The following is a 133,130-nucleotide window of genomic DNA, read 5'->3' on the forward strand; positions in this document are numbered from 1 at the left end:
TTCTCTGATTTCAATTCCATCAATGGCCTCTTGCATTCTATCCATTCTGCTTATAAACCCTTCCAGAGTTTGTTTCATTTCTGCGATCTCCTTTCTGGCATCTGTGATCTCTTTCCGGACTTTATCCCATTTTTCTTGCGTATTTCTCTGCATCTCTGTCAGCATGTTTATGATTCTTATTTTGAATTCTTTGTCAGGAAGACTGTTTAGGTCTGTCTCCTTCTCTGGTGTTGTCTCTGTGATCTTTGTCTGCCTGTAGCTTTGCCTTTTCATGGTGATAGGAATAGTCTGCAGAGCTGGGACGAGTGACGGCTGGAAGAACTTCCCTTCTTGTTGGTTTGTGGCCCTCCTCTCCTGGGAGAACAGCGGCCTCTAGTGGCTTGTGCTGCGCAGCTGCGCGCAGACAGGGTTTCTGCTTCCTGCCCGGCTGCTATGGAGTTAATCTCCGCTGTTGCTGTGGGCGTGGCCTGGCTCGGGCAACTACTCCAAAATGGTGGAGTCGCGTTGGAGCAGGAGCTGCTGGGAGGCTATTTATCTCCGTAAGGGGCCTCCCTGCTCCCTGCAGCCCAGGGGTTAGAGTGCCCAGAGATCCCGGATTCCCTACCTCTGGATTAAGTGACCCGCCCTGCCCCTTTAAGACTTCCAAAAAGCACCCGCCAAAACAAAACAACGACCACAAAAAAAAACAAGAAAAAAAAAATTTTTTTAATTAAAAAAAAAAAAGGTGGTCGTTCGTTTTTCTTTATTCTCCGGTGCCAGCCTCAGGCCTCTGCTCACCGGTCTTTCTGCCCTGTTTCCCTAGTATTGGGGTCCCTGTCCCTTTAAGACTTCCAAAAAGCACTCGCCAAAACAAAGCAGCAAAAAAGCAAAAAAAAAAAAAATGGTCGCGCGCTTTTCTTATGTCCTCTGTCACCCAGCCTCCAGTGCCCGCTCACTGTTCTTGCTGCCCTGTTTTCCCAGTATCGAGGGCCCTGCACTCTGGCCCGGATGGCTGGGGCTGGGTGCTCGGCAGCCCTGTGCCCCGTCTCCCTCCCGCTCTGCCTGCTCTTCTCCCGCCGGGAGCTGGGGGGAGGGGCGCTCGGCTCCCGCGGGGCCGGGGTTTGTATCTTACCCCCTTCGCGAGGCGCTGGGTTCTCTCAGGTGTGGATGTGGTCTGGATATTGTCCTGTGTCCTCTGGTCTTTATTCTAGGAAGGGTTGTCTTTGTTATATTTTCATAGATATATGTTGTTTTGGGAGGAGATTTCCGCTGCTCTACTCACGCCGCCATCTTCCGCCCTCCTGAAATCTTCATTTTAGATACTGTATATTTCAATTCAAATTTTTCCATTTGTTTCTTTTTATAAGTGTTCATTCCTCTGTTGAATTACTCCATAGTTTCCCATATTTGTTTTCTTCCATAATTCTTTAACATATTTAAACAGTTATTGAAAATCCCTTGTCTGTGAATGCCAGCACCTGGGTTATCTGTGGGTCTGCTTCTATTGATGATTTCTTTTTTCTTGATGCAGGATCACATTTTCCTCCTTCTTCACATACCTTGTAATTTTCTTATTGTGTGCCATAGATAGGTATAAAAGCGCAGTGCAGAATGACATGGAAAATATTCACCCCAGGAAAGGACTTTGTTTTCTATCAGGAAGCTAGAGAGAAGGGCCGATCTCTTCACCTGCTCGGGAGTCCAACTCTATGGGAGCTCAGTTATAGCTTTGGTAGTTTCAAGCCTTGGGTGTTTGTCAGGCCCCTCCCTCCAGCAGAGATGGTCTCAGAACAGGTAGCAAAGGAGAACTGGCAACACTGAATGTCATTCCCAAGAAGTCTGCTGGATCTCTGAAGGACATTCTTCTTTACCAGGCCGACCACTGTTCATCAATAGGGCCTCCCTCCAGGAAACCTTCCCAGAACCCCTAGGCTGTATCAGTGTCCTTCCACCACCACCACTACACACACCCTCCTCCGTGCCTTTGCCATGTGCTTTAAAATGACTTGGGTTTCGACTCTCTCCCATTCCCATCTTTCCCCCCTCACCACATAGGCTTCTTAAGAACAAGGACTATGTCTCATCCCTCTGTTTCCCATCAATACATAGTGATTATGAGTTGGGTCAAAAGCTAACACTTAATAAATATTTGTTGAATGAATAAATTTCCAGAGGAGTGTATTAACAGAGGGCTGAAGGGTCAGCAGGGCATGTAGAACAGGGTTTTGCAGTGGGTCTGCAGCTGAGCCTCTGGCTGAGAGGGCCTCAACCAGCACGCCCGGCCCTTCAGATGGATGCGCCCTTCTTTCTCAGGCAGTTATGAAAAAGAGACAAGGAAGTGATTAAAGGCCTGGAAACCAACTGTCCTTGCTCAGCTTTCTGATTGTTGTTTTGGGGAGAGAGAAGCATACCTGGAGCATTTTGTGCATGTCTAGATGGAATTAAGAAACCCTTGAGGAAGAAAAGAAGATGCAGGCATCATGTTCCCATGACAGACGACTGGATAGGAGTGGAGATGAGCAGCAGGTGACCCAGAGATGGCCTTCCTCTCTTCCTCAGTGACAGATGGCAAATTGGCACCTACTCAGTTGCACTTGGTAAACCTGTTTCAAACAATGATGTTTCCAGCAGTAAATGTGCCAACCTGATGAAGATGAGGGTGGATGGGCCACCCATTCTGCAGAGGAAAGATGGTCCTCATGTGTGAATGGTGGTCCCAGAGGTGGCATCGGTTCCCTGGCATGGGAGGCAGAGCACATGCAGCAAGGTGACGTCCAGGTGCAACGGTAAGGCAGCGGCTTCTATTCGGAGGGAGATTATGAGGGCCAGTGGGGACAGATGTAGATCTCCAGCGTCAGAGCGTGAGTACGAGTCAGGTAACAACTGGAAGGTTGGGCGGTGCCTGCAGAGGGGCTGGCATGAGGATGCTAGGCAGCAGGACGATACTCAGCGTCTTTGAGGACGTGAAAGGCAAGGGTGACCTGGACACAGGGAGGGCTGGGCACCGTGGAGAGGTGGGTGGGAGCCAGGTGAGCCGTGTCAAGGCTTCTGGATTTATTTGCAGTCGATGTTGTTTATAGTTCAAGAATGCTGATTGGAATGAATTTTGGTTAAAAAATGAGTGACTGGGTGAATATCATTATCAGTAAAGGAATAAGAGGCACACAGAAAAAAAAAAGGAGACCCAAATAATTCCACTTCTTGAAGACAGGGCTGTGAGGCTGTCAGTCAGCACCAGAGATGCTGAGGATCCTTTCCTGGGCGGTACCGTGGGGACTGGGAAGCTCTGGCTGCAGAGAAAGCCTTCATTTCCCCCAGGATCCTGGCCTCCCTGTGCCCTGTCCCAGAAAAGGACCAGGAGGGCCTGGGCGGCGTGAGGGTGGGGGGGCAGGGCCGCTGCCATCTGCGGTGCTCCGCAGGGAACCACCTCCTCACCCCCCCATCTCCCTCCCAGATTCTTGCAGGGTCTTGCAGGGAAGCAATGCCCACAGACAGGAGAGCATGGGGCCTCTGAGTTCCAGGGCAACCCTGAGAGAGAAATGAGACTCCTGGAATGTTCTTCTCTAAAACCTGCCACTGAGGAAGGTCATTTGGGGTCTCTGGACACTCACACCTACAGAGCCACCGGCCGCCTGGGGTGCCAACTTCCTGGTTAGGATGCTCCAACCTCTGCTTTCCTTCATTTTCCTCTCAATTTGGAATCCAGATGTGAGCCTGTTTTTCAATATAGACTTAGTGTGAGGTCTGAACATACGCACTTTTCAAGGGGCTGTAGGGTGAGCCTGCAGCCAAAGTGACCCACTGCCCCCAGGAGATGACACATTCCATCATGACCTTGCATTGGCTCCGCTCCCTCCCTGTTTCAAATATCCTTTGTGAGAATGCCCACCTGGGGTGCAGGTCTAACAGGGAGTGTTTCTCCCTGAATTCAGAATGGATTCTCACCTGGCCCTCCCACTGAGCTGCCGCCCCTGGAGTTCAATTCCTGCTGAGGGAGCACTTCCCCGCCAGCAGCCCCTCCTGCTCCGCGAGCCGTCCCCAGCTCTGCCCTGCCCCCCCGCCTCTGGTTCGGCCCCCTCTTTGCCTCCCACACGCTCCTGGCTTAAGTGTCGCCTCCCCACAGAGTTCCTCCTGGCTCCCCTCCGTTCCCACCCAAGCCTTGTCTGTCCTGCTCTGCTGCCCTCAGAGGAAGGCATTCTCTCTTTCCCTGCACTTTTTACAAATTGCATTCTCCATCCACTTTTGTGATTGTTCCATGTGCATCCATCTCAGTTAGCCTGGAGGCTGCATGTAAAAGTGTTTAATTTCCCAAGGCATACCCAGCTCTCAGCCGAGGGTCTGGCACTGTGTAGGTTCTGGATAGATACTTGTTGAATGAATTCCCAAAAGCATAAATTAGCCTGCTTTTCCAGGTCTTCCTCACTGGGGGCTCCTGAATTTTCATGGAGGGGCTGTCTGAAGGGGAGCTGAAGGACTGTCACGTGCCACTTGCCCCTGCACAGGGGTCTTGGATTTGTTTTCTGGGGCTGGGAAAGTCCCACAATGAAGTACCACAGACTGAGTGGTTTAAACAAGAGAAACTTCCTCCCTTACCGTTCTGGAGACCAGACCTCCAGAACCATGGTGTTGCAGGGGGGCTATGCTCTCTCTGCAGCTCTAGGGGACACCCCTCCTGGCCTCTGCCTAACTCCTGGCGGTGGCCGATGAGCTCTGACATTCCTCGGCTTTGCAGCAGCACCACTGCAACCTCTGCCGTCACATGGCATCCTCCTGTCTCTGTGTCCCCTCTCTTCTTATAAGGAAACCAGTCGTATTGGATTTAGGGCCCGCCCTGCTCCAGTGTGATCTCATCTTAACTAATTACAACTGCAGTGTCCCTCTGTGCAAATAAGGTCACATTCTGAGGCTCCAGGAAGGACTTTTGGGGGGACACTATTCAACCCAGTGCAGACCTCTAGCTGCCCTTTTCTGTCTGCTTTCTCTGACTTCCAGCCTCTGTGCCACTCACTCCGGCCCCCATGCCTCTCCTTGAGAAGGGATCTGATAAACTGTCCTTGCCAAGCTCTAAGTGGCAGCATGACTTCACAGCCCATTTAGAAAAATGAAGCACCAAGTTCTTGGTAAGCAGTAAACTGACCCTGCTCCTTCCCCTTCCCTTCTCTCTGATCTCATGCCTGACCTGGGTAAGATCAACAACAACGTCACATCCCCCAGCAAACTAGAGGAGGAACTGCCAGCCATGCCCCAGTGCCCTTTATGTTCTCAGGGTGAAGTCACATGTCACCAAAAACTTGAATGTGGGAATCACCAGCCCACTGAGGTGCCCACCTCAGTTACTGGATCAGGACGGGCTGGGGCCCAGTGACAGTGTTCTGTAGTAGGCACCACAAAGGCATGGGGCTGCAGTATGCACCTCTCAGGAAGGAATCTGTTGTCTCTTCAGAAGGGGACAGAATGATAACCCCAATTATGGACAGGCCATATGACTACATGCAAGACTGACCTTGCCCTCCAGGTGACCAACACTGGGGCTGTTTGCTATGCTCCCATCCATTTCTGGAAGCTCCAGATGTGTTCATTTGGATCCTCTGATGGCTCACACAAGACGGCATGTGCAAGAGAGTTACTGGAGAAAACACCTATGTAAGAGAACGGGGAGGCAGGCGGAGGAGGTGGGGAGAACCGGTAAAGCACGACGCGGCCGACCCCAGCGACAGCGAGAAGGGGAAGGACAGGTCTCAGCTGCCTAAAGGAATCCCCCTCACGCCCGTTGGAGGAGCCCCCGCCTTGCAGGAACAGGCCCTGCTTAGTGTCCTTGCCCCAAGCAGCTACGGACTGGGAACAGCCCAGGAGGTGTGGCTGCAGCACCCCTGGGTGCAGAGCCCAGCGCTGCACCATGCAGTCTGCTCCAGAAGATCCGAGGACGTGCCAGGGGGTCAAGAGGGCCTCAGCCCTGCCCTCTCCCAACTCCGGCAACAGCTCTGCCCCTGTGCAGGCTGAGAAGCCTCAGGTCTGGGTGGGGTCCACCCCCCACCCCAGGCCAGTTTCCAAGTGGGCAGGGAGTGCAGGAGGGAGGCTGCCGTGCACAGCCGGAAGTCCTCACTGGCCTGCCGTGGAGTCACCCGGGACAGCCAGCCCAGAGCTGTGAGAGTGTCAGTGAAGCACTTTAACGTCAATGAGGCTTGGACGTTCTCAGAGGAAATCAAACCATGAAATCACTTTTAACACAAAGGCCCATTTATTTTGACAAGAAAAAAAACCAGGGGCTCCAACCAGCCCTCAGACGTGGCAGCGGGCGCCCTGTGGATGCCTGCTGTGTCCAGTGGCCTGTCCACAGCTCTTGGGGGCCTGGAGCAAATCATTTTCATGCTTTTGGGTTATTTTTGTATAGACTTAGAAGATTGTGGACATTTCGTACTTCCATTTTGAGTTCCTCAAAGATTGGCTCTGCCAAATTGACCAAGCAGGAGCCAGAGCTTTGGCCTTACAGCTGTATTTTTGTGTCCTAAATGATTGATGCCTAAAAAAGGGGAAGAGGGTGGGTTTGAAGACGTGAGCAGCTGTGAAATCAGGCAGACAAAAACAAACAGGGCTCTCTTCCTTCCTGTCTGTGAGGCTCCGGTCCCCCAAGAGGCAGGACACCTCTCCCCGAGAGCAGAGGGGAAGCAGTTCACACCCAGACCCTCAGTTCACAGTTTCTCCAGCAGCTTCTAAGGGTTTCTTCAGGCTGCCCTCCAGCTGTGAGATACAGTTTTTCATAGCTCACACCCCAACCATGTTCATTAATTAAAATGTCACAGACACATTTTCTTTTTGATGTTGCTTTACAAATGTAGCATGAATGTCCCCAAGTCCTCTGGCCTTCTGGAGTTACCCACCTCTTTATTACCAAAGTGAAACAGATCCGGCCCCAGTTCCATGAGGCTGAAGGGAGCTGTGCTCCCTCCCCACTGAAACTGGCCCTCGGTAGACCCGGGACAGTCCCCATCCTCCTCTTAGTGTCACAAGCAGCCTTTCCTGGCGTCCCCTCCTGCCCCACTGGCTGCTCATCTCAGCCCCACTTGCTGGCTCTTCCCTCCTTGAGCTCTTCAGGACTGGGTCCTGCGTCCTCTGATTTCTGCCAGCACCCTTTGCCCAGGTGAGCTCGTTCAGGCCCAGTGACGCCAGACCTAATGTCCAGCCAGACCCACCTCATGTGGCCACTCAGCTGGCTTCTCTGCCTCTCCTCTTGATTTTTCCCTCCTACCCAGTTCTTCTCCAAGTCAGCTCCATTTCAGTAGAGGACCTATCACCTGTCCTTCAACCCTCCCAGGTTCTCAAATGGGACACTTAGGAATTCTTCTTCATTCTCCCCCTTTCCTTATTTGCCACAACTCCATCCACAGTCTCTGTCTGCTCCACCTCCCAGGTATCTCGAGTCCGTCCCATTTTCTGGCTCTAGAGTCACCTCCCTGATAGAAGCACCATCACCTCACCAGAACTACAACAGCCACCTTGCCCACCCTCCATCATCCACCTTGGCACTGTGGAGAAAATGGAAGTCCCTATGGCCAGGATCCTCACCTGACCCTAAACTACTTGGCTATGTAACTGGCCTACTGCTAGGCTACTGCTTCCATGCCTCTGGGCAATGAGCTATTATTGACTGAGTCACCATATAAAGAGCTCCGCCCAGGGCTCTGAGCAGAGGCAGAGACGAAGGAGGATTACAGATCTGCAGACTGCTGGATGCAGACATGATTCTAGTGCTCAACCTACTGCCAGGAGAATAAAGCCAGGTATAAACCCTTTTACCCCAAGAAGTTCCATTATCATTCCTCATCTCACTGACTCCACAGTGAACTTGCCCAGGACTGAAACCCTTGGGCAATACAGCAGTGCCAACTCCTCTCCCAAGTCTATTCTTAACATGCAGGCATGGTAATCTTTTCAGAGCTTAGCTCATATCACATCACATTTCTCCTAACAATCCCCAGTGGTAAACCCAGCTGTGGGGCAGTGAGACCCCAGCTACCCCAGCCAGTGTCTGTCTAACACCCACTCCTTCAGGGCTTCCGGTGCCCCAGCTACACCGGCCTTGCTCTCCCAGAGCTGGGGCGCTGTCTTCTCTCTGCAGAAATGCTCCTCCATGGTATCCAAGCACCTGGCTTTTTCTCAACCTTCAGTTCACCCCTCAAATCCTATCTCCCTAAGAGCCTCCCTGAAAATTACTGTGACTTTAACTTATTTTATCTCCCCCTTTACTTCATCTCTTTCTTCTAGACTATGAGCAGTAGTGTGAATGTGTTAGATGGCAAGCAGACTGTTAATAACCAAAAGACTAACTAATTGATTATTTTCATCTGCTCTATGGGCCTCACTGTTCACAATACAAAGAACTGGCTGAGCAATTAAATGATGCTTGTTCTTTTGAAGCATCACATATTTCCTACCACGTTCCTGGATGGAGCCCAAGATGAAGGACGTGTGCTTCTTTCCCCAAAAACTATTTCTATGATCCAGTGAGGGGCAATGGAAAATCTTATTCTCCCCCTACGGCAAATTTTAGGAGTCATGGCATTTCTCCTCCCTGGTTGTGGTGACTACTTTACTGTTCAGAGTTCCTGAGTTAATACAGGGCAAGCCTGCCCCCTGGCATCTGGGACTGAGCTGGGGTGTCAACTGCCTCAATTTGGCCAATCAGAGCTCCTTCCTGGGACTTTGGCTTTGAGACCGAAAGAGTGGAGTCATTCTTTCTATGGGTTCCTGGACTCCAACAGGCGGTACCCGAGAGTGGGCAGTGTCACCATGCAGCCTAAGAAGCCCACACATCTGTGGTGAGGAGAGGGGTGAGGGGAGTGCACCCTGACTGAGCACCATCCTCCACACCCCTCACATTACTTGTGTTCCTGGCCTTGCACCATGACATATGCCCACATCCTGCCGTCAACGGCCTTTTCTCTTTAGTGAGGTTGAGATGGGCCCCTGCCACTTGCAAGCAAAATAATCATAAATAATATGGAAGAGAAGTATCTGATTCAGCCTTTTGATGGTTAAATAAGGGGGGCTCTTTCTGGAAAGAATCCCTGGTAATCTAGCCTCGGGGGCCAGACAAATCTGAGTTTGAATCCCAGCTTGGACCCTGGGCTTGTAACTTAACCTCTCTGAGATTCAGTGAGCTCATCAATAAAATGGGGATAATAATGCCCACGAGTGCTCTGGAGAAGATCAAAGGAATTTTTATCTTTTTTCATTTTTATGTTATGGCATCAAGGGTTTTCTTGTCCTCTAACCAAAGCTCTCTATTCCCAGGCATCAGGTGTGTTTGGCAATAGTATCAAAGGCCTTTAAGAGGAGGCACATGCCTTCTGACTTAGTATTGCTTTGTGCAGGAATTTATCCCAAGGGAATAATCATATTACAGTAAGATTTATGAATATCAATGTTCATCATAGCCAAGAATTTAGAAACAGCTCAATGGTAAGGGACTGGTTTCATAAATCATGGTGTACCACTTCCCTAATCTGTTTTAGATTGTGGTTCTTAACCTTTTGGACCCCTTAGGGGATGTGAGGAAAAGTTCCAGCCCTCCCCTAGGGAATGCACAGATGTACACTTCATAAAATTTAGCACATCGTTTCAGAAAACTCATGGATCCCCCCAAAGCCCCATTTAATGAATTGTTGTTTGAAAGAATCGTTTAATATGTGTCAGTGTACTCAGTGGTGTAAATTTAGTGAAAAAAATCAGACTACCGAGCAGCCTATACAATATGATCACAATTTTGTAAAACAAAAAAAAATTTACATGCATACACACGTACACACACTCACGCCCAAGCATACGTCAGCTGTGGAGAGCCACCACTCAGATCTCCCTCCAAAAGAGACTGTACCAAGAGGGGCCTAGTGAGCTGGGAGCCTCCAGCTGCAACACTGCAGCCCAGGCCCCATCTCTCCTGGCAGCCCCAGCCAGTGACTGAGCCCGATGGGGTGCAGGGCCAGGCTGCTGCTGCCTAGCACAGCAGGGCCTTCACGGGGTGTGCCAGAGTTCCGTGTTGGGTCAGCCAGGACTCTGTGAGCCCGTTACAGTCTAAGGCTCTGGACCCAGCTCTCCTTCCTTCCTCAGCAATCATGGTGTCGGCCTGCACACAGTCTATATAGGCTCTCCTGTCTATTCCTGATCTTCCTTCCTTTACAGTGCACAGGTGACATTCTGCATAAATCATTTGAACTTGAATTCTGTCTTGGCTTTTGCTTGCCAGGGGACTGTGGCTGGCTTTGATGTTTTGTGTATTATCTATGATTTCCCAATTTTTTCAGTTAAAATTATATTATTTTTGGCACTGGAAACATGTTTTATTTTAGTTGAAACAAATAGAAATACAGATGGTCTTTTTTAAAACTAAACTATAGGCTTTCTTAGAACTTTACCTGTTCTCCACTAATGTCTTCTTACTGTTCCAGGATTCCCATCTAGGATCCCACACTGCATTAGCTGTCTTATTTCTTTAGTCCCCTCCGGTCTGCCATGGTTCTCAATCATACAGATGATATCTTTATATTCAGATATGTTCTGCTAATTTGAAATCCCATAGATCATGAAATTCATTTGCTTAACAGAAATTGGGTGTCTCATATACCTGCAACAGTTGATCTCCCATCTACAAGACAGAATTCTTAGTGCAGCAACAGAGCTTTCTGGAGCTCACAGAACTGAGCACCAGCCCTGTAAGGATTGGGCGCACTCTCTCTGTCCTCTTTGGGGCCCCAAGTCCTTCACCAGCCTGTTCCAGGATTCTAGATTCTCTCTGTGGGGACAGGGCTGGACAACATACTCTGTTTGGCTTCCCTTTTCCCAGATGCCAGGTAGATGGGGCCTCCAGTGGTCCAGAGAGGTCCTGGCTGCCTTGTTTTGTTGAGGCTCCCCAGTATATTTGAAAACAAATAGCATCAAAATGGTGTTCAGAGTTTGCGGTGTAGTTTAAATATTTGCATTTAACCAGAGAGTACACTTAACACAATCAGACTCACACAAAACTTGCACAGTCATAGCATGATTACAAGATTTATTTATTTTTAATATGAATTCCCTGTACACAACATGGACAGCATGGCTGATCATGGGACAGAGGCATGAGCTGTATGACAGTCATCTTCTTTCAGTTTGGAGCTTCTCTATTTATCTTAACTTGAAGACAGTGATGAAAGTGTAAACCTAGGGTCCTCGTGAAGGTCTGGGGGTCCTCTCAGGTCCTTGGGCAGGCAGACCACCTGCTGCTGCTCGTAAGCCTTGTTTTCTCAGATGGGCCACTGACTCAGTAGTTTAATTTTTAGCTTTCTTCCTTTTCTCTACCTTTAAACTTTGCTGGCCTTTTTTCTCCCACAAGTACAACCTCTAACCTATTTACTCCGAAGGACTGAAATGATTAGAATGATAGAAAATAGAAAATAAAAGTCCCCCATAACCTCACCCCTGCCTTCAGGATAACCTTCAGGTTAACAGTATATTCTTTCTAAATCTTTTTTTAATAAAAAAAATTAATTAGGAAATAATTGATATGTATATAAATATATGTATAAGTTGTGAAACACATTATAAATGATCATATCCCCTTTAAGAATTGGAATATTCCCTACTGTGTTGAAGCTCATTGCTCCCCTCCCCAGTGATACAGAGGGATAACCAATACCTGAGGTTTGTTGTTTTTTATTATTCCCTTGTATTTCCTTATACTTTTGCTCACTTCTGAACTTTATGGAAATAGTCTGTTGCTGTAAGTAGTCTTCTGGGACATTAGGAAGCATCCATAATAGTGCATAGAGCTGTAGTTCATAAACTGTGTGAATGGGATATATGTAATTCTACCTATTCTGCCATAATGAACTTTGGGACTGTTTCCAGAATTCTGCTATTACTAACAATACTGATGAGAATTTAGTACCTGTCACCCAGTGAGGTTATGGGTTTCCTATGGAGAGCAATAGAAGGGAGTAACGGGTGAGGGCTATGTGCATCCCCTACAAGAGGACCATTCCCAAGAGACCCTGCGTTTATGTCCCCATTAGGGAGGAAAGCAATCCCTGCTCTGCGTCCTCCAACACATGGTGTCACTGGGCTTTGTGATCAGTGTCCATTCGGTGGGGTGTTTGGTGAGCAGCTTTCTCTGGCTATGTGCCAGTCCCAAAGGTGGCGCCAGGCTGAGTTCTGGATAAGTCAGCTCCTGAGGCTGCCCTCTGGCAGTTGTTGGAATACTGAGGTGAGAGCAGGTGTTGTAAGGAGCTGTGTCTGCCTTCCTGTGCCCCCATAAACAGGCTGTGCTACCTTCGACCAGCAGCATGACCTCTCTGAGCTTCAGTTTCTATAGAAGGTGGATAGCCCCTAACATGGACACCAGCTGAACAGCCTATAAAGTGCCCAGTGCAGTGCAGAGCCTGTGATTCTTTTCTATCCTCTTGTTCACTGCTCACAAGTAATTTCATTTCCAGATTCCAGAACCACCACATTCCTGCCCTTCCATGCTGACTCTGGTTGTCCATCTGGGCAGCTCTGATTTGTGGTTCCTTCAAATATCTTTTTTTCATGTTTTGTTTTATTGGTAATGAATCAAAACAATTTCTCAAAGACTAGTTGAGCAGAACAAATCTTACATACTGAAGTTTTGTGTAATTTTACTGTCAGAAAGGAAAGCTGTGTGACTTTGTCTGATTTAGTGACATGGTTGATTTGGGACACATTTAAGTCCAAGCGATGAGGCCGGATAATCAAAGACTTTGCCGGGCTGGCTGTGTGTTTATATGGTCCTCAACAGATTGGACGCTACCTACCGTACTGGAAAGGACAATCTACTTTACTGAATCCATGGAATCAAATGCTAATTTCACCCGGAAACACCCAGAAATAATGTTTGATCTGGGCATCCTGTGGCTAGTCTAGTTGATAAACAGAATTAACCATCACACAACATGATTTCATTTCATATGTGAAAAACAGAAATAGGCTAAACTAATCTGTACTTTTGGAAGTCAGGATGGTGATTACCCTTGGGGAGGTGGTAACTGGGCAGGGACACAAGGGGACTTCTAGGGTGCTGGACATGTTCTATTTCTTGGTCTGGATCCAGGTTACACAGAAAAATTCAGTTCATTAAAGTCCACCAGGCTGCACCCTTTCTATATGTTCTGCTTCTATCAAAAGTTTCAAAAAGGGTGGACACAATAGTCTTTTCAACTAATGGTGTTGGAACAAGTGGGCATCCACAGGCAAAAAAAAAGTGAATCTAGATACAGACCTCTTCATATAAATTACTCTTCATAACAATTAACCTAAATCTGAAATCTATCTAGAAGATAGCACAGGAGAAAATCTACATGACATTGATGGTTTTGTTTTTTAGATATAACACCGTAGGAGGAATCCATGAAAGAAATAGTTGATAAGATGGGCTTCTTTACAATTAAAATAATCTGTTCTGCAGAAAACTATGTCAAGGGGATGAGAAGACAAGGCACATATTTGCAAGACACATCTGATAAAGAATTGTTATCTAAAATATACAAGGGACCTTTATCAACAACAGGAAAATGAACAACCAAATTTAAAAATGGGCAAGACTTGAACAAATATCCCAGCAAAGAATATATATTGATTGTAAGCAGGCTTATGAAAAGATGCTCTACATCATATGTCATCATGGAATTGCAAATTAAAACAATGAGATACTACTACATACCTATTAGCTGGCCAAAATCAGAACACTGACAACACCAAATGCTGACAAGGGTATGGAATAGTTGGAGCTCTCACTCACTGCTGGTGGGAATGCAAAATGGTACAGCAGCTTTGCAAGAAAGTTGGCAGTTTCTTACCAAGCTAAACATATTCTTACTATACAACCCAGCAATCTGGCTCCTTGGCACTTATTCAAATAAATTAAAAACTTACATCCACACACAAACCTGCACATGGATATTTATGGCAACTTTATTTGCAATTACCAAAACTTGGAAGCAACCAAATTATTCTTCATTGTATGAATGGATAAATAAACTATGGTATATTCACACAATGGAATATTATTCCATGTTAAAGAGAAATGAGCTATCAAGCCATGAAAAGATACGGAGGAATCTTAAATGCATAATGCTAGATGAAAGAAGCCAATCTGAAAAGACATACATTGTATGATTTCAACTACATGACATTCTATAAAAGGCAAACTATGGAGTCCCTAAGAAGGTCAGCGGTTGGCAGGGGTTGGGCAGGGAGGCATGGATAGGCCGAGCACAGAGGACTTTTAGGGCAGTGCAGCTACTCTGTGTGATACTACCATGTTATAATGTTTGTCCAAACCCACTGTATGTACAACACCAAGAGTGAACCCTATGTACACTGTGGGCTTTGTGTAATAATGATGTGTAAGCGTAGGTTCATTGATGGTAACAAGTGTACCGCTTGGGTGCAGAATGTTGATAGTGGAGAAGGCTGTGTGTGGGGTGGAGGCGGGAGGTATATGGGAAACCTCTGTACTTAGTATTTTTTTTTTTTGCTATGAAACACAAAATTATACTTTTGAGCACACTTAAGTGTACTTTCCACTCAGTTTAAGCCTGTTTTAAAAAATAAGGTTTATTCCAAAAGTTTATGTGATGACTGCCCTTGTACTGTTCACCATGTAAGAACTTATTCACTATGTAAGAATTTGTTCACCATGTAAGAACTTGTTCGTTATGCTTCAGAAGATTGGAGACTGTTGAGAATTAGGCTTCGGGTGGATTAATGATTGTGCATTGAGTCTCCTATACAGAATTTTATTGTTGTTAACAACCATTTGATCAATGAATATGAGAGATGCCCTCTCAAAAAAAAATAATAAGGTTTATTAATTTAAAAAGAAAAGAGATATGGCTATCACCTTCAGCTTACACCCAGTGGAGGTCAATTCCTAGGTAGGAAATTCATGCATTCACAAACTTAGGTGCAGACAGAGCCTCAGACGCCACTCAGAAATCATTCAAGGCAGAGAGCAGACCTCTAGGGATCAAATCGCAACTCCTCTACTTACCAACTCTGTGCCCTTGGGCAATTTATTTAACCTCTCTGAACCTCTGTTTCTCCATCTGTAAAGTGGAAGATTTATCTTCAAGAGCTCTTGTGAGGTTTAAATGAGATAATTTATGGCAAACTCTAAGTCAGTGCTCCATAAATGTCAGCTATTATTAGCATTATTATTATCCAGTACAATAATTCATTCATTCAACAGTGATTAACTGAGCAAGGTACCAGGACGAACAAGGCAGACTGGTCCCAGACCTCAGAGAGCTTACAGTCTAGTCCAGCATCCCTCTGGGCACATAGTGGTGTCAGAAACAGACAACATAGCTCTCATTTGAACTTTGCAGGCAAGTACCCACTGATACACACTTGCTGGGAGCAGCTTCGGGGGTTCTGGTGGCCAAGCAATCACTCAGATGATTTTGTTATGTGAAGTGGTGGCACACAGAGCCAGGCTGCCTGGATTCCAATCCCAGACTACTGCCTCCTAGCTGTGGAGCTTCAGGCAAGTTCCTTACCTCCTCTGTGCCTCACTTTCCTCATCTGTATAGAGGAGGGGATAACAGAACCTATTTCATGAGTTGTTGGGAGGATCAAACACTGTTAACATATGTAGAATGTAGAGAGTAGTGCTGGGCACAGAACAAGTGCTATGACGTGTTAACAGTCATTGCTGTTATTACAAATCATCAGGGTTCTAGTACCAGTACCTGTGTTCTAGTATGTAGTATCTGTGGCCAGGAGAAAGCAAGGCAGACTTCATTTGCGTCAATGAAGAAATCCAGGCAACCAAGTCATTTCAGCAGTGTGCTGGAATTCGCAAGACTATTCCTACCTTGTGGGTGTTTATCCCACAGAAATACTTGCACAGGTGTGAAATGGCTTATAAGTCATCCATGATTATGGTATATGTAATAGCAAAAACGTGGAAGCAGCCTAGAGGTCTGTGAATGGAGGACTGGCTAAAATATCCATGACTCACCCAAAGAGGGAAATATTAGCCTTCAAAGAGAATGAAGCAGCTGCATGTGAAATGTTATGAAACAATTTCCAAGAGTATTGTGAAGTGCAAAATGCAAGGGACAGTTCAGCTTTACTTTCTGTGTTAAAAAAATAAATGTACATGCCTATGTGCTTCAGTAATGTGATGGTGGTTGTCTCTGGAGGGGGCCGTGGTTGGCAGGGGCTCAGGGGTGGGAGGGGCACCTTCTTTTCCCTCTGTGTTCATTTGTACCTTTTGAATTTGAAGCTATGTACATGTATTACTTTTTTTTTTAAGTAAGCAGAGATTGGAGCTGACTCAGCAATCAGCACTCTAGTTCAGCATGCCCTGTTAAACATCTTTTGCTGCTCTCCAAGCAGCTGGTGCAGGGAGGGGTTGGGCCAGAGCCACTGGGCAGCCTCCCCCACCTTTGGGTGTGTGTGGAGCCACGTGGAGCCCTGTGGCTAGGCACATGCCTCCAGCTGGGTCTTCCTGAGTGGCAGAAGGCTCAGGGTGCAGGGCAGAGACTGGTAAATAGTGGGCTCCAGCAGCCTGGCGGAGGCTGCATGCACAGGACAATGTCATGGTCCTAATATTTGGGTCTGGGTGGCAGCTTGCCAGGCAGATGATCATGACACAAAGGCTCATTATAAGCACCAGGAAAGGACCTTCACTGCAGCTGCTTCTCTCCATTCACCAGCAATTCCATGTTGAAACTCAGAGCCAGAGCAGCCTAAGGCTCGGGAAACAGATTTGGAGGGGTCTGCTCTGAGCATAGTGGGATGGAAAGAGCCCAGAGGAACTGGGTTCTCAATTCTTCATCCATCTGCTGGGCTGAACTATAAAGATTCTTTTCAGAGCTCTCTCTGAAGTGGCCCTGCAGCTTTGGGACACACACAGCATTGTGTGCAGGGACATTCCTCATAGCCAAGCAAAAGTGACAGAAAGGCCCTTTCAGTTAACTGCAAAATAAGCAGGGCTCTGTCCCAAGGACAGGAGCCCTTTGCCTCCTGGGACCCCAGGTAATTCATAGGCTGTCTGGGCACCATGGACTGCCTAGTCTTTTGGATTCAGGTTTTTCAAATGCCCTTTAGTCTACAATTCTTCATCCACACCTATATAAAAAACATGTATGTATGCATGCAAACAGATATCCTTAAGTCAAAATATCCTTTATACATTTATCATTTATACACACTCATTTATCTGTAGATATATTCTTGACTGGAGAGATATATGATATGTGATGTAGATCAAATATATGGCACAAGGTCATCAAACAAGATCTGCAGGTTTGTGTGATAAAGTTACAAGAGTAGAAATACTGCCTCCTTTCTTTGTCTCTCCAAATGTGGGTCACCACTGAGTCCAATTAATTTTTTCTACCTATAAATGGTAAACTCTGTACTCCCCTTTCTGATGTGACTTATTCATACATTTACCAAGCATTTTGATGGGGTCCTACTATGTGCCAGGCACTCCTCTAGGTTCCTGGGATATAACAATGAGCAAATGGTCAGTCAGCGATCCAGAAACAGCAAGGAAGTGTAGCTGGAGTGGAGTGAGAAGCAGGGATAGAGGAAAAGTGGGTTTGCATTTTAGTAAGGAGACATGTTCACTGTAGTGTCAGGTACAGATAAGGATGGAGAGAGGGCAGTTGAGAAGGACTTCCTGGGCAAGTGACCATTGAGTGCCGACCTGAGGGTTATCAGCCAGGGGGTCACGTGGCTGTCTGGGGGAGCAGGTTCTGGGCAGGAGAAATGGCGACTGCCTTGCCCACTTTCAGTACATTGTGCTCACTTGGCAAAAGCCAGCCCTGGTTAGACTCAACTCTCCACCTACTTCACACCCACATCTGGGCGACTGATATGGAGAAAAGCTGCCACTGTGCTGGCTGGCCTCATTGAAATCCATGCCCAGAATCCTAGGGCCTAGGAGGCGGGGGGTTGTGGGATGTGCATGTGGGGGATGGGATTTCCACCCACCAGGCTTCTCGGGCCATTTGTGGTCTCCCTGCCTGAGATGGCCAATTCCCAGCAGCAACTCCCCTGGCCTCACTCTCAGTTAGCTTCTTGTTTCCTCTGTCACTAAGAAAACGAATCAGAAGAGCTCCCTACCACTCCAAGATTCCAACACCTTATGAACTTACCCACCTGATTCCTGCCCACAGCCTTCCTCCATATCACCGTGGCCCCTCTCTGCTGCCACTCCAAACTTCCCTCCTCTCTCCTACATAAACAATTCTCCTCCCAACCCCACCTCACTGGGTCATTCCCATCAGCACAGAAGCATGCTGCACCGGTTCCCATATTTAAAAAAATCTAAGAGCCCTTTCTTGATGGCATTTTTCCATCTCTTCCACTTTACCCAACAAAACTCTGGGGAAAAGTTATGTAGATGGCTGTCTCCAACAGCTCTTTCCATTTGCTCTTCTTCAGGCCTTTGCTCAGGTGTCATTTTCTCAGTGAGACCTTCCCAGCCGTAGTATTTCAGGTGGCACCCCTGTCCTCATCCTCTTCCCTACTTCATTTTTCTCTACAACTCTCATCACTTCCTAGTGTACTCTATAAAGCATGCATCTATTTTGCTTACTGCCCACCCTGCCCCCCTGGAATTGAAGTCCACATAGGACATGGACATCTATTTTGTTCACTGCCATATCTCCAGCACCTGGGTAAGGGCCCAGGGCACCACAGGTGTCCAGTCATGTTTGTTCAGTGCGTGAATGGGTGCATGGTGAGGGCAAGGGCCAAGAACAGTGTGGCTGCAGTGGAAAGAGGAGGAATAAAGGGAAACCAGGGGGTAGAGTTAGCAAGAGGCCTAATCACATAGAGTCCAGGGGAGGGTCTTACTCCACAAGTGGCTCAGAAGGCTGTGGAGGGTTCAAAACAGGGAGGGTGTCTTGCCTGAGGGTTTTAGCCCCAAGCAAGTTCACTATGGATTCAGTGAGACCAAGAAATGACAATGGAACGTTCTTGGAGTAAAAGGGTTTATACCTGGCTTTATACTCCTGGGGATAGGTTGAGCCCTAGAATCATGTCTGCATCTAGCAGGCTGCAGATCCATAATCCATCTCTGTCCTTGCCTCCGCCCAGAGCACTGGGCAGAGCTCTTTATATAGTGACTCAGTCAATAATAGCTTATTGCCTACAGGTTTGGAAGCTGTAGCCTGGCAGCAGGCCAATTACATCATCAAGTAGTTTAGGTTCAGGTGATGATCCTGGCCATAGGAACTTCCAGTTTCCCCACAGAGGGACATGATCTGATTGATACCTGAGATTCTGGGCAGATCAGGTTGAAAATTTCACAGTTTACAATTTTTGCATCTGCATGCTCTTGAAAACAGAGTTAAAGACTAAAGGAAAGCTGTGTGTTGATAACGGTTTCTGTTATATAGGCACAGCCATGGGGAATGATCATCGCCTTGAAATGGCTTTAACTCGTAAAATAGAATGTAGAACATTTCTCACTCAAAACAAAATATTATTGATAAGTACTTAAACAATACCATCTGGATTCTGCCTACTTATTGATAAAATATTTAGCTCTTTGGTATTTTGCTTTTTAAACAGTTGGTGCTAGTATTAACACAGTTTTGGAGATAACTAATCAACAGATGTTTCCAAGCACATGGCAGAGACAAAAACAGCCTAATTTAAATTACTACAGCTGGGATTCTAAATGTTAGGCACAGAATTTGAAAGCATGGCTGCCTGTTAAATGTTAAACAGCAGCCTTCTGGCCATGCCTAGCATTTCTAAGTATCCCTTTACAGTAGTTATTATGTGGTTTGATGCTCATGAGATACTGTGAATAAAGTAAAGATGTTGCTGGCCAGGATCCTCACCTGAACCTAAACTATTTGATGATGTAACTGGCCTGCTGCCAGGCTACTGCTTCCACACCTGTAGGCAATTAGCTATTATTGACTGAGTCACTATATATATATAAAGAGCTCTGCCCAGTGCTCTGGGCAGAGGCAGAGATGGAGGGTTATGGACCTGCAGACTGTTGGATGCAGACATAATTGTAGTGCTCGACCTATCACCAGGAAAACAAGCCTGGTAATAAACACTTTCAGCCCAAGAACATTCCATTGTCATTCATTGGTCTCACTGAATCCATAGTGAACTTGCCCGCACTGAAAACCATTGGCAAGACAGATGCCATCTTTATAAGCTTTTGTGTTTAGGTACAAGGTACTCTACTGACAAGCTGGTTTGGTCAGGAAATAAGCAGATTGTGGGTTCAGGTGTGTGTGTTAGGTGGAGATGGCACAGGTGTTTCTAGAACTGCAGTGGTGAGTGGGGAGTAAAGTTCAGAGCTTTTGAGTATTTTAGGCAAGCCCAGATAGTGGAGGGTAGGGCAGTCTAGGATTATGGTTCCCTCTTTCGGGTCCAGGTGGCTGGCAAGCTAGGTGAAGAGAGTAGACTGATTGGCAAGAGGTTGTGGCTTGCATCTATGACTCCAGCATGAGGGTCCCGCTGTGAGAACTGAGCACTCAGGGAGCTGACTCTGAACTTGCTAGACTTTGCCTGGGATGGCCACCTGTTCCCAGTGCTGTCAGCTACATCCCCAGTCCTCAGGGGTCAAACAAAGTGGGCTGCAGCCTCCCAGTTGTGACAGATGTCATCACCTCTTTGGGTACCAAGGGCCACTGCCACAGTGCCTTGAGGAAGCATGGGTCTTGGGACTCTAGTGGTTCCACGTGTGGTCCCTGAACCAGCAGCAGCAGCAGTGCCTGGGAAAACTTGTTAGAGATGCAGATTAGCCAGCCCACCCTAGAGCTAGAAATTAGAAACTCTGGGCGGTAGGTTCCAGTGACCAGTGTCTTACTAAGCTCCTGGAGGAGCTTTGTGTTCAGGCTTGGGAACCCCTGATTTAGACCAGCTTCAGGTGCTGCTGGTGCTTCTGGGACCACTTTGAGAACCAGTGTTTCAGAGTTTTCATAAGCAAGTCACCCAATTTATGAGTAAATCCAGTCATTAATTAACATTACTGAATACCTAAGGGCTGTTTAATAATGATTACCTGCAATCAAGAGGACTGTGGGCAAATTTTTAAAAGTTTATGTATCTATATATTGTTCAAAGTTGTTATCATGGGTTTTCTATTCTTTATGAAGTTTCCTGTGTCATGTGAAACATACTAAATAAATTTGTATGTTTTTTTAAAAAGTAATCAAACATGTATTACTTTTGTAGATTAAAAAATTAAATGATTTTTAAAAAAGTATCAATACCTTATTCTACTGTGGTTCTTTACAGAGGTGCTTCTCACTGTATTGGGCAAACAAACCGCTGAAGAATCTTGCTAAAATGCAGATTGTGGTTCAGTACACTGGGGACACATCAGAGATACTGCGTTTTACAAGCAGCTCCCTGGCGATTCCAGTCTACAGGCCCATGAGACACACTCTGGGTTTACAAAATACAAAGCTCTTCCTTTGTATTGACAAAAATACCTGTTTGTTTTTTTGGCACTACCTTGGTAGACAGATTCACTTATTCAACCAGGCCTGGACATACTGATATGTTCTAATGGGTTGGAACATCACCAGCCACCCAAAAATCCGCATGTGAACAGATAAATAACTATAAAGTGATCAGAATTGACCAGGAAATAAAGAAGGTGCTGAAAAGGAAGGCTTCTAGGAGGAGGTGATTTCAGTAGAGATGGCCCACAGAAGAAAGGCAGGCTCTGGGCAGATACCAAGAAGCTCCTGCAGCTGGGGAGCTGGGAAGGGCGGGCCCCACATCAGGTTAGGGCAGGCAGGACCCACCAGAGCAGGAAGGGTGAGCAGTAGGGAGTGATTTCAGTCTACATTCTGGGTAAGCAGGGAGGGTTTAAGCAGGGAAGTGACTGGGCTGGCATTTGCCTAAGGGTCACTCTAGCTCTGCGTGGGAAAGGAAAGCTCTCCTGGGTCACCTGAGTTGGTGCAAGGAGCGCGGGGGCATGCGGGGGCGCCCAGGAATGAAGCCCGACGCCCTCAGAGTTGCGCGGAACTACTTGGGAGTCAGGAATACCCGTATTAATAAACAGCTACGAGGGCACTTGTTTTTATTGCTGCACTGAGGACCTTAAACTCGCGCGCTTTGGGGAACAGCGTGACTTTCCTTTTTCTCACTTTGAGAAGACGTGGGCTCCCACGTTGGCATCTTGGACACTTCCCCTTAGCCTCCCCATCTGCCAGAGGGCTTTGGGTGACACCCGCGAGTGACACCTCGGGTCCTCAGGCAAGTCTACCAGCTGGCACCGCCCGAGCAGAGACGGCCTCCAGCGGCATACGGGGCTGGCTTCCCATCCGCAAAACAGGCACGGTGGGAGGGCGCGCGGGACCTCGAGACTCTCGCAAACTCCAAGCGGCCGGTCCCGGGTCGGCGCAGCTGCCCAGGCTGCCCGCCAGCAGTCTTCGCGCGGAGGCCCCTGCCCAGCGCCCCGGGGCGGGACCGGACCGCAGCCCCCGAGCCAGGCCCCAGACCCGCCGTTGGCGAGGGGAAGGGGGTGCGGCACCGACAGGGGGAAGTCCCCGGCGCAATCCCGGTTCTTCAGGTCCGGAGCAGCGTGCAGGACGCACGTCCACGGGGCCACGCTGCCAGACGCAAGCCTGCCCCCGGCGCCCCCGCGCAGACCCCGCCCCTAGGCGGCGTCCCCGCCCCTAGGCCGCCTCCTCGCAGGCCCGGGACGTGCCCGGTTGGCGACCGAGCGGCGGCGACCGCGTCCGGCGCGCTCACTTCCGCGTCCCTCTGCGCTCCGGCCCGCGCGCGCCCGGCCACCGCCGCCATCGGACAATAGGCCGCCCGCGCGGCCCCGCCGCCGGGAGCTCCCTGCCGCGGCCCCACCGGTCCGTGCGCCTCGTGCGCCCCTGCCGCGCTTCCTCTCCGCGCCGGCCGGGACCACAGCTCGGCGGGCGCGCCGGGAGAGCCACGGAGACCGAGTGTCCGGCCGCCGCGCCTTGGCTCCGGCCTCCGCGCTCTCCCGCGCCGGCGCCACCTTCGCCCCCCGCCCGCGGTTGCCGCTTTGTTGTGGGTTTCCAAGTTTGGTTGCTTGAGGAGTATGTGATTTTTTTTTTCTGTTTTTCCTTTTGTGATTTGAAAAAGAGAAAAGACCGCTCAGCGAGGCGCTGCCAGCCGCCCCCACGTGGATGCCTCCGAGGGAAGGGGAGTTGGAACAAACTTTGTCCAGCTGGCCTTGAGGACTCGGCTCTGGCCGCCTGGGGTCATGCCTCTCACGCCTGGCAGGTGGAAGGCTTTACCCGTCCTGGGCTGGACTTGAGCCGCGCCCTCCGCCGGCATCTCCTCGCCGCCGACCCCCTCCACACACGCGCCCGGCGCCTGGGCCCGGCCCTGACCGCGTTCCGCGGCATGGATAAGTACGATGACCTGGGCCTGGAGGCCAGTAAGTTCATTGAGGACCTGAACATGTACGAGGCCTCCAAGGATGGACTCTTTCGGGTAGACAAGGGCGCAGGCAACAACCCAGAGTTTGAGGAAACCCGCAGAGTGTTTGCCAACAAGATGGCCAGAATCCACCTCCAGCAGCAGCAACAGCTATTGCAGGAGGAGACGCCGCCCCGGGGGAGCAGAGGTCCAGTTGACGGTGGGGGCCACCTGGGCCCACAGGCCCACCGGGAGGCTGCCGTGGGTGGTGCGGCCAAGCCCCCTCTTGCTGCCTCGACAGTGGGTTCTGGGGCAGCCCCCAGCATCGCTGCTGGGCAGCCCGTGTACCCACCCCCGGAGCAGCGGGCCAGGCCCTATGTCCGAGGCATGAAGCACGGCAGCCAAGACTGTGGTTCCGAGGAGAGCCCAGCAAGTTCTGCAATGTCTGCTTTCCACAGGCTGGACACCTGCGAGGATCCTTCCTGCCTCACCCACGGAGACTATTATGACAACCTCTCGTTAGTGAGCTCGAAGTGGGATGATGAACCAGGTGCGTCCCCCGACATCAGGCTAGAGGTAGGGAAGGGACGGCCTGGTACCCCAGGGAGTGACCCACCACTGCTCAGAGCCTCCAGGGACCATCAGTTGTACCAGCCACAGCTCTCCTCAAGCTCCAAGTCAGTTGAGAGGAGACAAGATGGTGGTGGTCGTCGTCGCAGTGAGAAGCCAGTGGGTCTTTGGGCCACAGCCTCCTCCCATCGTGTGAGCCCTGGCCTTCCTTCCCCAAGCCCAGAGAATGGGGCCCTCTTGGGGCCCTCTCAGTCCAGGACCCCTTTCTTAGCACCCCTGGCTCTGTGCTGCCCCAGTCAAGGAGCTGTTCCAAGAACAGACCCAGGGGTAGGGAGTGAGGTTTCAGGGGTGGTGCCTAAACCCACTGTGGATCCTCAGCCCTGGTTCCAGGATGGGCCCACATCCTACCTTTCTCGTTCTGCTCCACCGTCCTCCCCAGCCAGCACGGACAGTTTGCAGCTGGGGGCAGCCCCTGGACCGGGCCTCAAGCCTGTCAGCACGGACCCTGGCGTTGGTCCCAAACTCAGCCCCACCAGCCTTATCCATCCAGCAGTGTCCACCCCACTTGAGTTATCGTGTAAAGAAGGACCCACTGGCTGGTCCCCTGATGGCAGCTTGGGGCCTGTGCTCCTGGAGAGCCCCCCCAGGGTTAGGCTGCCCTGCCAGACCCTCATCTCGGACCCTGACCTTGGACCCTCAGCAGCAGAACTGAAATTAGAAGCTCTCACCCAACGTCTGGAACGTGAGATGGATGCTCACCCGAAGGCCGATTACTTTGGTGAGTGAGAAGCTGGTGGAGTTGCCCGTGGTGGGTGACAGGGTCTCTGCGTTTGGGGGAAGTGCTGCCCATCAGGGTTGCTGTAGTTCTCGAGAGGCCCGCCTTTTTTTTTTTTCTTCCTCTTTTAGCTGCTTCTGATTCAGAAACTTCAAAGCATCCCTAGGCAGAAAGCGGATCTTGTAGCTGGTGGTTACCCATGTATGAAGGGTGAAGTGGGGTGGGATTACTCATGATTCAAAAGAGGGAAATGCTGTGCCTTTGGATTTCAAGGTTTTGGGTGTTGCTTAGAGCCTTTCATAATGACTGGTTCATGCAGGACTTGAATGGGAGCAGCTTTTCAGGTCCAGGTACACCTGAGTGTGCCATCAGTAGTTGGCTGGGCCTGGCAGGCCTGGCCATTGAAGGACCAATGGTTGAGCAGGGACTCTCAACGGCTGTGTGTGTGTGTGTGTCTGCATCTGCTTGCAGACCCTGTGTGCAATTGAGGCAGGTGAAACACTAACAGGGTGACTGTTGTAGAGCAGTGGTTCTCAAAGTGTGGTCTCGGCCAGCAGCATCCCTTCACCTGGGAACTGCTTAGAAATGGAAAATACAGGGCCCTACCCCAGATCTACTGCATCAGAGACCCTTGGGGTGGGGGAGAACCTGGCAATCAGAGCTTTCAGAGCCAGCTGGGTGATCCTGATGATTGGGGAAATTTGAGACCAAGGCCTCCTAACTCAGGCGCCCACCCCAGGTTACACCCTCAGCTGAGGCTCACAGAGGGTTGGAAGAGGCTCCGTGCTGGTTTACTCAAACTTGAAGGGTTTGTTTTATTTTCTTTTTAAAGCCACAAACTTGGAGACTGCTGGCTTCAGCTTTTTGTTTTTCTCTGCACAGGGTTTGGAGGCAGCAAGAAAGCAGCTATCTTCTGTGGTGTAAAGATGTAGCCGTCTCATGGGAGAGCTAACTGGAAAGACAGCCTATTTTTAGAAGGGTCTAGAGGGTTGTTTTTGTTTTTTTTCATTTTTGAACTGTGGATAATTAGGGTCTTGGTGTCCCCATATGAGGCCTGAGAGCACTGAGAAGCTGTGTCTCCATGGGGCGGAAGCTCTGCTGAATGGCGGGGGGCCAGGTCAGGGATGGCTGGAAGGGGAAGATGGCTGGCTTACTGCTTTCAGGCTACCCTGTTCTCTGAGAAGGAAGGATTCTGTCCCGAGTGCTTCGAGGGTCAGGTCCGAGGCGCCCGTTGTGTTCTCGGTCCTCCTGAGAGCCTCATGGAACCAGCTGTCACATCTTGCTGGGCAGTCAGAGGTCAGGGTGACTGTTGATTGGTTTATGTTTTAGAGCATGTAGCACCATCTTATTGTGAACTCTCTTTTTTGCAAATTTCCCCCTGTGGGAATAATACTTAGCTGGTCATCTTTTGTTTAATTTTTAATTTCAAATTCATTAAACAACCAAATAGCAGTTTTATTTTTTCAGGGAGGCAAGTTTACACACCAGATCAAAACAGAGATAGTAGCTAACTAACACCATTCATTCAACTTATATCTATTGAGCACATGCTCTGTTCAAGGCCTTGGGATACATAGTGAACAGGGCAGACAGAAATGTTAGTCTCCCTAGAGCAGACAGTGCAGTAGAAGACAGCAGATGAACAAAATAAATAAGCAAATTCTAGAAAGAGAAATAGGTAGAGGAGGGGATGGAGCCTTGGGGCTGGGGGCTGGGGGCTGGGGTCATTTCTGGTTTTAAATCAGGTGGGCAGGGAGGGCCCCATCAAGAAGGTGGCATTTGAGCAAAGGCTTGAAGGAGGTGAGGGAGTGGACCACGTGTCTGCCCAGGGAAAGGGTGTTCTCAGCAGGGCAGACAGCAAGAGCAGAGGTACCAGGCCCTGTGCTAGACACTTAACTTGATTTACTTGTTGCAACAACCCTAAGAAGCAGATTCTGTCCCTATGCCTCTATCACCAACTAGGAAAATGAAGCCCAGGGAGGTTAGGTTACTTGTTTGAGGTCTCACAGGTGTTGCTGGGTGGGGCCGGTATTTGAGCCTCACAGCTGAGCCACAGTGTCCATGCTTCTCACCAGCATCGCCAAACTGCCTCGCAAGCACAGACGGGCAAAATGTCTGTCTGTCTGTCTGTCTGTCTGTCTATCTGTCTATCTATCTATCTGTCTATCTATCTAATCAATCTATCATCTATCATCTATCTAATCATCTAATCTATCTATCTATCATCTATCTAATCTATCTATCATTTATTTATTCATTCATTCATTCGTTTTGTACGGCTTTTTAAGAATAATTGAGATGAACTCCACATAACAAAATTAACCATTTTAAAGTGAATGGTTCTGTGGCATTTAGTGCATTCACAGTGTTGTGCAAACACTAACTCTCCTAGTTCCAAAACATTTTCATCACCCCAAAAGGAAACCCCACGCCATAAAGCATTGTGCCCCCCCTTCCTCCTCTCCCAGCCCTTGCAAACCACTAATAGGCCCTCTGTCTCTATGAATTTACCTATTCTGGATATTTCATATAAACAGAATGATTTTATTTTTTGACTAAACATCACATTTACATGAAGAAAACGCACAAGACACAAAAACAAGCAGTGATAAATTAATCTCCTCCTCACCCATGTTTCGCACGTGTCCTGGGTGTAATGAATATATGTGTGTGAATCTGTCGGCCGCAGTGGTGGCTCGCCATCTGCCTGGTCTTTGCCACCAAACAGTGTGCCTTGGCAGTTGTTGTGCACAAGCACATGTTGAGTTGGCCCCGTGTAACCGCTGTGTGGACGTGCCCCAGGTCACATAAGCAGCCTTCTCTGTGGACCTTCAGAAGGAGCCATCTGCAAGGTGCAAGCCTAGCTGTGGGATAAACTGCCGGGGTGGGATTGTAGGGCAGAGGGCTCTGTGCCTCTAAACACTGCCTAGTTGCCCTCTGGGGCTTGCACCAGGTCTCCACTGCCCACCGTACAGGAGAGGGCTTGCTTTGGCAGCCAAGCTTCCATCTGCTCTGTGGCCAGCCATGTGGCAGGGGAAGAAGTCTCTCTTCTGAGTGCCTGGCAGTCAGTTCTCGGCCTAGCCCTGCTGTGTGACCCAAACAAACCCTGGTCTCTTCTAGGCCTCAGCCCTCAACTGTCGAGGTGGCTGGACCACAACAATACCTTTGCCTTTCCTGCATCTGGTAGTACCTGAAAGATTTTGTCCAACACACTACATTTGTTAAGTAATGATGAAATCTTACTTCCAAACAGAAGAATGTGTAATGATACAGGGGCCCTTGCCAGAGAGTCAGAGTAATGTAACTGTCACATCAGGGTCATTGTAGTTAGCAGCCAGAAGCAAACAAAGTAGATGTTTTGGTTGGTTCCCTGCACTCCTTTGTGGATCAAACAAAAGGTGTCCCAGTGGGTGTTTGAAACTGTGGGAAGAGCTCATGAATTCCTGCTACCACTTTTGAGAACACTTAGGTCTGAAGTTATTTCAGCTATTGAATCAGCAACTCTGTTTCCAGTTATTGATCAACGTGTCACTGGGGATTCTTCTGGCACTTTCCATGGTTGTCTTTGTGGATTTGGCAGTGTGGTCCCAGGGAGGCGTTTCTTCCCCCTCTTCCTTCTCCAGTATTCCCCTAGGGATCTTTGTGTCTTTCTGTCCAGAAGGAAAGATTTAAGGACAAACCCCTGATGCTGCTTGGAGAATGTTGTGGGTTTTCCGCCTTCCCAGGCCTCGCTCTTGGAAGGTGCCTCCTGATGCAGGGTGGCTTCTGTTTTAACACCACTGTTTACACTGCAGAGGAAGTGAAGAGGACACCGGGTGTTTGTTTGCTCTTTCCCGGCCTTTTCCTGTATGGTTCCCTGTGTCTGTTCACACTGGTCCTCACCCACTTCCTAAGGAGAGAAGACACAAGCCGCCTGTCACAGGCCAGGTTTCCCAGGAGGCTGACCCTTCTACTTCAGTGTATAGGGGCTCCTCAGGGGTGCTTAGGTGATGGTCCTGTGTGTCAGGGGAGGGAAGGAAGCAGGCAGAGGAGGCTCCCCTGGCGGCAGGGGCCTGCCAGGCTACGGCCTCCCCCGGCTCAGGAGGTGGAAAAGCCCTGGAGCACTGTCCTGATTTGGGGCGAGATGGCCTGGTCTTCACCCAGCCCCCCATGGATCAGTCATCAGATGTGGCCACCCAGGGAAGGGGATGACCTCAGGGGAGGGGGCCCTGTGCAGCTGGCAGTGCCTAAAGGGACTGACAGATGAGACCCCCACCCCTGCCCAGCTGCACCCCCAGCAGCTGGGCCACACAGTTCCTTCTATGCGGGGAGCTGGTGGGGCACCCAGCATCCACTGCAGCCCCTGTTGTCCTGTACATAAGACCCCACTCACGGCGACCCGGGCATCATGGCTCCAGTGCTAGCAGCCACCCTTTGAAAGCCCACATCATGCCAGGCATTGGGTAAGTGCTTTGTGCTATTGTCACTTAACCTGCACAGCCAGGCACCATTATTCTCTGCTTACAGTTGAAAAACAGCCCATGACTTGCTCAAGACCACCCAGGTATAAGTGGGTATCCCACATCCCTGGGAAATGTGTCTGCTGGTGTGGTGGGGCTGGGGCATTCAGGTCCGAGGGGGATGCTGTCTACTTGGCTCTCCAGATTCACTCTCCATCCACTGCTGCTGGGGCATCTGTGGGCTCCCTGCCCTTCCCGGACCTTCTTCCCTGACGCTTGGGACCCTGTGCCTTTCCTCTTTGCTGTGGGTGGGTCTGGGGGATTTGTCACTGTTGCCTCGACCAAGGAGAGAACTGCACTCTGCCACAGAGGTTGGGGGGGCTCTGCCAACTCTGTTCAGCACCAGCAGGGTGGAGAGGCAAGAAGAAGTTGGTTCCAGGGTTTCCTTCACCCAGCAAATTGGTGGATTGGCCCCCTCCCCACCATGCTGGGCACAGAAGAGCCTGGCTCTTCCCTTAGTCTTCCTGTTTTCAGTGGATGTTCCTGCTGCACTATTTGAACCCATAAAACTGCAACAGTCTTAGCCTGGGAGCCTGAAAACAGATGTGACTCCTTCTGGGAATGGCCCTGCCCCTGCCAGGGGCCAGGAGCCTGTCACCTTGATTTCATTTTACCAGCAACACATGAAGTTAAATAAGCAGCCCAACAAGGCACACGTAAATGTCCTCTCTGCTTCTCATCTCACAGTCTCTTAAACATTCAGCTGTATGTTGTCTAAATGACCTTTTAAGCACTTCTTATTTGACTTTATTAGCAACAAATACTTGAAATATGAGGCTTAAATTCAGCCTTGAATGAAAAATTGAGGGTGGTTTCAGAGCATTTCTCATATAAAAAGATGTAGCAGGCCAATCCTGTAATAGAGTAGCTCCTTCAGAATTCCAGGAGAGTAGCCTGTGTGTACCCCTTAGACCACAATTATTCCCCCAAATATCAGGTATTTCAGTAAGCTCAAACTAAGTGCTGAAGTAGAAGGAGATCGCAGAAGGTCACTACCATGTGGCTCTGAGTGGGTCTCATGACCAAGTGTGATCACCTTGGACTTCCACCCAGATTCCTTTTGGAGACATTGAGCCATAACTTGAACCTACCGAATCCAGGCTTTCATTGCCATGGAAGTCAATTTCTGCTCCGCCAGCCAAAGTTTGTAAATGGCACTGACTCCAGGTCTGTCTAGCCCTGGAGGTATACACCCTGAGATTTCGGGATACCCAGCTCTTTAGAAATTGGGTAGCCTATGTGCATTTTATTTAATAGACCAGGTGAATCTTCTCTTCAAAATCAGAAAGGCACATATTCTTTAGCTTTTTATTGATTTATAATATACACATATTGTAGATGCTCACAAAGTGAACACACCCACATAGCCAGCTCCCAGATCAAGACACAGAACATGACCAGCACTGAATAAGGCCCCCTCCCCTTGTACCCCGGAACAGTCACCACCACCCTCCAAGGATAACGACAGTTATAACCTTTGACTGCAAACATGAGATTTTGAGCAATTGGGGGTTTTGAAGTGAACTCTAATACCCTAAAACATTTACAACTGTATCATGGCAAGTTGTGGGATGAATGGAAAGTGCATGGGTGATCAGAGTGCCTGCCGCTTTTGCTGTGGAGAGCAGGGGGTCTGTGATGTCAAGGCAGCCAGCTCCACCGCTGCTCACCAGGCTGCCCCGCTCACTCAGTAATGGTGTCTGCTCCTGTGTGTTCAGTGGTCAGGGCTCAGACAGAATTGTGGTCCTCTGTATTCTCCTAAGGGATGGACTTGTCGTTACATGCTTCAGCCCTGTCTGTACCTGCCAGCTATCTCTACAGGATTTCTCTTCAGAGATATCAAGGGAGAGATGATGTGGAAGCTCCCAGACTTCATCCAGAGCAGTTTATCTGTTCACTGAGTGCATGCGTCAACAAGGCACATGTGTCAGGTCCTTGCCATTCTCCTAGCACTGAGCTCGGTGCTGCACAGGACACTAGAGGCTCGGCCTCTGGCCTCGTGCTTGCAGTGACACCCACACCTCCCTGTGGACAGCATAGTGCGTGGATTCCCCTCAGGGCGGCAGGCCTCTGGCTGTATTCCTGGCAAGTCCTGACACCAGTTTCTCAGGGCATCTGCCTTGTGCTGTCATGCTGTCTTTCTGAGGGCCTCCTTCCTTGGGATGGGATGTTTCTGCACTGTTCCTCTGTGGCCAGGAAAGAATGTCTTGTTTTTTCCATCCAGTCCTGCTCTTTCCATTAATAATCTTGAGCATGAAACCAACCTTCTGACATGGCAGTTCTTGCCAAAGAGATCTTTTTTTTAAAGCTGTGTTTCTTTACCTCTGTTGATTTATGATTCCCACATAGGAGACAGAACTGTGGAAGAAAGGCATGCATTTGGGGGAGAGGGAACCAGGTGTTCTGGGCCCGATCCTACCAACAGTCCCAGGCGTGGCACTGGGCAAGCTGCTCTTCCTCTGTCAGAGCCAAGACCACCTCGGAGAGCTCTTTCTGGCCCAAGTTCTATGGCTGTGGTTTGGGTACAATCCCGTGCCTGCATTTAGCTGACCAAATACCAAGGAACCGGGAAACATCATTGTCAGCAATGGTGAGAGCCTGGAAAGGCAGGGAGCTGAACAGGCTGGCATTCCATCCCCCTTCCAGACCACTACAGAATGAAAACACAGTTTTTTATTTTATTTACAGTTACATTTTCTACTGTGAGGAGTAATCATTTTTATTTTAGCTATCTGAAGTATATATACAATTAAAACAAGAACCATTAATCACTGATGTGCCTGCTACCCTTAGAATAACCAGTGCAAAGCTTTTCTGTAGAAAACGTCCAGTGCGCAGCAGTGACCGAGCCCACTGGGATTCGGATGCTGCACGCTCTTGTCTCTTTGGTCAGATGTTGAAGCGTTTACTCAGCTAGAAGTCAGCTTGCTCTGCAGTGTGTCTGTTGAAAGTAAGACTACTTACAAATCACCTTTAGGAATCAGTCCACGTGGGGAACCGCTCGAAGTACAGTGGAAGAGCCTTTTGAGGCTCTTATTCTAATTAAACCTGGAGTCCTCAGTGTTGGGGACAGCCTGGCAGCACTGGCCACTGGGCTCGCTGACCTTATTTGGGCTGCCGTGTCCCGTGCTTCCTCCGTGGGCTCCTTTGATGTCCTTGGCGGTGCTGGGTCTCAGGCTGGGTCATGAGACACTGGGCAGTGGCCTCAGGGCCTGGCACTGTCAGGGCACCACGCACTGGGTGCTTGATGGATGTCTGTTGAAGGAATGGAGGGGCTTCGGTTAGGGTGTGAGGGAGAAGGAAGGGGTTTTTACCTGGGGTTATGATCCTGAGATGGTTTTGCTAAAATTTAAAATTTGTTGAGCAGTTCTGTGCCAGGCGCTTTTCTAATCATGTCATGTGCATTAATTTGTTTAATCCTCCTGACAACCCTATTTCATCGTCCCCACTTTATAAATGGGGAGACTGAGGTTCACAGAAGACAGGTAACCCACCTAGTACATTTATTAGGGAACTCCGTTGAGTCTGGCTGCCGAGTCTGAGATCTTGTCCACCGTGCTCCACTGCTTCTCAGCTCATGGGAGCACAATGGCTTTCTGACAAAGGAAACTTCGGGGGAACCGGGGCTGTGAGTAGGTTAGGGCTGAGGCCTTCCCCCTCCCTGGAAGGCCAGGCATGGAGGGGTGCCCAAGCTGGCTGGAGGAGCTGGATCCCACTCTTGCAACCAGGGACAGAACCCAGGTTCCTCTTCAGCCCAGAGGCCTGGACGTGTACCATCCCTTCCCTGTAGGGCAGCAAGGGAACCACGGGGGTGCACAGGCCTTGATGCCCTCAACCTTACAGGTCTCTGGTTTCTTGTGTTCCTCTGAGGGTATGGGTTAGGGCAAATGGGCTGTGCTCTTGGGGTGCTTGTGTGATACCCCAAGTGTTGTGGGCAAGCATAGGGGCGTGCCATCCCACACTTTTCTTAGGGGCAGCCAGATGCCATGGTCTGAGGGTCAGCATCCCCAGGCTATGTGTGGAGATACTTAAAACCAAACGTTGGATGAAACTATGCTTAGAGTCCATCTGGCAACCTGAACCAGAAACCTTCCCTAAAGCAAAACAGGCCTCCAAAATTTCTGAGGCATGTCAACGGCAGGGCAGTCCTTGCAGCAAATATTTATATCTACTCCAGGTTTTGTTTTCCACTTGTCCCCTCCCAGGGAAACCAGCTGAGCGCAGTATCTCGGGGTCCTGCTGGAGGGCGGGAGACTCCCTGGCCGAGTGTCTCCAAGGGAGCACTTCAGGGTCCGTGACCGGGTTATTTTAAGTTTGAAGAACCGTGAGTTAGACTCGACTGAGTTCCCTCCTCGTCTCTTTTACTCTGTGACTCATCTCAGCGTGTCCCGGGGGAGGCAAGGGCTGGTTACTCTCAGTTACTGGAAGTCTGTTTGAAGTATATCAGATGCCTCCATCTTCTTCCCCTGACACATGCATTTGTCACATACAGAAAGTTTGGGAAGCCTGCCATGATGCTGTCTGTTATTCAAGAGGAGGGGTCTTGACTTTAGGATACATATGCCCTGCCGCTGATCCTGGGAGGTGCAGAGAGCCAGGGGACTGAGTGGACAAGATTAGGGGCAAACACATGTCCCAGGAGCCTCTGGGCTGCGCAGCACATGACTGGCTTTTCAGCAGGGTAAGATGGCAGCAGATTTGCTGTTTGTGGCCTGAATCCCCTCTGACTGTAACAGCAGCTTCCTTGTTCTCCTGAGCCTCCCTGTCAGCTGAGCTCAGGGTTTCCTTTTAGCAGAGAGGAACCGAGTTGTGGTCGTATTTGCTCACATGATGGTTGGGGCTGGCCCAGGGGATGGAGCTGGAAGGTTTGCATCTGCTGAAATGTCTGTTCTGTGCCTTTATCCACCCCCTCCACCCGCCCCCACCTTAGTTCACATTGCTTCCTGAAGATGCAGTAAGGTACTGAATTTAGAAAGAGGTGGATTCCAGGGCAGCCCAGCTGATGACTGGCCCTGGCTGGGCTCAGGGTGCTTTGCTGACAGTTGTCTTCACCTTGAACATGCTGGTGTCAAGGTGAGCAGACCGCAGGCCTGCCTGTCTGCTCCCTGGCTGTGCCAGCTTGGGCCCCTTGCTTCAACTTCTGTCCTCACCTTCCTTACATTATGGGGACTGGAGGTCCTGTGCTCATAATTCTGTTTCCTCTCCCATGTTGTGCACCTCCAGAGCCAGTTTTGGATTCAGGGCTATTAGCTGGGAGGTGACTCCTGGCTCTGTGGGTCATGGTGTTTGGACAGCAGACATGCTTCAGACACTGTGTGGAGGGCATGTGTGTTTTATTTGAACTTGCAGAAAAGCCAGCAGCAGAGAGGAGAAGGCTGGGGTGAGGAGGGCATAAAAAACACATGTGTGAGTGGACACACCCTGGACACAGGCGAGTGCATGGTGACGGCAGGCCCTGCTGGGAGTTGGCCAGGTCCCCCGTGAGATCATATGTCAGCCAGGGTGACTCAGGAATGCCTTTTCCCACTGATGATGCTTGGTCATGATTGGTCCTGCTTATGAAATCAAAACTGTATTCTTTTGGTAAAAAAATTTAAGCTATATGATAAAGCACCACATAAGAAATAAAACCAAACACTGAATTAGTGATGACTCAAAACACGAAACACATGGAACCTGGTCTATAGAAGTTACTCTTGCCTATTTGTTGAATGAATGAATCATGGTGTATATTTATAATGTTATGCAATCAGAATAAAAAATTGAAATGTTTTGGTTACAGTGCCACTGTTTGCTCAGCAAGAGTGGGTTGAAAAACAGTGGCTGCTATGAATGTAACTTCTTTAACTTGTGCCTGGTGGTAGCTTTGATGCCCTGTGCCGGTATTTTGTCAAACCCTGATAACCTATCAGAGTTGAAGGATGAGCTTTTGGGGCAAGTATTTGGGTGACATGACTAGCAGATGGGCCAGATACCGGGTTGAAGCTGGGCAGTGGAGGTGCTGAACTGCCAAAGCCTGTAAAATTGGGGAAGTCCTGTTCCTAAGGGCAGCCTTGAGACTTGTCTGCATTTTGAGGAGAAGGGAACTTCAGTGAGACAGCATGTAACCTGGGCAAGTCTCTGGCTGTTTCCTATTGTGCTTGGCTAGGCGGACCTCTGGAGTCTTGGAGGTGGGGTTGTGGGTGTGAACACTGAGTAGGTCATTGACGTTCCCGCTGGGTTTCCATGGCTCTCACTTGCTCCCCCACCCAGTCCTGTCCCAGACGCTTCACTTTGTCCATCACCACATCCAGTTCCAAGCCCAAATAACGTATTCTCTCAACAGCCATTGTGATGCACCTACTATTTACAAGAGACTAGGATTAGTGGGGCTTCCTTTGTGCACAGATTTACTGCCTAGCTCCCCCTGCTGTGGGCTCTAAGAGAGTGGGGCATCTGTTCTGTCACCATTGTTACCACCAGGGCCCAGGGCAGCACCTGGCACACAGCAGATGCTTGTTGAATGAATGAGTGAACATGCTGGCCAGTGGAGGGAAGGAGAGTCTGACTCCCCCCAGCGTGTCAGGACTTTGAGTGGAGACATTACTGTTGTGATGGGTGCACTCCTGAGTCATCCCACACCCCACACTCACGGGCCAGGGGTGCTCATCCCTCTGCCGACCAGGAGCTCCTTGGGTGAGCTCTCCCGCCTGGTAGGAGGTGCCTTGGGTAGTTAAGAGCTGGAGGGACTGGGAGAGACTGGGTGGAAACTGCGGAGCTCCAGGGATCCAGTCATCAGAGTCCTGGGGAATTTTGGGGGGGAGCAGGGAGGTGGCTGGCAGGTACACATGGTCCTATCTGGGAAGACATTCTTTTACCAAAATCAGAATTTGAGGAGCTGTTTGTGGGAATGAAATGCCATATAAGTGTGTGGGCTGTGGATTTGCCGTGGCTCAATCTGCCCTGGGCAGGCAACTCAACATCCTTGTGCCTCGGTTTCCCCAGCAGGAAAACATGGATATGGTTGTTGTGAGGACTAAATTCACATATACTGGTGCTGTGCAGTATGGGAGCCACTGGCCACAGGCACTACTAAGCACTTCAGAAGGTAGCTGGTCAGAGTAAGACATGATTGAAGTATGAAATACACAAAGTGTGAAAAATTTGAAGTCTTGGTATGGAAAAAAATGTAGCTCACTAGTATTTTTATATTGATTATATGTTTAAATGAGAATAATTTGGATATATTGGGCTAGGTAAAATACATTATTAAAATTAGTTCACCTGTTTTTACTTTTTAAGTAAAAGCTACTTGAAAATGTAAAATCACACTTTACTTGCATTATTTTTCTGTTGTTGGGCTGTTTTGTAGGAAACAGTATGGTATGTGGTGATTGCTTATTGCGTAAGCACTTAAAATGATTATTTTCTCAAAAATATGAGAGTATCTTTACCTTGTCCCATCTGAAAGCCAAGCTCAGTTGATTTGCTCAGACCCACAAATGCTGAAACAGGATTGTAACTGGTCTTATTGCCACACCCCCGAGCGAGCCCCCTGAAGCTCTTTGCCCAGTGCAGGGGATGGCCGGACCCGCTCACACAGCCCTAGAATGTGTGTGTTGAGATGGAGGAAGAAGTACCGCGGAGTCAGAAGCTGGGGTCTGCCCTGGGCGTGACGGAGCAGGTGGGAACTGTAGCTGAGCCAGTTTGCCAGGACCTGGAAACACATTGAGTTTAGGCAGCCCAGGTAGAGCGTCCAGAGAGACCCCCCTCCCCTTGATGTAGTTAGAGGCATGAAGAATGGTATTTCCTGTCCAGAGTGAGTAGGGAGTCCCTTTGGAGTCTGGCTCATCCTCTGCGTTGGCCTACAGGGGGCTCACGTCCTGCCCCTCTGGCCAGGCTCTGGAGGCCTTGCCGGGGCCTGGGGGTGGGTGGCTCAGTAGGGGTGGCTTTCCAGGCCACTTCCCAAGCTGAGTTGTCTGCGGCCTGTTCGGCCATAGCTGTGGCTTTCCTCCCAGGTGGTGGGCTTGCACAGAGGCCCTCTGTTGACTGGCCTTGGAGGCAGTTTTAGAGCCAGGAGTCCCTCCTCTGCCCATGGCCCACAGCTGCCACCCCTTGGGTTTCCCATGCTTACAGTGGGTGTGGGGTTGGGAGAGCCTACCCCCATCCATCTCTGGACAGAAGGAGTGTCAAGGAATTTGTCGCTGTATTTTTAAAAAGGTACATGCAGTGAAGTGCAGTTCCATGAGTTCTAACAAATGCATGCACCCATGTAACCCAAGCTCCCATCAAGATGTAGAGCAATTCCGACCTTAGAGAGTTCCCTCATGCCTCTTCCAGTCAGTGCCCACCCCCAGGCAAACACTTTTCTGATTTTTTCATCATTTGTTAGTTTTGCCTGCCTTAAACATAACACAGTGGATTCCTACGGTGTTCACATACAGTCCATCCTCATTATTCATGGATTCTGTATATGCATATTTGCCTACTTACTGAAATTTATTTTTAACCCCCAAGTCAACACTCATAGCACTTGAGTGCTCATTTGGGGGCATACATGCCCAGAGTAGTGAGGAGTTCGGGTTGCTCTGTCCCGGGTCCCGGCTGAGGCTGAGTGGGCAAGTGGAGCAGGGGGTACTCTGCCTGCTTGTTTCAGATCTCACACTGTGAACAGGTATCTTTCTCATGGTCTATTAGTGCCATGTTTTTTCATTTTTGAGCTCTTGATTTCACTGTTTAAATACCCCCAAGTGCAATACTTAGAATTAATTTAACACAAGGAACTTCCTGCTCTGATTTCTCCCTGAGATACCAGTGGTGTCTTGGTCTGGGAGTGTATCTGGCCCTGAAGTGCTGCCAGACATTCTAAACACAAGAAGGCTGTGTTGTGCCCTCAGGAGAAAATACTTGTGTTAGATACTCTTTGTTCAGGCATGAGTCATAGTGCTTGGCCTGTGAGTTCAGTGTTAATGAGTCAATAATATATATTTAACAAGGTGTCTTTAAACAGAAACACACACAAATAAGACAAGGTTACGTGCTGATTAGTTGACAAAAATGTGACCAGAAGCCGGCAGGAACCAAATCCTGAATTTCCTCTAGGAGCAATTCACTAATTTGGTAGTTTTGATGACTTTATGAAACATAACGACCTTGAATAATGAGAATCTAGTGCAATATTCTTTTATCTAGTTTATTTCACTCAGAATGTCTATGACATTCATCTGTGTTGTTGCATGTATCAGCTGTGTGTCCTTTTTTACTGCCAAGTAATATTCCTTATATAAATATACCACAGCTGTTTCTCCATTTCCCTGTTAAAGAAGGTTTGTGTTCTTCCAGTTTCTGGCACTCATGAATAAGTCTGTGATCATTTGTATGGACATATGCTTTCATTTCTCTTGGGTAAGTGCCTAGGAGTGGCATTGCTGGATTGTAAAGTAGGAGTATGTTTAACTTTTTCAGCAACTGCCAAAACGGTTTCTGAAGGGCTTGTGCCATTTAAATTTCCCACCAGCAGTGTGTGAGAGCCCTCCTCTGGTTCTGGACTTGAGCCGTTTCTGGAATTTCTTTGGGCCCTGCTCTGCTTGTTGCTATCTAAGCCACCTGCTCTCTGAGCTGGTGTTATGTGACTGATAGCCTTCCAGCTTCTGTTGAAGTAGTATCTTCATAGGCGATTTTTGTTCCTTTTTTGGTAGTTACTGTGCTCTCATTGGGGTTTGATTTTTTCCTCCAGCTTTCTCTAACACAGGAGCCTTCTGTGTTTTTTTGCCATTTTTTGAAACTTAAACACAGCTACTTTAGAAAAGTCAGAAAATACAAACAAAAGTAAAATGAACTTCCTTAGAGAATGAGACTTTAATGAGAATTGCCCATAGAGGGCCTTTTGGGATGTCACTAAACCAGAGTTCAGAAGCCAGAGGATGAAGATTTTCTCTTTTGCTTGCTTGCTGGAAATGCTACTTCTGTAGGTTTCTGGAACTTCTAGGAGACTTTGTGTTATCCCAGCAGCTGGCTTGATGTTTTCGCAAGGCCAGCCAAAGTCCAATCTATAAGTAATTATAGAATCCAAATTGAGAGCTGGGGGCACCTCCCCTCCATGAAATAGAAATCTCTTCTCCAGACCTTCCTGACAGAGCCCTCTTCATTCTTCTGGAAAACCAGCAGTTGGAGGGAGCTCACTCTCAAGGGGCAGCCAGAGAAGTGTCAGGCAGTTTTGATGGTTAGGAAGTCTTTCTTTTGTCCTACCAACAGTCTTCCTTAAGATCCACCTCAGTCAGCAGCCAGGCTGATCCTGTTGAAACAGAACCAGGTCTTCCCACATTGGGGCTCAGAAGGACCCCTTCATTCCCCTCCTCCTCATTGCTCACTCACGTAATTGGGGCTGAAGTCCTGAAATGGCCTGGGAGGCCCTGCCTTCCCCGCCTCCCTCCCAGCCCCGCCTCCTCCCTTCTCCCTTTTGCTTGGGTGGCAATGACTCCCGTTCATGGTTGTGCACCCTTTACTCTTCCAGCCCCCCCTTACTCAGGGCAGGTTAGTAGCTCAGAGCCTGCTCCTCCCCCCATACACATCTTGGTTCTCTGAGCCCCTCCTCCACGGGAGGTCCTGGGGTGTGTGTGTGTGCATGCAATGCACTGCAGATGGCTCACCTACTCTTCAGATTCTCAATGGGAGAGTCTCAAAAGCAGTGTTCTTGTATTTTCTTAGAAAGGGGAATTAACAGTTTGCCTGGGTTAAATTATCAGACAAGCGTAAAACTAATATTAAAAACCTCTGTTTTAGTGACAAGACTCCCCCCACCCAGATTGTTCCTGTGCAAGGCCAGGACTGATTACTGACGGAATGATGCTGGGTGAGCTGCAGAACTGAGCAAAGCGCGCTTTCCAGACTTACTGAAAACTATGGATGGCTTTGCTCTCTCATCGACCTGCACTGAAGCTGGAGACTCTCCTTGGCCTGGTGTTTCTGCTTCTCACTCCCTGGGACTGTGGGCAGAAGGGGAGGAAAGGGGGCTGCTTGGAAAGTGGAGAGGCTGACCCTTCCCCTCAGGCCCCACGGCACTCTCCCTGTCTCTTTTCACTTCTCCAGCACACCCTTTTCCCCTCTTTTGTGAATGCATATTGAAAGTATCCCTAAAATCATCCACTGTTACCTCTGAGGAAAGTTCAGTATTTTGCTTTTTCCCTTATTAGTAAATGGATTTTGATTCTGGCTTCTTTCGGTTTCTCCCTGGTCACAGTGGCTGTGGCATGGGGCCTCTCACTGCTCGGAGTCACTGATCTCAGAGCCTCTCCAGGCTGCAGCAGTCCCCTCTGACCTAGGTGTGGGTCCTGTGCTCAGCCTGCTGTGCTTTCTGGGGGTGGGTGTGGAACTGGGTCCTGCCCCAGAACAAGGGACATTAGTGGGACAGTTGGTGAAATTTGAATAAGGTCTGTAGATTAGTGTGTATATGTGTATGTAAGATATACATGGTATATCTGTGTTAATTTCCTGATTTTTGGTAATTGGACTGTGATCATACAAAATGTTAACATTTAGGAAATCTGGATAAAGAGTATATAAGAAGTCTTTGTACTATTATAACTTTTGGTAAGTCTGAAATCACATGGGAGAACCCTGAAAGGTGAATCAGCTTGGAGGGGTGGGGGTGGGGAGTGCTGGTGGTCAGTGAGAATTTTTGAGCAGGAGCATGCTGTGGCGGATTTGCATTATATTTAAAACATTCTTTAAATCTTAAAAAAAAGAAGATACTACTTCTAAATATGAAGGTATTCTATCTTCACTGTAGAATATTTGAAAAAATACAGAAGAGTTTAAGGTGTAAAATAAAAATTATCTGTAACCCCTGCTTCTCAGCATGTTCTCATGTATAAACATACTTAAATAAAACAGAATAGAGAACAGTGGGTTACATACTACATGATGGCCTTGTTCATTTAACATTGTATTATGAACATTTTTCATGTCATGATGATTCCGAGGTTCTTGTTTGTGGAGTAGAAGAATAAACTTAGCAAACACTCAAGGTTGGAGAGCCAGGGAGAGGCTTTTATTGAGGTACAGAGAGAGGACAGGGCTCCTGACTCACACCAGGAGGGGACAAGAGAGCCCATATTTGTGTGTTGTCTATGGATTTTATAGACAGTTGAGGATTTTTGGGAACATGAAAAACAGTTTAGGGGTGTGGACTTGTTAAGTGGCCCCTGAATTTTTAGAATTAACTTAACATAAGGAACTTCCTGCTTTGATTTCTCCCTGAGATACCAGCTGGTGTCCTGGTCTGGGAGCTTATCAAACAAGACTGCCTGCCCAGCCCCCAAGGTGGACTGAGCTATTGTCTGTTTGCTAGTAAGCTAAGAATCTTACTTAAGGCAAATAGTGACTCTGTGGCATCTTACTACACTGATGGACAGTGACTGTAATGGGGTAGCAGGGGGACACAATAACATGGGTGAATGTAGTAACCACATTGTTTTTTCATGTGAAACCTTCACAAGAGCTTATATCAATAATACCATAATTTAAAAAAAAGTATCTTCTTAACTTCCTGGGTATCAAAATGCAATCTTATTTTTAAGATGCTATCCTTCCTTGCTTTTACCATGTTGTTTATGGCTGGGCTTGTTTGCCATTATTAATTGCCCAGATTGCAAATGACCTCATCATGTCTGAAGGAGGGAAAAAACAGCATATAGGTCTGGGCCTTTTAGCATGTTAAAGTGAATCTTACATATGGTTACAAACAATTAACATAATAAAAAAACATGGGCTACTTTCCTTTATCTGGGGAACATTAACTAATCTCACTGAAGAATGACTCTAGAGCTGAATGTTTAACACAGAGTTTTGTAGGGGGATTCCTTGCATGTAGTTACACTGCTTTGACTGTAAATATCCTGCCTTTTTCCGGAGGTCCTCACCCTACTCTGACTACATCCATGGTTCCTGTCTCAACGACAGTCCCCCAGAACCATGTTGTCCAATACATAGAACTATTTAAAATTAATTAAAATTAAAAGAAATTTAAGAACTCAGTAACTTACATGTACTAGCCACATTCCAAGTGCTCAACAGCTACTTGAGCTGTCATACTGGACAATAAAGAATAAAGCATTTTCATTATCGCAGAAAAAGTTCTATTGGACAGTGCTGCTCTAGAAGATGATTTTTAAAGCTATATAGTATTTATTCACCTTTGTATGTACTTATATTGTTCACTGTTTTCCATACTTGAGTGTTTTAACAATACTTTGATGAGTTGTCTTGTTTTTTATAGCAGCTGTATTGAGATATAATCCCCATGCCAAAATCCACCCTTGGAAAGTATATAATATAGCAGTTTTTAGTACATTCACAGAGCTATGTGACCATCACCACTAATTTTAGATGATTTCATTATTCCAGAAAGAAACCCTCTCCCCCAATCCTAGGCAACCATTCATCTTACAGTCTCTGTGCACATCCATTTTTTGGCAGTATTTCGATTTTTTTCTCAGGAAAAATTCTGTTAAGTTACTGGATCAAATGGTGGATCAAATTTTTTAAGGCTTTGGCTACATCGCCACACCGCCCCCCAGGAAGGTTGTCCATATTTATTCTTGCGCACCGAGAATGCCCTTTCCTGCGCACCCTCCGGGCCGCATCACCATGTTTCTCCCTCTGCCAGCGGGTCAGTGACAAGGGCCATCCCACTTTTGCATCTGACCCCTGGTGGGATGGGAGCTCTTTTCCCATGTGGATTGGCCATTCCTATTTCAGATTAGAGCTGAGTATGCTAACAGCAGAGTGGCCTCTGTGTGGAAAGCCTGGAAGTCAGTGGAAGGCCAGGGAAGGCTGTCCCAGCAGCTGCATGGGGATACCTTAAACTCTTTTTTTCCTTCGAAGACTGGAGGGCAGGAAATGATTCAGGTCGTGGAGTGCCCTGGGGCAGAAGTGAACCTGCAGGTGGTCTGGCAAGGCTAGCTCCAGCTTACAGTGATTGGAAAATTGCAATAGAAACTTCCTTTCCCACTGCGATGAAGTGAAGCCATTGCTGGTTTTGAGCAGCTTTCAGAGTGAAGAAAGTAGACTGGTGCAATGGCGCAATGACCCCATGCCCCAGAACAGCCCTAAATACTTCCTTTGTGGCTTGGTGAGAGTTTCACCCCTTATCGTGGGAAGGACGGGGTTTGTGGGAGCCGGCAGAGGCTGGGCAGGCCCGGGGGCCGGGTAGGATGCGGTGTATTGTGGCATCTTCATCCATGCTTCTCAGCCTTGGCTGTGCCGTAGCGTCATCTGGGGTGCCTGGCCCTGCCTCCAGACCAGAACCAGAGCCTCTGGAGGTAGTGGAGGGCACGTGTGTTGAGTAGAGCCAGACTTGAGAAGCAGCCACTGCATGTGAGTCACATGTACAGCCTCTGGGGTTTTTTGAGAGCTAATAGTGTGGCTAGGAGGAAGGCTGTTGCTGGCATCATTAGTCCAGCCCTGTCCTGAGCACTTGGCTCCTCTTCAGCATTTCTTGACTCACAGAGCTGCCCAGGTCCCTGGGCTGTGATCGTTGGCTGAGAAAAAGTCTTGTTTAACTTGTGTCTGGAATAATTCATTCAAATATATTCCAGGCGGACCTGCCTTCTCCCAGCCTGCCCCGAGACTTTGACTGGATGTCCGAACCCTTACCTCCACCCCTCCAGCACAGTAGGTCATTCATGGCTATGCAGTCCCACGTGATGGGCAGCATTCAGGCAGAGCTAAAGAGGATGCCCTGACATTTGGGGGCACGGGGGGCACCTCTGAGAGGCCTCCCTTTCGCACGGAGAGAGGAGCAGTCACCCGGATGAGCCCCAGGTGTGTGCTCTGGGACACAGGGCCACACCCGTTGGCTAGCCCGATGGAACATTTTTATTTCAAACTTTATCATAACAACAAAGATGCTCACTCACCCAGACTGGCTGTGTGATCAGTTGAAGGAGGGCTCCAGGGTCCTCAGCCTGGCTGTCTACAGGAAGGAGGCAGCCATGAGGTGGGAATTCTGCTGCAAAACCTCCTACTAAAGGCTGCTTTGCTGACCTTATTTGTAAGTCGTGCCTTTGCAAGGGAGTGGGGAAGGTGCCATGGCCCTAAACCAAATTGTTTTTTGGCTTTAGATGTGTGGGAGATCGTGTAATACCAATTTGGGATAACTAACTTCACATGGAATGCTTCCCCAGGCTAGGCTGGCTAGTGTCTGCATCCAGTCAGTTACACTGTTACTGGTTCTCAAATAATCTTTCTAAAACTGCTGCAGAGGGCCAGGACATTCCAGGAGGCAGAGTGTGCTCTGTCCCACCTCAGCCATAGTCGTTATATATATTTGAGGTTCCACCGATACTTTTTTTTTTAAGAAAAGTTTTTCTCCCTTTAAGCAGTTTGAAAACCACTGTTGTGCATAGAGACACCCTCCAGGCCAAGTTAGGCCCACCAGTGCTGCTGACATGGGGCTGAAAGAGCAATGGTGGCGATGATGACAAAGCAGTAATGAGACTGATGTTGAATGTCCTGAGCGGTGAAGCCTGTTTACTTCCCCTCAACTGAGCAGCTCTCAGCAAGGCCCGGGCACTGCTTTGGCCTTGTAAAGGACATCCCACTCCAGGGAATCATGGCCTTAGTAGGGTTTGTCATTGATACCCAGTTCTCTTGTCTGTCACATGGAAGACTGTATATAAAGCTCTGTATACAAAGCCCAAGGCCCTGGCCCACCCAGCTGGAGCCTCCCAGATGAGAACCAGTCAACATGGAAGGACAAATCAAGTGTTAAGGTAGTGTCTCTGTCTTCCAGGAGGTTCTGCTTGGGAGTGGCCTTTGCAGGTCTCGGCCACGTGGCCAGTGACAGCCTTGCAGCCTCTTGGCAGGAAGCCTGGGACTGTTGCAGACCACCCAGTCCCTTTTAAGCCCTGCCTGTCTAATGTATGCAGGGTCTCCCTTCTCCCTCCTTCCTCTCCAGCCACCACACAGGCTCCCTAGTGCAGAACTTCATGTTCTGTCACCTTCTGTGTCCCAGGGTCCCCTCTGGAGTTTCCTGTGTCCAGTCCCTCCTCCCTGCAATCTGGCTGGCTTGTTGCTGTCATATTAATACTCGCACAGCTGTCATGCGGGATGTGGCTTCCGACCTCTGTGCTTTCTCTTACCTTTTCCTGAGCCCAGAACACCCTCCCCTCTCACGGCTCTGCCTTTCGAATGCATTCAGTGCTTGTTGGGCACCTTCTGTTTGTGGGAATACTGAAATATACAGCCAGACCCCTGCAAAATGATTAATAGATAAAAGGAGATGTATACTGCTAGCCTTACCTGGCCAAAAACCACAAGCCACGAAAGAGAAGTAGGTGAACTAAACCATTTTCTTTAAAATGGTTAATGCTATGGTATGAGAATTTTACCTCAATAAATTGCTTAAAAAAAAAAAGTAGGTGAAGTGCTTAAATACTCTTTGGCATTTTGCCTCCTGTTGTCCATCTTTTAAAACAGGAAGCTGTCCTGGTCCTTGCCCTTTCCTGTGGGAATATTATGATTTTTAAATGAATCCTGTACAGCCACTTGGAAGATAGTTCAGTGGTTTCCTACAAAACTAATACTCTTACCATGCAATCCAGCAATTGCAGTCTTTGGTATTTACCCAAATAAACTGCAAATTTACTTCCACACAAAAACCTGTATGGCTATTTATAGCAGCTTTATTTATTCATAATTGCCAAAACTTGAATGTAATTAAGATATCCTTCAGTCAGTGAATGATGAATAAACCTGTGGTCCATCCAGGTAATGAAATATTTTTCAGTGCTAAAAAGAAATGAGCTATCTAGCCATAAAAAGATGTGGAGGAACTTCAAACGGATGTATGTTAAATGAGAGATGCCATTCTGAAAATCTACATACTGTATGATTTCAATTCCATTACACTCTGAAAACGGCATTACCATGGAAACAGCAAAAAGATCAGTGGTTGCCAGGGGTTAGGAGGGAGGGAGGGATGAATCAGTGCACAGAGCATTTAGGGCTATGAAACTGCTCTGATTGAGACCACATGTGACAAAGGTGGATACATGTCATTATACCTTTGTCCAAACCTCATAGAATGTACAACACAAGAGTGAACAGTGATGTCAACCATGGGCTTCAGGTGATTATGATGTGTCCGCCTAGGTTCATCCGTTGTATAAATGTACCACTCTGGTAGGGATGGTGATAGTGGGGGAGGCTGTGCATGTGTTGAGGTATATAGGAAACTCTGTACCTTCTCAATTTTGCTGTGATCCTAAAATTATTCTAAAAAATAAATTCTTCTAACAAAAATACCAGAAGGAAATAAGCCAGAATGATAAATGTGATGTTAAAAAGAAGATCTCCAACCCAATCTACTGATTATTAATGATCTTTCAGAAACCCACCCAGTTCCCTAGGCTCCTCTAGTAAACTCATGAAGATGAATCCCTGAGCACAAACACTTTCTGCTGGGGTCCCTCCTTGCCCAGACCCCCCAGCCACATCTCTGGTGGACAAGGCCTGGGCTTAGCCTCTGTCTGGAAGCTGAAGCTGAGAAAGGTCTGTGCTCCTGCCAGTGAGCTGGTATTTATGGATTTACTGATGCCCCCAAATGTGGAAACATTCAGTTTTGAGCCCTCGGGTTTTGTCTTCCTTCTTATTTGCTTAGCCCCTCTTATAAATGCAGTGGAGTGAAATGGAAAGGACACTGGGGTAGAGTCAGCCTGACTTTGGCCACTCAGTCTTTGGACTTCAGTTTTTTCATCTGTAAAACGATGATAATACCTGTTTTGTGGGATTGTGAAATGAAGCAACACACATAAATTGTATAGCACAATGCTTGGCTCATATGATACTTAATGCTCATTCTAAAGATAGAGTAACAGGCACTGGATTGATTTCCTGCCGAAAACAACCAAAAACCTGCAAACAAACAGAAAAACAAAAACTAGACAAAATATATGAACCAAAGGTTTTCTAGCTGAACATCATCCAACAAAGGACAGTTGATTGTAAGGGATGGGAAACAAATGAGGCGAGCTCTCTGGGTGCAGGCCCCAAGACAGTCCCAGGTCTTGGCAAGGGGAGGGAGAGTCGAGGGGGAGCCCAGTGGACTCCTTGCGTTGAAGTGCAGCTGAGAGTTTAGGGAGAATGAGGCAATGGGAGTTTATAGGACTAGCAAATCTTTACAAGGGTATATCTGATAAAGGACTTGTATCCCAAATAAATACGTAAAGAAATTCTCATAACTCAACAGAAAGAAAAAAAATAGGCAAGACATTTGAACAGACCTTTCACCAAAGAAGATAGAGGGTGATAAATGAGAACACGCAAAGTTGCTCAGGCACACATCATCAGTTATTAGAAAAACGGTAATCAGAACCACGAGATACCACTGTGGACCTACTAGAATGGATAAAATTAAACGAACCATCTTTCCAAGTGTTGGCAAAAATGTGGAGAAGTTAAAGTTCTAATAAACTGCTTTCAGATGTTAGATTTAAAAAAAAAATAGCTTAGTAACTTCTTAGTTAAATATGTACCTACCGTAAGACGCAGGCATTCTACTCCTAAGCCTTTGCCGAAGAGAAAAGTAAATATATGTCCATACAAACACTTGTATGCAAGCAGCTTTATTTGCAACAGCCCCAAACTGGAAACAGCTCAGATGTCCATCAACAGGGGAGTGGACAAATTGGCCTGCCATACAATGGGATACTACTCAGCAATGAAAAGGGATGGACTCTGGGATGTACAGCAACAGGGATGAACCCAGAAATATGCTGAAAGAAAACAGACAAAAGAAAGCACATACTCTAGAGTCCACATGTATAGCCTCTAGAAAATAGAAACTAGTCTGTGACAGAAAGCAGATCGTGGTTGCCTGGGGAGGGGAAGAAGAAAGAAGGGGGGAGGAACAAAGGCACGAGGGCGTGGGGTCTTGGGGATGGTGGATTCGTTCGCTTCCTTGGTTGTGGTGATCTCACAGGTGAGTACAAAGGTCAGACTTTACCAAATTGTGTACTTTAAGCATGTGAAGTTTATTGTACGTAACATACCTCATTAAAGCTGTTTTATAAAGCATAACCTGGCTGCAGTTTGGAGAGTGGATGAACAGGCAGTCAGTGTAACTATAGGGGGAAGAGTACACATCCCTTCCTTGCTCCTAAAAGTTATTTTCCCCTCACTTTTTTTCCTTCTTTCCCCCCGCTTTCCTCTGGGTTTCTGAACCTGGATCATTATGGTAATATGGGGTGACATCTTCTCCTTCCTGTGTTGGAGATTTCTTTAAAATCCTGTGGCTAAGTGACTACTTGAAGGCAGAGGGTGTCCAGGTGCCTTTTCCTCTGCGGAGCCCCGTCCCAGAACTCACTTCTGTTTCTTCTCCATATCACTGCCTCTCCCACTCAGGCTTCAGACAGCAGATGTGTGCATCTTCCTCACACTGACCAGTTCGCTGACACTGGGTGTCCTACAATTCAGCCCAGTTCTGACACTAACTGGAGTTAGCACAGACCCCACAGGTTGAGGGCTGAGTGCCGTACGACTGCCCTCAGCCCCCACCTCAGGTGTGATAATTTGCTCTAATGACTCACAGAACTGGGTAACACATTTACTAGTTTATTATAAAGAATGTGGCAGAGGACTAAGGTGAAGAGGTACACAGGTATAAGGCTCAGAAGGGTCCAAGCGGAGGAGCTGCTGCCCTGTGGAGTTGGGGTGCACCACCCTCCAGGCCATGTATTCGCCATCCTGGAAGCTCTCCAAACCTTGAACTTTGGGGATTTTTATGGAGGCTTCATCATGTAGGTGTGATCAGTTATTATTAACTCATTCTGCAGCCTCATCTAGGAGCCCACGCAGAGTTGCCTTGTTAGAACAAATAACACTTTCACCACCCAGGTAATTGCAAGGGATTTGGGATGTCAGTGTCAGTCAAAGACCAAACATTAGAAGGAACTGGGGGCAGAGACCAGCATATCTATTTCTCACTGTTTCATAAGCTTGAGTGTCTCCTCAGCCCTGGCCGCTTAGGGAACGTAGAGCACGGGGCTCCAGGTGAGGCTGGTCAGCTCACCTCTCAGCAGCCGCAGGTCCTGGGGTCCCAGTTACTTTTGTGACCATCCCTGAGGGCAGGGCCAGAGGGCAGTCCCTGGCTCGCAGTCCTCCTGCCAGTGTCTGGAGGGAGCCTGGCCCTGAGTGAGTGAGGCATTTGTGGGGTGAATGCTTCAGCTGCAATGTCCCTGGCAGAAGGGCAGGAGGTCCCGTGGTTGTCCCAGATAGGTGACCTGCGTGCCCGCGACAGGGTAGAATGGGAGGAGGGCCAGGCGGTCAGTCGGTCTGGGGCAGGGCTGGGCTTGCATCTGGATCCCTGAGCAAGTGGTGTGGGGGGGGGCCAGGAAGGACTGCCTCTTTCTGGGTGACAGGAGAAGCCACAGCTGCGGACCAGGCATCCCCGGACCTCTGAGTTAAAACCTGGGCTCAGATTCCACTGCAAACCTGCCCACTGTGACCTTCAGCAAATCACAGCACCCTTCCTGAACTTGGGTGTGAGAAAGGGGGTGGAGCACTTTCGTGCACTGGATGGAAACTGCCAGCCCAGGGTCTGGTATGTACATATTACCCAGCATATGAAATTTACTTTGTTTTTCTTTCGTACCAAAGGAAGACTAGATCTCTTTCCCTCCCATGAAAAACTTTATCCGTTAACCACAAGCCACAAGGATGAAATCTTTTATCTACTTGGCTGCTTAGGGGATCTTCCTCACTCCGTGACTGACAGTTTAGGGCAAAAGTGGCTTCCTTCCTTGCTTTGTGTCTGTGCTTGATGGTCAGAGTGGAGAGAGAGGCTGTCACCCCCCGCAGGACATGAGCTGCAGGTGTAAGAGAGAGCGAGGGGGAGGCTGACATCGGCAGGTCACAGCCCTCAGATACGGAGGAAACCAGAAGGGGGCCTTGCTCTGCTGGGAGTGGAGGAAGGCCTGAGGTGGGGAGATAGAGTCACTGGAAGGAAGCCCAGGGAGGCCTGCGCGGCTGTCAGCTCCCCCTGGAAGACGCTGTCCACCCTGCCATTCATGGTACGAGCAGGAGTGGGAGAGGTTGTCTAACTTTATTCCCCAAACCCAAACAAGGTGCGTCCACATCTTTGCTGTGAGTCAGCAGCATCCCCTGACTCAGGTGTGTTTCATCTTTCCTGGTCAGCGTTCCGGAGGGCTGGCCCTCTTCCCGCGCTCACCCTGTGGGCAAGGCGTGCTGCCGAGCCCCGCTGTTCCTCTGCTCTTTGCAGCCAACATCCCCGCAGTGGGTAAGGAAAGGCCTCGTACTTCACAGGGAAGAAGTGACGCCGCCTCGGGGTGGTTTGTTCCCTGCTTGTGAGCACAGTTCCGGTCGCTGTCTGGCGCTCTGTGGGCATGTTTTCAGTGCTTTGGTCTCCTGGCAGAGCAGCCTGTGTTGTAGAGACTCAGGTTCAGGTCGGCCAGGGCGCCTGGGATGGGTGGTCTGGAAGTGGGCCTCGGAGTCACCAAGTAGTGATGCTGCCTTGCCTGATACCTGGTGTTGTTTTAGAGTTTTTCCTCATCATCCGGTTGAACTATGCCCTGGCCAGTGCTCAGCAGATGTCTGTGTAATCCGCTTCTCTGTTCTTGTTTGTTGAGGGCATACAACATGCACTTTGCAGTGGCTGGGGATGTGCAGAGATGAGTGCGACAGGGCACCTGCAGTGGGGACAGGCGTGTGACCCAGCTGCAAGGGGGCGAGTGCCGGAGGAGGAGGAGGAAAGGCTGGGCGTGTTGCCACACACAGAGTGATGCAACTCTAGCTCTGTGTTGTGGAGGCCACAGCTAGGGTATGGCCCTATCCCGAAGGCACTTCAGGTCACTAGCAGAGGCAGACGGTGCCCAGGGAGCCTGGAACTGCCACAGCACAATAAGTGCTGTGTCCAGGGACGAACATGCCAACACCATGGCTTCCACATGTTGGACACCCCGGAGGCCCCTTGGCCCAGCCTGCTTCAGTGGGCAGGCCTCTGGCTCACGGCTGCAGCCCATTGGTTTCCAGAGTGATGAGCCTGCTGCAGTGAGCCTTAAAGAGGAGTGCTAATGGCTGAACCATCCTCACTTCCCCCCAGCTGGGCCCAGCTCTGAGCATGCCAACAGAGGAATGTGGTTTGCCCAGAACTGATGTAGTTCTGGACCTAAGAGCAGCCTAAGTTGTATATGAAATAATCAGACAAAAAGAGCTGCTGAAGCCTCTGAATTCCTTGACATTCTCAGCTGAGTAGTGATAGGGGCCCTCTATTAACTTTGCTGCTTGCTAGGTATAGGTGATGCCGGGGTTCTTGTTCACAGAGCCGACGAATGAGCTCCACAAACACTTAAGGTAGGAGAGCAAGGTACAGGCTTTTATTTAGAGATAAAGTGAAGGGACAGAGCCCCTGGGGACAAGAGAGTCTGGGGTGGTGCCTTGTCTAGGGGTTTTATAGGCAGTTGAGGATTTTTCAAGAACATGAAAAAAAGCTTAGGGGTATGGACTTATTAAGTGGTCCCAGAATATTTAGAATTAACACAAGTAACTTCCTGCTCTGTTGATTTCTCCCTGAGATACCAGCATCTAGGTCTGGGGGCATATGAAACAAGGCCACCTGCTCAGCCCCCAAGGTGGGCTGAGGTATTGTTTGCTACAGAGTAAGTTAGGAATTTCTGACGTCTTAACTTCTTGGGTATTAAAATACAATCTTACCTTTAAGGTGGAATCCTTCCTGCCTTTTACTGTGTTGTTTATGCCTGGGCTTACTTGCTAAATTAGTTTGCCCCGTTGCAAAATCACTTCATCAGATCTGAAGGAGGAAAGACAGCACATAGGCCTGGGCCTTTTAGCATGTTAAAGTGAATCTTACACATGATTATAAATGATTAGCATAATAAAAACATGAGCTTCTCCTCTTTATCTGGGGAATATTAACTGATTTCACTGAAGAATGACTCTAGAGCTGAATGTTTAACACAAGAGTTTTGGTAGAGGGTTTCCTTGCATGTAGTTACATTGCCCTGACTGCCAATATCCTGCCTTGCTTTTTCTGGAGGCCCTCACCCTACTCTGACTATACCCACGGTCCCTGTCTCACAGGGATACTAGCTTTCCAGAAGCCCCATCCTACACACGCACATACATGCACACACATTCACACTAATGCACACATACAGGCATATACAAGCAATTTCGAAGTCATGAAAGACAAAATGTAAGGGAAGTGCATGGGGAACTTGCTGAGGTTTGGAAATACTCTAGCCTGATCTGGGTTTGCAATATGTAGGTCATTTGTCAGAACTCATTGGATGGTAGACTTATAATTTGTGTATTTCACTGTATGTAAATTTTATCTTGGAAAAAATAATGTTAAGAAAATAATGAACTCTTGTTAATGATACACAGGCTGAAGTGTTTGGGGTGAAGTGATCTGCACCTTACTTTGAAATGCCTCAAAAAGAATGTGGATTGTTGGATTGGTAGAGGAATTGACAGCAAAATGTCAGCAATCGTAGAATTGGGTGGTGGGCTTATGGGTGTATACCCTGTATGATTTTTTTTAACTTTTCTGCATGTATGAAAATTTTCATAATAAAATGTTGGGACAGAAGAACTAATATGCAGATAACTATTGCTTGTGTTCTCTAAAGCTTTTCATAAACAAGTGCCCAACAGCTAGTTTTCTTGGCTGGCACCACACTGTCCTTATGAGACAGGGACCGTGGATGTAGTCAGAGTAGGGTGAAGGCCTCTGGAGGGGGCAGGGCGGGATATTTGCAGTCAGAGCAATGTAACCAAGCAAGGAAACCCCCTGCTAAAACTCTATGTTAAACATTGAGCTCTAGAATCATTCTTCAGTGAAATCAGTTAATGTTCCCCAGATAAAGAAGAGTAGCACATGTTTTATTATGCTAACCATTTATAATCATGTGTAAGGTTCTCTTTAGCATACTAAAAGGCCCAGGCTTCTGTGCTGTCTTTCCTCCTTCAGATCTGATGAAGTGATTTTGCAAACTGGGCAACTAATTTAGCAAGTAAGCCCAGGCATAAACAACACAGTAAAAGGCAGGAAGGATTCCACCTTAAAGATAAGATTGCATTTTAATACCCAAGAAGTTAAGACGTCAGAAATTCTTAACTTACTCTTTAGCAAACAATACCTCAGCCCACTTTGGGGGCTGAGCAGGTGGCCTTGTTTCATATGCCCCCAGACCTAGATGCTGACATCTCAGGGAGAAATCATCAGAGGAAGTTACTTGTGTTAAGTTAATTCTAAATATTCAGGGACCACTTAACAAGTCCACACTCCTAAGTTTTTCATGTTCTCGAAAAATCCTCAGCTGCCTATAAAACCCCCTAGACAACACACCACCCCAGACTCTCTTGTCCCCTTCTGGCATGACCTGGGAGCTCTGTCCTTTCACTTTATCTCTAAATAAAAGTCTGTACCTTGCTCTCTTATCTTGACTGTTTGTGAAGCTCATTCTTCGGCTCCGCAAACAAGAACCACCCCCACCCCCACCCCCCAGCATCACTTACATAATGGCCTCACCTGCTTCCTAAGGGACTATTGGTCAAGTGGCTTAAGGCCCTGGCTTAGTGTGTGCTCTGTGAGCCTCCTGTGGTTGGTGTGGCTGCATTTTTATGAAGGGGGTGTTAGCTTGGACTTCCAGTGAATTGTGATACAGTTTAATGGCTTGAAATGATAGGAACTCTGAAACACAGGGCTTCCTCCCCTGCAGGCAGAAGGCAGGGGATTGGTGGCCTGAGATTGGCCTGACAAACTCAGTTAGAACAGAACGCCTGCTGAGCCTCTGCTGACCGGGAACAGAACTGGTTACCTTGCCTTACCCTGGGGGAGATAGACAGATAGATAGATATGTATATAATTAACCTAAAAAATTTTAACAGTATACACTGTATTTAAATGTATTCAAACACTTTTTTGAGAGTAGACTTCTTTTTCAGCTGTAAACAAATGCCTGCTCTTACAATAATTTTTTTTTTAATGCAGAAAACACAAAGAAGTAAAACCAACCATAGTTTTATAACCTCAAGAAGCCACTCTACATTTTGGTGTTTTTCCTCCCTGAATCTTTTTTAATCGTGTGTTGATTACATAATTGTGGTGTTTTCCTTCGACTGTAAGGAAGCAGTTCTTTGGAGGGGAGACTCAAGGGCCTCCTTTATGTGGACTGGCCCGGAGCCTGGGCTGTTGCTGTAGAGATTCTGGGTTGGTCTAGGCAGAGGGACTTCAGGCTTATTCACAGGGTGAGGTCCTGGGTGCCTTGAACTTCCTTAGACAGCTCATTTTATTTTGGAGCAATTTCTTGCTGAATGCAGTAGTATTATTACCATCTGTTAGTCAGGGGAGAGGAAATCTCAGGGCAAAATACCTCAAAAAACCGAAATCAGTCAAAGGGAGAAATAAAGTTTAAAATCCGTTTATTGCTCACAAACTGCAGTCTGGCCCATCTCTCCCTCCAGCTCAAGCAGCAGCAAAACTAGCCCTCCTCCCCCTCACCTCTCCGGTACAGATAAGCCCTCCTAGCCCAGGTGATTACCCACTGATATGGAGATGAACTTCTCCATCCCTGAGGAATGATGCAAATGCCCTAAAGCCATACTTCTCTCCACCTCTGAGCACCTGTTGATACGCAGATGTAGCAAAGCCAGGCGAGATTTTCTGTAAATGTTAGTTTTACCTGCACCCTCCATCCTTTTTCTTCATATGCCTGTTTATTGAGCATTTGCTGGATGAAAGGCTTGTACTCAGCATTCTTCATGTATTCTCCCAGGAACCCTGTGCAGAGGCTACCATTTCATAGATAAAACGCCAGACATCAGAGACTTTAAATAATCTTCTCTAGTCACGTAGCTAGTAAATCGTGGAGTTATAGTCCAAGACTGGGCCTTCTGAGGGGCACTTGTAGTTGAGGCAGATGAACTCTTGACAACTTTTTGGTTTACAAAGCAGCCTTTGCTGCTGCTCCTGGGAACATGCTGGGCAGGTGGAAATAACCTCTTCTTCCCAATTAAGAACTGATGCTCAGAGAACTTACTAGGTTAATTCAAACCATGTGGGAAGCAAGTGGGTGGGAAGCTGAAGGTTAGAACCTCGATCTTTAGTTCCTGGTTCGTCATGTTGCCTTCAGAGTCAGGGATCTGGAGAGGGCAGAAGGTCGGAGGGACTTTAAGAGACAAGAGGGTGGGCGTACAGTGCCGAGGAGGGGAGCCCATGAGCAAAGCTTCGGAGTTGGAACCCAGTGGGGCTTGTTTGGAGGCGAGGGACCAGGTGATGGGAGGCAAGGCAGAGCACTGGCTTTGCGGTCTGACAGACCTGGGCTTGGAGCCTGATACTTTGTGTAAAAAGTGGAGGTAGCAAATCCTAGTTGGTTCCCACTGAGAATTAAAGGAAGTAATTTAGTTGAAATTGCCTGTCCTGCATGCTTGGCATATTATAATCCTTCTGTACTGTTTTGCACATTGTCTTATAAACAGTGGGAGCCTTTGAAAGATTGGTCAGGGGAATAGGTTGACAAAGTGGAAGTATTCTGAACATTAGCATGCCAGCGTGAAGGACAGCAGGGGAATGGGGGCCTGAATTCCAGCCAGGTGGCATTTCCTGCAATTAAAAGGCTGATAGAGGAAAAGAAGGGGCGGAAGATGGCGGCGTGAGTAGAGCAGCGGAAATCTCCTCCCAAAACAACATATATCTATGAAAATATAACAAAGACAACCCTTCCTAGAATAAAGACCAGAGGACACAGGACAATATCCAGACCACATCCGCACCTGAGAGAACCCAGCAACTCGTGAAGGGGGTAAGATACAAGCCCCGGCCCCGCGGGAGCCGAGCGCCCCTCCCCCCAGCTCCCGGCAGGAGAAGAGCAGGCAGAGCGGGAGGGAGACGGAGCCCAGGGCTGCCAAACACCCAGCCCCAGCCATCCGGACCAGAGTGCAGGGCCCTCGATACTGGGAAAACAGGGCAGCAAGAACAGTGAGCGGGCACTGGAGGCTGGGCGACAGAGGACATAAGAAAAGCGCGCGACCATTTTTTTTTTTTTTTTTTTTTTGCTTTTTTGCTGCTTTGTTTTGGCGAGCGCTTTTTGGAAGTCTTAAAGGGACAGGGACCCCAATATTAGGGAAACAGGGCAGAAAGACCGGTGAGCAGAGGCCTGAGGCTGGCACCGGAGAATAAAGAAAAACGAACGACCACCTTTTTTTTTTTTTAATTAAAAATTTTTTTTTTTTTTTTAATTAAAAAAATTTTTTTTTTTTCTTGTTTTTTTTTGTGGTCGTTGTTTTGTTTTGGCGGGTGCTTTTTGGAAGTCTTAAAGGGGCAGGGCGGGCCACTTAATCCAGAGGTAGGGAATCCGGGATCTCTGGGCACCCTAACCCCTGGGCTGCAGGGAGCAGGGAGGCCCCTTACGGAGATAAATAGCCTCCCAGCAGCTCCTGCTCCAACGCGACTCCACCATTTTGGAGTAGCTGCCCGAGCCAGGCCACGCCCACAGCAACAGCGGAGATTAACTCCATAGCAGCCAGGCAGGAAGCACAAACCCTGTCTGCGCGCAGCTGCGCAGCACAAGCCACTAGAGGCCGCTGTTCTCCCAGGAGAGGAGGGCCACAAACCAACAAGAAAGGAAGTCCTTCCAGCCGTCACTCGTCCCAGTTCTGCAGACTATTCCTATCACCATGAAAAGGCAAAGCTACAGGCAGACAAAGATCACAGAGACAACACCAGAGAAGGAGACAGACCTAACCAGTCTTCCTGACAAAGAATTCAAAATAAGAATCATAAACATGCTGACAGAGATGCAGAGAAACACGCAAGAAAAATGGGATGAAGTCCGGAAAGAGATCACAGATGCCAGAAAGGAGATCGCAGAAATGAAACAAACTCTGGAAGGGTTTATAAGCAGAATGGATAGAATGCAAGAGGCCATTGATGGAATTGAAATCAGAGAACAGGAACGCATAGAAGCTGACATAGAGAGAGACAAAAGGATCTCCAGGAATGAAACAATATTAAGAGAACTGTGTGACCAATCTAAAAGGAGCAATATCCGTATTATAGGGGTCCCAGAAGAAGAAGAGAGAGGCAAAGAGATGGAAAGTATCTTAGAAGAAATAATTGCTGAAAACTTCCCCACACTGGGGGAGGAAGTAATCAAACAGACCACGGAAATACACAGAACCCCCAACAGAAAGGATCCAAGAAGGGCAACACCAAGACACATAATAATTAAAATGGCAAAGATCAAGGACAAGGAAAGAGTGTTAAAGGCAGCTAGAGAGAAAAAGGTCACCTATAAAGGGAAACCCATCAGGCTAACGTCAGATTTCTCAACAGAAACCCTACAGGCCAGAAGAGAATGGCATGATATATTTAATACAATGAAACAGAAGGGCCTTGAACCAAGGATACTGTATCCAGCACGACTATCATTCAAATATGACGGTGGGATTAAACAATTCCCAGACAAACAAAAGCTGAGGGAATTTGCTTTCCACAAACCACCTCTACAGAACATCTTACAGGGACTGCTCTAGATGGGAGCACTCCTAGAAAGAGCACAGCACAAAACACCCAACATATGAAGAATCGAGGAGGAGGAACAAGAAGGGAGAGAAGAAAAGAATCTCCAGACAGTGTATATAACAGCTCAATAAGCGAGCTAAGTTAGGCAGTAAGATACTAAAGAGGCTAACCTTGAACCTTTGGTAACCACGAATTTAAAGCCTGCAATGGCAATAAGTACATATCTTTCAATAGTCACCCTAAATGTTAATGGGTTGAATGCACCAATCAAAAGACACAGAGTAACAGAATGGATAAAAAAGCAAGACCCATCTATATGCTGCTTACAAGAAACTCACCTCAAACCCAAAGACATGTACAGACTAAAAGTCAAGGGATGGAAAAACATATTTCAAGCAAACAACAGTGAGAAGAAAGCAGGGGTTGCAGTACTAATATCAGACAAAATAGACTTCAAAACAAAGAAAGTAACAAGAGATAAAGAAGGACACTACATAATGATAAAGGGCTCAGTCCAACAAGAGGATATAACCATTCTAAATATATATGCACCCAACACAGGAGCACCAGCAAATGTGAAACAAATACTAACAGAACTAAAGGGGGATATAGACTGCAATGCATTCATTCTAGGAGACTTCAACACACCACTCACCCCAAAGGATAGATCCACTGGGCAGAAAATAAGTAAGGACACGGAAGCACTGAACAACACAGTAGAGCAGATGGACCTAATAGACATCTATAGAACTCTACATCCAAAAGCAGCGGGATATACATTCTTCTCAAGTGCACATGGAACATTCTCCAGAATAGACCACATACTAGGCCACAAAAAGAGCCTCAGAAAATTCCAAAAGATTGAAATCCTACCAACCAACTTTTCAGACCACAAAGGCATAAAACTAGAAATAAACTGTACAAAGAAAGCAAAGAGGCTCACGAACACATGGAGACTTAACAACACGCTCCTAAATAATCAATGGATCAATGACCAAATCAAAATGGAGATCCAGCAATATATGGAAACAAATGACAACAACAACACTAAGCCCCAACTTCTGTGGGACACAGCAAAAGCAGTCTTAAGAGGAAAGTATATAGCAATCCAAGCATATTTAAAAAAGGAAGAGCAATCCCAAATGAATGGTCTAATGTCACAATTATCGAAATTGGAAAAAGAAGAACAGATGAGGCCTAAGGTCAGCAGAAGGAGGGACATAATAAAGATCAGAGAAGAAATAAATAAAATTGAGAAGAATAAAACAATAGCAAAAATCAATGAAACCAAGAGCTGGTTCTTCGAGAAAATAAACAAAATAGATAAGCCTCTAGCCAGACTTATTAAGAAGAAAAGAGAGTCAACACAAATCAACAGTATCAGAAACGAGAAAGGAAAAATCACGACGGACCCCACGGAAATGCAAAGAATTATTGGAGAATACTATGAAAACATATGCTAACAAGCTGGGAAACCTAGGAGAAATGGACAACTTCCTAGAAAAATATAACCTTCCAAGATTGACCCAGGAAGAAACAGAAAATCTAAACAGACCAATTACCAGCAACGAAATTGAAGCGGTGATCAAAAAACTACCAAAGAACAAAACCCCCGGGCCAGATGGATTTACCTCGGAATTTTATCAGACATACAGGGAAGACATAATACCCATTCTCCTTAAAGTTTTCCAAAAAATAGAGGAGGAGGGGATACTCCCAAACTCATTCTATGAAGCTAACATCACCCTAATACCAAAACCAGGCAAAGACCCCACCAAAAAAGAAAACTACAGACCAATATCCCTGATGAACGTAGATGCAAAAATACTCAACAAAATATTAGCAAACCGAATTCAAAAATACATCAAAAGGATCATACACCATGACCAAGTCGGATTCATTCCAGGGATGCAAGGATGGTACAACATTCGAAAGTCCATCAACATCATCCACCACATCAACAAAAAGAAAGACAAAAACCACATGATCATCTCCATAGATGCTGAAAAAGCATTTGACAAAGTTCAACATCCATTCATGTTAAAAACTCTCAGCAAAATGGGAATAGAGGGCAAGTACCTCAACATAATAAAGGCCATCTATGATAAACCCACAGCCAACATTATATTGAACAGCGAGAAGCTGAAAGCATTTCCGCTGAGATTGGGAACTAGACAGGGATGCCCACTCTCTCCACTGTTATTTAACATAGTACTGGAGGTCCTAGCTACGGCAATCAGACAAAATAAAGAAATACAAGGAATCCAGATTGGTAAAGAAGAAGTTAAACTGTCACTATTTGCAGATGACATGATACTGTACATAAAAAACCCTAAAGACTCCACCCCAAAACTACTAGAACTGATATCGGAATACAGCAAAGTTGCAGGATACAAAATCAACACACAGAAATCTGTGGCTTTCCTATATACTAACAATGAACCAACAGAGAGAGAAATCAGGAAAACAACTCCATTCACAATTGCATCAAAAAAAATAAAATACCTAGGAATAAACCTAACCAAAGAAGTGAAAGACTTATACTCTGAAAACTACAAGTCACTCTTAAGAGAAATTAAAGGGGACACTAACAGATGGAAACTCATCCCATGCTCTTGGCTAGGAAGAATTAATATCGTTAAAATGGCCATCCTGCCCAAAGCAATATACAGATTTGATGCAATCCCTATGAAACTACCAGCAACATTCTTCAATGAACTGGAACAAATAATTCAAAAATTCATATGGAAACACCAAAGACCCCGAATAGCCAAAGCAATCCTGAGAAAGAAGAATAAAGTAGGGGGGATCTCACTCCCCAACTTCAAGCTCTACTATAAAGCCATAGTAATCAAGACAATTTGGTACTGGCACAAGAGCAGAGCCACAGACCAATGGAACAGACTAGAGAATCCAGACATTAACCCAGACATATATGGTCAATTAATATTTGATAAAGGAGCCATGGACATACAATGGCGAAATGACAGTCTCTTCAACAGGTGGTGCTGGCAAAACTGGACTGCTACATGTAGGAGAATGAAACTGGACCATTGTCTAACCCCATATACAAAAGTAAACTCAAAATGGATCAAAGACCTGAATGTAAGCCATGAAACCATTAAACTCTTGGAAGAAAACATAGGCACAAACCTCTTAGACATAAACATGAGTGACCTCTTCTTGAACATATCTCCCCGGGCAAGGAAAACAACAGCAAAAATGAGTAAGTGGGACTATATTAAGCTGAAAAGCTTCTGTACAGCAAAAGACACCATCAATAGAACAAGAAGGATCCCTACAGTATGGGAGAATATATTTGAAAATGACACATCCGATAAAGGCTTGACGTCCAGAATATATAAGGAGCTCTCACGCCTCAACAAACAAAAAACAAATAACCCAATTAAAAAATGGGCAGAGGAACTGAACAGACAGTTCTCCAAAAAAGAAATACAGATGGCCAACAGACACATGAAAAGATGCTCCACATCGCTAATTATCAGAGAAATGCAAATTAAAACTACAATGAGGTATCACCTCACACCAGTAAGGATGGCTGCCATCCAAAAGACAAACAACAACAAATGTTGGCGAGGCTGTGGAGAAAGGGGAACCCTCCTACACTGCTGGTGGGAATGTAAGTTAGTTCAACCATTGTGGAAAGCAGTATGGAGGTACATCAAAATGCTCAAAACAGACTTACCATTTGACCCAGGAATTCCACTCCTAGGAATTTACCCTAAGAATGCAGCAATCAAGTTTGAGAAAGACAGATGCACCCCTATGTTTATTGCAGCACTATTTACAATAGCCAAGAATTGGAAGCAACCTAAATGTCCATCAATAGATGAATGGATAAAGAAGATGTGGTACATATACACAATGGAATACTACTCAGCTATAAGAAAAGGGCAAATCCAATCATTTGCAGCAACATGGATGGAGCTGGAGGGTATTATGCTCAGTGAAACAAGCCAAGCGGAGAAAGAGAAATACCAAATGATTTCACTTATCTGTGGAATATAAGAACAAAGGAAAAACTGAAGGAACAAAACAGCAGCAGAATCACAGAACTCAAGAATGGACTAACAGGTACCAAAGGGAAAGGGACTGGGGAGGATGGGTGGGTAGGGAGGGATAAGGGGGGGAGAAGTAGGGGGGTATTAAGATTAACATGCATGGGGGGGTAGGAGAAAAGGGAGGGCTGTACAACACAGAGAAGGCAAGTAGTGATTCTACAACATTTTGCTATGCTGATGGACAGTGACTGTAAAGGGGTTTATAGGGAAGACCTGGTATAGGGGAGAGCCTAGTAAACATAATATTCGTCATGTAAGTGTAGATTAGTGATAGCAAAAAAAAAAAAAAAAAAAAAAAAGGGCAGTTCCTGTGTGGTAACCTCCAACGAGTTCTACACAAGGGTATAAAGGGCATATAAAAGTGTAGGCAAAGGGTCTGTTTGTGTTTATACAGAGGATCAAAGCCTAATTGGGCTACCCCGAAAATGAACTAAGATACGATATGAAAAAGAACTTCCAACATCTGCACCCTCTGGAAGACTCATGCCAGAAGATGATCATCAAAAAACCCCAACAAAGATCCACGCACTGCTACAGCTGTAGATGCACTCATCCCACCAGCTCCTGGACTTGCCATGGGAATGAGGAAGGAGATATCTAAGCTGGCCTGTGCATACAGTAAAACAACAAAATTGGACTGGATCTATACTGTTGGAACTCAACCAAGAATTTGGAGAAGTGCAAATTGTAGCGCTCCAAAGTCTTACAACTACAAACTATTTATTGTTAAAAGAACATATGGCATGTGAACAGTCCCCAGGAATGGGTTGTTTTAATTTGTCTGATTTCTCTCAGACTGTTCAAGTTCATTTGGACAATATCCACCATATCATAGATAAGTTTTCACAAATGCCTAAGGTGCCTAACTGGTTTTCTTGGTTACACTGCAGATGGCTGGTAATTACAGATATGCTTTGGTTATGTAACTATACTCCTATTATGTTAATGTGTGTGTGCAATTTAAGTAGTAGCTTAAAACCTATACATGCTGAAGTTACTCTACAAGAAGATATATCAAAGAAATAATCAATCTTCCCATGTTTTCTTCCGCCTGCTACTTCTATAGCTTTTCTTCTTCCTTCCTAATTACAACCCTTAAATAGAATTCGTGCCTCATATCAAATTTACCGAGTATCATAATTCTTCCAAGTGGTAAAGATACCTCAAGACAAATGCTGGGCATAGAAGCCACAGGGCATAAATATGCAAAGAAGTAAAAAGCTAACCTTTTCAAACAATAAGGCTTCTCTCTCACTTACCAACTTCACATTTCCCTGTATGGCCCCGGAAGATGACTGGTTAGCCAGAGACGGGTAAGATTCCTCAAGGGAGGAACAACCTAAGACAGGCACAGTCGCAGGGGGGCCATCAGGTGAGAAATTGGGGATCAACAGAGGTGAGGCTTAGAACCTCACCCCCCCGTTCTGAGAGAAATCTTCTGCATACGTGGATGTTTTATTGCCCTGGTCTAGCTTGGATTAACACATAGTCTACAGGCACACACCTGATCATCTACATGTGCTCTCTTACAACACTAAACTATGTTTTCTACCTTTATCTTGTATCTACCTACCACTTCAGCATTTTATTAAAAATAATAATAATAAAGAGAGAAATGTGGTATCCACATATAAATCAAGTATAAAAACCAAATGAGTATTCATATTTGAACTGACTGTTTATAGTTCATAATGCATGAGCAAAACCGAAAGTTTCTGTGATGACTGCCCTTGTACTGTTCACTATGTAACTTATTCATTATGTAAGAATTTGTTCTACATGTAATAACTTGTTTGTTATGCCTCAGAAGATTGGAGACTGACAAAAATTAGGCTTGGGGTGGAATAATGATTGTGCATTGAGCATTGACTCCCCTATACAGAATTTTATTGTCGTTAACAACCATTTGATCAATAAATATGAGAGATGCCCTCACAAAAAAAAAAAAAAGGACAGACTTCCAATGGTAAAATAAATTAGTAACCGGGATGTAATGTATAGCATAAGGAATATAGTCAAGATATTGTAACAGCCTGGTAGGGTGATAGCTGGAACCTAGAATTATGTATATAAATGTTCTACCACTGTGTTGTACACTTGAAACTCATGTAATGTAATACTGTGTGTCAACTACCCTTCAATAAAAAATAATTATTAAAAAAAAAAAAAAAAAAAAAGGCTGATAGAGGGTAAGAGAGTGGGCGAGAAATTTCAAAGGAGTCATCTGCAGATTTGGTGATAGGCTGGTCTTGCCAATGGGCTTCAGCCCTGGACAAGTTAACTATGGATTCAATGACACCGAGAAAATGACAGTGGAATGTTCTTGGGGTGAAAGAGTTTATACCTAACTGTATTCCCATGGTGGCAGGTCAGTCACTAGAATCCTGTCCACTCAAGAGCGAGTCTGTGTGCAGCAAGCTGGTCTCTGCCTCTGGGCCTCTCTGCCTCCCGCAGCCGTCTTAGTTTCTGCCCTCGGCGCTGCCACCACCCCAGCCTCTGTTCTCCTAGAGCCCTGCAGCTGTGCAGCAGCCCAAAGCACTGGGTGGAGCTCTTTTTATAGGGTCAGTAACAACAAATTGCCTACATGTGTGTAGTGAGCTAGCTGACCAGGGCCCGGTGAGAATCCTGGCCACAGGAACCTTCACTTTCTCCACAGCTAGTTATGGGGAGGGATGGGCATCTCTGCTTACTGGCTTTTTTTTTTACTCCATTTATACTGTTTCCCTCCTCACTCACTGCTGTGTTCTTGCCCTTGCAGGAGCCTGTGTGAAATGCAGCAAAGGGGTGTTTGGGGCCGGCCAGGCCTGCCAGGCCATGGGGAGCCTCTACCACGACACGTGCTTCACCTGTGCAGCCTGCAGTGAGTATGCTGGGGAGGGGAGGGTGGCCAGGGGTGTGCAGGCCAAGGAAGGGTGGGCAGAGAGAGCCTCCTTCGTGGTCCACAGGGAGGCAGGGCATGTCCTTTTGAGCACCAGCCTAAGGCCTGTCAGGGTAAGGACTTACACAGGGTACCAGGCCTTGCCTGGGTTGGACTTTGGTGATCCGTGTGTCTGAAGCAATCCCTAATAATACCACATTTGTAGTACCCATCAGGCCCAGAAGCCTTGGAGGGGAAGGCACTGGGATTCACCACTGTCTTCCCTATTGTCAGCAATCTCCCTGCTGTGGGGGCCAGCTGACCAAAAGGCAGTGAGTGCCTGTGTTGAGGGCACACCGCACAAGCACCCATGCCTGTTAGCACACACTCCTGTGGCATCTTTCTACTGTGGAATACACATTATGACTCAAGCAGCAGATTTAGGGGACTGGCCTGTGCTCGGCTCACCAAGGGCCTTGCTGAATTGATGGCGGCCACAGGGGAGGGTGTTTGCCAGCCCGACCAAGCGTGACTGTGCTTGCCTTATGGTCTCCACCGAAGATTAGCTTGAGGAGGATTTTTGGAAAAGGTCCTGCTGATGTTCTTCTAGCCTACACGGAGGCTAGCAGCTATCAGTTAAGGGAGAATACCACAGCAGAGGCACCGAGTGTCAGGAATGAAGGGGCCTTTCTCATCATCTGGCTGGTGGCTCTCAGTTCTGGATGCCCATTAGAATCACTGAAAGCCAGTGACGCCCAGCCCAACCTGGCCAGCAGGATCAGACGCTCTAGCAGTGGTATTTCTGCAGTGGGGCAAGTGCACTGTTCAAATCTCCCCAGGGGACTGCACGGTGTGTTTGGGGCTGAGCACCCTGGATTAGTGCCGGACTCCTCATCTTAGAAGCCTCTGGAAAAGGGAAGAGGAGGGAACTTGCTCTTAGTTGGATTGTGGCACAGAGATTCTGTGGAGTTTTAGACTCTGTGGCTTCCCAGTCTAAAGTTAACCAGGTGGCGTGGACCTGCCTGCTGACCTGCCAAACCTTGTTGGTGAGTCAGAGGCCTAGGTTCTAAGCCTCACACTCAGTCCTCACTGCAGTTTCCCATAACTCACATGCCTGAGAGTTTGTAGTGTGTCTTGATCCGTATTCACATTTATAAGATGATGAAAGACTGAAATGGATCAAAATGTCTACTGAACGTCCTCAGTGGAAGTGTAGGTGTTGTCTGGTTATCGGATTCTCTGGGTCCCTGGGCCTTCCCTTGTCTCAGAACTACATTAACTCTGTAAACTGCAGAATCCTAGTGTCAGCATAGGCAGTTCTTGTCCCTAACAATGCGAGCTCTAGTGGAGTTGCAGTTGTCGCCGCCCTGTGGAGACTGACCTTAATAAGCAAGTTCATTCCAGCATTTCTGAGGGTTTACACATTTATGGTTCTTTGTGGTCTCCCAGTTGTAGCATCTGTCGGCTCCCTCATTAAATGGTGAACTAAAAACACAAACGTCTCAGATTTTACTGGTCTGTACCAGAGTTGGTCATACCTTCTTTTAAAAATTGTCTTTCACTTACGACTCCTGCAACTGTTTCTCAATGTTTACTCCATTTTCCAAGAAAAAGGAAAATACTAACTGGAAGCTGTTTTTCTTCTCAACAATTACCATTTGAACTAAGAAAATTTGGTGGGGGAAAATCCTATTGAAAAGCCAGTTCATTCCCCCTGTGGCTGCGTGACTATCTGTGGGTTCCTTAGTGGGTTGAGTTCATCTTGCTTCACAGTATGACAAGCACACATTTAAGGAAGACACAGCTGGCTTGGGATTTTGCTTGTCTAGCATTTGAGGGGCTGTGGTCTGGTGTCTGTCTTACTGCTTCCTACTAGCTTATCACAGTCAGACTCAATTGCTCTTTCTCACTTCCATGTCTCTGATCACACTGCTTGCTCCCTCCGGACTCCTCTCCCCACCCACTTCATACACTTAAATTCTTTTCAACCTTTAGGACCCAGCTCAATGGCTGCCTCTTTCAGGAAGTCTTCGCTGTTCTACTAACAGGAAGGAACCTTTTCTCCTAAATTCAGCATGTGCTGCTTTCTTGCTGGTGGTCTCATGTAGACTGTGAACCATGCTCTATGTGACTGGTGACAGCAAGCCAGGCCTTAGAACAGAGCTGTTAAGGGAATGAGGACAGGGACTCCATCAGAGGGTGAGTGCAGCGGCATTCCTGTTTGCTGAGAAGCCTGTTTACATGCCCGCTGTGTGCAAACATACTGTTCTCCCTAGTGATGGAGCAGTTGGAGACTCAGGCATGCATCTGGCAGCTTCTCTTGGACACTGGAAGTAGTTTGCCTTTGTTCAGGTGACTTACTGCTGCCCTGTTAATGCAGGAGGAGGCCCAGGCACAGCATGTCCTGGACCTGCAGGTACTTGAGTTTGTCTCTGTGAACGTTGGCACCATGGAGATGGCATGGCTGGGTCAGTGTCCTCAGTCCCTCCCCTCCTCCATTGGTGGAAGACAAAGTGGGGGCCCACAGATGGGAACAGAATTTCTCAAGATTAAGAACCTAGCAAGGATGGCAAAACTGGACAGCTACATGCAAGAGAATGAAACTGGATCATTGTCTAACCCCACACACAAAAGTAAACTGAAAATGGATCAAAGACCTAAATGTAAGTCATGAAACCATAAAACTCTTAGAAGAAAACATAGGCAAAAATCTCTTGAATATAAACATGAGCAACTTTTTCCTGAACGCATCTCCTCGGGCAAGGGAAACAAAATAAAAAATGAACAAATGGGACTACATCATACTAAAAAGCTTCTGTACAGCAAAGGACACTATCAGCAGAACAAAAGGGCATCCTACAGTATGGGAGAATATATTTGTAAATGACAGATCCAACAAGGGGTTAACATCCAAAATATATAAAGAACTCACATGCCTCAACACCCAAAAAGCAAATAACCCTATTAAAAAATGGGCGGAGGCTATGAACAGACAATTCTCCAAAGACAAAATTCAGATGGCCAACAGGCACATGAAAAGATGCTCCAAATTGCTAATCATCAGAGAAATGCAAATTAAAACCACATTGAGATATCACCTCACACCAGTTAGGATGGCCACCATCCAAAAGACAAACAACAACAAATGTTGGCGAGGATGTGGAGAAAGGGGAACCCTCCTACACTGCTGGTGGGAATGTAAATTAGTTCAACCATTGTGGAAAGCAGTAAGGAGGTTCCTCAAAAAACTAAAAATAGAAATACCATTTGACCCAGGAATTCCACTCCTAGGAATTTACCCTAAGAAAGCAGGAGCACTGTTTGAAAAAGACATATGCATCCCTATGTTTATCACAGCGCTATTTACCATAGCCAAGAAATGGAAGCAACCTAAGTGTGCATCAGTAGAGGAAAGGATAAAGAAGATGTGGTACATATACACAATGGAATATTACGCAGCCATAAGAAGAAAATAAATCCTACCATTTGCAACAACATGGACGGAGCTAGAGGGTATTACGCTCAGTGAAATAAGCCAGGTGGAGAAAGACAAGTACCAAATGATTTCACTCATCCGTGGAGCATAAGAACAAAGCAAAAACTGAAGGGACAAAACAGCAGATTCACAGAACCCAAGAGTGGACTAACAGTTACCAAAGGGAAAGGGATGGGGAGGATGGGTGGGAAGGGAGGGAAAAGGGGAAAAAGGGGCATCACAATTAGCACACATAACTTGTGGGGGGGCACAGGGAAGGCAGTATAACACAGAGAAGACAAGTAGTGACTCTACAGCATCTTTCTACACTGATGGACAGTGACTGTAATGGAGTATGTAGGGGGGACTTGATAATGGGGGGAATCTAGTAACCACATGTTGCTCATGTAAGTGTACATTAATGATACCAAAATAAAAAACTAAATTAAAAAAAAGAACCTAGCAAGGGGCTGGCACCCAAGTCTGAGACTCTGGGATCTGGGTTAGCCTTGCATGTCCCCACCTTTCTGGTTGGTGAGTGTATACGTGTATGTGTATTTTCTGTTTTCCCATTTCATTTGTGAAAATAATTTAGCTTAAAACACTGTAGAGACATACTTCTGTAGATACACATGTACACACTTCTTCGATTTTATTGATATTTTATTAAAATGAAATGTTAGGATCTTACCAAGTTCACACACACACACAAGGAAAGGCCAAGGCTTGACTGATTTGACTGGTAAAAATACAACGAGCCACGTTAGGTTGAGACAGCTTATACTGTCATGCTGAAGGACATGCCGATGGTGCCAGCTTCCCAGGTCCTTGTCCTGCACACCATAAAGGAGGATATCGAGGCAAAAGGGCCAGAAACTGCAGTGCGGCTGGAGCTGAGCAGCCAGTCCTAGTCGTTCTGTTGGGGGCGCTGGGGCAGAGAGCCTGGCTCATCAGAGGTGAGGGACCGCCAGGCGCTCAGGGGGGAGGAGCTGCTCTCATTGCAGCTGCGCCCCGCCTCCTGTCCTCTCGTATCCTGGGAGGACAGCACGGTGTTCCTGGGCCTTTGGCTGGTTCAGGTTCCCCCTGGCGCTGCGGGGTTCCCTCGCAGACGCACACGCTGCTGGGGAAGCAAGCAAGGAGAGTTCATTTGTAGCTGTGAGAACATGACAACCGCAGAGAGAACAGTAAAGGCAGACACCTGTTATGCTAATCCACACGGGTGTTTTCACTTGCGTGCTTTCCCTTCTCGGTTTTGTACAGATTTACACACATTTGTTAAAGTTGTGGTCATAGAGTATAAACAGTGTTGCATCCAGTTAGATTTAATATGTCATAAATTCATCCACATCTCTGCTGTCTTCATATTAATCATTTTAACAGTTGCATAGTAATTGACTGAGTCATACCAGTTTTGTGGCATTTAGCTCATCTTGGGGTTCTTGGTCCTTACACAGAGCCCCAGCTCCTGTCTCTGTGTGCATATTTTTACCCCTCTGCTGAATTGTTTCCTTGGTGTTTGTTCCCAGAAGTAAGCGTTCTGGGTGCGATGTGTTGGCATTTATGTGGTTTGTGAAAGTTCCCTTTTTTCCTGATGTGCCCCCAGGCAGCCAGCATGTTTGGTTGCCTTGGAGATGTGAGCTGTGGGTCATCCACCCCACCTGCAGGCATTGCCCTCCAGAAGTGGCTGTGCCCCCAGCTGGACACTCTCAGGAAGCTGTTGGCATGCTGTGGGATGGGAGGGAGGGTCAGCTGAGAGGACAGGCACGGCCTTGGCAGGCGGCCACCAACGCTTGTGTCTGGACACCGTGAGTCAAGTGGCCTGTTGGAGAAAAAGCTGGCTCCTCTCTGTGGCTTGAAAGAGGTAGAATGAAAAGAAACAGTATGCTGACTTGTGGGGTCCAGTGGAGTTCTCCTTGGCACCTTCCAGAGTAGACCAAGAGAGAAAAAGATGGCATGGCTCTCTATCCTCACTCCAGGCAGTTTTAGGTCCAAAAAGTAAGATTTTGTTCATTTTGTAAAGTCTAGACAAATTGCATCCTGGAGTCAAGGTGAAACCTGTTTGCCATGTCAGTGCTCATGGTTCTATTATTTTTCATCTGTATAAGCTGGAAAATGGTGGACTAGGTAAGAGATTTGTCCCCTGAAGTCCGTAGAACATGAGGGGGCCCAGGTCCTGGGGGTGGGCAGCCTGAGGCTGATGGGGACTGTGCCCAGTGCAGGCCTGAGCTCAGAAGGCCACTAAGGGCCGGATGGGGTCCACTCAGGACAGTGCTGAGATACGCAAGTCAAGGCCACAACAGGGGACTTTTGGTGTTGTGGCCTAGTGCTTATATTCCTGGGTGGAGATGCACTGTGATCTTCCAGCTGTACCTTTGGGAAGACAACACAATAAAACTAAGAATCTATGCCATTGTCCATCCCACCTTCCCAAAACTAAACTTCCATGCTGGTTAAAGGCTGAATGGATTTTTTAGTGAAATATCGCATATTTAGGCTCAATCAGGGGACAATCTTAGTTAGTGAAAAGCCTGCATCTAGAACACTAAAAAAGCACCATTCATTACCTAAGTAAATAATACAACTAGAACTAAACCCACTATTGTGGAACAGAGGCTCTTGATGAGTGAATCAGTGATTAGTGGCTCATCAACCAGTAAGTTTAGAAGTACAGGAGGTTCCTGGGCAGCGCTTTTGTTTTGTTTTACAGAGTCTTCTGCCTCTGAAAGCACATTTACATTTTCCATTGACTTGTGTACTAGCTTATCAACCCAGTGTTTGAAAATGCTCACAAATTCTGAAATAACTGAGCTTGGACAAGGGAGGTCTTCTTTTAATTCATGGCAGGCCTGCTTCCTTAAAACAGTCACCACAGTATTTACTGGTAATTTATAGGTGAGCTTTCTAGTTCACTGTCAGCCTGACCCCACAGCAGCTCACTGAATCCTTGTAACAATCTAGTGAGGTCAGCCTTATTGTCCCCTCATCTTGAAGGTTAGCAGAATTTTGTTGGCTTGTGGTTGGTTACGTTGCTGTAACCAGGGCCAGTAGCATGGCTGGCCCTTGACCCAGAACCGTAAAGGTCCACAGCCCTTGTTCCCAGCACTATATTAAATTACTTTTGCACAGAAATCCCCTTTCTCTCTGAGCAAGGAGAGGAAGGAAGCCGAAGAAAGGAGTTGGCTCTGGACAGGCTGTGGCTCATAGGATCTGAACTCTCTGATTCAGTGGCTGCCTTAGAGCCATGTGGTACCAAGGGTCAGGTTTTGGATACTCTCAAGTTGTGATGCAGAAGGGCACCCTGGGACTTGGCATAGGGGAGACAGGTCTCAATAGTGGGATGTCCCCAAAGGAGAGATGGATTAAAGGCTTTGATTAGAGGTCTGTTCCTTCTCGAGGCCTTTGATCCCTGACTTTCTGCGCCTTCGAGCCATCCCAGTATTTCTCATCATGTTCAGCATTGATGTATGAGCTGAGTGAACGGAAAAAGCTGAAGATTGGGGATGTGAGAAAGGAAGAGTGGGCAGATACTGAAGGAAATGAGTGGGTGAAGGAGAAATCAGGAAGCTGCTGAATTAGATGAGCTGGGCAAAGGGCTGTGCTGGTTGGAAGCAAGCAGGGGGTGCTTCTACTTGGTGTGTTGTTGAAGTGTCTCCAGTAAACCCAGTTCTGCTGGGTGATCAGAATTGGAACCAGATGTGGTTTCCCAGATGAGACTTGGTTGATCCAGTCAGAGGCCATGGAGTCCCTGACAGTGGGAGAACATTGGATTCTTTGTGCTGTGACATTAATGGAATCTGGGATTTTTGAGCTTCACTGTAGATGGTAACTCCAGGGCATGAATTGCCATATCTACATTCCAAGTGCCTGATACTGCACGCACATGGTTTTGGGTGGAAATCTGCAAACTTTTCCTTCCGCAGTCTCAGACCAAGAGTGATGATAACAGGTGGCACCCAAAGTATCACCTGTCTCCTGGAGTCTAAGGAGAATGGAGAGGGCTCTGATACACCAGTGGGCTCTACCCCCTGATTAGCATGAAGATGTTGCCCTGGGTACCTCATTTCAGAGCCAGAAGCCTGGCTTTAGGGAGTAAGATCTTTTCTGGAGGTCAGAACTTTTTATTGGCATCATAGGCACTGCATGGGTCTCCTGGCCCCTCTTGTTGTGCTGAGACCATTTTTTCTTTTCTCAAATGTTCTGTCTCTCACATGTTTCCTGAAATTTCTGTCTCCACCTTTGGCCTTATGATCGTTAATTTTATGTGTCAACCTGACTGGCCCATGGGTGCCCAGGTGTTTGGTCAAATTCTCTTCTGCATGTGTCTGTGAGGGTGTTTCTAGATGAGAGTAACAGTTGGTAGACTGAGTAAAGCAGATTGCTCTACCTCAGGCGGGTGGCCCTCACACGAGCAGACGAAGGCCTGAATAGCCAAAACTGCTGAGACTCCTGAGAATAAGGGAAGTTCCTCTTGCCTGACTGCCTTTCGACAAGCAGGGGCAACCTGTTTGTTCCTGCCTTTTGATTGCAGCTATCCCATCAGCTCTTCCTGGGCCTCCACCTTGCCAACTGCACGTCTTAGGGCTTGTCAGCCTCCTCAGCCATGTGAGCCAGTTCCTTATAAGTCGTCTCTCTCTCTTTCTCTCTACACACGTGTGCATACGCACATGGAGCAGGCGCGCACGCACACACACATCCTATTGGTTCTGTTCCTCTGAAGACCCTGACTAATTCAGGCCCTCCTTCCTTCCTCCCTGTCTTGTCTCCCCTCACTGACCATGGTGCGTCTGTATCTCTGATGCAGGTTGTAACATCAGCCACCATCTGTGGAGTATTCACTCTGTCTTCTCGCTTGCTTCATTTACCTCCCAACCATGCTCATTTACATAAAAGGAGGTGAAGTGACCCAGCTCAGTCCAGGGGCCTTGCAGTGTGTGTTTTTTGCCTCCTCATCCATGGTCCTTACCCTTTATGTCACTCATAGTCAAGAGGGGCCTGTGTTACCAGGCAGAGCCCTGGCTCCACCGCACAGATCCAGATTCCTGAAACCTATGGAGTAGAGGCCTGTGTGTGCACATGCGTGATGACCATCCCAGGGGCCCTGATGCAGCCAGCTGGGAACTTGGGGATACATGGAACACAGTAACAACAACTTGTAATGTCCCTCTCTGATAATCCTAATATCTGGGTCAGACTGCCATAGATTGACAAGTTTCTTCATTATGGGTTGTTTTCCAGTTTGTGCATGCCTGGTAATCTTTGCTTGGATGCCAGACATGAATTTCACCTTAGTGAGTGCTGGATATATTTTGTATTCCTTTAAATCTTCTTGAGCTTTGTTCTGGCATGCAGATAAGTTTTTTGGAAACAGTGATTTTTCCAGTCTGGCTTTTTATGATTAGTTTGAAGCAAACCTCATTCTCAGGCTAATTATTCCCCATTCTCAGGGCAGCACCTTCCTGAGTATCCCCCTCAGTGCCCCATGGGTTCTCCGTTTCCTCAGGCTAGCTGGTGGAAGTGGCACTGTTTCCAGCCCTTGGGAGCCCAGGGCACTGTGCTCTGTCATCCTTTTGGACACTTTCCCCCTGGCCTTGGTTGGTGCCGTCATTCACACATGTGCAGATCTGAGCTCTGCCGACGCTCGAAGGAGACACCCTGCAGGTCACCAGGACTTTTGCTCTGTGCAGCATTCTCTTTCCTGATCCAGATGTTGGTCTGGCATGGTGGGAATGGAAAACAAAAGGAGAATGGGTGTGTAAAACTATAAGGAAAAAAAGACTCGGGAGTGGCCAGTGTGCAGAGAATTGGAGTGGGGAGCAGGGTTGCTCACAGTGTGGTCAGTAGGAGAGAGGCACAGCACTTGAGACTTTAGAAATTTTAATAACAATATTGACAGAGTAAATTGTGTCTTGGATTTTATATGTTTCGTTTCCCCACATTAATGTATTTTACAAGGAAATAAGTCTGACATGGAAATTAAAAACAAAACAAAAACCTGGCCTTTTACAACAGAGGAATTTAAGAAAGGGGTGACCTGGGGAATTTGGACCAAGGGGGAGGTGGAGGCAGGTGAGACTTTTCGCTCAGGTTGGTTTCAGTGGAGGAAATTGAAGGTCGCTGAAGGGATCCTGGCAGCAGTAACTTACACTAAATACTAGTGGGAACCAGCCCTTTCTTGGGTCCCCCACTGTGGTCCCCTGGTTTGTCCTCTCCACACACCCTGAACCAAGGGACCTAGGGGTTAGGTGACCAGCCAGCCTCTCATTTCTGGCAAGCGGCACAGCCGAGGACCCCACCCTGGGCATTTTTCCACAGTGCACCCCTTTGCCCTCCGAGATGGGATGAGCTTAGAAATCCAGGCTGACGGTTTAATTTGAGCCAAACCAGTGTGGTTGGTTTCTTTCTGTCACTTTGTATTAATAGGTTTTAAGAGTTTATCTATTTTGGAAGAAGCCGCTTAAAGAAGCAGAGGAGGCAGACCTTGAGCAGCAATGTAATGTTGTCTGGCTGCCCTAGTCCCCAATGGCCATGGTATTCCAAATATTCTTCAGTCGGAACTGAATTCTGCATGTCATTTTATTTTAATTCATTTAGATCTACACACACATAGCCACATATGGCTGGCAGCCACTGTGGACAGCACAGGTGCAGCTGCCACTCGAGGCGTCACGGTGAGCACAGCCTGCCAGTCGCTGGCTTCTCCTCGTCCTCCTCAGGATCTCCTCGTTGTTGGGAAAACCTTGCCTTTTTAGTTTTCAGGGAGGTGTTTTGGAAACTGAAGTTTGTGGTGAAGTCTTCTAGCCAAGGGGCAATTACTTTTCCAGAACAGAGAAGTCATTTCTGCTTCTTGAGGGAAGGGAAAGTGGTGAGTACTGCAAGTTTAGTTTCATCAGGCAGATGAAACAGCTGCCCTCTCTCGGCAATGCCCCAACTGCTCTTCCCTTCCTCAGGCTGCCCTGGCCTCACCCACATCTGCCTCTTGCCTTCTGAAGGTGCCTCTGGAAGGCAAATAGAACGTCATCATTCTGTCTATGGGAAGTGGCTTTTTGGAGTGGATTCTTGATGAGGCTGTACACTTATTAGTCAATGTTTTATAAACTACTGTTACTAGAAAATAAACAGCAACTTTGACTACTATATTTTAAACCTCTGGAAAAACTGTGCACATCTCTAGCTGTTGCCTGGGGTTCCTCTGCCAGAGCAGGACGATTCTGAAACTAGAATCACAAAGATGTAACACTACCATCCTTCCCCCGCAACAGCTTCAGACTTAACACTGGTTGCTCAGGGATGGTCTAGGTCTTCCCACTCTTGTGTGACCGAGATGAACCACATCAAGTGGAAACCCTGGTTCAGAGGTGGGCCTGAGGCACTGCCTGACAGTGGTTCTCCGGCTGTGGCTGCTGACACTACTGTCTGCAGCACCTCAGAAAGACATTCCCAGGCCCCTCCTGGGCCTACCCAATCAGAATCTCTGGGCTTAGGGCCCACAGTCTGTGTTTTAACAAACCCACCAGGTAGTTCCAGAGCGTGCTAAAGTTTGAGAACCACTGGCCTGATTTTCTGGTGTTTGCCCCTTGGCCATTACGTTTCGCCTTGTTTCTCTGGGCACCGGTACAGCCACAGCTGGCTCCTGGGTGTCACACCTCCAGGTATGTGTCACCTTGGCAAGTCAGTGAGGGCAGTGAAACCTGCCCCCACTCAAGGGAGCAGAGCAGGGAAGTGGCTTGATCAGAAGGCCAGAAAATCCTGTTTCGCCCTTCTGTGAGCAATCTGTTTTGGGATAAGGATAGTATAGTGTGGAGAGTAGAGTGTTGGCTTTGCCTCAGAGAGACCTGGGTTCAAATCCCAGCTCTTCTACTGAGATCTAGCCGCATGGACAAGTTTGCCTGACTGGCTTAGCACTTTACGTAATGTAGTAAGTGGAGTTGAACCTCCCATTACTGCAGGCCTCATGAAATGGTCCGGTCTGCCTCCTGCACTGGCCAGCCTGGGCTTCTCAGTGAGCTGCGGCTGCGCCAGTGTCCTGGTTCTGGTCGTGGTTTGGTGCCACCTAGTGGTGGTTGGCCGCTCTAGCTTATATGTCGGTGAGCCCAGTTCTGGATCCTGCCCTTGAGTGGAACTTTCAGAACGGCGGCCGTGATTCTAGGAATTTCCAAGTGAGTTGGTGTCTCTTTGATTGGTCAGATCATGCAGGACAGATCTAGAGAAGAAAACTCCCTCTGTCTCCCTGCTTTTCAAGACGAGGTTGCTTGCAGTTTTTGGCCTGGCCTCACCTTTCCCTCAGTGTGCCTGCAGTGGAGGTCATCACAGGAGATTTGTACATGATGGTCAGAACAATTTAGTGAGATGCAGAGCACATAAAAAGTGTTTTAAAAAATGAAAATTCCCCTCCGTTTCCTGGTAGGAGGAGAGAAATTGGATTCTACCGATGTGCACTCAACAGGCATTAAGTAGCGCAGGGGGCTCATGGCATGAAGGAGCAAGCAGCGCTTCAGAGTAAGGCAAACCTGGGTTCCCATCCTGGCCACTTACTGCCTGGGTAAGTCTTTCTCAGCCTCAAAATTTATAAAATGGAGATCGTAACATTTAACCTATAAAGACTGTGTTTTTATGAAAACAAAAGGACATTCAGAATTGGGAGCAATTCTGGATTGTCAGTCCCAGGATTCCCAAGCGCAGTCAGTTCCCTCATCCTCGCACTGCTACTTGGGACTGACACGTGATGAGTTCTGTTTCTGCATGATTCTTTGCTCTTCCCTTCGTCAGGCTGCCCTGGCCTCACCCACATCCGCCTCTTTCCTTCTGAAGGTGCCTCTGGAAGGCAAATAGGACATCATCATTCTGTCTATGGGAAGTGGCTTTTGGAGTGGATTCTTGATGAGGCTGTACATTTATTAGTCAATATTTTATAAACTACTGTTACTGGAAAATAAACAGCAACTTTGACTACTATATTCTAAACCTCTGGAAAAACTGTGTGCACTTTCCCACTGACAGAAACCTAGCGTAGTGGGGTGTTTGTGGGCTCCTCTGTACAAGGTACATGGCAGGACCAGGACAGGAACGGGGGCTTGTGATGCAGTAATATGTGTGGCTATGTTTTTAAACATTTTGAACACTTTTTTAATATATGAAAGTTCTAAATACAGTATTTGAAACATAGAAGGCAACTACAAATGTTAGTTTTTTTCTCCCACTGACAAAATACAAAATAGTAAATTTGGATGTGAGATCCAGTGTCTAAAATCAGGTGGTCTTTTAAAGCTGAAGTAAAAACTGGAGTTTGGGCCCTTCAGACAGAGTAAGGCCCCACCCTCTCAGGTCTGTAGGGAAGTCTTGACCTTTTTTTTTTCCTGGAATATAGGAAAAGCAGATAGAGCCTCTAAGCCTCTTCCCTCATTGCTGGGGTCTAGACATGTGAGTGTCTCAGCTCCTGACACTGGCAGCAAGAGGTCAAGTCAGCTGGGCAATCTTCAAAATGATAAAGTAATGCCTGTTCATTATTAAAAGTTTTGGGAAGTGCAGGGAAGTATAAAGAGGCAACTAGTGAACAACCCTCCTGGACCTGTGCTTGCACGAGCACATACATACACGTCTGGTAGATACAATATATATCCACTGAGAGGCCCTGGCACTCTAGGACAGATTGCTTTTCCAGTCTTTTTGCTTTGATTTTCTTCTTTACATAGCTAGAATACACAATTTTCAGATCTTATTTTTATACTTGTCATATTATTACATAAGGGTTTTCTTTTAAAAATTAAAATACTATTTTCCAGATTATAAATACATAATTCTAGAAAAATTTAACATAAAAAAAGTATGAAGCAGCCAGAGAAGGGTAAGATTACTCAAGGGAGGAACAACCTAAGACAGGCACAGTCGCAGGGGGGCCATCAGGTGAGAAATTGGGGATCAACAGAGGTGAGGCTTAGAACCTCACCCCCCCTGTTCTGAGAGAAATCTTCTGCATACGTGGATGTTGTATTGCCCTTGTCTAGCTTGGATTAACACATAGTCTACAGGCACACACCTGATCATCTACATTTGCTCTCTTACAACACTAAACTATGTTTTCTACCTTTATCTTGTATCTACCTACCACTTCAGCATTTTTATTAAAAAAATAATAATAAGGGAGAAATGTGGGATTCACATATAAATCAAGTATAAAAATCAAACGAATAATCATATCTGACTTGATTGTTTATAGTTCATGATGTGTGATCAAAACTGAAAGTTTCTGTGATATGACTGCCCTTGCACTGTTCACCATGTAAGAACTTATTCACTATGTAAGAACTTGTTTGTTATGCTTCAGAAGATTGGAGACTGTTGAGAATTAGGCTTGGGGTTGATTAATGATTGTGCATTGAGTCCCCTATACAGAATTTTATTGTTGTTAACAACCATTTGATCAATAAATACGAGAGACGCCCTCTCAAAAAAAAAAAAAGATTTATTAAAAGGTCTATTACAGAAAAAAAAAAGTATGAAGCAAAAAGTGAAGTTTCTGATATTATCTGCTAATAAGCCTAATAATAGAAAAAATCCCAAACATTGAAATGTATAAAGTAGTAAGAGAAATTCCCATTTAATATAACCGACTTAACACTAGACAAGTATTCAAATAAAAAACAACTTTGTAGTCTATCAGCGCTAACCACTATTAGTTTTAATGTACAATCTTCCAGTTTTTTCTCTTTTGTATGTCAGTGGTGTGTGTATAAGCCCCTGAAATGGAATTGTACTATGAATAATCCAGCTTTTTTCACTTACTAATGGATTTTGAGTATCCTATAGTATAAGCATTTCCCAGAGTCACTAGAGCACTTATTTGAATGGTATTTTAAATGGCTACATAATCTTTCATCATTTACATGTACCCTGTTTGATGGAGTCATTTTCTCTAAGCCTGTCAGTTTGGATCTAAGTAAATATTTGTTCACATTTCTGGTTCTTTCCTCCTCAGCCCCACCCAGAGATCAGCATTTTTAACTTTCCTCTTTAGGGAGAGTTTATCATTTTACACTCATCAGTGGCTTACAGAAATATGCAATGGCAGCAATCATAAACAGCTGTGATCATTTAAAAAATAATTTTTTATATCATCAATGAAAAAGTTCTTACTTGATTTGTGTTTCTTAGAATACTCGAGGGTTCAAAGCTTTGGCATTTAATGATCTTCCTCTGTGAGTTTTTGGAACAGAGGTAATCTGATTAAGACAAAAAAATGCATGCCTAGCTCAGATTCCTCAGAACGTCCTGACCGCATTCTGAGGTTGGTGTTCTCCATGCACTGGGTCAAAAGCCTCATCTCTCCCTAGATGTGCCATTTCAGGTGGCCCGTTGTGCTTTCTAGTGACCTGATCAGCAGCTTCGGCCTTGCTGCCTTCAGTAGAATGTGGTTCATTCTTGTAGGAAATTCCTGAAGGGAGCAGAGAAACAAGGGAGCCCCACAGACCCGACTGGACCCGGGCTGTGCTTGCGGTCAGACATTGCGGGGATTGTTTTCCATTGTGTCTGGGCAGCTCCTCTTAGGGTGGACTGTTCGTGTCTTTCTTGTCATCTCAGTTGCTGGGAGGGACAGAAGGCAGCAGGTCGGCTGTCAGCCCAGGTGCCCGATGGTGATGAAAAGTAGAGAATACTCTAGGTTATTGTTTTCCTTTTGAAAACTGTGAGTCCTCTGGGATTGTTTTATAGAGGGAAGAGTTATAAGTAAGTGAAATAATTAACTTCCATGGCTGTCAAGGGGATTCCATTGGTGAACCCCAACGAATTTGGCTGTATGCACTCATTCTTGTTTCCCTAGTTGAGCAGGGTAAGGAAATACTTGTCAAAGTTCTCTAATCCTCCAGAAGTGAGGGTAACTAACTTTGAGGGAAGGCCAGGAGGTTTGGAGAGCTCAGTACCTGCAGCCTTCCATCCTATTGCCCCATCGCCCTTTTCACGCTCCCTCAACTCCCTTACAGTTTGTCTCAGGCTATAATTATAGACTAATATGTGGTCATTGCAGGAAAAAAACAAATTAAAAATTACCCATTTCCTGTACTCAAAAATAATGAATATTAACATTTGGTATATATCTGATATGTACAAGCATACATGTAGTTATGTGATCATATAGGCACACTTTTATGCCCGTTTTTAAGTATTTCAAATATCGGTGTCATTAAATCTTTTTTTAAACAGTCTTTTTATGGCTGCATAATAGTATACATGGCCATAATTCATTTAATAGGAATTAGACATTTGGTTGATTCTCATTTTTTGGTAAGCTTCTGTAAATGATGCTGAGATAAAGGTCCTTTAAGCAATCTATTTCCTCAAGAATAAAGTTCTGCTGTAGAATTTTTGGTCAAAATAACCTGAACTTTCTAAATTCTGTTGATATCTAATATCAAATTTTCTTTTAAAAACTTGTTCCAGTTTCTACTACCCCTTGCAGAGTGGAGAGTGTCTGTCAGTGTCATTACTGTTATTCTTTTTAACTTTTGCCAGTCTGATAGAGCATAGTGTATCATTTCAATTTGCAAATTTTTTAAATCATGAGAGAAGTTAAAAGATTTTATTTTATATTGGTTTATAGTATCTCACCTAAAGAAGTTTTTGTGTGTGTGTGTGTGTGTGTACAGATTAATAAGAAGAACAGGAAAGTGCTATAGGAAATAATTTTTATTTACCCACCACCCAGAATACACAAACCTTTATATGTTGTCATTTTGACTTATTTTTTATAAAGAAAGTAAAATATTGTAAATTGTGCTTGACTTGGTTACATTCCCATTCTATTTTTCCCCTTTCCCCAGAGCATATGCTGTCATGAATAAAATGTATGGACCCTTCAGTCCCAGTTTTCTACTGTTGCCACAGATGCAACCGTCTATATACAACATACGGTACTAGTTTGTATTTATGTATGGGTGTGTGATTTAACTTAATATGAACTATCTATCATATTAATTTATCTTTGAGCAGTTTTCCTTATATGCATATCAGTATGTTCAATTCTTAATGATACCTACAAATCTAGTTCATTCAGTTTGACTGTTGGGTAGTATTGAGTCCATTGAATATAACTCCAAATTGGACCTCAATGTATTTTTCAGTTTTTCCATGTTGGTGAGTGTTGAAGGTGCTTCTGGATTTCTAGGTTTTCTTTTCAGTGTTGCAGTGAACATCCATACATGCATCTCTTTCTACCCTTTGGGATATCTCCTCAGGGGCATCCCTACGAGTTCGTTGTGGGTAATGTGGATTCTTAGCTGTATGAGCTCTTGCCAGATTCTTCCCAAAGTGGTCGATCCATTTGACACTCCCGTCAGCAGTGTGAAAAGCTTCTTCTTGTCCCCCACTTTCACCTAGACATGCTAGTGTCAGGCTTAGTGATTTTTGCCGTCTGGGAATGGGAATGAGATAGCATCTCATTGCGGTTTTAATTTGCATATCCTGATTGCTGGTGGGATTGAATATCTTTAAATGGTTACAGCCTAGAGTTTAACAGGTTTTTCTCCTCTGAACATTCCCTTTCTGTCCTTTACTCATTTTTTCCATTGGGTTACTTGTCTTTGTTGTATTAATAGTTAATATTTCTTTACATTTTAGATACTGGTACTTTATTATATGTGTTATAGCTTCTGGACCCTGGCTTGCTTTTCCTTTTATTTCTACAAGTCAGCATTTTTCTCTTCCATTGCCAAGCCCTCCTAGTATAAGGCTGAGTTGAAATTACATTATATCCTCAAGGAGTATAGCATATACTCAGCATTGAAGTTCGGTCGGGAGCACTCAGAGGCCTGGAAGAGGGACAGCAGTGTGGCTGGCCGCAGCAGCTGGCACACAGAGAAGGGTCTGCCCGGCCGGGAGAAGGGGTGACAGGCAGGGAAGTGGATGGCCAGCCTGAGAGCCTGCAGCGTTCCCTCCTAGCCGCCGCCTCCAGCCCGCCCCCAGGTCTGCAGCCATGTTCGCCAGTGGCCAGGGGCACACTCTCTGCCTCCTCCAGCTCCTCGTTCTGCCACGTGGCCTTAGGGCCACCAGCCCGACCCTCCCTCTATCTTCCTGCTGAGGAGCATTTTGGCTTTTCAGCAGTTTTGTCTTTTGAACTTTGTGTATGTAGTTTTTGTTGAATGCAAGTTTAGGTTTTTGATGTCATATTTATGTCTTTACTTTTACAAGGTGTGCTTTTTATATCTTACCTAAGAAACTCTTTTCCATGCCAAGGTCAAAGACAGTTGCCTGGATTTTCTTAAAATAGCTTTTATTTTTCACACTGAGGTCTTTAATGCATCTGGACTGTTCTGCTTTTGTAGTTAAATTGACGTCCTTTTTTGAGGCTTTTCCTCTGCATCAGTGCTCTCACAGGCCTCTCTGAGCTCCCAAGTCTGCGTCAGTGGTGTCCTCTCCACCACCTCGTGCTCCTTGCCTGCTCGGGGGGGTACCAGGCAAGGATGCTCAGGGGCTGCTGCAGGGGTCTCTCTGCACCCCCAGCGTCTGTGAGTGTTTGTGACACTGGTGATTCAGGCTTCATGTGTGGACCCTGGTTCCACGGGCCTTGATTCCACTGATATTTAGGATTCATTCAGTTTTTGAAATTCCCATGGTGTCTGTTGGGTCTGTTTTGTGCCTGGCACTGCATATGTTCTCAGAGATGGGAATGCAGATCCGGGGTCTCATAAAGGTGCTCATGCTTACCTTGAACATGTGGGCCATTGTGTTTTTTCCTAAGGGATCAAAGGAATTGATAAATTATGTTATTCTGTTGGTGTCCTACCTTTGTGGAAACTGATGTTACATCTAGAGAGGCTGGGTGCTTTTAATTTTTCCTATTCTTGCTCACCACATTTAGATTAAGAGAAAACAAGAAAAATCATCCTTCCAACAACATATATTTTCTATACTTCAGATGAAAATAAGAGTTGCCCAATTTATACGACTTTCCTATAGGTTGTCCCCAGCATCCCTGGAGAACATATCAAAGGTCACAGTCCCAAATGCCTGTGGGAGCAGCCGTTTCACAAGAGACTGTTGCCCGGTGCCTCCGCTTGTGTGTGCCTCTGCCATTGGTCTCCAGATGTCTCTCTGGCAGCTTTCTCTGCAGAGGAAGTGCAAACAGTGGGTGTGGGGTGATTCCCAAGACCCCTGTGGTCTTCCTGCCAAGCAGCACCACCAGGGCCTTATCTCCTGGCCTAGCCTGCCCATTGCCGGGGCCACCCACAGCTTTCAGCAGCCAGAGGCTGTTATGACAGTTGGCACTTTTTGCATGTTTACTGCTTATTAACATTTTCTTTTTACCCGCCTTTGTGTCTTTTCCTTAGGCCGGAAGCTGAGAGGAAAAGCCTTTTATTTTGTCAACGGCAAAGTGTTTTGTGAGGAAGACTTCCTGGTGAGTTTGTCTCCTGCTTGTAGTCCTGACCAGAGTCCGGGTTGGGGGTATGTGGAGGCTGGGACCAGGCAGAAGAGGGTGCTTTCTCGTGATCCCCAGCATCGCTGGGAAACTGTGCTGCCTAAGAAAGGGGTCCTGGCTTTCCTTCTACAGATGCACGAGTGGCCCATATTCCCACGGCGAGTGACAAACCACAGAGCTTTGTGTTTTGAAGGGACTTAGGGTCACTCTCCTGTTCTCTCGTGGCTTTGCCCATGTCTGCCCACTCCACCCATTATCTTAAACCTCTGCGCTGGGATCCAGGCCTCTGTTACTTCTTACCCTGCCTGTCCTCAGTGGGAATTCAGCCTCCCCCACCCATCGGAAGTCCATCGTGCGCAGTGGCTCCCAGGTCTGAGCTCCCGCTCTGCCCAGCACGTCAGGCTGGCTGCCAGCCTGCTGCTCACTGGCCGGGTCCCGGGGCTGCCTCCAGCTCCTCACACTGCACTTGTCTAAGCGACAACACTGCCTTGCCTTGGGTCCTTGCTGCCGAGAATTGTGACCTAGGCTGGTCCTCCATCCCCCAGCCCTCCTCTTTCCCGTCTCTCCCATGATTCAGCCAAGCGTTGAGCCTTCTGCCACCATGGCCTCCTTGTGGCTCAGCAGGGCTGTCCACACCACCTGCATGTCATTCTGGCTGCCCAGGTCCGTGTCACCAGGGTTCCAGCATGTGCAGAAGCTCCCAGTGGTCCTTGCCTGCCTGGCTCCCAGCGTGTGTCTCGCTCACCCTGCTGCTGGCCACCTGCACACCCGCACAGCGTTGTCTTCGTGCCTTAGCCTGTGCATTTCCCCTGCTGTGCCTGGATGACTCCATCGGCGCTCCTTGCCCCACCCCCACTCCCGCTGGGGCTTGCCCTGGCAGGTCTGTTAACACCCTGCATGATGCCCACTGCCCACCTACAAGGCATCCCCCTGCTCCTGACTGGAAGAATGCACATCCTTACCTTTCCACCATCAGACTGTCACACAGTGCCAAGCCCTGCATCTCAGGGTTGAGGAATGGGAGATGCAGAGATGGCTTGGGGCTAGCTTCCTGGTGGATGTGCGGTTTGATTCATTATGACTGTGTTTGCCAGTAACAGACAAGTAAACCCAAATTGGCCGAACCAAAAAGGATCGTTCCAGCAATTCCCTCAGGTGTCATTTTTTCTTTAGTTTTTGTGTAAGCTCTAGGTTTAGGCACTCTATAATGGTAGCACTCAAGAGTTTATATTTCTTCAGTTTCAAATCTGATGGGCCTGGGTGCCTGTCGTCTCTGGGGGTCTCACGGGCTCTTGTTGGGCCACATGCCCATCCCTGGGCAAGTCATTCATGCGGGAGGAAAGCGAGGCTCTGCCTGGCAGGTCTGAGTCAGGGCCCTGCCTGGAACCCAGCATGGGGTCAGCCCCACAAGAACCTGGGGACCATGGGACGGGGGTGGGGCTAGGCCCCAAGTGAAAATAAAGAACTGTTACCCCTAGAATGGGAAGGGGTGCCAGGCAGCAGAAACCTGTACTTCATGGTGTGGAGTTGAGGAAAGTTTCCTTTTTCTTTGTTCTCCACCTTCCTTTTCATTACATTTCTCCAAATAAGTTGTTTGCAATATCTAAACTTCTAGTATCTTCCAGAGTATAGTATCTACTGTTTTCTGAAGAGAGTTCCTCATTCTTTTAGGATTCCACCCTGTATGTGTGTTGGTAAGGTAAAGGAGATGCTATTTATCAAGTTTCTTTGAAACTAGCTATAAAAGGCATTAGCTTTTTAGCCACAGTCAGCCTTCAATTTGAATCCTACCCTTAAGCCTTATAGGCTGTGTGACCTTGAGAACTTCACCTAACCTTTCTGAGCTTCCATTTGAGAAATGGTGTAATTGCAGAATTGTTCTAAGGATTAGAGTGGTGGTCTCGAACTTGAACATACATTAGAGTCCCCTGAAGGGCTTATAAAAACACATTGCCAGGTCCCACCCCTTGAGTTTCCAATTCTTGGGTGGAGCCCAAGAATTTGCATTTCTTACAAGTTCCTAGGACTCAAGGAATGAGATGCACTGGATCAGAGACTAAAGTCTTCCTATGCATGGCCCCTTTCTCAGAGCCTGTCATGTCATCAGTGCCCAGGCACAGTTGCTGGGGCAAGTGGTGTTAGTATTTTGATGGCTTTTGTGGTAGAGATACGATATGACTCATCACACGGACATGCTGTCTTCAGGGAAATGACAGATTCCTGTACAGAGTGAGAAATCTCTTGTAATCTTCACTGGTGGGGAAGTGGCTGGATTCATCTGCTCTACCCGGATTTAACTTTCTTTTCTCTTTCCTCTGCAGTACTCTGGTTTCCAGCAGTCTGCTGACAGGTGTTTTCTTTGTGGACATCTGATCATGGACATGGTGAGTAGGGGCAGCTGATCAAGATGATAGCATGGTGGGTAGGGGAGGCATTCAGAGAAAAAAGAAATTAGCAGTTGATGACAGTGTTTTCTACCTTGGTTTGTGGCTATGCATAGTTCACTAAAAGAAGACCTTATGGAATGCAGTTTGCTGGCTTTAGTAGAACTCACATGATTGGCTTTTACTGGTGGGAGCATCCAGCCTTCCTCTGATTTTCTGTGGTTTTGTGCAATCCCAGGTAAGATGGCAAATGGAGCCTGATTTTATCGCAGAAATCTCACCTGTCTTGACTTTGGGTGCAGAAAGTTGGATAAACTCAGTTATTTTTTCCCTCATGTTCTGCCAGGCTCAGTTTGTTCCTGAGTTTTGGGGCCTGTCATTAGTTCTGAGAGAATGGAACAAGGAGCAGATTTCATATATTCTGGTCCTTGCTCAGCCACTGGCTTTCTGGGCTTGTCTTGGGCCTCAATATCTTTATCTCTTTAATCAGGACAAGTTTTCCTTCCTGGCCTCCGTATAGGGTGTGGTCGTGAGATTCATGCATACAGAATTCTTATTCTGTCTCAGGGATCCACTTGTTCACCACTGGAGATTGTCCCTTAAGAATTTCTTTAATATATTTTACCTTTTTATTGAAAAGCAACTCATAAAGGGTGCACATCGTTTAAGTGTACAGCTGAATGAATTGTTATGTATCATTTGCCCATGTAACGACACCCAGATAAAAATGCAGAACATTTCTCACATACCACACCCAGAGGTTCCGTATCTTCCAGTCCAGGCTCCCTTTCCCACAGAGGTACCCACTATTCTGACCACTGTTGTGCCAGATTGTTTTGGTGATCCTGGAACTTGATGTAAATGGAATCATATGGTCTAGACTCCTTTGGGTCTGTCTTTTCTCACTTATAAAAATGTTTCTGAGATTCATCCATGTTGTTTGCTGTGTCAGTAGTTCATTCATTTTCCTTGCTAAGTAGAATTCCATTGTATGGATATAGCGGTTTATCTGTTGCCTGCTGATGGGGCTTGGGGTGGTTTCCAGTTTGGGGCTATTTATGAATAAAACTTATGCAAACACTCTTAGGCACATCTTTTGACATGAACACTCATTTCTGCTGGCTTTATGCTAACATGTAAAGTCCAGTGACCCAGAGCCTTCTCTGTTCATGAAGAGAACCTGCTGCTGTCTGGGTTGTGCCATGCCACTGCAGAGCTTAGCCCCGTGAGAGGTGGCCCTCCACTAGTTCCCCCAGGGGAGGCAGGCAGGAGCCACACACCCTCACCCCTGCCTTCCCCAAGTACCTGCCTGGATCCACAGGGATCCATTTCTTTAGTGGAATTTGCCCTTGATTTAGAGTCCTCTGATAAACCTGCCATGTATGAGATCAACAATGTCCAGAGTTATGAACACAATCTTACCCTATTCTTATTTTGGGCTATCTTAAGCCTTCTTTGGGCCTCAGAGTATTTTCTCTGTCTATTGCTACATGACAAACCACCCCATAGTTTAGTAGTTTTAAAACAACAGTGATTTGCTATTTATCATGACTACATGGGTTAGGAATGGGGTCAGGGCTGGGCAGGGTGATCCTTCTGCTCTGTGTGGCATTGGCTAGGGTCACTTATGTGGCTGTGTTCAGCTGGTAGCAGTTGAACACCCAAGATGACCTCTCACCCTCTAGCCTCCTACACAGTAGACTAGTGTGGACTGACTGACAGCAAGAGAGAGGAGGCACAGGTTGCCAGGCTGCTTAAGTCCTTGTCCAAGAAGTCTCAGAACATCCTTTCTTCCTCATTCTGTTGATGAAAGAAAGTCACAAGACCATTCCTGATTCAAGGATTCTCCACTTCCTGGAGTGAGCGTCAGCCTTACATGCAGGCAGGAAAGGAATTAGGTTTTGGAGACCATCTCTACCACACAGGATAATGTGAAATTGAACCTGGCCTCTTGCAGGTCTTCTCTGGGACTTGTCTGTCTTTTAATAATTGACATGAACACTCATTTCTGCTGGCTTTATGCTAATATAAAGACAGACTTTTAATAATTGTCTGTCTGCTGGTGGCACCCAGTTTTAACAACAGAACCCTTAACTATGGCCAAGAATTGTAATAGTGCAGAAGACGATTCCTTCAGATACCACTTTTTAGTCTCCAGCAGAATCAACCAGTTGTCCAACTCTGCATAAATTGTCTGTGCCCCCACCTTGTTAACAGAGGGGAGTACTCTGGGCTTGCAGGTTGGAACTGGGCATTTTCTCACGTTAAAAAAATTATCACAACTAGTCAGAATGCAGCAAATGGCATCTTTATCCTACCACCCTTTAGGCATAGTATGACTTAAATTAACTTAAGGGTATCTTTCTGGCAAGACAGCTTTAGTCTGGGGGCAGAATGATTCCAAGTTCCAGATTGCCAGGGGACTTTGGAAATCCAGCCGGGTGCTCCTCCTTACACAGATTGAGAGGGGCCTCAAAGGTTAGGGAGACACTGCAGACAGTGAGGAGCCTGGGAAGCTGGAAAAGCACACCAAGTCCTCCACTTGCCTTCCTGCTGCAGTGTGTGAGGTGTGGCCCTGGCCTCCAGAGGTGGCCTTGGGGCCCTAGAAGGAACTGGAACACAGCACATCCTTCCTACGGTTCTCACGGCACACTGACGAGGTGTTCCTCGGTTCCGAGTCCCCTTCCTTCTGCCTGTTTGAAGGCCTCCCGCGTGGCTCCGTGCTGGGGTGCTAATGACCATTCTGTATATTCTTCGTGGTGGATGTCGGGGGCAACCTTGCTGGTGTGGACTCCATGGTTCAGTTGTTTGTGCCAAATGTCATGTCACAGGGAATTTCAGAAGTGCGTCTTGTATTGAGTCAGCCCAGGTGCCCTCAACTGCAAATTGTAGAAAAACCCAGACTCACTTTAACTTGAGCCAGTGATTTTCAAACTTTAACGTGCATTGGAATCATTTTATTAAAACCCCGACTGCTGGGCCTTACCCTAGAGTCTCTGATTCAGGAGATCTGGTCTAGGGCCTGAGGATGTGCAGTTTTAACACATTCCCAGTCATGCTGGTACTGCAGGTCCATACTTTGAGACCCATTGACATGATAGGAGAAATGTTTCCTCTCACCTAACAAGAGGTTTGGAGGCAGGCATTTCTGTAGTGAGTTAATTTGGTGATTCCCTGACATCCAAGGATGTCCTTTCCATCTCTTCCCTCTCCCACCCTCCTTGTTTCAGCTCCGTTCTGGTTTTAGGGTGGTCTCTTGGGGTTCCTGATACTGCATACAGATCAAAGGGTTCTGAGAGGAGGAAGCTGTGGGGGGCTTTCGCTTCACTGTGTTTGAGAATGACAGAAGAGAGGCTTTGCTTACACTGGGATTGAGATAGTCAGGTCCGAGTCACAGCTGCTGGGTTATCATTCTGCAGGGGCAACACCGCTCAGGAAGGGGCACCCATGAGGCACAAGTTAAGGGTTTTTTCTGAGCTTCTGCCTCTTCCACGTGAAATTCCCTTTAATCTCCCCATGCATTTGCTGCTTCCCAAATCTGGAATGGATCTTCTCATGGCTCTGGTTCACGTAATTCCCTGCAACGAACTGTGAAAGTTTTTCGATAGGGAGCCCTCTCAGTTCCCTCCTGGAGGTCTGTGAGGCACAGGAGAGGATCCTGGGTGGTTTCCTCCTGTTTGTGCGTCTAACGTGATTCCCTTCCTGCCCGACATCACTTGAACATGGCCTGAGTGGACGTCGGATGAGTGTGTTCCATGTGGTGTGAGTGCTCACATGGCCCTCAGCCTGATGTGTCTCTCCCTTCCACTGTCCTGTTGACCCCTTTCTGCTGAGCTCTGGCCTCTTCCTTTGTGCCCCCAGATCCTGCAGGCCCTGGGAAAGTCCTACCACCCTGGCTGTTTCCGCTGTGTCATCTGTAATGAGTGTTTGGACGGGGTGCCCTTCACTGTGGATTCAGAGAACAAGATCTACTGTGTCCGCGATTACCACAAGTAAGGCGGGACATGGGTGGGGAGGCAGCCGCGTGACCCGCGCTGACCTCGGCACTGTTCCGAGGCATCTGCAGGCTGCTGTACTGTCAGTCCACAGTCCAGCAAAGGCTCCATCATTTTGGGGGTGTAGCAGGGGCCTCTGGAGGTCAGTTGATACAGTGTAAACAGGAACTGGTCAAAGAGCCATGTTTACTGGAAGAAACAACCAAAAAGCCCTATAATCAGATTCTGGGCTTGGCCTTTGGAGGAATCTGCCAAGCCATGTGGCTCCAGCTTCACCTGACTTCAGAAGGCACCCATTTGGCACTGGTGTCCACCACCTTGGGTTTGCCTGGGCCTGTACTGGGCACCATGAGGGGAGTAAGCACATAGGTTAGTCGCCTCATCCCTAGTAGAGTGAGAGGGAGCCAAATGTGCTTGTTACTGCTGGCAACACTCCGAAAGCCCAGCCCAGAGAGGGAGCTGGCTCTTTCTCGGAGGGCTGGGGGGATTCACTAGAAGAGTGATGGGCAGGGTCAGCTGTAATGACGGCCGCGCAGGCTCCAAGCCCAAGGCTCATTCTGGGTCTTACCTCCTGGAAATGCCACAAAATGCATTTTATGTCTTCGCTTCCCCTCTCAGGGTGTTGGCCCCCAAGTGTGCAGCCTGTGGGCTTCCCATCCTTCCACCTGAGGTAAGATGCTTTTTCAGACTTGTTCTGGGGGTCTTCCATGTTCTGGGCTCATTTCAACCATCTGTGTCCCATTGTTACACCTTTTAAAAAATCCTTCTACAATCTCAGCTCTGAAATAAATGGTGTCCTCACCAAGAAGCCCCTTCTCCTTAGTTCAGTGCCCTTCTTGTGATGTTTGTTCCCATAATCAGGTCCAACTCTTTGACTTGACAAACTCTGACAAACTCCTAGATTAATCTGTTTAAGAATGAATCTTAAACATAGGTGGTATTTTCGTTGTTAGCTCTCACATTCCACAAGGTAGAACTATTCTCCCTCCCACGTCCTCTCATCCGCTGGAGAGGTGGCCTTTTTCTTAGCAGTGTCGTGTCCACCACCAGTGGAATGTTCCTCTCCTGAGTCCACTGCCTTGTTACTGTAGAACCCCGTCCATGGCATGTGCAGCCCAACAGGCCCCCCAGCTGGCCTCTCACTCCTGTTTTTCTTCGGTGCAGGGCTCAGATGAGACCATCCGAGTTGTGTCCATGGACAGAGACTACCACGTGGAGTGTTACCACTGCGAGGTAGGCCTCCCTGCCCAGGCCCCCAGAGCCCGTTTTAGGAGTCCAGAAAAGGCCTCTCAGGCTGGCTGGTCAGCAAGACATGGGCACGGCTGCCCTCTGGAATGGAGGAAGTGGGGTGAAGCCTGATTTGGAGGGGGAGGCTGAAGCAGATGTGGATCTGAGGGTATCTTTATGATTTTCCCATGTTCATAGCTCCCAAGTCCAGAAACTGTCACGGCCACCCTGCAGAGTGGGACGGTTATAGGGAGTGTGGATTCACGCACCACATTGTCAGGAGTGTGATTTGGGAAATAGATTCCCTCTCCTCCAGCTCTTGGCTGTTCAGTCTGCTAAGAGCCCCCTTCTCAGCCAATGCCTGGAAACCATGAGAAATTCCCCTTAAAAATAGGCATGTCCCTGGTTGGTATGAAGGTGGGTGGGGGCGCATCTGCCCCTCCTCTGTCCTTGGGTCACCTCTCACCAGCCTTTGTGAAAGGGGCAAACACACTTTAAGTATCCATGGAGTTTCTGCCAGAATTAAGTGGACTCACCCATGGAAGGACAGTAGATTTATTTTGTGAGGTGGTGGGTAGGGTGAACAGTCATGGGTGGGGTGGGTTGAGTGAGGCTTGACCCATTGCCAGCACTGAAGATGTAGATGGGAGTCACCATCAGTAGTGCCTGTGTGCTGGAGGGAAAGGCGATAAAGACATTCACTTGACAGTTCCGTCCAGCAGAAATCTGAGAGCCACCAGTCCGAGTCATGTGTGTGTAATCTTGTTCTCTAGTAGTCACATTAAAAAAGTAAAAAGCAGGTAGAATAAATCTTACAATAATTCATTCAACCAATATATCCAAAATGTTATTTCAACATGTAGTCAACGTAAGAATCTTCCATGATATATTGTGTATCCTCCTCCTAAGCCTTGGATATCTGGTGCATGTATACTACACACTGACATCTCATCTCAGTTCTGACCAGCCCCGTTTTGAGGGCTCCACAGGGACACGGTCTGGCAGCACTGTCTAGACCGTCACTGGGCAGGAGCTGCGCAGCTCTGCCCTGGCCTGTTCTGCTTGTAGAGAGTCACGCAGCACCCTCTGCTGGTGGGCGGGACTTTGACCTTCCTGTCAGTCTTGCGATCCCTTAAATGTTGCTACTACCTTCTGTGTCTGCCTCACCCCAGGACTGTGGTCTGGAGCTCAATGATGAAGACGGTCACCGCTGCTACCCCCTGGAAGACCACCTGTTCTGTCACTCCTGCCATGTCAAGAGACTGGAGAAAGGCCCCTCGTCCGCAGCACTGCACCAGCACCACTTCTAGCTGGAGCGTCTTACAGACCTCCTGGCGGGGATGAGGAGCCAGGGTTGCAGGATGTGAAGGCTGCCAGTTCATTCCCCGGGCCTCAGGGGGGTGGGGAGAGAAGAGGTAGGCAGGTGAGTTTCTGTGTGTGGGGAGGTGCCTTTCCTTTAATCCGGGAAGTGAACCCTACCTGTCTGCTATGTGTACTTTCCAAGTGCCTTTCTCCAGTGCCCCACCTTCATCTGATTACTCAGGAAAACACTCCAGCAAGTGTGTGGAGTGTGACAGATCGCATCCGTGCAATTGAATGAATGCTCCAGTCCCGTCTGGGAACGGTACATGCTTCAGAGGGAAGGTTTATGCTGAGTAGATTTCACAGTGTCCTCTGAAGGGAGTTTTCAGCTGCCGACACATTTGGCTCTTTCCCTCCCCTTAGGAAATACTGATACCCAGCACCCCTACACCCTGCACACACAGCATGATTTAAAACTGCACATGCACACACGCATGCACGCACGCGCGCACACACACACACACACGCACACACACGCGCGCACACACACACACATGCACACACGATTCAAGACTTCCTTCAGCCCCAGAACCTAAGTTCTGTAGAATGGCTGCACATTTTACATTCATTATGGCCATGTGCCTTGTATCTTACGGAAGAATTTTCTTGGTAAATCATAGCCAGGTTTGGAAATAAGTGACACAAGGTTTTCTCCTGGTACACTGACAGCATTCTGTGTGCCCCTGCAAGGCTCCCTTACAGGCAGCTGGGGGCCTGATGGAGATGTGCCCTGTTCTGGCAGAGTGTGCTTGGGGACAGGAACTTGGTGCGGGCACCAGGCCTCTTCTGCCCACCTCTGTGCCGTCTTCCCCTGGACCTCTCAAGGGTCTGTGACTTTGTAGTCGCTCCTGCAGAGGCAAGTCTCAGGGTTTCTTGTGCCTGTATGAGCTTCCTTAATGGTGGGCCATTTGGAAGTCCTGCCCACTTGCTGAGGGCTAGCCCCTTGTAAATGAGGAGAGAATTGCATGTGCGAGATCTCTAAGCCAGCATGGGAAGGAGCGCCTCAGTATTAGTTCCTATGTTCGTTTCACAGGTTTCTCTCTCGCCCAGATTTTGCACAGACATTATGTTTGAAGAAACCAGTATATAAGGTACAATGCTTTTGTCTGTTTTTAATTTTTTCTTTTTTGTTTTTGTCATTTCCCTCCACTTTCAGTCTTCCACACATTAAAAAATACCTCACAGTTAAGAGCTTCACCAAATCACAGATAAGGAGGAAATCAGCTGTCACACTGGACTCGGATAACCTTCTTTTTGGTGGTAGAAATCTCTGGCTTCACAGAGGCCAGCTTCCAGCAGGTCAGGGCACTGTGAACTGAACAAAGGGTCAGGTGGGAAAAGATCTGATTGAAATTGGGGTGCTGTTGCCTTGTGCATTTCATTATGCTGCCCCCCCACCCCAGGTGGCAGGCGCTCAGGGAGGGCCACACACTGGCAAGACTTCAAGGCATCACTTCAATATGCACAGAAGAGGCAAAATTTGCCCTGCATCTCATACCCTGAGGCCATAGGTCAATATCTCTTGATGTGTCAATGAGAAGATGCTACTAAAAAAAAAAGGTGGGCTGGCATTTGCCCTTTCAGCCTGTGCGGAGGGCCCCATGGCCTAAGTCTTGTGGCAGAAAGGGGGTGGCCCTCTCACCCCTACCAGCCGGGCTGGGGGCACGGCAGCCGGCATCTGCTCTCTGCCTCCTCACCTCATGCCTAGGTGGGGGCCCCGGGCAGCTGGGGCTGCAGAGTGTAGTCGGTGAAACCCAAAGGCACGTGGGACTTGCAGACTCTTCACTGGGCCCAGCTCTGCTTCTAAGCCATGTTTTGACTCACTGGTAGCAGTTGCAGTAAGTACTGAGCTGGCATATTGGATTTTCAGTTCCATTTTTATTCATTCTGTTGGGAGTCCTTTGTCCCAGACTGTGTGCTTTCATTGACTCCTTTTCACTGGCTGAGCCTTCTGAAATCCTGGGAGTGCATGCAGCTGGGGCAGTGAGCCCTACAGCTGCACCCCTCCCTCGCATCAAGCCGCCTAGCTCAGCACTGGCGGGGTTGGTGGGCCCGTGAGTCTTAACTTGTCCTTGGCCAACCTAGGAATGTTTCTGGCCTTGCTGGTACACCTTTGCTCTTCTTCCAAGTCAGAGTGAAGAAAATTGCCTTGGAGTCATTGTCAGAAGTAGCAGGGATTTGTTTGCAAATTGGGTAACTAGTAAGTTTATACATCTGTGGTTAGATTTTTAAATGAACTTTTAGACATGGTCTTATTGAGGTGATTCAGCTATCTCTGCACATACGGCATTTTAGATCATCCAAGAAGAAGAGAATTTCCAAATACCCTAGAAATCTGAGCAGCAACTTGTTGCAGTGTCCCAGAGAGGGTACTGGGGAAGAATCTCCTGTCAGTTTTGTTTCTCAGGCCCTTCCACAAAAGCCATGAACAGATGTTCACTCACCTGGTATCTGAAACACTAAGTTATTAGCCAAATAGAACCATAATAGGGTTGTATTTTTAGGCACCTGGAAAGCACCTGGTAAACCAGGATGAATAAGTTTGTTTTAAAAAGTAGAGCAAATCACCCTTCCTGAGTTCCCTGGATGACTCCAGGACTCTAGATAAATGAGAATTATGGCCTGAGATCCCAGAGCCAGCCTCCATCCAGCCTTCTCCCTTCCCTCATTTTGTCCTTCCGTTTTGTGTCATCTACCTAGCTAGGGCCATTCAAAACCTGCCTGGGTGGTCCGAGAAAAGCCTAGTTTGTCCTACTGTATCTGGATCCTTTTCTGATGTTATTCCCCCATCTCTCCAGGAGTAAAGGGTGATTTGTTCATTTCTCACCATGGAAGGGCATTTAATCTTGTCTGGATCCCATTTTAGCTGAGTCTGCTTACGTTGTGCCAGTGGGTTCTGGGTGGCCGAGGGACAGTCAAGGAGTTTGATCATCTTCAAGTGCCACCATCACTTTGTTTCTGTGGGCTTGAGGCACAGATACAAAAGGAAAAACAGACCTGTTAGTATTTGAGAGGATTATTTGGAATTCCCCATCCTTTGTGGGTTGTTTAGTGTGCCATTTGCCATGTGTGTGGCAAGGGTGAGGGCTGCTGGTGTTCTGGCAAAGACTGCATGCAAGGCTTGACCCCGACTGCTGTTGTCTGATGCACTTGTTAAAACTGTCTGCCAGGAAGCCACGTATTTTGTACTCTCTTTTGGGCCAGCAATAAGTCCTAATTTCCCAATTACTATTTTACTTCAAATAGTAAAAGAGTAAAAAGTTAACTTCATTTTAAAAAGTAATAGGAAGAAATTAGTTAAATATATTAGCTATCTATTATTCTGAGCCAGAACTGGGCAGATGTGGGAAATTTCCATATAGTGTATGAAAATTTCACTGTGCAGGGAAATTATTTTCCTCTGTGTGTCTTCTTTTACTACAGAATTATTCAAAAATGTTACTGTTACTATAAAATTATTCAAAATGTTGCTATAAAATTATTCAAAATTTTACTGTTGCTATAAAATGATTCAAAATATTGTTACATAAAATTATTCAAAATATGACAAAACTGCATCATTTTGTAGACTATTAAACTGTTCTCCAACAGAATGATGTTTACTGGGTCTTGTGTGTGTATAGAGTGAGCTACAAGGGCTTTTTGCTAACTAGATTTGGTCTTTTAGAGCTTTGGATTCTTATTTTTTTCCTAGTTACAACTATAAAGTATTTTTTTTAAAATTATAGTTAATATTCAATGTTATGTCAGTTTCAGGGTACACCATAGGTTTCAACAATTTATATACATTACAAAATGCTCGCTATGATGTTACCAAGTGTCAGCATACAAAGTTATTACAATATTATTGACTGCATTCCCCATGCTGTACTTTTCATCTCTGTGACTATTTTATAATTGGAAGTTTGTCCCTCTTTCTCCCCTTCACCTATTCTGGCTATGCCCCCATCCCCATCCTCTATGGCAACCACTGTTTTTGTTCTCAGTGTTTATGAGTCTATTTCTGTTTTGTTTGCTTTATAGTTTAGGTACCACATAAATGTGAAATCATATAGTAATTTGTCTAAATGACTTCACTTACCATAATACTCTGTAGGTCCATCCATATTGTCACAAATGACAAGATTTCATTCTTTTTTATGGCTGATACAATTCTATTATATATATGCACCACACCTTAGGCCATTCATCTACTGATGGACACTTAGGTTGCTTCCATATCTTGGCTATTGTAAATAGAACTGCAAAAAACAGGGATGAATGTATCTTAGAGCTCTGGATTCTTAAAGGAACATGTGGGTGCTGAAACTGAGGGGACTGAGATTTTACCCCACTTGCAAGCTAATAAGGCAGCAATGCCATGGTTTCATGGGTGCTGGCAGAAGTTATGAGACTCCTAGTTCAGAGACAAAGAACAGTTTAGTACTCAGAGCAACCATAGTAGAATTTCAGTTTATCAGCATTTGTACTGATTCCGTGAGCCTTAGGGACCTGAACCCCTATGGGACCCCATAAAGAGGGCTAGATACCTGCATATGCAGTGGGCTGTTCCCAAGCTTAGGGAACCATAATTTTATAAAATGAGCGGTAAGCCCACCTGAGTTACTCCAGAGAGAGACACTGTCTCCATTACATCCTGGAATTCCTGCAGCTCCTCAGGACCCAGTAGGGGTCACCTGTGTTAGGAGGCTGTGGTTATAATAGTCTCGAGGGCACATGGCCCCCTAAGGTGCACCACAGGTGGTGGTCACAGCAAGAATGCCACATCTAAAACAAGGGGCACTGCCAGCCTTTACTAGATCAAGTTTTGGTTCCTTATCCTGTCAGTCGGATAACTAACCAGCACTGATGTTTATAAAGTACCCTCTGTCAGCTCAACACATAAAGAAGAAGGGAGGAAACCAAAAAAAAGGAAGCATGTGGTGTCCTGATCAGGAAGGAAGAGCACATAGAACATTCCAGGAGGTGACCAGGGATTTTCTGCCTGTGTGACCTTGGGTGGGTCCCCTGTCCTCTAGGTGGTAGGAGACGGGGTGGGGTGGGGGTCCTAGATAAATAACCAGACTAGGAGTCAGAGGCCTTTCATCCCAGCTCAGCTACTTTCTGGACAGGCGACCTCAGGCAGGTCACTGCGCTCTCAGGGGCTCATCACATAAGGAGACTGACCAGTTGTAGCACTGACCAGGCCAGACGGCAGCACGCTTGTACCTACCCCCTGCGGGAATGGAGACGGCAGGGCAGTCCAGCATGGAAACCAAGCACAGCACCGGACGGGCTCAGCGCTCACTGGCGGCGACCCCTCCCCTCCTCTCGCTTCAGGCACGTTCCCATGGTGCAGGGTCTGCGGTGGACATCGGTTCTGGGTTTTGGTTACTCGGTTTCTCTAGAGTAAACCTTAAATGCGGTAGTACTAGGATCCACTTTGTTACCTTGGGGGCTGGAGGATCCTTTCTGGGGCTGGACAAGTGATGGAGGTGCGTCCGTGACAACACGTCTTAGAGGATGCTTACAGCAGGAATTAAAACCCAGGGAGTACATTCAATCCTAACTTGGAGTACCCTACACAGCTTACTGGAAAACCATTCTGTTTTTATTAGTTTCCTGGAAAATAGGCAAAGTGAGTTGTAGGGAATGGCTGCAGTGTATTAAGTGCCCACATGTGTGGGATGTGAACGTATCTGAGGTCCCTTGTCTGGTGCATTAGAGAGCTAGACCCCAGGCCAGTGCAGGGGAAATAAGGTCCAAAGAGGTGAAAGAATGTGGCCAAGGTCAAGCAGCTGATGAACTGCAGTGTTTCAGGAAGGAGGATGCCAGGGAAGGACCTGAGCAGCTGCCCGGACCAAGGAAGGGCGAAGGAAGCAACAGGCTTGGTTTGTTTCTCTTGAATCCCTGGAGCTGCCTCCACCATGGTTCGTTCACATCCACATCCCTCTTTCCCTGCATGGACACACGTGCACATTCACACACTGGCACACAGCCCGTGTGAGGATGTGGGAAGAGCTGAAATCAGCCCTGGAACTCCTGGATTCAGTCCTGGTTCAGCCACGCCCTGAAATTGTGATCGGAGCTGTCTGAGCCTCAGTTTACTCACCTGTGAAGCAGGGATGTTTGGTGCCTGCCTTGCCCCCTCAGGCACTGACAGACACAAACCCAGATGAGCCACTCCCACAGCCTGGACCAACCCAGCCTCCCCCACCAGCGGCAGAAAAATCTGGGCGGTCAGGCCCGTGAGCCTGCAGAGAATGCATGAACACCTCCCTGCACAGTCCTGGGTGGACCCTTTCAGCTCAGTGAATGATGGGAACTCATGGAAAACAGCAGACAAAGCAGCCGTGGGGGTAGGGGAGCTTCCAGAAAGTCACATGACGGGGCCACAGGGATGCTGGGGCTGGAAACCAAAGCCACTGGACTCCACAAACCCACCAGGCACAGCAGAAGCAGGGCTGTGATGAGCACAAGGCAAGTGGTGGTGGACATGCCCACTCCAGGGGCACAGGGCTTCCTCCCGGGGAACATGGCCATCGTCCTCCCTGGAGAGCCCCTCGGCCTCCAGGACCAGTGCTGTGGGTGGTCTGGTCCGAGCACCCAGAGTCTATGTAGGGATGGTGCCCAGTGGGTGCGCAGGTGGCGTGGATGCCCGTGTGACCCGCCGGGTCCTAGGCATCAGCACTGTCTTCCTGCAGGGCCTGAGGAGCTCAGGCCTAGCCGCAGTGCAAGCTCCAGGCCTGGAGAGGGGCCTCAGTGCCGCCGAGGACCTGGGGGTTGCCTGGTGGAATACATGGCCAAGGTGCACGCCCTGGACAGAGTCAGCCAGGAGCTGGAGGCACAGCTGCGCAGGCACCTGGAGAGCAAGGCTGCGAGCTCTGAGGGCTGGGGCGCCCTCAGGGCCTCCTGGGCCAGCAGCTGCCAGCAGGTGAGTGCCGGGGTCATGCCCAGGGGCTTTGGGTGGGGCTGGGAGAGGGTGCTGACAGCTGCCTGTTGTACCATCATCTCTGGGAAGGACGATGAGCAGGAATGCTGAGGCAGGAGAATGAGTGGTCTGAGGCCAGGGAAACTGACCGTGGCCCTACCCTTTCTGCTCTAACTGCTCATGACCATGATAATAGTAACAGTGGCCACTATTTCCTGAGGTGTTCTGGGAGCCTGTGCTGTCCCTCTATGTTCACAATCTTCTCTAATGTCCAAAGCAAGGCTATGTGGCGGCTCATTCATTGATGGCATGTTTCCGATGAAAACCTGAGGCCCAAAGAGGTTCGATGATTTACTTCAGATCATGCAGCCCATAGGGGGATGGGGCCGAGGCTTAAGCCTGAACTTTTCCAGCCCCAAAGCTTCCTTTGCCCCATCACCCAGGGCTGACTCTGTAACGTGTGTTAAGAAGGGTTCTTACAACCGTCATCACATGGAATACCATTGAACAGATGGGCATTAAGAACCATGGCTGCGTGGAGGTGTGTGCCCCGTATCCATCCCTAACGGCGCAGTCCCAGGGAACCAGGGGCCACACGGGTAACCGGCAAGTCCCCACTACCCACAGCAAGAAATAAAAAGGAACAGGTGAAGTTATTAGCATAGCATATTTAACTCAATATATTTTAAATATTATTTCAACATATAATAAATATAAAAAATATTAATGAAAGCATTTACATTCCAATAGAATTCCCCGTGATTACTGAAATGTCTTGTATCCAAACTGCCCAGTCTGGAAACCACACATGACTTGGAACGTAGCTAATGAGACTGAGGAGTTGAAATTTTTCATTTTCCTTTTTAAATTTAAATAGCCACCTGTGGTGAGTGGCCATGTTACTGGACAACGCAGGACACAGGTTCATCTTCCTCCATAGCTTGAGCAGGACCTGCTTTCCAGGGTGACCTCTGCAGGGTGCGGGGCTGGCCGGCTTGTCTGGCCTGCGGCCTGGGGATCTGCCCCTGGGACTCCCACCGGCACTGCACTTCTCATCAGGTCTCTGCAGGCAGCTGGCTTCTCTCCTCCTCTGCCCCCCAGCCCTGGGGTCCCTCTGGGCTAAATCAGCCTCTAACTCAGCCAGGAACTGCCAGCTCAGACCCCTGACACCCTGGGGCCCAGCATGCAGCCCCTGCTGAGGAGGTCACAAAGCTGTATCTGTGCGGGCAGGGTGATGTTGAGCAGACACACTCAGAGGCTCTGCACTGGCCCCTCCTGCCCCTGTATCCCCTTCGCCTTCAGTCTGGCCTGGCTGACAGCACAGTACACAGGACACACAAAGCCGTCCTCTTGGCTTTTCCCTGGAGCTGCTGCTCCGCTCACACCCATCTGTGCAAGTGGGTTCCATCTCTGAGCAGCCCCTTGCCCCAGCCATTCCTCCAGGATTCTCTCCAGTTGTCCTTCTCCAAGTATGTGTGTCCTATGGACCATCAGATCACCCCTAGATACTCCAATGTCAGCATCTGCTGGACAATTTCTTGCATTCAGATGCTGCACAGACTTCTCAAATGAGAAGTCAGGCATCCCAAATCTAGGTCAAGAAGTATGGCCACTCCCCTTGGTCCATACTCAACAGATACTGACTTAGTCTGGCGCCAGCTAACTACAGGGCCTTGGGCAACTTCTCAACTCTGAGCCTCAGTTTCCTTATCTGTAAAATGTGTATTATGGTGCCATGGCTATTCCAATAGGTCCATAGATAAATAATGTGCATGGTTCCTGCCTGCAGGTGGACCACAGACTGTCACCTCCATTGTGAAGCCCTCCTTGATCTTCTTTGATGATCGGCACTGTGCCTGAGGCTTGGGATCGAGCTTTCAGTAACTGAGCCCTGGATGGCTAGAATGGCACTTGAGCACGGAAAGAGAGATTCCACCTGCTCTTTAGCATGGGCAACAAGTAGAGAACCCAGGGGGAGCCTCCTTCCCTGGGAGAAGGTTGGGCTAGGAAGTCCATTTCATGGTGCTCCCTCAGGTCAGGCGGGGGGAGCAGGGGAGTTCAGACCAAGTGACAAGCATCATTTCCTCTTATGTTTGACACTTCGGTAGATGTCTGAGGGAAGAACTGCTTTCTGGGAGGGGGGGGAAAAAAGAGGTGGCCTCTGCCCTCCTGGCTAACACAGGAAGCTCCTGGGGCCCCTCTGGAAGCTGGGCCCCTCTGCCCTGGAATATCCCCACAGCCTCCTGCCCCAACTGAGAGTTCTCACCCTCTGGCTATGAGGAGCCAGGCTTTCAGATAAACAAAGAACAGGGGCAAGAGGGGAGAAACGGAGACCAACATTGTGCGCAGAATGTCACAACACATTTGGAAAGCAACGCTAAGTGTCAGGGGCGTGGAGCTCACATTTTCACAGAGTCAGGAGAGCAGTGCTGGGGGAAACCTTCTCCATCCTCACCCTGTATATGTCTATGAGCCCTGGAAGAATTAAGGGCAGAGTCAGGGTCAGCTTCATGGACATGTAGCCAGTACAGTCCTGTAGGGCCACGTGCTCGGGGTTTAATGCTCTTCACTCATCATCTTGACATTCTTAAAACCTTGCCTTTGAATTTGTGTTTTGCAGGTGAAGTCTGATGGGACAATGGAGCACATGTCAAGGACTGAAAGGGGACTCACCTTCTCCATTGTCTCTCTGGGATGCCTTCTTGGGGTTACAGCTGCCTGGTCCCATGCCCCTAGGAACCCCAGGGTTCCTCCCTTTCCCTGCCCACCCCACTCCAGCAGGGCCCAGTCACAGACTCAAGGGAGGCCAGGGTGGCATCTGGGGTGGAGCATAGGCCCAGGGCTGGCACTGCCACAGTGAACTTGGCAGGCAACTCAGGGGTGGAGGGTGAGCCCAGTACTCTTGGGGCCACTGTCCTCCGTGGGCTGGGGTGGCCAGCTACTGGGAGAAGGAGATGCCTGGCCTGACTTCCCTGCCGCAGGCTAGGACATGGCACAACAGTCCAGTGGCTGACAGGAAGGGTGACTCAGCAGTCTGTGGGCCACATGGCACCCCAAAAGGTGGGGTGTGGCCCCTGGTGCCTATGAGGGTTTGCACTTGCCCTTGAACACCCTGTGCAAGATCCAAGGGAGGGCGAGATGAAGTCACGGAGATTGACTGGGACGGGTAGAGAGAAAAACCATGGAGAAAGGACAAAGCTTTGTATTTACCACCTATAAAGGCACTATTTCCCCCTGCTTTTTGAACAAGATGCTCCACATTTCATTTTGCTAGAATCCACAAATTATGTAGCTGGTCCTGTTTGGGTTAATATACATGAAGTTCCTGTTCAGTTGCAGACCTCTATCCTGGTCCTCAGCTGTGTTAGACCCTGTCAGCCACTTCTGCTAAGCAATAAAAACAGACAAAACGGGGGAAACTCGTAGATGGTGGCCACAGAGGCCAAGGAGGACCTGACACTGCCCACTGCTCGGACAGAAAGTGGCCCTTCCCCTTTCCAGTTTTGCTAATTGATCCTGACCTTTCTTACCAAGCAAATGATGCTGATAATAAGCTCTGGCCACAACATCAGACCCTTTCATCCTCAAATAGGCCAACTACAAGCTTGGAATTAGGCAGCTGCCCTGCCTGGGAGTTCCATAAAAGGAGAGCCAGGACAGAGGAAAAGCTGAAAGAAAAAGAAATCCAGCCCCGTAAAGGCGGTGCTCATGTAACCACCTGGGCCGCCAGAGGAAGCGGGGCGGGAACAGGGCTGGAGGCACCCGCCCAGGACTCACCCAGCCCGCAGTGGGCCGCTGCTGTGCCCAGACAGATGACAGTGCCGACCGGGCCACCACCGAGGAAGATGCACTCTGCGCCTGGCCCTTGCTGATGCCCCTTGGGAGGCTGGTGTGACCGTCCTGACCAGCCCAGGAGGGTGGGGGCAGCACCATCTTCACGCCGTGGAGGAGGAAGCCGGATCTTAGAGCCACCCACGTACCTGCCCACGCCAGCGAGCGGAGGAGCTGGCTTTGAGAACAAGAGAGCGCTGTCCTTGTCCCCTGGGTGTGGTACCCAGGGGTGGGTGTGACTCCGCCACAGGAGGGCCCCAGGAGAGAGGAAGGGTCAGCCCAGGCCCCGCAGGCACGCAGCTGCTCAGGCTGACCCCCCCAATGGGGTCACCCTGGATTCCCACTCCGCACTCTTCTACGACTGCTCCATCCCCAACCGTGTGTTCTGTCCCCTGAATGTGTCCGAAAACTGCCTGCTTCTCTCTGCTGTCCCTACAACCACCCTCGTCAAGGTCACCACCATCTCCCTGGGCTCCTGCAAGAGCCCCCTAGCTGGGCCCTCCCATCCTCCCTCCCACAGGAGTCAGGGACCCCCCACGGCACAGTCACCCCTGCATCCTGCTCAAACCTTTCAAGGGCTTCCCAGCAAACCCCACCTCCTTTCTGTCTGCCCCAAGGCCTTCCCTCCATGAGCTGGCCTTTGCCTCCTATCTAACTGTACCTCCTACACGAGCTGCTGATGGCTTTATAACCAGCCCAGAGCCTGGCACAGGGGATACAAGCCCATGTCCTGAAGAAATAAAGGTAACGATGAGTGTGTAGATGAATAAAAAGCTTCACAGAGGAAGCCATGCTTGAGCCAAGCATGCAGGTGGGTAGGACTTCTCAGGCAGCAAGGCTAGAGGTGTGGGGTGGTAAGACCAGGTGTTCCAGATCCAGGCACCGACGCCAGCAGAGCTATGGCGGGATTCCAGGAGCAGCCCGTGAGGCGGCACGTGCGGGACCAGCGGAGGGTCTGTGCAGAGCAGGGTTCCTTCAAGTGCAGTGTGTCCTGGAAGCCCTGGAAACTTGGCGAAACCCAGACTGTCAGGCCCCCACTCCAGAGATTCCAACTCACTGCCCGAGTAGGTCTGAGAATGCATACTTCCCCCAGGTTTCAGGTGGTGCTGATGCTTCTTGTCCAGGGGCCATACTTTGAGAGCCACCAGTATAAAGTATGCCAAGGAAGCTTCCACTTGCAGGTGCAGAGGAAGACAGCTTCAGGGAGGGAAATTGAGGCAGCTGTCGGCAGGGAGCAGTGTGAGCTCACGGCCAGGTCAGCCTCCCTTTCCCCTTCCCCCGCCATCCCTCTAGAACAGAGCCCGTGCTACCACGACCCCTGACTGCCCACTCCCCTGGGGCTCACCCTGCCATTCTCCTCGACCACGATGGGCATTTTGAAGGCACCTTTGTTTCTTGCTCCTGCAAAACCTGTGGGTCCTGAGTCATAGTCCCTCAAGACCGCCTCATCTCACACAGCAATTCCCATGGGTCTGCTAAGACAAACAGTGGCTCTTTTTACCAGGAGCCCTGGCGTCATGTCTCCTTGATGGTCCACGTTCCAGCTCTGTTTGAGCTGAGGGGAGAGGAGGGGCGAACTTGCATGGTGATGTGCAAACTGCCAGTCTGCCCACCCTTAACGTCTAATGTAAGTGCAACTATTCCAGTAGTTCATACTTTTTTCCTACTAGAAAAGAGGGCAGGAGTGGCTCCAGGGTTATGAGTGATAAAACCGTATTCACAGCATCAGCCCCATGACTGTATGCATTAACATCTGGTATTTTTATTACCTTTTCTTGTGGAAAGAAAAGGATCAGAGAAGTGAAGTTAATATGAACCCACTTCCACTATAAATCCAAGAGGACCGATAGCTAATGAACATCTCTCACAGCTTTAAATACAAATGATCTTTCTTCTGCAGGGCCTGACAGTAAAGTGCTCAGCAGCCTAGTCCTCCAGGCCTTCAGGGTTGGACCCATAGATCTGCCCCAGCTCCTGTCAGCTTACAGGGCTCAGAAATGAAAACTCGGGGGTTTGGGTGAGAGACAGCTTGGTTTGGTCTGATTTGGTGAACATCCTCATGTTCAGGCAGGAAGATATTTCTTTACCTTCGTGATGCAACCTAAATAGGAACCAGGAGTCCTGACTGTTCCATGTCGCAGGAGAAAGAAAACAATCCTCCACAACACAGTCTCTTTTTTGATCCTGATGTCTTTTGGTTTCCAAAGTTGGTGACTAAAAACAATCACACTTCTGAGTCACGTCGACCTGGTTTGGCATTCTGTCTCTGCCCCTTTCCAGCTATGTGATTTTGGGCAATTTACTGAAGTTCTCTGAGCCTGAGCATCCCCATCTTTAAAATGAGTGCATTGAAATCAGTGTTAGAATCATGAGCATTTAGTGAAGTCTTGAATGCTAACTAGTAACGTGTGGGGCACGGTCAGTGAGCTGGTGCTTATTTAACCATCAGCTCTCTGTGCCAGTTTCTCTGGTGTAAATACTCTCACCATGGCTGATATCAAGCTACCAACATGCTGTCACTGAATGCAGAGTTGAGAAGAGAGGCACAGGAGCACATTATATAGTATTTCCACTGTCCAGATACAATAGAAGCCAATAATCTGAAAAGCAGAGATGACAGAGTAAAGCAATCAGGAAGCAATGAGTACTTATGACCTCTGTATTTTGAGTATTACCTGTCTTTTAATATAATTTATGTAATTGTAAATTCACGTAATTAAAATTTTCATGATGGCTGTGTTTCACAGACCAGCTCACAGAACTCCTGAAACACTAGCAGTGGGTTCCAGCCAGCCGGGACAAGCCGCTTCATCACACCGGGAGGGGGTCAGTAAGCCTGACTTCCCTCCCTGCTTCCTCTCCTGTCTGCAGTTTTCCCCAGTAGAGACAAAGTGGAAACAAACCTTCCCGCTTCCACTGCAGGCACCATGTTTTACTTCTGGCATTGGCCCCATCCCCGTCCTCAGCCTGTGCTAAACCTCAGCCCAGGTTCCAGCCTAATTATGCCGCCAGATGGGCCTTTTCTACAGCTGGGGAGGCTGAGCCACCACTAGCAGCGGGGACGTTCTGCTCGGCTGAGGTGCCTGCATGACAACGAAGGGCTCTCTGTGGCAGAGCGGCGGGCTGGCGGTTTGTTCTGTCTGTGAAGGAGATAGGGAAGCACAGCCAGCAAACATGTTTTGGCAAGTCAAGGCCTGTAATTAGCCTCTGCTTGCAGCTTGAATAAGCCCCCCCTGGTTGTTACTAAGCAACAGCTAAAGCAGGAAGACCTCCAGCTTCCCCGAGCCTAGCTCTGCACAAGCCTGGTAGGACAGACATTGGATAGAACTACCAGTCTGCTGGGTAGCATCCAGACCACCCCAGAGAGAGCACCTGTCCCCAAGCCCTACTGCAAACAAGGGGCAGGGCGCTGAGCAGCCAGCCCCTCACCTCACCCCACCTACCAGCAGTCAGCACATCCTCCCCAATGTTCACGGATTGCTCCCTGCATCCTCTTATTTACAAAGTGTGCAATCAACTGGGGAAATGTTACAGATCCACCCAGTAGGTACTGTTGCAGTGGGGGCAACGCAGAGCAAACGCGGAGAGGACCTACCTCCAAATTCTGTCAGCGCTCGTCTGGATGGCAGGATGTGAGGTGGTTGAACTTTCAGCCATTTTTCTGCTTTTCCAGAATTGAATGACCCTACATATGACTCGCATATATCTGACAGACACTCCAGTCATTTTGTTCTTTACTTTTTCTGTCCATGCCTGGGTCCCAAGCTTAAAAAGGAAAAACAAAGAAACAAACTTACACTGCACCAAGGTGAGGCATTGAAACTACCCGGCCCTGGCTTACACACGACCCTCTGTATTGGTCATTTTGTATTCTTTTTCTTAAAGGCAGTCTCCCAAATCCTATAAACTCTGGGCCCACATCCGCCAGTATTTGCCCCTGCAATTTAAAAGCCATCTTCTCTACAGTGGTAGTCTTTGAGCTCACGGCCTGGGTGCCTGCTATGGCTTGGGGTCCTGTGCTAGGGTAGGATATTTACCATGGGCATCATTATGAGAAATCTCAGGGTGATTCGCCTTTGGCTTTAAATTAGACATCTGCAAAATGGCATCGCTGAGAGTCCACAGGCTGGGAAAGGGGCTCCCAGCTGGGGGCTGCAGCGCTTGAAGGAGGATGAAGAGGAGGCCCGGCAGGAGCAGCTAGAGCCAGTCCTCAGGGTGGCCAGAGCCCTCACCCAGCCAGAGCCCTGTGGATGAACTGTATTCAGTGATTAACTACACTGTCCTATTGTCTGTATTCTTGATGCTGCGGCATCTGGGCCCTCACTGGCAGGGACAGGCTGCCTGCCTCTCACAGTGCTAGCTAATCTTAGATAGTAAACACTTGCCCTGAGTGTCTTTCATATGCAAACCAGCCAGTCCTGAGTCTAACTCCCACCTGCCTCCTCTCTCTGCCCTTACACTCCAGGAGGCAATATTCTTCTGCCCCAAGTCATCCCAGGTGGCCAGGGACCACCCCAATAGTCGAGAAACAGCTGAAATGACTCAACTATCCAACCCTAAACCTGACCAGCCCCTTTCCCTGCACATCCATCCCTCCCCATGAGAACCTCAGTTGAGGCTCTTGCCCACACTTTTGTCTTGCCCCTTTTGCTTCCTGGCTGACCCGGGTGCTTCCCCACGTGGCCTGCCTGGTGTGGCTGCCCCTGCTTTGGGAGCTGTGGGTAACGAAGGATCTTTTCCATGTCAGTCATCTCCTGATCTTTGGCCTCACCATATCCAAACCAAAATCCCAGGTGCACTTTAAAGCACCCTTCCGTGGGGCTTCTGGGAAATGATCCCCAGGCCTGGCACAGGGGAAGGCTGACAACTGCTCACCAGTGGTCCCACCATCCATCCGCACCCGTATTCATTCAGCAAGTATTGACAGAGTGTCTGCCACATGCCAGGCCTTAGGTAGACACAGCAAGGAACAGGCACTGTCCTGGGGAGGAGCCACGCCAGCAGTGAAATGGGGCTGCAGTGGGGAGGCCGAGGGGCCCAGGGCTGGGCTGGGCACCAGCTGTGTGTGAGGGCAGTGCTCCCTCTGGGTGAAGTGGGGTCATCTCGCACTGTCTCACGTCCCTGAACTGGAACACCTGGTCTTGTGTCTGCTCCTGCCTGGCCCTGGGGCCCCTGGGGAGCAGCAGCCTCAGTGCCCTCCCCTCCCAGTTCTTCCTCATTTCACTCCTGTCTCTGGCCTCTCACGCTGGAAGTCCCCCTCCTAGTCAATAAGGATCTGGAAACTCACTGGCTTTATGTTCTCCCAGGGCCTCTGGGCCCAGCAGAGTCCGTGGGAAGTGAGGGAAGACCCTGCAGTGACCTTGTGTCCCTTGGTGTGTGTAACCTTCCTAGGTGGGTGAGGTAGTCTTGGAAAACGCCCAGCTCATGCTGCGGACAGAGGCTATCCAGGCGGGCGCAGAAGACTTTAAAGAAAGGTAACATCTACAGCAAAGGGACAGTCCCTCTGTGTCCCCAGCCTCCTGGGCAACTGGGAATGCCGCTTTGGACTCTGCAGCACTCGTCCCCAGCCATGTGGGGAGCCAAGGGGGACAGGAGAGGCCCCAGAGAATCCTGAGCCAAGATGGCCTGGCTCAGATCTTCCTGTAGACACAAACGAGGCCGCAGTTCTCAGAGATTTTTGCCAGTGTCACTCAGAATAGGGGCTCTCAAAATCTAGTGTGCTTCCAAATCACCTGGATGTCTTGTTGAAAACAGACTGCTGTGACCACCCACCCCCTCCAAGAGCTTTTGATTCAGTATGTCTGGAGTGGGGCCCAAATTTTATGTTTCTAACAAATTGCTGATGATACTAATCCTACTGGTCCTGGGGCCACACTCTGAGAACTACTGGTTTAGAACAGTGCTTCTCAGTCATGGCTGCATATCAGAATTACCTGGGCATTTAAAAAGGCCAGTGCAAGCCCACTGACTCATTAAACCAGAGTCCCGGTGGGTGGGGCCCAGTACTCAGTATTTAGAAAGCTCACCAGCCTGGAGAACAACCTCTTTGAAGTCTAACAGTGTTTCCTAAAATATGGTGTGCATACTGCTGATGAAGATTATTTTAAGTGGTATAAGGATGAATATTTTAATAGTTATGTATTTAATTTTATAGTCATTTTTTATTTATGATCCATGAAACTATTTTTCCACTATATGTATGGTAGCAATTTCAATTTTCTTTAATATAAAAAGCTTTTAAGATTTATTGACTTAAGATATACTTTTTAAGAAGATAAATTTAAGGAACAATGTAAAGTAAATAATGATACAGGAGATATGCATCACACAAAATCATGAAGGCAAGTGAGTTTTGGAAAACACTGGTCTAATGGAGAATCAAAATGAAGATGACCCTTTTATGAAGGAGAAGCGATTTTGAGAATATTCTGTGGGAAAGGCGTCCTGCATGTTGGGCAATTGGACAGGTGATAAGATTGTTATTCAAGGGAACACTCCTAAATTGCTACAAAGAGGAAAGGCATATAGTCGGGAGTCTTTGGGGAAGACCATGATTCACTGTCCTTCTTATCTGAGGGTAAGAAGAATGTTGTGATGAAAAGGAGAATCACCACCATCCATCTCTTCAGACACTGAGTCATGTCCTTTCTTTAAAACCAAGCTTCTTGATCTGCTCAAAGGATCTCCATTAGTAGCCTTTCTGGAATTAGGAAGACAGTCAACCAGCCAGGCCTGCTGTCTTGACCAGGACCATGATAGCCAAGGTCACAGGAGCACAAAGCCACCATCCAGCCACTGGCAGCTTACTGAGCAATTAAAGCTACATGCCAGTAGACAAAACCGTTTGTCCTAAATTCAAAGTTGAACTGAAGTATGAAATTAAAAGAGGACTTGACTACAATTTCTTTTACTCATTCATTTGCTACATATTCACTCATACATATATGCCTTCATCCAGCCATTCAAGTGAGGAGAATGTAAACTCCTGAAAGCAGGGGCTGGGTCTGCTTTGCTCCCCATTGTATCAGCAGCATCTATAACAGTACCTGCCAGGCACAAGGCAGATGCTCAACAAATATTTGTTAAATGAATGAATGAGTGAGACAAACAGACGTTTGAATATCTGCTGGGCCTCCCGGCAGGTGCTGGAAATGAAGTGGGTCAGACCTCGAGGAGCACATACTCCAGAGGCAAAGTCAGAGGAGTGCTCAGACAAGGGCATTTCAGTGAGGTTGTGCCATGTCTAACATGAGCGGAGGTGAGGCTGGGACATGAAATCCTGCCTGGGAAGGTTGACAGGGACCTGATTTGGGACCTAACTAGGAGCTGACCAGGCAAATAAAGGAGGGAGACCTTTCCAAGCAGTGCGGAGAGTGTGTGAAAAGCAAGAGGACATGAGAAAGCGTGGTGAGTTAATTGAATTCCAAGTAGCTCGTTGTAACAGGGGCATATGCGGGGAATGAGGAGGGACAACCCATGCAGCTTGAAAACCGGGAAGGACCCAATTCTGGAGGACCACGTCAGCCACACCAAAAAGCTTGAAGACCTCAAGGAGAGAAGAACCACAGAGGGGTTTAGCAGTGGCTCACTGACCAGTTAGCTTTAAAGGGCGCTTTGCATTGGTGGAGAGGAGAGGCAGCGCGCGCGAATGGGCAGCAGGGGGAGAGAAGCACCGCTGGAGGGCCAGGGTCTGTACTGGGAGCAGTGGTTGGAAAATAAGGTGATCAGATTATCGAGGAGCCAGAGAACGACATTTAAGGCTTCTGAGAAGAAGGACTCCATGTGGTGGAGGATGGTCGCCCTGGGGGCAATACTGTTTCAGTTTTATGTAGGCAGGGCCGCGGTTCTCTGAAGGCCACGCAGGGCTGGACATCTGGGATGCTCGCACACCCTGGGCTGGCTGGAGCCTAACCAGGGAGCGGTTATTCTCGGGAAAGGCACGTGAGAATGGCATTACCTGATAGGTTTGGACTTAGAATGTTAGCACGCAGGTGAAACCCAGCAACCCTCCGTCATAAACCGATGCTGTGTTTACCCCGGTTGGCACGGCTCCTACGACCGTCAGTTGTCCAGAGGCGGCGTTAGAGGTTCATGAACGCGGTAGGTCCTCGCTGGACAAGCCGGACGACAGGTGCGATCCTAGCTGGGTTTAAGGATAAGAAAACCGGTCACCAGGGATCGGCGATGACTAAGTGAACTCTGTCCTTTGAGGCAGTGATTTAGAATGAAAGGGAAGAAGGGAAAAGAAAGGAAGGTGAGGAGAGGAAGGGAGGAAGGGAAACGGACAGAGACAGAAACAGGGAAGGAGGGAGAAAAGAGAAAACAATAATGAAGAGTTCTAGGAAGCTGCTGAGAAGTAGCTAGAATCCAGTAATTAAGGGACTTTTCTGGAGTGGGAGACAAACTCAGACGGGAGCCGCAGCAACATCAGTAACTTCCGCAAACGTTCCCCGAGCGCCGCCCACGGGCCCGCCGCGGGCGCGGTGCCCAGGACCGGGGTGCGAGAGGGTCCGGGCCCGGGTCCCGAGCAGCTTCTGGTTAGGACGAGGGGCGGTTCATGACCGGGTGTCAGCGCTGGAAGGTGGCTGGGGCTGCAGCAGCGGGACGCCCGGGACGCACCTGCTGCTCCTGGGCCCAGAAGGGCAGATTGGTTTTTTTCTTGGCTAATTTTAAAGCGTGACTGGGAGGTGAGCAGGAGAAGAAAGAAGGCACGTGTGAGAGGGAGGAATGAGAGGAAGGGTGACGATTCTGGGGGGTCCAGCAAGATCATGATGGCGCCCTGGAAGTAAGGTATTGGGGGTGGAGGGGGGAGGCCTCCACAGACTTGATGATTCGCGGTTCCTTTCAATAAATGTCCTTATATCCCCATAAGATGGGGGCAGAGAAGGTTCTAAATTCTGAGTTGGGGGTGAAACAATTCAAGTTAATTAGGCTCAGCTGCCAGGTTAAGCAGGAGGATTTGACTGAAGAGGAAAGATTTGATTTCTGTGCTTCAGAGTTGATTAAAATGTTTATTGATGTATTTCAACAATGTTTACAAATTGAAAGAGTGGAGTATTTGGCCAATTTACCATGATAGAGAACTAACGTTCTAGAGACAATCATAAGCACTATATATGCCCAGATATGGTGAGAGGAAAAGAAGCTACCAAGTGTATTAACTAATTAGCAGATTTTAAAAATCCAGTTTTCAAGGTGTATGAAGTTTGTTAGGCATTTATATTTTCAGGTTTTGAGCCAAATACTTTTATTTAAAATATGTATTATCTCCACACAGCTTGTTATGGACATTAAATATTCAAAATATCTCACTGATTTGAAATAAAAATTAATTATAAATATTTAATCCTTAAACATAATTTTTTATTTCCAGTTTATATGGCTTCACATGCCCTTTTAGAATATCTGGTGTCCATGATGAATGATAAGAATAACAACTTACTAATAATAAATATGAAACAAATAATAATAGCACATGAACTTTTATCTTTGTGACATTGCATTTGCAAGGAGCTACATGTTTCTATATTTAGCTTTTTTTCACATCTATAAATATGGGGATGGGCTAAAATAATGTTCTGTGAATAACTTCTGCATGTCGCAGTCCTTTATTTTCAACTTCCAAACTGATGAAATAGTATATGAGAATTTAGAAGAGGACATAGAGTCCCAGCCAGAGGGTCTCAGGACTTCTTGAAAAATACCACATAACTTTGTATTGCCTAAGGTAAAAGCCAGTTCCATTTTTTGAAGACCACTTGTTTTTAAAAATTCAGTTTTTGCCAGACATAAGAGGAAAAACTCATTTTGTTTAGTAGTTTATTAGGTCTAATGTTTCAGCACTTAATATTCTACATAGTTCCAGATTTATTAAGGGATATGTAGCCACTCTCCAGTGGTTTGGTAGGATTGTTGTTTTTCTTTTTTTTTTATTTTTTTCTTTTTTTATTTTTTTATTGAAGGGTAGTTGACAACAGTATTGCATTACATTAGTTTCAGGTGTACAACACAGTGATTCAACATTTATATACATGATAATTCTAGGTACCAGGTATCACCATACCAGGTTGTTACAATATTTTGACTATATTCCTTATGCTATACATTACATCCCGGTTACTTATTTATTTTACAATTGGAAGTGTGTTTATATATATATATGTATATATATATTTTGTGAGGGCATCTCTCATATTTATTGATCAAATAGTTGTTAACCACAATAAATTTCTGTATAGGGGGGTCAATACTCAATGCACAATCATTAATCCACCCCAAGCCTAATTTTCATCAGTCTCCAATCTTCTGATGCATAACGAACAAATTCTTACATGGAGCACAAATTCTTACATAGTGAATAAGTTACATGGTGAACAGTGCAAGGGCAGTCATCACAGAAGCTTTCGGTTTTGTTCATGCATTATGAACTATACACAGTCAGTTCAAATATGAATATTCATTTGATTTTTAAACTTGATTTATATGTGGATCCCACATTTCTCTATTATTATTATTTTTAATAAAATGCTGAAGTAGGTAGATACGAGATAAAGGTAGAAAACAGAGTTTAGTGTTGTAAGAGAGCAAATGTAGATGATCAGGTGTGTGCCTGTAGACTATGTGTTAATCCGAGCTAGTCGAGGGCAATAAACATCCATGTATGCAGAAGATTTCTCTCAGAATATGAGGGGGGAGGTTCTAAGCCTCACCTCTGCTGCTCCCCATTTTCTCACCACATGGCCCCCTGCAACTGTGCCTGTCTTAGGTTGTTCCTCCCTTGAGGAATCTTACCCGTCTCTGGCTAACCAGTCATCTTCCGGGGCCATACAGGGAAATGTTAAGTTGGTAAGTGAGAGCGAAGCCTTATTGTTTGAAAAGGTTAGCTTTTTACTTCTTTGCATATTTATGCCCTGTGGCTTCTATGCCCAGCATTTGTCTTGAGGTGTCTTTACCACTTGGAAGAATTATGATACTCGGTAAATTCGACATGTGGCACGAGTTCTATTTAAAGGTTGTGATTAGGTAGGAAGAAGAAAAGCTATAGCAGTAGCAGGCAGAAGAAAACCTGGGAAGATTGATTATTTCTTTGACATATCTTCTTGTAGAGCAACTTCAGCATGGATAGGTTTTAAACTACTAATTAAATTGTGCACACACATTAACATAATAGGAATATAGTTACCTAACCAAAGCATACCTGTAATTACCAGCCATCTCCAGTGAAACCAAGAAAACCAGTTAGGCACCTTAGGCATTTGTGAAAACTTATCTATGATATGGTGGATATTGTCCGACTGAACTTAAACAGTCTGAGAGAATTCAGATAAACTAGAACAACCCATTCCTGGGGACTGTTCATATTCCATATGTTCTTTTAACGATAAATAGTCTGTGGTTGTAAGATTTTGGAGTACTACAATTTGCACTTCTCCTAATTCTTGGTTGAGTTCCAACAGTATAGATCCAGTCCAATTTTTGTTTTACTGTATGCACAGGCCAGCTTAGATATCTCCTTCATCATTCCCATGGCAAGTCCAGGAACTGGTGGGATGAGTGCATCTACACCTGTGACAGTGCGTGGATCTTTGTTGGAGTTTTTTTTTTTTTTTTTTTTGCTGATCATCTTCTGTCATGAGTCTTCCCGAGAGTGCTGATGTTGGAAGTTCTTTTTCATATCGTATCTTAGTTCATTTTTGGGGTAGCCAAATTAGGCTTTGATCCTCTGTATAAACACAAACAGACCCTTTGCCTACACTTTTATATGCCCTTTATATCATTGTGTAGAACTCATTAGAGGTCACCACATAGGAACTGCTTTTTTTTTTTTTTTTTTAATCATTAATCTACACTTACATGACGAATACTTTGTTTACTAGGCTCTCCCCTATACCAGGTCCCCCCTATATACTCCTTTACAGTCTCTGTCCATCAGCGTAGCAAACTGTTGTAGAATCACTACTTGTCTTCTCTGTGTTGTACAGCCCTCCCCTTTCTCCCACCCCGCTATGGATGCTAGTCTTAATACCCCTCTTTTTCTGCCCCCCCTTATCCCTCCCTACCCACCCATCCTCCCCAGTCCCTTTCCCTTTGGTACCTGTTAGTCCATTCTTGAGTTCTGTGATTCTGTTGCTGTTTTGTTCCTTCAGTTTTTCCTTTGTTCTTATATTCCACAGATGAGTGAAATCATTTGGTATTTCTCTTTCTCTGCTTGGCTTGTTTCACTGAGCATAATACCCTCCAGCTCCATCCATGTTGCTGCAAATGGTTGGATTTGCCCTTTTCTTATGGCTGAGTAGTATTCCATTGTGTATATGTACCACATCTTCTTTATCCATTCCTCTATCGATGGACATTTAGGTTGCTTCCAATTCTTGGCTATTGTAAATAGTGCTGCGATAAACATAGGGGTACACTGGTCTTTCTCATACTTGATTGCTGCATTCTTAGGGTAAATTCCTAGGAGTGAAATTCCTGGGTCAAATGGTATGTCTGTTTTGAGCATTTTGATGTACCTCCATACTGATTTCCACAATGGTTGAACAAGTTTACATTCCCACCAGCAGTGTAGGAGGGTTCCCCTTTCTCCACAGCCTCGCCAACATTTGTTGTTGTTTGTCTTTTGGATGGCAGCCATCCTTACTGGTGTGAGGTGATACCTCATTGTAGTTTTAATTTGCATTTCTCTGATAATTAGCGATGTGGAACATCTTTTCATGTGTCTGTTGGCCATCTGTATTTCTTTTTTGGAGAACCGTCTGTTCAGTTCCTTTGCCCATTTTTTAATTGGGTTATTTGTTTTTTGTTTGTTGAGGCGTGTGAGCTCTTTATATATTCTGGACGTCAAGCCTTTATCGGATGTGTCATTTTCAAATATATTCTCCCATACTGTAGGGTTCCTTTTTGTTCTATTGATGGTGTCTTTTGCTGTACAGAAGCTTTTCAGCTTAATATAGTCCCACTTGTTCATTTTTGCTGTTGTTTTCCTTGCCCGGGGAGATATGTTCAAGAAGAGGTCACTCATGTTTATGTCTAAGAGGTTCGTGCCTATGTTTTCTTCCAAGAGTTTAATGGTTTCGTGACTTACATTCAGGTCTTTGATCCATTTTGAGTTTACTTTTGTATATGGGGTTAGACAATGGTCCAGTTTCATTCTCCTACATGTAGCTGTTCAGTTTTGCCAGCACCATCTGTTGAAGAGACTGTCATTTCGCCATTGTATGTCCATGGCTCCTTTATCAAATATTAATTGGCCATATATGTCTGGGTTAATGTCTGGATTGTCTAGTCTGTTCCATTGGTCTGTGGCTCTGTTCTTGTGCCAGTACCAAATTGTCTTGATAACTATGGCTTTATAATAGAGCTTGAAGTTGGGGAGTGAGATCCCCCCTACTTTATTCTTCTTTCTCAGGATTGCTTTGGCTATTCGGGGTCTTTGGTGGTTCCATATGAATTTTTGAATTATTTGCTCCAGTTCATTGAAGAATGTTGCTGGTAGTTTCATAGGGATTGCATCAAATCTGTATATTGCCTTGGGCAGGATGGCCATTTTGACGATATTAATTCTTCCTAGCCATGAGCATGGGATGCGTTTCCATCTGTTAGTGTCCCCTTTAATTTCTTTTAAGAGTGACTTGTAGTTTTCAGAATATAAGTCTTTCACTTCTTTGGTTAGGTTTATTCCTAGGTATTTTATTTTTTTTGATGCAATTGTGAATGGAGTTGTTTTCCTGATTTCTCTTTCTGTTGGTTCATTGTTGGTATATAGGAAAGCCACAGATTTCTGTGTGTTGATTTTGTATCCTGCAACTTTGCTGTATTCCGATATCAGTTCTAGTAGTTCTGGGGTGGAGTCTTTAGGGTTTTTTATGTACAGTATCATGTCATCTGCAAATAGTGACAGTTTGACTTCTTCTTTGCCAATGTGGATTCCTTGTATTTTTTTGTTTTGTCTGATTGCCGTGGCTAGGACCTCCAGTGCTATGTTAAATAACAGTGGGGAGAGTGGGCATCCCTGTCTAGTTCCCGATCTCAGCGAAAATGCTTTCAGCTTCTCGCTATTCAATATAATGTTGGCTGTGGGTTTTTCATAGATGGCCTTTATTATGTTGAGGTACTTGCCCTCTATTCCCATTTTGCTGAGAGTTTTTATCATGAATGGATGTTGAACTTTGTCAAATGCTTTTTCAGCATCTATGGAGATGATCATGTGGTTTTTGTCTTTCTTTTTGTTGATGTGGTGGATGATATTGATGGACTTTCTAATGTTGTGCCATCCTTGCATCCCTGGGATGAATCCCACTTGGTCATGGTGTACGATGGTTTTGATGTATTTTTGAATTCGGTTTGCTAAAATTTTGTTGAGTATTTTTGCGTCTACGTTCATCAGGGATATTGGTCTGTAGTTTTCTTTTTTGGTGGTGTCTTTGCCTGGTTTTGGTATTAGGGTGATGTTAGCTTCATAGAATGAGTTTGGGAGTATCCCCTCCTCTTCTATTTCTTGGAAAACTTTAAGGAGAATGGGTATTATGTCTTCTCTGTATGTCTGATAAAATTCCGAGGTAAATCCGTCTGGCCCGGGTGTTTTGTTCTTTGGTAGTTTTTTGATTACCGCTTCAATTTCGTTGCTGGTAATTGGTCTGTTTAGATTTTCTGTTTCTTTTTGGGTCAGTCTTGGAAGGTTGTATTTTTCTAGGAAGTTGTCCATTTCTCCTAGGTTTCCCAGCTTGTTATCATATAGGTTTCATAGTATTCTCTAATAATTCTTTGTATTTCTGCGGGGTCCGTCGTGATTTTTCCTTTCTCATTTCTGATACTGTTAATTTGTGTTGACTCTCTTTTCCTCTTAATAAGTCTGGCTAGAGGCTTATCTATTTTGTTTATTTTCTCGAAGAACCAGCTCTTGGTTTCATTGATTTTTGCTATTGTTTTATTCTTCTCGATTTTATTTATTTCTTCTCTGATCTTTATTATGTCCCTCCTTCTGCTGACCTTAGGCCTCATTTGTTCTTCTTTTTCCAATTTCGATAGTTGTGACATTAGACCGTTCATTTGCGATTGCTCTTCCTTTTTTAAATATGCTTGGATTGCTATATACTTTCCTCTTAAGACTGCTTTTGCTGTGTCCCACAGAAGTTGGGGCTTAGTGTTGTTGTTGTCATTTGTTTCCATATATTGCTGGATCTCCATTTTGATTTGGTCATTGATCCATTGATTATTTAGGAGCGTGTTGTTTAGCCTCCATGTGTTTGTGAGCCTTTTTGCTTTCTTTGAACAGTTTATTTCTAGTTTAATGCCTTTGTGGTCTGAAAAGTTGGTTGGTAGGATTTCAATCTTTTGGAATTTACTGAGGCTCTTTTTGTGTCCTAGTATGTGGTCTATTCTGGAGAATGTTCCATGTGCACTTGAGAAGAACGTGTATCCTGTTGCTTTTGTATGTAGAGTTCTGTAGATGTCTATTAGGTCCATCTGTTCTAATGTGTTGTTCAGTGCCTCTGTGTCCTTACTTATTTTCTGTCTGGTGGATCTGTCCTTTGGAGTGAGTGGTGTGTTGAAGTCTCCTAGAATGAATGCATTGCATTCTATTTCCTCCTTTAGTTGTATTAATATTTGTTTCAGGTATGTTGATGCTCCTGTATTGGGTGCATATATATTTATAATGGTTATATCCTCTTGATGGACTGAGCCCTTTATCATTATGTAATGTCCTTCTTTGTCTTTTGTTACTTTCTTTATTTTGAAGTCTGTTTTGTCTGATACCAGAATTGCAACACCTGCTTTCTTCTCTCTGTTGTTTGCTTGAAATATCTTTTTCCATCCCTTGACTTTAAGTCTGTGCGTGTCTTTGGGTTTGAGGTGAGTCTCTTGTAAGCAGCATATGGATGGATCTTGCTTTTTTATCCATTCAATTACTCTGTGTCTTTTGATTGGTGCATTCAGTCCATTTACATTTAGGGTGATTATTGAAAGGTATGAATTTATTGCCATTGCAGGCTTTATGTTTGTGGTTACCAAAGGTTTAGGGTTAGCTTCTTTACTATCTTACTGTCTAACTTAACTAGCTTGTTGAGCTATTATAAACACAGTCTGATGATTCTTTATTTCTCTCCCTTCTTATTCCTCCTCCTCCCTTCTTCATATGTTGGGTGTTTTGTTGTGTGCTCTTTTTAGGAGTGCTCCCATCTAGAGCAGTCCCTGTAGGATGCCCTGTAGAGGTGGTTTGTGGGAGGCAAATTCCCTCAACTTTTGCTTGTCTGGGAATTGTTTAATCCCTCCTTCATATTTAAATGATATTCGTGCTGGATACAGTAGTCTTGGTTTGAGGCCCTTCTGTTTCATTGCATTAAGTATATCATGCCATTCTCTTCTGGCCTGTAGGGTTTCTGTTGAGAAGTCTGATGATAGCCTGATGGGTTTTCCTTTGTATTTAACCTTTTTTTTCTCTCTGGCTGCCTGTAATACTTTGTCCTCGTCTTTGATCTTTGCCATTTTAATTATTATGTGTCTTGGTGTTGCCCTCCTTGGATCCCTTGTCATGGGAGTTCTGTGTACCTCTGTGGTCTGAGAGGCCATTTCTTCCCCTAGTTTGGGGAAATTTTCAGCAATTATTTCTTCAAAGACATTTTCTATCCCCTCTTCTCTCTCTACTTCTTCTGGAATACCCATGATTCTTATATTGTTCCTTTTCGTTTGATCACTCAGCTCTCTTAAAATTCTTTCATTCCTGGAGATCCTTTTATCTCTCTCTGCATCAGCTTCTCTGCGTTCCTGTTCTCTGTTTTCTAGTCCATTAATGGTCTCTTGCATCTCGTCCATTCTGTTTTGAAGTCCTTCCAGAGCTTGTTTTATTTCTGAATTCTCCTTCCTTAGTTCTTGCATATTTCTCTGCAAGTCCATCAGCATGGTTATGACTTTTGTTTTGAATTCTTTTTCAGGAAGACTGGCTAAATCTATCTCCCCAGATTCCTTCTCAGGGGAAGATGTAGCAGATGCCGAAGCTGTCTGGGTTAGTCTTGTCTGGATCATATTTTTTTGCCTTTTCATGTTGACAGGTGCTATTGACTGTCAGCTGGGAGGGCCAAAATTTTCACTTGCTACTGGCCTTTCTTTACTGGGACAACTGCGACCCCTAGTGGCTTCTGTTGGGTAATTGCGTGTAGACTGGGTCTTTGTGTCTTGCCTGGCCGGAAGGGAGAAATTTCCCTTTCTGTGGGCGGAATTTGTCTCAGGCTGCTTCTCTGCTTTCGCAGCGCCCGGTGGGGTAATGGATGGGGGGGCTGCTTGACTGTTTGCCTCCGTGAGGGGTCTCAGAGCTGTTGCCCAGGGGGTTAGTGCACCCGGTTTTCCCTGTAATTTCCAGCTGCTGTACTCTGACCTGGGTTGTTTCCGTCAAGCTGTTAAGTCCCTGTCCCTTTAAGACTTTCAAAAAGCCCCCCGCTTTTCTTTGTCACAGGGGCATCAGCTTCGGCACCCGCTCAGAGGTCTTACTCCCTGTTCCCCCAGTATCCAGGGCCCCCTGGGCACGTACTGTGTCTGCGCTCTGGCCCGGATGGCTGGGGCTGGGTGTTCGGCAGCCCTGGGCTCCGTCTCCCTCCCGCTCTGCCTGCTCTTCTCCCGCCGGGAGCTGGGGGGAGGGGCACTCGGGTCCCGCCGGGCCGGGGCTTGTATCTTACCCCCTTTCACCAGTCGCTGGGTTCTCGTTGGTGTAGCTGCAGTCTGGCCACTGTCCTGCGTCTTCTGGTCTCTCTTTTAGGGCTAGTTGTGTTTGTTGTATTTTCAAAAGTATATATGTTTTTGGGAGGAGATTCCCAGTGTCCTACTCACGCCACCATGTTGGCTCCGCCTCCGGATTGTTGTTTTTCATAAACATCAGGGAAGAATTTAATGCATCACCTCCAAAACTATTTTATGTCATAAGTCACAATACTTCTGAGTCAGTGCTTTAATATCTTCACTCCCTATCCCTAATGACAGCATAATGTCCTATGGGAAGATAGTGTCAGAACATGGAGCCCATAACTTTTAGTTATATTATGGACAAAAACTATTAAGGAATTTTAATACTAATATATAGTGGGTCCAGTTGCAGCTTGTAGAAGCAAAATATAAATCTCTCTGGAGGAATATACCTTCAACTGGGCCTCAATAAAGTCCCAGAGATAAAGTTTCAATAAACATGAGCTCACAATAAAAAAATCACAATATAAACAAGAAATAAGGCTATGTAGGAGTCAGGAAGTATAATAAAACAGAACTATACCTATATATAGCCATCAGGAATGAATTAAAGCTTCTAGAAAGGGAACTCTGTATACTATTGAATTTAGGTTTTAAAATATTCACCATCCAGTTTAGTTGGAAATGTTTGGAGTAGGCAGTAAACTAGCATGTGGATACTTGTCTGTCATTTAAAAAGAAGAGATTCTGTCTTTCATTATACACAAAAGTTCTTCCAGATAGTTCACATAGTAAACATAAAACTCAAAACTCTAACAAATATTAGGAAAATTATTCAAGGATATATTTATGCTTTCAGAGCAGGGCAGGGATTTGTAAGAAACACCAAAAACAGAAACCTGAAAGAGAAACTATAAAAGATCCAATATCATAGAAATATTTAAACTTCTCTTCTATGAACAATATATTGACTAATTAAAAACACTAGAAAAAAGTAAAGAAAATATCACAACACATATAACCAACAAAACATTAATGCCCAAGATATATAGGAAGCATTTGCCAAAGAAGAAACTACCAGATTTTAAACTGGGCAAAATAAATAAATCAACTGAAATGACAAATGGATAATAATCTTTTGAAAATGTGAATAATAATTGGGATAATAACATACTAATTAAGGTGAATACTCCAAAAGAATGAAAAACTAAGTTGTGTAACAGTTTGTAAAATGTATAAAGGAATAGACCCTCTCACATGTTGGTGGTGGTGTTAGTACAGAAATGGTATGATCTGTTGGAGCGACAATTTAACGATGCTAATTAAAATCCAGAATGCCACCCCAAAATTTCCACATACATTTTTTCTATCCAAAAGAAATACTGCATTTGTGTATAATCATCCATGATGGAGAATATTTATTGAATATTCACTTCATAAGAGAAACTGGATACAACTTCTATGCCTGTCAATAGGGGAATGATTGAATAAATTATGGTTCACCCATACTGCAGAATATTACATAGAATTGGTAAGTACGAGATAGTTCAGTTGGTACTGACATAATTTTCTAAGATATATTGTTAGTTTGTTGTGCTGTTTTAATATTTCACAGCAAGAAAGCAGTGTTCATGTATTACTAATATAATTTTAAAAATAGAAAATCCCTGAGTATGACTTTTTCATTAAGGATATTAAAATTTTCATAGCACAAATACCTATATACTAAATAACTGTAAAAAGCTTTAAAACATTGTTTAACTTTCACAAGAGCAATATAAACAGAACTATCACATTAAAATTGTCATTTGGGCAGTGAAACTGGCCATTTGTTGTTTTTACATGTTTTGAGACCACTGTTTCAATCTGGTGGAAGTTTTTTTAGAAATTTACAAGTTTAAAAAATAGAAGTGAGAGTAGATTAAAGAGGGCGGCGTGAGAGGAGAGACAGAGGCTTCCTCCTAAAACTGGATACAATTAGAAAATATAATTGGCGCAACTAATCCTGAGAGAGCAACAGGAAAGAGGTCGTCGCCAGACTGCACACACCGGGAGAAAAGAGCAGACCTCCCCGAACGGGGTGACGCAACAGAGCTGTGGCTCCGCGGGACCCGAGCCCCTCCCCCACCCCAGCTCACTGGCGGGAGGAAGAGAAACTGATCAGGGAAGGAGTGGAAGGCCTGGGACTGCTGAATACCTAGCTCCGGAGACCTGCGCTGGGAGCACAAACCTACATTTCGTGGTGCTTTCATCACACTCTCTGATTACGGGGTTGGAAAGCTGAGTCAGGCGGAGTTCCTGGGGAGACTGGGATTCTGGCCGCTTGTGGAAAGCAGGGATTCATATCCTGCTGCTCCAAGACGAAAGCTTCTATCTGTGCGCTCCGCCCACTGGTTCCGGCGCTGGAGACAGGCACCGCAGCAGGGAAGCGGGGAACAGCTCTTTCGTCCACCCAAGCACCAATACCGCTCCCCTGCGACCCCCGACATTGCTTCAGGGGCTGAGCAGCTCCAGAATAGAGTTTCTGGACACTAGAGGGCGCCATATACAAACATGAAAGGCCAAAGGAACCTGGTCCGGAGTAAAATTAATATAACTCCGGAGAAAGACTTAAAATACATGGACCTTATGACTCTTCCTGAAAAATAGAAGTGAATTAAGTGTTATAGGTGAGGTTAATATAAAATCATACAACTTGAAATAAAATCTGTTTTTGGACCCAGCAGTTGATGACATTGCATTGTCTGAAGAACAAAGTCTAGATTCTTTCACAGATGTGCAAAGGAGTGGGTTCAGTGTTTGTTAATTTATCACTGGGGTTGGGTCCCAGTGACTGGTACCAAGCTAGGTTGTTTGCATTTCAACTGGCTTTTAATAAACAACTCAGATATCTTAAGTGATACTGAAAGGTGTTAATGGCATAAGGAGGGCTCTCATTAAATGCAAACCACCAAGCTGGTTCCTTATTGAGGCCAGGACATAGGCTAAGAAATAATAGAAAATTAATTTGGGGGCAGAAAAAGGTTAACAAAAGAAGACAGATCATGAGAAAACAGATTCTCTAGGGGGCACAGGCATCTACCTTTTAAGGGAGGACATAAACACCAATTGCGTATCAAGTGGAGACACTGACAATACCAGGATGCAAAAAATATCCTGTCTGAACTCTCAAGTCTCATAATCTGGCCCAGAGTTTCTCAAGTCATGCTGCCAGTGGACATTTCTCAGTACAATCTACAGTTTAAAGGAAAATGTGACTTAATATCTTTGATTGAGACTCTCTGAATATCAGTTCATTTTAATAAAATTCCCAAGAGATTTCTTAAATTCTAATTGACTCTGGTTAACTATATCATCTTGAATTTTTGTTTGCTAAGGGAAATACCATTGAATTTTAGCAGCTCATCTGTACCAATATCTGTGTTTGGAGAAAGCCTGGAGTTGGGCTTGAATGGGGTCGAAGCTCTGAGTTTTGGGTATAGGGCAGTCAGCATGGAAATAATTAACAATATAAGGCAGAAGAATGCAAACAAAAAGTACTGAAAAATTCACATTAGCAAAAAAGTCTCTTTATACAGGGAGAAATGAGGAAAAGTATTCTCAAGTGGATCTTATGACCCTCCCTTTCTCTCCGTTATAGTTTCAAAAAAGTGTATGTTGGAATTATTTGTGTGAGGAGAACAATGTGCAAGCTCTGAGTCGAATTAATCCATTGAACACTAAATGACTGAGTAGTTCGTACAGACCAGGCACAAAACACAGATAAAAGATGAGACTATAATCTTGCTTTCAAGAAGCTCATAGTTTAGTGGAAAAGATGGACATGGATAGAAATATATTGAGATAAATACTAACAGAGCCATAGAGATCACTATGCATGTGTTCTAGCAACAAATTCACAGATTGCCTACTGGGTACTAAGCACCAGATAAATCGGTGAACAAAATTATGGTTTCTGTCCACATGTGACTTTCATTCTGGTAGGGAAGACAGACAATAAGTACATAAACACATACATAAATAATTACAAATTGTGGGAATGAAAGAAGAAAAGTAAGGGTTGCTCTGGGATTACAGGGACAAAGGAACCATTCAGTATAATCTTTAAAATGAAATATCTAACAGGATTTCAAAAGAATTAACTCTGGAATCTGGCAAGGTATTTCCTGAAATGTTTGTGTTTCTAGGCTGTCAAATGATTGTAGAGATCTTTTCCTGTCATTTTTGTAAATCAACTTATAGCAACGCCTGAACAACTGTGGCTGACAGTTCTTTCTTGTGAGGAATGTTCCAACCACATAATTTTGTTTCATTCAACTCAAGCTTAGTTTTTTAGACCAGCTGGGTATTATTGCTTATGTTTTTTACAGTCTTCATTTATATATATAAAATAGTTTACTTCCCCACAGGAGTAGATTTGATGTCTTCTATGCCCAACATAACCTGGGCTTGAAGAGCAAGAAGACAAGACAAATCAGTTCATCAGGATCAGAGAAACAGTGTAATAGAAACACAGCTCTAGATATGTGAGTAGTTATTACAGTAAGAGAAAACAGGCTTGTAGAGAATTGCTCACCACTTTAATGGCTCCCTATGTAATCACTTTGAGAAATACAAAACTACAAAATAGAAAATGCTTAGAATGGCTTAAAGGGAAGTTGGTGTTCTGAGCCATTGACACCAGAATAACAGATAAAATGATTCTAGGATGTCTTCTTCAGATACTCCCACAAATGCAATCCCTCCCCCAACTGCAAAGGCAACCTCTAAATAATCTATGTGAGGATTCTGCCATGTTCCATACTGCGTAATGGTCTGCTTGTATTGTTGACAATTTCATAGCAATATGTGCTCTGTATGGAGGATATGTTCAAAATACTTTCAAATGAATAAATGAATGTTGACATACTATGAGTCATTGAACGTAGTTGTAGTTTGTGAACATCTGAAAGTATTCACGTTCATATACAGACTCACATGATCAAGCACACATGCACTTTGATGATAAACAAGCCCAGATTAAGTCTTATATTTGGAACTTACAAATTGTGCTACCTTGAGAAAGTGACTTACTTAAATTAAGCTTTAGTTTCTGACTTTTAAAAATAGAGAAATTAATAATAACTATCTCTTTGGCATGTTGTAGGTATTACCTGGAATATTACATAAAAATAACTGTATATGAATAACACTCAAAATGGCACGAGTTTTAATAGAAATTTAAAACACAGGTTTTGTCAGGGAAAATGCATTCTATAAAACTTCTATGAGATATATTTATAATCAGGGTGAACTATTTTAAAGCATCTCTCTAAGATGTTTCCAGGTCCTTTGAATTGATAAACAACTGTAAATTCAGTAAGTGCAAGGCAAGTGAAATTGCATACCCGGTGCCTTGCAGACATTCAAGGAATGTTATTTGTGTGAATGCATAATTTCCCAGTTTTTGTTAAGGGGATCAGTCATGGATTGCACTTCTGAGGCATAAACTTAAATTAAGTTCTAAAATAGTATTTGTGCCAGTCTGCCATATCCATATTTGTATGACCTGTCAATAGAATATTTTTGTAACTGAGACTTGAAGAATAAGAAAAGTGACCTGTCAACCTAAAATGACAATTGAAGCAAAACATGAATGGGTCTGGTTATTCAGTAAAAATGAGTAAGAAAACAGGTACTTCCCAGCTAAAACTTCAAAGATGTCACTAACGGTTCTTGACTTACCTCTCCCAAGCCCCACTACATCTTTTCTTAATTTATATTTTCTTCTTGCTTATTTTTTTTTCAATTCACAGTCTAAATACACCCATACTAAACCCTGCTAACACATTTTCCCAATTCCCAGCTTAAACAAAACAAATATGGTTTAGACATGTTTACTGTGTTCACTGTTTCATACTGTACAACAGAATGCACTGAAAGAAACATTCTCAATAGATGCACAAAGCAGTCTATGACACTCAAATTACATTCTTGAGAAAAGTGGTGGACTCACACAGAGCCAAATATTCCTAATTGTGTATGACTAAATCTATCCCTCAAATCCCTGTAGCATTCATTCATTCATTCATTTATCTATTTATTTATTCTGTATTTCATAAAACAAATATGTGTGCTTTTGACTTTCTCATTGTTCATGCTTGGAATAGCATTTGATCCTAGTACAGTCACTGAGATATTCCTATTTCACAAAGCCAGTATCTACTGTATATAGATATTCTTCATTTATGTGAAGCAACAGGAAGAAGCCTACACATTTCATACTATATATGTGTGTGTGTGTGTGTGTGTGTATGTGTGCGTGTAATACCTCAGAAGCAATCCTTTGTGTCCATTTTGTTCCTAGGAAACACCAAGCACACACATGCATACAGAACCCCACTAAAATAAGTGATTTTTCATTACTTTTAGAAACTGTTGGGAATCCAGAATCCTTCCCTTTCTTTCCCACTACAATAAAAGCAACTTGTGAAATGTTATTAATCCCATGCTCTTGGAACAAACAAGAAATTTCCTTGACAAGGCAGCTGGAGATCATTATGAAAAATGTTGCAATAGGAGGTACAAACAGTATATGCGTACCAAGCCCACATACTGATGCAAGCAGAAAGAATTGTGCAGCTTTATCTTGGCCATAGTGACGTATTTCAGCTTGAGAGCTGTCTAGACTTTTGTTGAAAATACTGTAAGAAAAGCTATTAAGACTGAAAAAAAACATCTATAAAAGCTCTTTCTCTCCTTCTGGAAAATAAAGGGCATCACTTGTCAAGTTATCTATCCACTTAATAAATGCTTTAAGACAAGCATTCAGGTTATGCTGTAACATAAACAGTTTGCCATCAGAACCTATAATTTGTACCTGAAGATAACAAAAGAAGAATTGTACTCAATTATACTTGGTTTTGGTTACAAAGAGTAAATATTCTTATAAAATGCACCTGTAAATGGCTAATCAAACAATACACCAAAGTTTTAGTCTCTGGTACTACATAATTTTCTCCATATTTTCTATCCTCATTTATAACTACAAGTATGTTTGAGACAAGATTCTAGAAGATTGTGGGATGCAGTTGAAGGATACAAAGGGTATTTTTTTTCATATATTTTACCTTTGAAAGCACTACATTTATTTATGTGACAGTTTTGAAATTCAATTCAAATGCACTCAACAAACATGAAATGGAGTATTACAGATATGTTTATGCACCTGTTCACCAAATCAGTATTTGTCAGGCACCCACAGTGCACCAAATCCCGTGAAAGGCAATGAGCTTCAGGAATGGCAGGAGAGAACTGGACCTGCCTTCACAAAGTTTACCATTTAATAAAAACAAATATTCCTATTGTATTTTATTGTGTATTGCTTTATACCATGTAAAGCATTGTCCCAAACATGTGTTATCTACTTAACCTTCGAGTTAGGTGTTGTCATTCTCAACATATCAATGAGATTATTAAAACTTGGAAATTATAAGTCTGGGAGGTTCAGAGATAATTACAAATACATATACAGTACAGTCAACCACACAAAAAAGTCATACAAGTATATTTTATTGCACTTAATGTTTTTTTTTCAGTAAGATTTCAATCAGGAGACAAGAAGCAGACAGTAGTTTCAACAGGGAAAGTTTAAAATAAAGAATCACTAACTATAACAGGAAATGGGAGTAACAGTAGGCTCAAAGGAGTAAAGAAACTGTAAGAAATACAGAAACAGCAGAGATAGGCAGCAGCCTCGGCCTCTGTGGGTAGCACAGAGCACCAAGAAAGAAACAAATATGGAAATGGGCTTCTACCCTGCAAGGCTAGAACCCAGCCTCACTGGAGGGGGTGCTGCTTCTTTACTAAAAACAACCAAACAAATGGAAAAACAGGGCTTGATTCATATATTTCTTAAGAAAATTGGATTGGATGATGGTTGCATTATGTTTGGAATGTAATTGGCACATACATAGTGCTCATTTGTAGACTACTGCTGTTATCATCTATCGAATTACTTTTTCTATTAAAAATCCTTAAATATCTAGGCTAAAGAATAAAAATGGACAAGCTTCATGGGAAGAAAGTCAGTCATATACAAAGCAACAAAAGCAAGCTGCACTGAGTACTCTCCTACATGTGTAATGCTAGAAAAGAGCAGGATGACTCATGCAGGATTTAGGATGAGGAGATTATTAATAAATAATGCTATAAACAATCTAGTTGTTTATGTGTATAGGCAACAGAAAAATAAGACAAAAAATGTCTAGTCACAAAAAGTTCATCTACTTGTAAATGCAGATTGTCCTATGGCAAATGAGAGCATGTTTCTTATTTGAAAAAAAAAATTAGATGTAGTTTATTGTTTTGTTCTGTTATAAATCTAGTATGTGATTTTTCTATTAGGAGCTAGAGGCAGTTTAAAGAAAATAAAGATGACTGACATTCCTACTCAGAGACAGGTGCATTTCCTCCTAGATTTTTCTCTATGCATGCACTTGCACATAAGCATATAGAAATATTCATTTTAAAAAGCTGGTGCTCTGCAAGATGTATAGTGGCATTCTACATTCTGCTAGATGTGAGGTGGTATTTGATTGTGGTTTTATTAGTTACAAATTCTTGGGAGGGTTTCAAATACATAATCATTCTGTGAGTAATGATGGTTATACTTCTTCCTTTCTAACTATTGTGTCTCATATTTCTTAATCTGGCCCTACTATCCTGGCAAGACACTCTAGTATGATGCCATGCAGAAAGGGTGAAAATAGACATCTTCATCTCATCCTTAATAAAGACAAAGCATTCACTTTTTATCATTGTGATGTTAGCTATAGAATTTTCTTTACATGCTGGTTATGAAGTTTTGAAAATTTCCTTTTATTCTTACTTTGTTGAAAGTTTCTCATAAGTGGGTACTGGATGTTGTCAAATACATTTCTTCAGTAATTGGAATGATCAATATCTTTTAAATATTTTAATGTAATTATGGTGAATGACTATTTGCTTTGGATATGAAAATGGATTTGCATCATTGTTCGGTTAAAAGAAGCAACTGTAAAATAATGGGGTATATAAGTCTCCCATTTGTTTAAAAATGAGAAGTATGGCTTCATACATATACATAGATGTATAATGTGTTTTATGCATATGTAAAGACATTATGCTTTTACACACAGAGAACATTTCAAGATACTTGAGAAACTGAACAGCAGCTTCTTGTCCATAATGAAACGGCTTGAGTGTCTAGGTGAGAAGAAAAGCTTTATTTTATGCCTACTCTCTTGTGCTGTATGAAATATTGACTATATATAACTTTGAAAATAATACATCCCTCTATTTCTTATAGTTATTTATTACATTTAGACTTCAGTATTTTATTAGTTTTTTATTAGCTTGGAATATATTTTGCAGTGAAGTATAAAGTGAGCTTTGAAATAATTTTTTTTCCCAATTATTTAATTGAGTTTCCAAACTCTGGGTAATTTCTCCCAGTTCATTACATTTGCTAGGCACTGTTGTTTGATTCAGAATGGTCATTTTTATTCTGCTTAAAGGAATGCTGGCTTCGATGCCAGCATTTCAACTAACATAGCTTTGTAAATTTTAATGTTTCTTGGGCTAATGGACCGTATTGGTTTATCAAGATTTTCACATCCCTCTTTTTTCTTTCTGTATTTATTATTCGGATGAAATTTAAAATTTGTTTACTACATTAAGGTGCTTACCTTGATCACTCAAATTAAAGTGTTTTCTTTTTTATTCTGATTTCTTTTCCTTCATAAACTTATCATATATATATATATGTATGTATGTATTTACATGGATGTTTTGTTCACCCTATAAACACTATATCTTGCAGAGCACTTTATGTACAAGTGCTCAATTAATGTTTAATGACTTAGTCAAGGAATGAATGCCTATGTAAATGATTGAATAAATACATTATATGTCCAACTCAATTTTATTTCCCATGCTTTTCTCCACCCTTGAAATTTCATGTCACAGATTTTATTTTAATCTTTGATTAGAGCCCTGAATTATTAAATTATTAAGATAATATAAATGTCATCAATACTAAAAATTTATGTTTTTCCATTTCGGGGGTTTACATTCAATTTTGGAACTGCATTTACCATATTTGTTTTGTTTTAATTCAAGTAGTAAGTCTTTTTATACAATACATTTCTCATTGTTCTAGTCTTGATTTTGAATCATCTTTTTGTAAGCTTGTAGATAGAGTTGCTTCCCCAGAGAGGATATACTAATCATTCTTTTATTTGAGAAGTTTTTAATATATTGAAACATATGCTCTATATCCCTCATACACAAATAACTAAAGCTAGTCTATAAAGAGAATTCTTCATTCAAATCTCATGTCTTTCATAAAAACAAAGGCAAAACACCACATACACGGCATTCCACTCTATCACAGTACATAATGTCTTAGCAAAGAATGTGAGGTCAGCTTGTCTTTTCCTTATTCACTCCTTTTCATCTTTAAAATTCAAAAATGTATAAGGGCATATCCTGGTGTCTTGATGACACTTTTGTTTTGTCATCTCAGATCTTCCTTCAGCTTGAAAACTTTCTCTTTTCTTTTAAATTGAATTCCTTATGACCTCGCTATCTTTCCCTCCCTTCCTCTGAAGCAGGTATGTTTTTTTGATCATATCTCTGTCCTTCATATCCATCACTATCTAGGTCATCATTTTCTTTTCTTTGATTTTACTCCTGCTTGACAAATTTTTCTCAACTCCTTGCTTCCTTGATTGAATTAATTTTTTTCATATGTGCTCTCTGTCGCAAGTGCTATTTTAATTTTGTGTTTAATTTTGCATTTTCTGGCAGCCTATTTTAGCCTTGATTTTTCCCATTCTTTCATTCTATCCTATTCTCTCCTTAATAACACCTGTTCCAGTTCTGTAGATGCTTCTCCTCCTGCATCTTTGTGAGCACATAGACTATAACATGTAAAATTTTCAACTAATTTTAAAAGCTATGTCATCAGTTTGCCTCATAAGGTCCGTGCCCCTTACCGTCCTGCAACGGTGTCTCCCTATGTCACCTTGATTTATTTCCTTTCCTTGCATTGTGTTGAGATTGATTGAGGGTTGGTGTTTTCTTCAGATAGTGTGGGTGAATTTTTCTTATTCTGCCATCACGGAACACTTTCCTCTTATAACGTCTTCCACATCTTTTTTCATTTTTCCCTCTGAGCTGCATCAAAAATCTTTCATTTTTGGTCCTACCCAAATTTGCTGAATGGAGATTGAAACTTCCACCTTGTACCATAGAGTAATAACTTAGGTTGTCAGATACAGTGTGTGTACTTTCTTTTGTATGGTGCAAAGCATAAAAAATTACACAAAGTTCACCGTGTACTCTCTGAAGTGTTTCCATAGAAACCTAACTACCTGCTCCATCTTCTTTCTTCTGTTCTGAGAGGTGTGGTGCATGGATAGATACATACTGAGAGGGGTAGGAGTGGAGTGGAGTCAGGACTAGAGCTTGCATAGGTCCGGAAGGAATTTCACATTGTATTCAGGGAAGACCTCCAGGTTTTGGTCACAGCAGCCTGAAATAGTGGAGTAAACCACCTTTTCCCTGTTATTTGGGGAAACTGCATCACCTCCTGGTCCAGAGGATGCTCTGTGCAGTGTGTCGTCTGACACCGTGGTGCATGTTGGTTTGTGCTCTGTGATGAGCGCTCCTGGAAATGCTGCACAAAGGGCCGCACATTTTCTCCCCCTCCACTTCCTCCTCCTGTTCTTTCCTTCCTCTGCTCTTCCTCATTTTGTTTGTATTCTTCTTCATCTCTTTTACACAAACATAAGAACACAAATACGCTCTCTCTCTCTCTCAGCAATTCATGCTGATTTGTGCTGCTTTCTCTTTCCTTTTTACTGTTTTAATTGAAAGTTAAGAAGCCTATCAGGAATGTCTGTCATATTGTATCCAAGTAGCTCCCTAATTATAACGTGCCTCTTTTCTTCTGGATCAAATTTTATAGATTCCCTAGAGTTCTTTAATCCATTCCTGTCTTGGTTAGAAGCGATATATTTAATCGAAATTATATTTACATGATAGGCATGGTCCATGCACTAAAGTACTTACTAAAGACTTTCCTGTAAGTCAGTCTTGAAGATGGAAAAATTGAAAAAACATAAACAGAGGAATAAGATAAGTAGA

General features: G+C 46.1%; 2 protein-coding genes across 4 annotated transcripts; both read left to right on the forward strand.

Annotated features, from left to right (window-relative positions):
- Positions 1-22,570: 22,570 nt before the first annotated feature.
- LIMD1 (LIM domain containing 1) lies at positions 22,571-96,185 on the forward strand. 3 transcript variants are annotated; one of them, XM_057497613.1, is made up of 9 exons: positions 22,674-24,721; positions 64,601-64,702; positions 83,489-83,556; positions 85,899-85,961; positions 89,823-89,953; positions 90,575-90,626; positions 91,121-91,189; positions 92,356-93,844; positions 93,949-96,185. In XM_057497613.1, the coding sequence occupies exons 1-8, from the start codon at positions 23,359-23,361 to the stop codon at positions 92,491-92,493; spliced, it is 1,986 nt and encodes a 661-aa protein (XP_057353596.1). In that variant the 5' UTR covers positions 22,674-23,358; the 3' UTR covers positions 92,494-93,844; positions 93,949-96,185. The 3 variants fall into 3 exon arrangements, with proteins under 3 accessions (XP_036755240.1, XP_057353601.1, XP_057353596.1); XM_036899345.2 differs by having other exon boundaries at positions 22,571-24,721; positions 92,356-96,182; XM_057497618.1 differs by lacking the exons at positions 89,823-89,953; positions 90,575-90,626; positions 91,121-91,189; positions 92,356-93,844; positions 93,949-96,185 and adding an exon at positions 85,602-85,806 and having other exon boundaries at positions 22,671-24,721; positions 83,489-83,564.
- Positions 96,186-99,020: 2,835 nt separating this feature from the next.
- LOC118919423 (phakinin-like) lies at positions 99,021-108,764 on the forward strand. The gene is made up of 2 exons (XM_036899341.2): positions 99,021-99,458; positions 108,678-108,764. Exons 1-2 carry the CDS (start codon positions 99,021-99,023, stop codon positions 108,762-108,764), a joined length of 525 nt encoding a protein of 174 aa, XP_036755236.2.
- Positions 108,765-133,130: the final 24,366 nt, after the last annotated feature.

This window comes from Manis pentadactyla, chromosome 1 (assembly GCF_030020395.1).
Source record: "Manis pentadactyla isolate mManPen7 chromosome 1, mManPen7.hap1, whole genome shotgun sequence".
Classification (NCBI taxonomy): Eukaryota; Metazoa; Chordata; class Mammalia; order Pholidota; family Manidae; genus Manis; species Manis pentadactyla.

Coding starts and splice junctions, on each gene's coding strand:
- LIMD1 (XM_036899345.2), top strand. CDS start 23,359: ATGGATAAGTACGATGACCTGGGCCTGGAGGCCAGTAAGTTCATTGAG. Junction 83,557..85,898: donor TTTGTGAGGAAGACTTCCTG/GTGAGTTTGTCT, acceptor TTTCCTCTGCAG/TACTCTGGTTTCCAGCAGTC. Junction 85,962..89,822: donor GACATCTGATCATGGACATG/GTGAGTAGGGGC, acceptor TTGTGCCCCCAG/ATCCTGCAGGCCCTGGGAAA.
- LOC118919423 (XM_036899341.2), top strand. CDS start 99,021: ATGCCCACTCCAGGGGCACAGGGCTTCCTCCCGGGGAACATGGCCATC. Junction 99,459..108,677: donor GGGCCAGCAGCTGCCAGCAG/GTGAGTGCCGGG, acceptor TAACCTTCCTAG/GTGGGTGAGGTAGTCTTGGA.